Genomic DNA, 144179 nt, shown 5'->3' with positions numbered 1-144179 from the left:
GCCACCTTCTTATTACTTCATCCCTTTAATCCTTTTATTTCTTTTATATTGTCTCCTTTTATTTCTCCTTTATCTTTTTAGCTGCTCTCCCTAATATTATTCCTTCTCACTTTGGTATAAATACAGTTAGTCTGTCAAATACAAATAATTACCATTTATTATAATGCATAATTATAAATTGTATGAATACAGGCAGTGCATTACTGAGAATATGTATGGCCTTTCATATGTCTTTATGTATATCAATATTTCATATTGATATTTTTATGTAAATAGTCAGAAAATAATTTGAAGAGTTTTTCGGTTTTGGAGGATACAAAATCCATTAAGGTCTGGATCACTGAGATTTGTTAAAAATGCTTTTTTACACACTTAGCCTCATTATCAACTTTTTGTTTTCTGCCTTTTTTTTTTTTAACTGGGTCCACCAGTCTGTTGTCCAGGAAAATAAATACTTTGCAAATGTCTGAAGTTTCTGCCTAGTTTTAACTCATCCTTTGTCTTATTGAGGTAAGCTTCCACAACAAATTTGCTGGATTTTAGAGGAAGATCATGTCCTTTGATTAGCTAACAGATTTTGATTTAGGACCAAAGCTTCAAGAAATACATTTTTTAGATTTTATTTACTGAAGTTTACATTAAAATGAATAGATTATCAGTTGCTTTAAGAACTCCAGAGGAAAGATGTCTCATAGTTGTATATCCTTCACTGGTATAGGCATAATCTCATTTCCAGTTCCGAGAAATGAAATATAAGCCCAGTATAAGCCAAGTTATTCTAAATCAAGTAGCTGTGTCTGAATTCAAGACTAGGGAATTCCTGAGAAGAATAAACTTATGAAGCATATGGTTTTAATTACCACTAAACATCTTCAGTCTCCTTAGACTTTTGCATATCAGCTCACTATAAACTCCAAGACTGAGCACTAGATGGTTAATTATTTCTGCAAAGAGCAGTTTTACTCAGCCTTTCAGAATGTAAGGCTAGGATTTCAAAGGATCCTCACCAAGATAAGTACTCGTCTCCCAATGGATATCAAAAGGTCTTAAACCCTTAAGGATTCCTGAAGGGAAAGGAGAAACAGTTGGTCTTTTTGATACAGTAGAAACAAGAAGACTCTTGTTCCAGGCAGATTCACAAACACAAGTAGTTATTAGTCACCAGTGGCAGGTTTTATGCTAAAACTGCAAGAGTAATGAATCTGATTCTTTTGAAATTTTACTGGGGAGCTAAGAAGTCACTTGCAGACAATAAGAAGCTCCCCTGGCTACCCTTAAAAACATCAGTTAGAAATCTTTTAACTGAATAAATAAAAAATAAAATGAAATGCACAATACTCCACAAAATTAAAATGAATCTTCCCTGACCTTTCAGAAACAAGGACAGCAGAGAATAAAAAATACAGAACAGAACTGAATAACTATTTTTCTCCCTGCTTATCAGAACTGTTCAGAACTAAAATAAATTCAGAAAACACACATTATTTTAAATCAAAGATTCAATAGAGTTTAAACTTTTTGTTTCTTCTATTGAAATTCTGCCTTTCCTGAGTCATACAACATCATTTCTGGTTTCCTGTGAGCAGCACTCTGCTGCTATGCAGTACTGAAAAATCTCCTGGAAAGACTCTATGCACTTCTGGGAGGTTGCAATACACTTCCATCATACCATAAAGCAAGATCACCTTTCCAGATTTACTCTTCTCTTTCCCCTTTTGATCCAAAGAGGTGTCCAAATGCTTTTAAAGCTAAAACCAGAAAAAGCTAAAAGAGAAAGGATCCTGAATGTACTAAAAATCTCACAGTATTTTAAGAGTTCCTTTTGGTTTTGGCAGCAAGAGTTGGCAATACTAGTTTGGCTCACAGCGATTGGAAGAAAATTACAGGCAATGCTTAGTTTATTGCTTCTGGAAAACTGCCAGTTCTTTTTAGCTTTTCTTGCATTCTTGACCATCCAGTTATTTCTGTTAGGTCAAAAATTGTACCATTTCTATTTATAGGCAATTCACTTTCGATGGAAAGGAGATAGTAGTTGATGAGATTACAGAATGAAGAAGTAAGCAGTTTTGAATGACGCATTTGAAAGGAAATGCTTCTCTTGCTATGGAAATGTTCTGTATCATCAATACTGATATGAAAGGAATATAGATGTAAGTTCTATCTGAATGAACTATGACACTTTAGAGGTACCAAAGCAAATTTTAAGATAGCATATTCGTGTAATAAAACCAATTTAGCTGTATTATAGGTCTTTGCAGTCATTGCCATCTCACTGGAATATACTAGGAATATACACAACATTCCATGTAGACACTCCCACAAAAAGTTCACAAAGCCAGTGGTTAGCTATTACCCTTGAAGAAGATGAATCTTGCACTGACTGTCAGAAGGATGACGATTCCTAAAACAGTAACAGCAGTTACATTTTTTTTCTATTAAAGAAATCCTAAACACAAATTACGATGTTGAAAATACAGTCAATAAAGTGGCATAAAGAACAGTACAAGGATACTTCTTGGAATACAGGTTTAATATCCTAAAGAAGATGGCTTAAATGATTCCATGCCTGTAAGTACTACAAGCCATTGTACTTCCCACCATTTAGCTAGTTCTGCCTCAACAGCTGTGACTTTGCACATGTTGCCTTTGGTTAGAATCTGCTTGGACTGCCTTCAGGTATTGGCCAGATTTTGGCTAATAATATGACAGATTGTGACATACCAAATCCCTGTTTTTCTTAGAATTCATTACACTGCTAACTTTAGTCTTCTGCTGATAAATATTTCCAAGGGTAATTGTTCTGAACAATGTTCCAGATTAACAGCTGAGTCTTTTCCATAATGTAGCTGAGAACAGGCAGTATATATTTATATATATATATATATTTATAACATTCTAGGCTGAACTCTTTCTATAACTTGGGTTTGCAATCCTGTGTCCAGATTTGAAATTGAAAGTCAACCTTACTTCCTTGAGAAAATAAGACTTTGAGTTCTGAGTAGTGCAGGTATACTTGTGCCTCAAAGGAGAGATGAAAACTTACAGAAAAGGACCCAGGCAAGAACAAGTTAATATTTAGACACAGTGAGGAACTCAAGTAGTAGCCTTTGTCACATGAAAAGAGGGACAGAAATGCAAAGATTTCTTGTCCCACTTGTATTAATATATAGAGTTATTAGCTATAAGTGTCCCCAGAAGATCAAAACATTTTAAAGCCCAAATCAGTCTGTCTGCATCTCACTTAAAGAGACCCTTTGCTAGACAGATTCAGTGTTTGGAAGGACTTTTGATATTCTGATATGAGACTCCACTTAATAGCAAGGGAGAACCTTCTCCATGGAGTTCTCTTACAAGTTCTATCTCTGCCAGCACCAGAAACAAACTGGACTAACTCTTGCAGTTCCCAAAATAACTTCTGTTAATAAAAGTATGTGACAATTACTATATGGGTCATGTTGCCAGTGATAACATTTAATCTGCATGGTTGCACTTAACAAATAACAAAAATGTAAAACCAGAAACACACCCCAAGCCTCAGTACAAAACTCCAGCAGCACATCAAGCCTCAGTACAAAACTCCAGCAGCACATCAGGCCTCAGTACAAAACTCCAGCAATAATACCAAACTCAAACAACCTCCCTGCCTCACCACAACAGATCAATTCACCAAGACTAGAACAAAATATAAACACACTAGTTAACACAAAGCAAAAAGCAAAAAGAATATAGGTGCTTCCCACTAACACACATTTCAATGGAACTAAGATAAGGGACTGCAAACCACTAACAGTGAGTCAGCAATAAAGTACAGTGTAACAAAACAAAACAATGAATAGAATGTAAGATATATATACCAGGTAAGTTATAAGGTGTAGGGCAAGGTAAAATTAGTCAAAGTATAATTACCAAAGTAGCAAAGTATAATTAGTAGATAAGGTTTCTTTGGGGTAAAGGTGAAAGATGTTAATCTATTATAAAGCATGAGGTATAAGCCATATGAGGATACCTGGTGAGTTACGAGGTGTAAGGACAGGTAAAATCAGTGGCAAAGTACAGTCAGTAAATAAGGTGTCTACGAAATAAAAATATAGCAAGGTAAGATTGTTAAATAAGGTAAAGTAAAAGCAAAAGATGGTATCCATAGGGTAAAAGGTATTATATGGGTATAAAGTATAGGGATATAAGGTAAAGTATAAGGTAATAGGCATTATAGGAGTATCAGTCTTAAGGCATAGGAAAACAGAAAACATGATTGCTCACCCCTACGTTGTCTGAAGGAGGTGGGAGGAGACAGGGCAGCTTGCTGGCTACCCCCACAGAGATGATGGCATTTCTCCCGTTTTTGCTCACGTCTGATCTCTTTTTATACATTTTTTCTTTTTTTTTTCATAAGCAGTTTGAGTGACTATACTCAGTAACAGTTTCTGGGGTGAGAGACAGATGACAAAGGCCTAAGAGTTGGCTCCCTGTGTCTCCCTAGGATGTGGCAAAAAAGGCCATGCTATCTCCATAACAAGCCTCAAAAGAGGAAGAGGATGCACACCTAAAAAGTCTTAGTAAAAGGGCACAAACTGTTTGAACTACAGAGACGAAGAAAGTACTTGCCTGTGCTCTTACTAGGATTTTGTATGTACCTGTCTATGTTCTTGCTAGGGCTCTGTATGTACTCTTTTCAGAGGGTTACATAAGACTGCCAGATAAACTTTTAGATATCCTAAAGTCCCATTTATTTCTGTGGAAGCCTTGCTACTTGATGGAGTACAAATTCAGGGCTTTTACATTATGGGCCACTGTTCTTCAGTGTAGCAAAGAAGTGGTCCCTAGTAGCTGGGATTTCCATCCCTGCCCTTGACCTGGATCCTTTGCCTTGTAAACCTCTGGTTTTCATTAGTTTGTTATATCTTGAATTGATTGGGTTTTTTTCCTTCCTCCAAATCCTTTATTTATTTCAGCATCCTCTTCCTTTTCCCCTGCCCTTATGTGTGAATCACTTTTGAGGAGGAATGTCCATGCAGATGATTGACATGCAGATCTGAACCTCTGATCTCATCAGTTGTTTGGCTTCCCTCATCTCTTCCCAATATCCCTACTTATTTTATCCTTTGACCTAATTATTATGAGAGTATGCTTAGGTCTTTAGTAAAAGTAACTGATTAACAAAATCACAGTATCAAAAAAAAATCTGTGCTTTGATAGGAAGCAGAAAGAATTCATTTGAGGAAAGACATTGTTGTGACTAACATGTTATACTTCTTAACAACAAAGAGGGAAGTGATACAGCTCTCCAAATCAAAAGAAGCCAATGTTTCACAAAAGGCTTCACATGAATCTAAACGCAGGACTTGAAAAAAGCCAGATCCTCCTTTAAGGCTATTATATTTAAACATATATGAGATAAATGCTTTGTCATTCTGTCCATGAAAGTAGCTTGAGTGAACTTCAGAAGAATGTGTAATCTCATAAAGCCTCAGTGGGGTATTTCTTCCTACCTCTTGTAAATGTACTGGTGGTTCATGCCTTGGGTTATGTGCTGGTTTAAAGGTGAACCAGCAGGGGAAATGAACTCACCACGAGAGAGATTGTAAGTCAGACCTAAAATTTAATAATAATATTACAATAACAACACTGACACACAAGGGAAATTGCTTTCAGCTCACAAAACCCCAGCAGTATAACCCAGTGTCCTGGGGCACAAACCCAAGGGGGTTTGTTTGCCCTTGTGCTGAGACCCCTGTGGTTCCCCCAAGTCCAGAGCAAAAGGAAAAGAAAAACCTGTTGGTGCAGGTGAGGGCTGTGGTCTGGGCGAGAGCGGTGATCTCCTCCTGTCAAGGTCCTGCTGCTGCTCTGGATCCGACGAGAGGTTCCCGAGGTCTTCTTACCCACCACTTATGTACCCTCAGGGAGCTCTCAGTCCCTCCCCCTGGACGGGGACTCACACAATGGGTGATTAACTCTGGGAGCCAGGGGTGTTGAGCTGTTGATGGCCCATTAGCAGCTCCGCCCCCCTCAGGCTGGGTGTGAAGGTGATAATGGCTCCCTGGGCAGCTGCTGCTAATGGCCCATTGACCTTGGGGAATGAATAGAGGGGGTAGAATACACAGCTTTGATCACCCCCACACAGGGTTAGCTGGTCCCTCCTGCTGAACTAGGACAGGTTATGAGAATGTATCCGTTACTCATTTAACAGTCTATATAATTGTTATTCCTGCATGTAGTACCTTTAACATTCTGACTACTATCTTACTTTAAGTATGTCTTGTGGCAGAGAGTTCAAAGTTCTGTTTGTTCAATCTGTAAAAAATGTTTTTTCTCAGTTTCAGGGTTTTTATTGTGCCCTTTCAGGATAAGCAGCTGTTATCTGAGCGAGGGCTTGGTGCAGGAACACTCAGCTCTGTATTATACACCGAAATTGTTATTCATTCTCAGGACATATATCCCGTTGATTGGACAGTACGTTTGCTGCATTGCTTTAATTGTTGTGCAATAGCACACAATATAGTCTAGTTCTCATTTCTTACTGATTTTACACAAGTGAAGTATCTCAAGCTTAATTTTCAATGAAGTTAAGTACAGTTATGGAGAAGCAAAGGCATGTAGTTACTTCTGCTTTGACAGTATGGAAACACATTTTATTTTATAGGCCAGACACAAAGGGAGATATCTGCCATTACATTGCCTGGGGAAAAACCCCAACTGTAATATATTTTACAATGCTGTTTTTACCTTTTATTATTCATCCTCAGTAGCTGTGGCTTCTGTAAGTTTTGTTTCCCTGGCAATTTTAATCCAGTCATACTGAGGAGCTCTGAAAACTTTCTGGACTATAGTGAAATCTGTCATTATTCTTGTTATTATTATCTCCATGTAACAAAGGAGGAAACTGATAAAGCAAATGTAACAAAACTACTTGAGTTAACACACTGAATTTGTTCTCTCTGGTTTCCTCCCAAAAGAACATAAATGCTTCTCTTTCTCCTTGATTTGCTTTTCAGTTCCTGATCTCTTGCAGAGAATCATAATCTCTCAATCCCCACATTTGCCACAGTGACATGTCCCAGTGGCTCACATTGAGCTTTCAACATTAATCTTGAGCAGTTGAGTTTGATTCCAGATCTTCCTTTGTGTGTTAGCCTGCTTGGCTTTCTTAATTTCTTAGAAAAAAGCATAATAAAAAGCCAGCATTTGTAACTTAGTTCCTGTCTGTGTTTGTCTAGTGATGAGAAACTACTCTGATAATAAGTTGGTACTTTCCATTGCAGGAAAGTAAATTATAGTAATTTTAATTTACTGCATGACAAGCTATCATATAAAAACATATTCATGCAGAGTTACTTCCGTTAGGTCTTATTTACTCCAAAATACCATGAGCTGGCAGCTTCGAGCAGTTGACTACTTGATCAACTATGCACATGTACACACAAAGGTAAAGTAAAGTAAAGATGTTGACACTAAAAACAAAACCAAAATAAATTACTCAGCAACAGGGAGATTATATCAGCCCAGAAGCTTTCGTTGGGCTTGATGAAGTTTCCCTGCCCAATAAAAGTCAGTTTATTAATAAGAAGTTCAGAGCAACAAAAGGCAGCTTTGCCAGGTCCATGTCAGCATGATCCACCAGCCACTGTAGGATGTGGGAAGAGACCTTCGTTCTCTCCTTTATGCTGAGCATTGGGAAATTATTCATAGACAGGCAGAGGAGCTGGGCTTAAAACTGGGAGTCCTGCAATACACCTCGCAGCTGCATCATAGGGTCTGCAAAGGAAGGAGCCTCCCAGTGTGGTACAGCAGAAGCTGAAATTCAGTTTTCTTTTTCTGGGATCTGACTATTTGTTCACTGTACAGATTTCCTTTGCATAAAACACCCTCTTGAAACTGAGCCAAAGCAGCAGGCAAATGAGGGAGATATCAGTGTTTATCACAGATGTGTGAAACATGATACTTGCATTCCACAGGGCTTGTTCAGGCTCTTTTTAGAATTTCACTTGATGCAGGCTTAAACAACCCAAGTTTTGCTTTGAATATCAGCCTCAAATGAGTTCCAAAGGGTTCAGGCTTCAAAAACACTAAAATATGAATTCCATATAAGGACATCTAGTTCACAGGATAAGCCTGGGGAATTTAATACCACAGGAATTCACCAAAAATCAGTGACTGGATTACGTATGTATATGATATATTAAAAAGACTAGACAATTATTCTGTATTTACGTGAGGTAAAAGAGTGATAAAAATAAAACCTCATGTTTCATAGCACAAAGCTGTCTGGTTGCCAACTGCAAGGAAGTAGAATTTAGTAAGTTTAGCAGGATTAATAAGGGTTTGAACTGACTCTAGTTGAAATAAAAATTATTTCCCTGACTTACATAAAGCTTACCTGGCTGCCCACCCTGCTTTGGATGCAGTCCAGGACATGGCTGGTTTCTTCCCTCTGGTGTGTCAAGAACATGACATATCTTGGTGTCATCAGCAGACTTACTGGGGGTGCACTCAATGTCACTGTTCATATTGCTAACAAAGATGTTAAACAGTGTTGGTAGAAGGAGGGAAGACACAAATCACCAGCTGAAAAGATTCAAACCTACTGCAAACAGTGTAATGATTTCAATTTAAGACACATTCTTCATAATACTCATTAATAAAAATAAGTGGCCTGTTAAAGTAGTGAATTTTCTGCCATTCAAAAGCAACTTCATATTACATTCAAAATTTTAGAGAGATTTCAAATGTTATATAAATTAAGGCATAAAAATGAGATTTATATGTAAGTCCTGTAGCTCATTGGGCTTCTGTATTTGATGAGAGGTGTAATGGTAATGAGCACATTTCCTATCCCAGCAGGAGAGTGCAATGCAGAGAAGAGAATGGAAATTCAGTGAAAGAAGGGTGCATTAAGCAACTCAGACACCAATAGATAATCCAGTACTTGCCAACAGCAAGGCAAAACCCAGATACTCCTACTTAAAAGCATAGTCTTTTACAACAAATTTCAAGGACTTAAGCATCTGTGCACTGCTAGACTTAATGGCATATTCATTTCATTCCATTCGGTATTCTCTTGGTTTCCTAGATGTTTATTCTTCATTCCTTCTTATTCTTTTAGTTCCATCTCTGGACTAGCTCCTACAGAAATCTTCAAGGTTGTTGCTAACATGGCTTGGGGTCAGCTGATAGAGCAAACAGTTTTTTCCAGTCCTCTCCTTCCCTGATGTTGACCTGCTGAGCATAGTAGGAGTTTTATCTCATAGTTCTCCTTCAATTTTCTTTCAATAATCCCTGGAGGCAGGTTAATTAAAACCAAGTCTACTGTACATAGGATTAAATAATGTTAACAATGTCCTAGAATATCCATTACAGAAACACTGGAAATTTGCCAGGTTATGGATGGGACCTGATTTTGTGTGTCACTGCACAACAATGCAGTACAGTATCAGAAAGTTTGATTTTACATTCTGTGATGCCATGATGCTCTTAATATAGTTTAAAATGCATCAGTTAGGTGAGGTAGGTAGCCAAAGAACAACAAGAAATTATTCATTATACCTTATATTTGAACACAAATATATTTCAGTGGTAAATGACTAACAAATAAAGTAAAACCCTAAGATGAAAACCTATCTATTGTCATCTACCTGATTTTTAATAGATGATGGTAAGTATTTAAAACCATATAGCAAGTAGGTATGATTCTAAAAATATTTACAACTCCTGATTTTTAATGTAATTATGTTAATGCATAAGCTATAGTAAAATGCTTCATAGAGTTCAGAGTGACAGTTCCCTCAGTATGAACTATTCAAGAAACTCTTCCTCTCTCTTTGGATCTGTCTGAAGGAAAACCTCAAGGGTCTATGCTTCTTCCATAGTCAGTGGATTGACAGCGTCTGTCTGCCCAGAGGAATAAATCACTGTAGTGAAACAGTTTGACCTTGCAGCTAAATTTTGCCCTAAATACACTGTTTTCTAACTAAAGGAGAAAATGTTGGCAAGCAATAGGTCCTGCACAGGCAGAGTAGTGTTTTTTTCTGTGCTGGTGTCTTTCCCACACCGTGATGTACCACTGCACAGATGCAAACTCAGAAAGTCAACTCAGAAACTTTGTTCAGAACTTTTGTCCAGGCACACCCTGAAACACAGACACACACACATGCACCCCTCCACACCTTGATGCTGCCAGACTTCCAGAATCTTCCAGAATGAAGAGTGTGCATGCTTAGAGCTCCTGGAGGGGAATTGGTCTGTTTACTGGAAGAACAGGTTTATAAAACCTCAATTTTTTATGTGTATTTGAGTCCCCACCCCCAAGGGATCAGGACTGCATATCTCAACTACCAAGCACATTCACCCACACATTGCTGGAGCCATGAGTGGTGATATCTTTCTTCTCTATCTCTCTTTCTCTATTTTTCACTTTCAAATTTTCCTCTCTTAAGGTGTTCATATAGTCCAGAACGACTATACACTCCTTTTCTAATCCATTATGTTTTTTTCTGTTACAGTTTCAAAGCAGTTCTAACAAAATTCATTGTTATACGAGTTAATTACTGTCATTTTGCTTTACTCCACCCCGAATGATCTGTTAACTATGAACCTGGTTGCCCTTCCTCAGAGGTGGGTCCAAACAATCATCCTGTCTAAGGCAGATTGTAGAAGTAGAGCAATGTGGGTCTTCATTTAGATGCCTTACTTAAATGCCTACTGTTAGATAGCTGTAACTTCAGGCAATAGGGATTTGGATACAGAAAACTGGAATGTGCTTCCTTGAGGCATTACATATTTTACAGTATTTGTTAACAATTCTTTTCGTGATTCCTATTTGAAACCCAGAAACATCAGAAGTATTTTGTTAGTGTTTCTACTGTATTGAATGATTTGTTGGATATTTAAACTCTTAACATATTCTGAAGTGGTAGATCAAAGTAATTATTGTTGTTTTGCAAATTATCAGGAGTGATTTAAAATAAAGGCCAAAATATTTCAACTTTAACCATAAAATTAGGGTCTGGAGTAAAAGTTGTTCCACACATCTGTGTTTGAATTAATGATATTGCCCTTATATATTTTCAAATAAATTTTTGCAAGACTTTTGATTTAGCACTGCATCATCTCCTGATTAAAAAGCTTTACTCTACAATGTAAACAGAGCTCACATAGAATGAATTAAAAGTTGGCTAGTGTTGCTCAAAAAGTAGTTGTCTTTGAGGAATGACCAGTGAAATATTTGAGTTTAGATTTCTAGAGAGTGGAAGCATGCAGCTGTTCTACATTTACATAAACAGGGTATGGATGGCATAATGATTTTGGAGTGGGTTTGTTACTTGGGCTTATTTAAAGAACAAATGCTCTAAAATTGCAATATATAAAGTCAAAAATCTAGCAGTGGGAATGGGTGCATCTGTACAGGGTGAAGAAATGTACTGGGAACAGCACTACCTCTAAGAAGACCAGGTGTGACCTGTGTGTGGTGTTAAAGCAGTCCTGCCCTCCTGCCCTACAGGTTCAGAGGGTGTGCTGGAGGGAGTTACAGGTCTGTGTCTGCCTAATTTTCCTGGTATGAAAGCAGAGCAGATAGGGAGTAGAGAGTGGGAAGAAAAGCACTCCAAGAAAAAATACAATCATCACGCATAGTCAACATGAGTTCACAAAGGGAAGGTCATGTTCTACTAATTTGATATCTTTCTATGATAAGGTCACCTGTGAGGTGGGTGAAGGGAAGGCATTTTTTCTGGGTTTTAGTAATACTTTTGACAGTGTCCTTCACAGCATCCTCCTATGTAAGTTGTCCAGATGTGGGATGAGCAGGTTAACAGTGCACTGGGTGAAGAACTGCCTGGACAGCAGGGCCCAAATGGGGCTACGTCTGACTTGTGACCATTTACCAGCAGAGTTCCTTAGTGTTTAATTCCAGTTCTGTTCAATGTATTAACAATCTGGATGCAGGAGGTGAATGCACTGTCCGCTGATGATCCAAACTGGAAGGTGCTGTGGACTCTCCTGAGGCACAAGAGGCCTTGCAGAGGGATGTAGATATACTGGAGGCCTGAGTAATCACTAAGGGGATGAAATTTAACCAGTACAAATGCTAAATTTTGTATCTGGGATGGAGTACAGGTACAGATATACTTGTATATCTGTATATATATGGAGTACAGGTATACAGTGGGACAGGAGTAGCTGGACATCTGCAGAGAGGGATGTGGGTCAGCAGAGAGATTGCCTGGGCAGCCCAGAGGGAAAACCCCATTTGGGATCCATCACAGCACAACCAGCTGTCACAGAGAGAGGATGATCCCACTGTGCTCAGCCTGGTGCAGCCCCACCGTGGGCTCTGCTGGGCCCTGCAGGTGGAGCAGAATGGGAAGGTCTTGAAGAGGGAAACAAATCTGGTGGGAATGCTGGGAGATATTTCCTGTGAGGAGCACTTGAGGATTTTGGGCTTGTCCAGTTTGGAGAATGAAGGTTTTTTTGAGCTTCCCTCCCATGCAAAGATCAAATGTATTGCAACCCCAGATGTGCTTGTCCTTGCTTTTGGAGCAGGTTAAAGGAGAATGTGCTCTGAGCATTAATAGGGAAATACTCAGTCTCCTCACTGGGCTCCCCCCTGTTCAACCGTTTTACCACACAGCTGAACAGACAGAAAGGCCAGAAAGTCTGTCACACAGCCCCCCCTCAAATACAGCATTTGAAATGGTATGAGAAAATAAATGTGGGAAGGAGTGAAAATGACAGCAGGACACATGCAGACATTTTTAGGACTTTGACTGAACACTAGTTGCAAACACTTGGTTTTGTTTATTAGAACTGAGTGTTCACAAAACTGTTAGACTCATAATTAGATTATAAGGATTTTGTCTATGATTCATTGTTACTTGGGCTATAAAAGAACCTATACTTTTAGGAGGTTTGAAGAAATAAGGAATTTATCTTGTGAACTAGTCAAGAGTAGACCCAGCTAACTTCTCTGCTTTTTAATTTTCTCAGTCTTAATCCAAAATTTATTTCACCATGTCATGAAAAACTACTTTCAGAGAGGCTAACTGCTGGATAATTTCCATTTTCATAAATCAAATCTACTTTATTATTTCCAAATTATTTTGTTTTTTTATTTTACTTTTAATTTTCAGTTTCAAATAATGCTGTGTCTGGCAAGGAATGGAGTTTGGCAAGGAAAATGAATATGGTATTAACACAAAGATATAAGAATAGTGATGCTGGGTGGCACAACAGTATCCTGTCTTTAGCAGTGGCCAGCAGTGGATGCTGATGCTGAGAACAGGACAAGCTTATGTGATGCTTCCCCTTCTCCAGCAGTTGTAGTTATGGATATCTAATGATCCCACAAGGTTCTATAAAGTCTGTCATAGGGATTCATTTCAAACACTTCTATCTGTTCTCAGACACTGCAGCTGCTTTCACAGAATGGCCTGGGTTGAAGAGATGTTAAAGATCATATTGTTCCAACTCCCCTGCCATGGGCAGTGACATCTTCCACCACACCAGGTTGCTCCAAGTCCAACCCAGCCCAACCCTGAACACTCCCACTCTTCTCTGGGCAATGTGTTCCAGTGTCTTACCATCCTCACAGTGAAGAATTTTTTCCTAATATCTAATCTAAACCTCTCTCATTTCAAAACCATTGCCCCTTGTCCTGTCACTACATGGCTTGAGGAAAGTCCCTCTCCATCTCTCTTGTAGGTCCTTTCTAGGCCCTGGAAAGTGCTAAAAGGTTCCAATGGAGCTTTCTCTTCTCCAAACTAAACAATCTTAACTTTCTGTCTCCACAGAATAGGTGCTCCAACCCTCTGGTGATCTTCATGGCCCATCTCTGCATTCACTCCAACAGGTCAATGTCCTTCTTGTGCTGGGGACCCCAGAGCTGGATGCAGTGCTCCAGGTGGGGTCTCACAAGGGCAGAGCAGAGGGGCAGAATGACCTCCCTTAATCTGCTGGCCAGACCATTCTATTGATGCAGCCCAAGATACAATTGTTCAGACTGTTCACTGAAAGCATGAGTGTCTAGATCCTGTAGTAAAAGACACAGTAAGACTTTATGGTACAGTATGCACATACATAGAGCAGATTCAAAACTTTTAAGTACCTAGAAAATTTGTAGATCACGATGTATGAATAAACAGCAGAAAATTTATTAGCATTCAGTTTCTAAGAATTTATATATTTAGCAGAATTTAGTATGTAGTAGATAAAAAACCCCAGAAACAGTTATGTCAACTATTTAGACATTTCTTAAGTCTTAAGTTAACCTACAACTAAATATTCTGGGAATGAGACCAAGTCTTAATATTATTCATTTAACCCCAAAAGCTACCTAAGAAATAGGGGAGAAAAGTAAAAGAAATAAAAGATTGGTCTTACTGAGAAGAGATGAAAATTTTTTTTTATATTAAGGCCTCTAGTGTAGACGAGTTGGAAAGGAGCTAACAATCCAGCATTTGCAAATAAGCTATTTAAGTTGAGAAAAGACACTGAAGTGTAGAAGGTTTGCACTCTGCTGATCAGGCTGATCTAGGACTTCTTGCATCTTTTTCTGTGAAACATATGATATTGGGTGTGAGGATAAATTAAATTTGACTCGATGTGATTCTGATGAACTTTAACCAAATTCCTTTTTGTCTTTAACTGTTACAATTACAGCCAGTCTGACACCAGACCTGCAATATGTAATAGCCTGAAATCGCTCCCACATGAAGAATTTGGGGCTGTTGTCATTTAAGGGAACAGCATGAGGCACGGGCGAGGCTTTAGGAACTTGCAGCACAGGGCATCTGGAAGGAGGGGACCGCAACACCTATTTCTGCTGATGCTGCACTTGGTTCGCGCCAGCACGGGAGCACTCACAACGCTCGGCTGCCTTCCTTGATATTTTATCTTCTTTTGGAAAAAAAAAGAGCCCCCCCCAAATCAATACCAGGCACAGTACCCTGCGGGAGCCTCCCCGTGCCCCGTTACGCGACGGAACACCCTCACCCTCGGCAGCTCCCGAGGAGCACCGCTGGAGCCGCTCCCTATCCCGCCCCCTCTCCCTTTCCATGCCCATGTGCCCGGCTTTACATGTCCCCTCCCACGGCCCGCCCCTAGCCCGAGCTGTCACCGCGCTCCGGCTGCAGCGCCCACAGTCCTCGCTGGCCGCCGCCGCCGGTCCACCTATTCCTCCATCTTTCCATCCCTCCATCCCTCCCGCGGGAAAGCGCCGCCCGGAATGCGCGTCCGGGGCCTCCCTGACTAGTCCGAAGGGTGGCTGGCTGGGGAACAGCTGATGAGGGCAAATACAGATATCTAGACCCATCTACGGCTTTTATATATATCTATAAAAGGGTGTTTATGCTGACCCCACAATGAGAAACGAGCCGATTGCTGCTTGCAAAGGCAAGCAGCACTCCTGTGCTAGCTGCGACTTCTCCGTCAGACCTGGGCACGGTATGCAGGCTAAGCCTGGCCCCTTCAAAAGAAGAGACTTGCCCAGAGGTCCCTGGTCTCTGCACCAAGTTGCCCACCTGGAAGAACAGACTGTCTCCAGGCTCTGCTGTGGGTCCTGTAGCAGCACCTTAGATCCCAAGGAGAAATGCTGTACAGGTAGGTTTTGTCAGTAATATCTTTTGCATGTCTCTTGTTTTCCCCCGGAGGTTTCTGGGGAATTGGATAGACAAAGAATGTGCCTTGCTGGTAACGGTGTTGTGCATGCTGAAAAACTAGAGCTTGGCTGCTGTGCTTTCTTTATTGCGAGTTCATAGTGGTAATCTGTAAGAAATCTCCAATTTGAATTTTACTTGAGGAGAGGACTCTACCAGATAGTGTGTGTGGTCTCTCCATGTTTCTGACAGTGCTTGCTCCCTGGCAATTTGAGCTGTCTGTAGCTTTCCAAAGTGCTGGGCCTGGCAGTGTGTGGGAACAGCGCTTGCATTCCTGGCCGTACCTGGGAGTAGCACTTGTTTACCTGGCCATTCATGCCCTGACGTGCCCTGCACTGTGAGAGAAAAACTGTCCTGCTGTAGTTCCTCAGATGGACGCCTGACCACAGAGATGGACAGCAAAATCCTTTATCATTGAGATAGTGAAATGGGCCATGAATTGAGAATGAAAATTTAATAGTATCAGTTTTTAAGAGGATGCATAACGAAAGAAGTGCTAATATTAAGGGTGTTTTGCAGATGATGCCACCAACCATTTTTTACCACACAGGTTGGTGAGTGAATTGGCAAGAGGAAGAAGTGTGCACTTTCAAGGTCTGACAAAGCTCATGTTGTGACTGATACAGTTTAGAGCTCTTGGGCTAATTTATCAGTTGATCAGTTTTTCACTTTGTGCTTAATATTGAGCTCCCAGTCCAATTCACTTACTGAACTTTAAGGATGTGGGAGTGTTGTTCATTCATGGCCTTATTACCTGCATAGTTCAATTTTTCCACAACCCCCCTGAACGTTACTTCTGTGCTACTTCGTAGGGATTTGCAAAATTTGATATTGTTACAATGCCGTGAGATTAGTTACACTTCATATATCTATGAATCTTATTGCCCTTGTATTGGGTATTTTACGGACTTTTACGATAGATTAAAAATGCTGAGGAGTGGAATGTCAGAAGTTTCCGTGTTTCTGAAGCAATTTTTGGTTAAATGCTTTGGCACAGTCCTCCTGGTCTAGTGACACAGTTACTTCTGGCATTGCATCACTGCTAGCATTTCTCTGTATTCCAAAAATACTTTCTTCACTCTAATGTTTTGAAATTAAGCCAACTGGGTTTCATTTATCTCAGAATTTATGTTAAATTATTGCTGAGATAGGATAATTTTTATTGCTTTTTTAAATGTCTGTTTATGTTTTGTCCATATAAAGATGAGGACTGTGCTCTACAGAGATGAGTGGGTGTGACATATCCTGTATTTATAAACCCTTTTGCAGGCTGTCAGCAGAGTTTCCATGAGGAGAAGTGTGTTAATTTTAAATCTCATATGGTATTCAATAAACCGCAGTGGGAGCTAGGAGCATTAGATGGAGTTGTCTGGAGAGAAGAATCCTTTCCCCACAGATCTGTATCTGTGTTTCAAATCTGTGGCATTGAGAAGAGTGACTTAAGAGAGGGTGAATATGTCCTAAAAAGTTAAACTGATTATGCATGACCATGCCTGCATGAAGAATCCTTGCCCTCATAACTGGTGTTGCTGATGACAGGGAAATTTACGAGCGTTTTGAACTACTTCTATAACAAAGAGAGTGAAAGATTTGAGTCCTGACAATGAGGTAAAGTTGTCCTAGGAAAAATTCCTTCAGAAGTTTTATTTTGCAGGTCAGCTGAATGAACTTTCTTCTTGCTGAGTACAAAAAACCAGAAACTCACTTTTTTGACGATGTACTCCCTGTTGATCCAAACAGGGATGTGTGAACTTATTAATCAGATCCTCAGACTGTATTTACAGGATGCTGTCTGAACCCAAGATAAGCAACATGCACATAATATTTAATATTGAATGTTTGAACAGCACCCAGTGCTGTGTTCAGCAGTCTCTTTGTGGGCCACTGAAATTCAGTCACTTTTCTAGAGAGACTAAGTTCTCTCAACTATGTTCTTTTTCAAATAATAAAAGACTTTGTCCAAAACTGCATCTCAGTATGTTTGAAGTACTTAATTTTAACAATACTGAAACTACTTTTTCACATAATACATTTCATTGTGGTTTTGGACCAATTATTTAGAACAATTTCTATTGAACACTATTGGAAAATCAGGATTCCTGAGAAACTGTTGCAGATTTATTGATTCACTGACACTCAGAACAGTTTTATAAAAGAAAAAAATCCATGAGCATACAAGTCTAGAATTATGACTAAGATACTGAACCTGCAGTTGCTGAACATGCATCTCCAGTGCCTTTTTTTATGGAAGGCACTTCTGATTAGCATTGGAGATTTGACCAGGTTAAAACTTCATTGATTTATGACCCTGTTTTATTTGCACATTTTGTTTTTGGTATTTACAAATTAAATGAAACCCTCTATGTGCATATAATAGATACAGAACCGAATGAACTGATCAATTTTGTCTTATAATGTCTTAGCGAAAAAACAATAATTTGTAAATTTGCTTGGAAAATCTTGCAGTCTTGGCATCAAAACCGATCTTAACTTTTAAGAGAGTTGTCTTAGAGAGTACTGAATATATTTCATAAGCAAAAATCTAAAGTGTGAAGGTTAATAAATGAGAATCAGAAAGTAGGTTTTTAGGTCCATATTTAGAATCTCAAGTTCGTGACCTGGTTTTTCAAAGGTGCTGAGCAGCAAGGTGTGTGTGTGAATTCCAGCAGAGTGCTCAACTGCCCAGTGCTTCCAGAAACACACCAGTTCCTCAAGATCAGCAATGCAAAATTTTATAAACCTTTTTCTGTACTTCTTTAACTTGGCCAATTTTATTAAGTTGTGTCCATAAAGTTTTGGCAGAGGAAAGCCTGGCGTATGTAGTTAGGTCGCCGAGGGACCCGAGAGGTTAGCTGGCAGTATTGTGGCACTTCCACTTGGCTGCAAACTGACTCTTTTTTATGTTGCAAAGTTCAGTATTTTTAAAACAGAAACCATTGTTTTATTGCAGGTTTGATAAATCCTTAGCAAGATTTTTGCTATTTTTCACCTATTCTTAAATGAAAATGGTCCATCTCTGGAAATACTGACAGATGCCTTTTTGTTGAAAAAGCAGGAATGAATATTTAAACAAGAGTCTGTTCTTAGAGAGCAAAGTATTTTTGTTAATTTATCCTACTGTTTATTTTCACTATATGTATTTCTCTTCTGCCTGTAGTTTTATTGCCTAAAATATATATATTTTCTATATTTTTGCAGCATATTGAACAAAAATTGGTAATGTAAGTACATAATTTAACTCTGATGCTTCTTGAGGCTACGTTTAATGGACAAATTATGGTCCAGCATAGTTACAACAATTTCTTTTTTAACTTGAACTATACAAATTTCTGGATCCATGCTGCCCACTTAAATGCTTTTTCTTCATGTATGTTGCTGCAAAATACCACAAATTTTGCTTTGTGTTTTTCAAGTAATAGTTGTAAACAGCATATATTCATGACAGAGTCAAAGCTTTTTCTTGATTTTTTTTCTCAGTATGTTATTAATATAAAGCTACCTCTGGGGCTGTAACAACAGTAAATCTACTTTTCTTCTCAACATCTTCCCAAATAACATTATCCTGTTGAGGTAATTTATACATGAAACCAACAAAGTGGCAATGTGGCAATGCTATGTGCAAGAATTTATTATTATTGATTAAATTTACTTGGTTGAGTTCTGTGATTTGGGTACCAGCAATCTAAGCTGTAACATTAAAACACAGAACTGTTTTCACTTCTGTTTTTAGGAGTAACTTTCAAAGCTATTGAAAGTCATGCTATAGCATATCAGAGCACAGAAACTTGCTAATACTATGTCACAGTTCTGTTGTTTGATAGGATAAAACTATAATCTGATTATAAATTTTCATGTTGTAGTTTTTGTGTGTTGTGTAACACCTACTAGAATGTTGCAAAGAAAGCTGGATGCAGGTAAAGGTTTTGTAAGTCAGTGACATTATTTAGAGATTATACAATTTTCCAGTATCTTATTCTATTTGAGAAAAAATATTTTTGATCAAAGAACATGAGTGGGTGATTTTATTTTTTTTTATTTATTTTTGTGGTGTGTTGACCCTAGCTGGATGCCAAGTGCGCACCAAACCTACTCTGTCCCTCAGGGGGACACGGAGGAGAATGTAACAGAAGGTTTGTGGGTCAAGGTAAGGACAGGGAGAGATCACTCAGCATTTACTGCCACAGACAAAACAGACTCGACTTTGGGAAATTAGTTGAGTTTATTACCAACCAAATCAGAGTAGGGTAATGAGAAATACAACCAAATCTTAAATAAAAACATTCCCACCCACTCTTCCTTTTTCACAGCCTTAACTTCACTCCCGATTTCTCTGCCTCCTCTCACTGAGTGCAGCAGGGGGATGCGGAATGGGCGTTTTGGTCTGTTCATCACACATCATTTCTGCCTCTCTTTCTTCGTGGGTGGGTCCTGCCTAAAGAAGACAGTCTTCCTCAAACTTCTCCAGGGGTAGTCCCTCCAACAGGCTGTGGTTCTTCACAAACTGCTCCAGTGTGTGGGTCCCTTCCATGGGGTGCAGTTCTTAAGAACAGGCTGCTTCAGTTTGAATCCTCCAGGGACTCACAAGTCCTGCCAATAAACCTGCTACAGTGGCTCCTCTCTCCATGGTACCATGGATTCTGCCAGGAGCCAGCTCCATCATGGGTTTCCCATTGGGTCACAAGCTCCTTTGGGTATCCACCTGCTCTGGTGTGGGGTCCTCCAGGAGCTGTGGGTGGGTATTTGCTCCCCCATGGACCTGCATGGGCTGTGGGGGAATCTCTGTTCAGGCACCTGGAGCACTTCTTACCCCTCCTCTTCATTGACCTTGTGTCTGCAGAGCTGTTCCTCTCACACATTCTCACTCCTCTCTCCCAGCTGCAATTGGTCTTATACAGTAATTTTTGCCCCTTCTTAAATCCCTCATTCCAGAGGCACTGTCACTGTTGCTGGTGGGCTTGGCCTTGTCTGGCAGCAGGTCTCTCTTTAGATATAAAAATGTGAAAATATTTGGTACAAGTATGAATTAAAACATTTGCAGACTTCTGGCAAGTCTGGTAATGGTGAAGATGCAACTGATTTTTTTTTAAATTTTCTTTTAATATGAAAATGTAAAAAGTAACTTTCAAAGACAGAAATAAAAAATGTTTATTGAAATCACTATTTCTATCTTTTAAGGATTTGAGGAGTTTTTTACATCTCTTTGTGAGGAATAGAGTCATTGCACTGTCAACACTTCTGATATATGATTTCAGGCATAGGCCTGTCTGAAAATTAGAAACAAATATGAGCTTATGTTCTGTCCATTGTGTACTTAGCCCTCAAAGGTTAAAGATTATTTATCTGTATTTAGGGAAAGATGGAACAATAATAATAACAACTTTAAAATTTTCAAAACTATCAGTATCCCACCTATTTTTTAATCCATATTTTTTGTGAAGTTTCAACAGCTTTAGAAGAAGCAATAGCAATAGAAGTGAAGAGAGGAATGTCACAGCAAAACTGGAGGAACACTTGCCTCTCATGAACAATGTCAGATTTTGGGAAACACGTAAAGATGGTAAAAGCAATTTTACATTATTTTTTGTATATCATTCTGGCTAGTGCTTCTTAGGCAGCAACCAACAACTACTTTTCCCAAAATTCTCTTTAAAACAGAACTTTTTAAATGCAGTCTCCATCCTGTGATCTGGGTGCCTTCCATGTTGGGTAGCTCTGGACAGAGCACATTTGACAGTGCTTCTGTCCAGGACAGGAGGCTGGAGCCAGGAGGCCATACAGGTGAGATTTCAAAGGACACTTCTAATGCATCTTCCCGGCAAGGGCCTATTTTGAACTTTGAATACAGCAAACATCAGGCCAAGACCTTTCTAATTCAACAGCTTCAGGGGATCTGTAGCAAGGGAAAGAGAGCCCAGTCTGTGGTGATTATTTGCAGGCAGACAGGCAGGTTCTGTGTCTGGACTCTTGGATTAGGCTGGTGGATTATTCCAGTGCTTGCAGCCAGAGGCTGCTCATTTGGCATGTTTTTCTGGTAACTTTCCCATCAGCCTCTTTTATTCACAAGTGTCAAGCTGCTGAGGACTGGAGTGGCTCAGTCCTGACCAGGCACTAGCCGGTCTGTGTTTGTCTGGTTCTTGTTGGTGATGATGAGGGGGATGGCTCCAGCCCACCCCACTCCTGTTCCTCTGCATCTGCTTGTGCCCAGCCCCGGCTGCTCCTGCCTGTTCCCTGGGGCAGAGTCCGCCATTGTCTGGCTGGGTGCCCCCAACGCTGCCAAGAGCAGAGAGTGCAGAAGGACTACTTCTTCTCTCAGCACAGCCATCCACCCTGGCAGAGTGAGATTTAGTGCAGAAAATGAAAGGGAGAAGTGCAAACTACTCACCAGTGTTAAAATTATCATGTGGACATGACTATGGGAACTCCTTGATGGACTTGTGTTACATCCACAAGAAATTCTTCCTGTCCTTTTCTATGGGCATCAGCTGCAGGTATTTTGTGCCTGAATATATGACAAGTTGAAAATGTAATTAAAAATTATGCTCAGGATAAATATATGGTTTACAAAAATATTTTTTTTAAACCATTATGAATAGCCTCATTGCAGAGGAAAGATTTTACTCATGAACTTTGTGGAGTACTCTTCAAAACCGCAGAAAGGTTTTCTTGATTTGCATAGAAGCAATACAGAACTGTAACACTATAAATAACTGTGGCAACCGCAGCAATCTCTGGCTAAATCTACAGGCAGCCCTTTGGCTCAAGACCAGTTGATGTGACATGTCCTTTATATTTATTGCAATATTAAAATATGCATATTTATCTTATGAGATGCCATTTATACCATAGCTTCATGTGTTTCTGTTGTTAATCAACCAGTTATGATTTTTTCTTCACAGACTTCTGGATCTTAAACTATTATTGGAATTTTGTTGTTGTTTAAAATGTAGTGAGCTTTCCTAATTCCTTCAAACTCCCTATAGCCTTTAAGCTCCAGCAAAAGTTCACTCTGTGACAGAAAGTTCCTTTTTCACAGTAATTCATTCTTTGCTAATTCTGTTCTTTGGAGCAGAAAATGTACCTTTAAAAATATGGCAAGCTTCTGACCTTTGAGAAGTACTGTGGATAATATGAAAGTTTCTTTAGTCATGTTTTAATCTATGTGTTTTTCCTTCAGTCAAGAAAACCAGTGTTTTTGTTTGCTTTTTAGTTTTTAAGCGGACAGAAAAAAGCCTTTCATGTTAAAAAAATCTTATTTCAGTGAAATACTATTGTTTATGTGTGCCACTCCCCTCCAGTGAATAGAAGTGGAATTGCTTCATCTCACGCCATGCCATGGACCCCAGCTACAAGCAGATTATGGAATTTTTCTTCAACTTTCAGTGACAGACAGTTATCCTTTTTTAGTGGAACAATGTGAACTTTTTCCTGCCTTTTCTATTAAGGACCAGCTAGATCTTCATTGCAAAGCATGCCAAGTTTGCTAAGTTCTGTCCTTTACACACACATAATGCCCAAGTAAATATAAAATGAACAACAGCAAAACTGTATTGGTTATTACTCTTGTGTCTGTATATGATTGTGTTTGAATAAAAATTTTGTGCTTCTTGGCCCGAAATAAGCATTTCGGGCCAAGAAGCATTTATTTCGGGAATAAGCATTTATTTTAACAAACTTTACTTTCTTGCTGAATATATTTTTACGTAGTAATCTTAACCCTTCCATGACTGGTTGATGTTTGCTTTATTGAAGTCTTAAGCAGTTAATATCAGTGCTAGAGTGGTTTGGTAACATATAGGTGTGCAAGCCAAGATAAAAATATCCATTTATATATTTTCACTTGGACATTTTTGATGCAGAGGTAACAGAAGAAGCCAGTGTTATAAAATGTTGTGTACATGATAAATACTCTGTAAAAAGGTATCAAGTGTGAGATTTCTCAGACCAGAGGACAGTCAAACAGCTCAGTAGTCACCCTAGTCTGTCCTAATCAGCTATGGAGAGAAATACATGTATTTAGGTTTCCATTTGTCATCTGAAGTACACAGCTGAAACACGCTCATACTCAAAAGCTGATTGTTCCTGCTGACTGCACATTACAGACATCTCAAGCTAGCATGAGATGAATCCTGCCTGTGGTAGTCTGAAAAATTCTGTATCTGAGTGCTGTATGTGACTCATTAATGATTCCAGTTCTTGGAATTATAAATGTGCCAATAATCACTGGTGCTGTTGAAAAGCCCTTCTTCTTTTACCCTGACAACCAAAGTTAGTCCATTAGAGTTGCACAGGCATGAAGGCCACAAGCTTAGCAAAGTATCCTTAAGAAGTTTTATACGATGTAGAAGAAGTGAACCCTGACTCAACACAAAATCTGATGTGAGGCAAGTGTGTGCCAGAAAATGTTTCTGAGAAAAAAGGAGCATTGACCCAAAGGTTTTTTTTGTCATGACTAAGAAATGCAGAGGTAAGCTGAGAGCAGCATTTGCTCTACAGAGCCTCTTCTGTTTATATATCATACTCACACTTTAAACTAACACTCGGCATTCACCTCGCTGAAGCCTAGAGTGGGATGTGTGAAGGTAGCTGAGAGGCCAAGTGTAACACTTCCTTGTTTTCTTTCTTCAGGGATGTTTTGCATTTCAGATCCTTGCACTTTTCTGAAACCCAAAGATGCAGTTCACCCTTATTTACTTAAGGAATGGCAGATTTTTAAAGTCTAGAAGCACATTTTTTTTCTTTAACTGAAAGAAGCATTTAAAAATATAAGGCCAAATTCCATGGCATCTAGTTAGGCAAAACTCACACTCAGATTTGAGGACTACAGCCTTTTAAAATTATATTTATGTACTGTGCTGTACATCACTGCAGCTCTATATTGTCTTCCTTTGTTACAAAAGGACAAACTCCTGTTTGTTATTGTACAGCATTTTCAAACTTCTGGTTGAGAAGCACTATTACAGAATTGTTATTAAAAATTGTTCCTTTTCCAGAGAAAACAGTGCTTGCCCAGCCGACATTTGTTTTTGAAAAAAAGGACCATCTTTTGAAGGTAAAAACCTTTTTTTTTTAACTTTTTCATTATTGATAAAAATTGCTGAGAAACAGGGTTTGCACAAACAGTTATCCTAGCATTAGTAAAAGATTTTAGCCCAGGTTAAGCCTTGGTCTCAGAACAAGGAAGAGTAGAAAGTAGGAACAAGACTGCTTTTAATGCATGTATTCTGGATTGATATACTTTGTGCCTCGGTCTAGAAGAAGACCCTTCTATCTACCTTGACCTTTCCATGCTTTTTTCTTTTTTTTTTTCTAGCGGCCTGCAGAAGACCCAGTCTGCAAAGCTGAAAATGGTAATAACCACTTCATTGAAACAGTATAATATACACTGGGTTATTCATAGGTCTGACTGTTGCCTGTAAAAACAGCATTTAGACCCTTACTTTGTACAGGCAGGGGAAAATTGCTGTTGGTAGACTAAGATTGTGTGGGTTCTAAAGCAACCTACTATGTCCTAATACATATATCCCTGTCTTTCCTCAGGAATTCTTCCATACTAACTCTCATGTTTACAAAAACTCCAAAAGCCCTGAAAATTGACCAAGCATATTCATCAGCTGTATGAGCTCCTCACTGCCCTTTTCTATTTGTTTAGGCAATGTTACCATGTAACTTCTCATTCTCAGTGTCTTCTGGGATATGAACTGATTTTAAGTGCTTGTTTTGCATTCCCTGAACTTAATCGAAATAAAGAAGACTCCCTAGGGCTTTGTAACAGGTATTGACTGAGATTCCAAAGCCCTCTTGCTCTTAGGTACTGCCTTAAAGCTGTTCTGTAAGTTAGTCCTAGAATTTATTGTGTTCTCTATAATTCTGTATCCTAAGATGGTGCTGAAATCTCCTGCCAACCTGTCCTTACATAACATTATATTTTCTTTTCTCTAGATTTCATTAGTTGTTCCAGAAAACGTGCAAGATCATCATCTTTCACCTTCCAAAAGTCTAGCTCTCAGCCTAACACTGGTATGACATTAAGCTCCAGTCATGTTCTAATCCTATAGGTTCTGTATTCTCATCTGATAAAGAAAAGAATGAATTTTTCTGTATGATAAATGTTTCTGCACTATAGCCACACTGCATGTCATGGAAACTTAAACATTCGTATACTCACTGGCAATTTCCAGTAGATACTTTTCTAAGTGAAAAGATATTCTTTTTCCATGCTTGCATAATATTAAATAGAGTAGTGAAAAATCTATATATTTCATGTCATTTCCTTGAATTTCTCACACAGTCAAGGGAGGAGGAAAGCTGGAAAGGAATGATATTCCCTGGCTTCTGGAAGAGATCAGCATTCCCTGGGCAATCCTTGAAAATGTAAAGCAGTTTCCAGAAGGGCCTATTCTTTTATCCAGAAAACAGCTGACTGGGAAGGCCCTTTAAAGACTGTATATTGCTTCCATGGGAAATGCACACAAATTAGTGAGGGCAGAAGAACTGATCTCTGTTTTACGATGTTTATTTAACATATGAATGGCAGCAGAAAGGTACTTCTGAATTTAGGCATTAATGTGTGTATGCTATATTTTGTTTTAACTAGTCCTATGACACACCTTGATGTAGCTAAGAGGATTTCAGATAAACTAAGCCCGGTTTACTCTCAAAATCTTACTGAGGTCACACCGAAAAATATCATACATATGGTAGAAATTGTAGGGTAATAAACTGGGGTGCAGGAGGAAGCTTGAATGTTTGACCCCTTGATTGCCCTCCCTGTTCATGTGACACCTCACTCTATGTTCTGCTTTGAACCCCTCCAGCTGGAGGCCCCCAGGACAGGACTGTTACAGAGGGGATCATCTGTGTGCCTGAGCCAGGCTGTGCCCCTTGGCCTCAGAAACCTCCTGGAACTGCAGTATGGGCACAACCTCACAGTTTACTTCAGAGAGATTGTAGACAGCAGATTATAATTTGTTCTACTGCCACCAAAAGCAGGACATCAACCTGGCTAACCCTAAAACTGATCTTTCTCATTCTCCAGTCAAATGATAATTTCAGTCTCTTATTCTTTTAGATACAATTCTTACTCAGAAAAGAGGGAGATCATCTTCTTTTACCATCCTTCCGACCTTCCCTCCATCCCCGACAGGTAATTAAAAATATTTATGTTGAAAAGCAAGTATTAGATACAATAAAGAGGTGTACAGAAGTTCTTTTCATGCAGGACAAAACTGAAATGCATTGGACTAGCCTGGGGTTTAGATAGAAGAAAGGAATGTTTTAGGAGAAGGACTGGCAGTTCAATAGAAGAAGTTTTTTTCCATTTGGTGTTAGGGAATACTGGTGGGTAGGGCTGGAATCTTTTCATAATTTGCAAATAGGCATTTACAGAGCGTGATATAATTTATATTTGAAAAAACCAAAATGCAGTCACAGTAAATGCATTAATAGTTTGCTTGCAATTTAATGGTGATGCAATATAGCAATATAATTTTCTATCCTGTCTTTCACCTAACCAGGACCAAGGGAGTATTCTTCTACTTAGCACTAATGCGAAAAATGGAATGGTCTTGAATCCTAGTTATGTCTCTTACCACAGTCAGATCCTTGACAGACATTGGCATAAAGGATTTCCAAACAATTATAAGAGGACACAGCATTGTAAAAGCACCAAACCACACTCTCTCTGCAATGAAAAAGTAGTGATTGTATGTAGTGTGTCAGTGGTATCATTTTGCAGGACATGTGTGATGTCCTTAAGGCGAAGGAAGCACTCAAGATTCGTAGATGCTCATAGTCGAAGGGAAGGACAAAAGTCAGAGGTTCCACAAAAAGTTACACATTTCTATTAGTAAATTACACAGTTGGTATAAGTTACTCCCTGATCTCCTAATACAAGCAGTGGGTTTGGAGAAGGCGTAGAGTGAAAGGACAGAGAGAGAGAGAGTGAATTAGACAGTGAGAGAGTAATAAAGGAAGAAAGAGAGCAAAAGAGATCACTAGTCCTGGCTGTCCAGGTGATGGGGTGTCCAGGGCCCTGGTGTGCCCGTTCATCTGGGGTTCATGGGGGTACCTTCTTAAAAATAAGTTTTCCCCACCCTGGAGATAAGTTTCTCGCCTTCTATGCAAATCAGAGGCTTCAGAGGTCTGAGTGGTCTTAATCCCCCCTGCAGTCCACACTCACTTCTCAGCCTCATTCCTGTGCTTGTGCTGTGCTTTGTTGTGCTTATCTCCAGGAACCAGAACAAGGACTTTTGTCCCCAGAAATGCTGCCCTACCTCTGTATGGCCCCTTCTCCAGTCACATCCTGCACTTTTGCATGGTGTGTTATTACCAGCAATCCTTCATTGGCTCCACAGCTGTCCAGATAGCAGTGACAAAGACATTAGCCCCCTTACCTTCTAGGCTTCTAAAGCACAGTTGCCATCACTGGTGTGTGATATCTTTATCAAAATGCTGAAAGCATCAATAGTACATTGCCATCATTACAGTAAGTTAATAAGACCTTTTTAGTAGAACAGGGCAGCGTAATTTATTCATTCCCATTTACTTGGGCCTCATTTATTTGTCTTAAAAACTTGACTAGCTAGCATTGCCATTTCAATGACTTCTACAAAACAGCAGCACCTGGTCTTCAAATCTGAAGAAAAATTTTGAGTTTAAAACATTCATTAATATCCAAAACACTTCTGTCTCTGGCATTGCCAGAATACCTGTGGTGCTTTCTGTGCCTAAGTGTACCAACCTGTAAAAACTAAGACAGTAAACAGTTATCTCAGAGATCTTTTTTAGATGGATAGATTGGAATATTGTTCAGGTACTACCAAAATAGGAAGGAGTTACAGAAACATGAAATAATGATCAAAATTTGTTATTACTCATTATTAACATTTTAATTTCCTTTTCTGTAGTAAAGAAGAATAACATTTTCATGACTGCAGCTCTTCAAAGAAACCCTGACTTCATGAAAAGTACAAAAGAAGGTTAACTGTCATTTTCACATTTTTTCATTGTAGTTCCACAAAGACATTCTTAATAGATCCAGAAGACATAAAAATGACAGCTCTTTTCCATGATGAGTGATAGTTTAAGTGTCTTTATGCAGTTCCTAAGTTATTCTTTTGACAGATGTAAATGTCCTGTGAACTCTGATCTGAGCGTCTGCTCCTACTATTTCCTGAGTGGACTGAATATGACTGAGTAGACTGAATATAATCTTGAATAGTAAAATTCTACATTTCTGAGGACCTCTGCTCCTGGAGAAGACAATGAAGAACCCTATTGGCATCTCCAGAGGCAGGATTAAATCTGAATTGCCAGAAGGCAGATCTAAAACAAGGCAGTAAATATAAATATAAAGATATATTTAAATACATAAATAGAAAGATGTTTTATAAAATACAAATATATATGTATATGTATATAACACATTACTTTTTTCTCCTTATAGGATAACAGGGGTTTTTTCATTGCAGAGTTCTGAAGCATTTCAGAAAGCTTTACAATTTTTTAGACTATGTAAACAACTTTTAGAATAAGTAAAGAACAATAAATGTTATTTTAGAATGTTTTGAAACTTTCAGTTAAAGATGCAAGACATACAGGTATGAATTAGATGTGAAGAAAAAGTTTCCATTTAAATTTTTTGTCTTTATATTTTGCAAGGGTCCCTGTCACCAAGTCAGTTGCGGAATGTCATTAGACCTGCCATTTTACAACCTCCACAAGCCCTGACCTGTCCTGAAAATCCTGTAGTATCTCTGGTGAAGAAAGAAGCATGTGTTCAGGTAAAAAGAAAAGTAATTTCTCTTGATAATGTATGTTTGGAGCTAAAATTAAAAACAAACAAAAAAAAAAAAGCACCCACTCCTCCCAAACACGACAGTGCTGTTTTAAAGCAATTATTATTCCAGTGCATGATTTTGAAGAAAGTTCCCATATGAGTTTCAGTGGAATGGATGCATTAATGACTAAATATATTGTTAAACTCACACCTACTGTGTTTGAAAAAAACATCTCTCCTAGCTCTCACACTTTTCTGGTATCAGGGTTCTGTGGGCAAATTGGCTTTGGCTCTTCTGTTTTTTTTTTTTTTTCAGAAAGTGAGATTTTAGCATTTTGTTTCAGGGCACTTGCTGGAGGAATCTCTGCTAACTATCACATCTCTATCTATAATTACCTATATCTGTATCTGTCTGTCTATCTACACATCAGTGACTCTGGATTCTAGCAGATTTGTTTAAGCAGAAAATATACCAGGTCTAATTAATCCATGTAGTTCTATTACTCCTAGCTATCTGAGGACAGCTCTTATTCCTCGGCTGAGAATTCAGTAAGTTCCAAAACAGCAGCATGGTCACCTACTACCATGAATCTTCCTAGCTCTCAAACAACACAGTAAGTTTTTATTTATTATAATAATACATCATTTTATCACTTGGCTGATGGCATGTCCTTTCATTCTACATTCTAACATAGGACTAAGCCAGTTCTATCTACACCCATGCAGGACTGAGTGGTGTTTTTGTGTGGTGCCAAGACTTGCCTGTCCTGACATGAGCTTCATATGCCATAAAAAAGGGACTCCTGGCTGGAATTAATCTGTGTGGAACAGTTTGCTTCTCATTAGTAACCACCGAGCCAGGCACTGTTTGGTTTGCTGTCTCTCTTTTGATTGCGTATCTGCTGCGTCTCATAAAAACATGGAGAGAACCTGAGGAAATTTAATTCTTTTGAAGAACTATCAAAATATATCAGTGTATTAGACAGAACAGGCATAAAGAAAAACATAGACAATTGATTTGGAGGTGAATGCCTCAATTGCCATTCTACTTCTCTTCACACACCAGAATTTGTGGCTGTGGTGATTGTAATAGACTGGCATTTTTGTGCAGCACAGACTTCAGAATTTCTGAAACAGGAAGATGACTTCCATGGACTAGGATGTTGCCCTTGACACTATATGTGATGGAAAGAGCTCATACTGTTGCAAAAATGGGCTATTTCCTCTTGTTGAAGGCTACCTCATGAGAATATTAGGTCTGTGGTTAGCTAGCTTAGTGTCAGCAGGTGAACTCGTGGGTATTAATACTGCTTGCTGGTGGTTGATGAGGGTTATTTACATGGAAACTATGAGCGTAAGGAATACAGCTGATATCAGTTATGATGAGAGAATGACATTTTAAACTTACTAGGGCCACAGATTTATGATGTTGCCTGATTTCCCCTCCCACAAAAAGAAGGGAAAGAATATGTTAATTGCAAAGGAGTCTGGGCCAGTCTTCTACAGGGCTGGATGGGCCTCATGTAAAGGCTGGGGTGCAGAATGCCAGGGTTCCAAGGAGAAAAGGTATTTTTAGATGCACAAACAACTTAGATTCTTGATCCTTTGTCAATAAAAATTGCATCATGAGAGGGCAGATGCTCACTCTGATTTTGAAAGACCCATCGTGTCCTTTTTTTATTACCATTAATGCTGTGATGATGCCCTGTGAGGATGACATGGCGCAACATAACAAGTGGATTTTTAGCAGATTCGTAATGATGGTAGTGCACATATTGGAACAGCTAAATCAGTTTGTATTGATACTTTTAATCTATTTACCTTATGTCACTTGCACAGTACCTAGGCGAAGACAGGTGCGTGACTTTCTCTTGTAAAGTAAACAGAGAAATATAGTGCAGTGTTTCAGTGCTGACAATTTATAGTTAAAGGTGCCTATGGTATTTCTTTTTAGAAGAGGAATTACTAATCTGGGGTGTTTGTGCCTCATTAATTCTGTATATCGCAACTGGGGTAAATGTTGGTTCATTTGATAGTTGAAAACTAACTTAATCTCAACCAGGTTCTTCCTGCTCTTCTGAGATTGGTGTAAATGCCATTCTTCTGATCCATATTAAGTGTGTGAGGCTATAAAACACAAGTACAATGTCTGGCATAGCTGTTTTCTCATAAATAACAAACAACTTTATTAAACTCTGCATATATGCTAAACAGTAGTGAACATTGCAGCCAGGCCTGCTCATTGCTAAGAAAGTGACTTTTTCGTTTTGTTTCTAATTTTCAATCAAGGGATAACTATTGACATTTACTACAAAACTAAATGCAGAGAGATGCAATGGCAGGGATTGCTGCTGCCTGCAGACATCTGTCTCACTTCCCTCTTTCACTTCTAAGTGATACAGTTTTTGGAAAGACAGAAACGGCTTGTTAGTCCACTGCAGTTGCTGCAGCTCTCCATGTCCCAGGAAAACCACCAACAGTTTCATTTCCTGGGCTGGCTGGAGTAAGGAACTGAAAAAGACAAAATTGCAGTTTCTTGATTCTTATTGAAAACCCAGAAAGCGTGTGGCATAAGTGATAGAACTTTAGTGTTGTGTATATATATGTGTATGGCCAGATGTTGTGAACAAATATTTGGGCAGGGCTTTCCCCACATGGGTGTGCCCTTCCAGCCTGTGCAGTGGATGTTTTAGGTTAGGCACAGCGTGCGCAGAACTGGCCCCACCATTTCAATCCTAAGGTCCATCTGCCACAGCCGAGCGAGCTTGGACAGTGACAGTGAAGTCCTTGGGACTGTCACAGCATCCGGTACTGACCGGGGCTGACCCTGCTGAGCATCCGAGATGTGACGGGATGGGATGGCAGGGAGGCATTGAACTGCCAGGGGACGGTCTCACTGAGGCTCGAACTCAGGTCCTTGGGATTCAGAGTCCAGAGTGCTCTGCTTGACGCCATGGGACTACAAAGGTGGGAAAACACAGGCTTCTGGTCATGTATTCAGCTTTGCACAAGGATTTGCTTGGAAAACTGAAGGGATTCAAGGCCAGAACTGGAAGCGGAAGCTACTCAGACCTTTCTGGACACTCTGAGAAGGGCAGTACCTGGAGCTAATTCCTTTCCATAGTTCTCTACCAGTATCTTACCCACATTTTTCCTCCCATTGTTCCTTGTTAGTGATCATTCCTTGAATTCAATGACTGTGTTTTGCATCTCCATGGTAATGTCACCCTTGGTACACTTTGTTCTTGATATGCAGCAACGTAAGGGTGTTCAGGTTTTTGTAAGATTTTAAGGCTGGCCCTTCCAGTTAACTGTCTTATAAAAGAAAGATGCTGCACTGATTGATTTTTTTTCTTATATTTCTGAAAATAATCAAAATCCATTTCCCTCATTATTTCTTTGAACAAGGCACTAGTTCGTGGTTTTTAGCTCCTGTGGTGTACTGTCCTCAAGAAGTTGCTTCTGGAGCAGGGTAGAAGTAGCAGATGAAACTTAGGGATGGAAACTGATCACAATTCAGTGAATTTTATTGACAGATGTGTTTCAGGATAAGCAACTCATTAGTTTGAACACACTTCAGATTCCCTCTTAATGGCCCAAAACATGTATAGAACACTTCAAGCCCCAAAAGAGATGTATTTTCTGCTTTCTCTTTCTTATTTGCTCCTAGTTTTAAAAACACACCAAGCAAGAGAATATCAAGGAGTATTTTTTCATTAAGTGTAAAATGGAGACAGGTAGTGCTTGATAAGCCCTTCATCCCTGAAGAGTTTTCAAGCGCACTCTATTTGTGAACACAGAAATTGTGTTTTAGAGGCAATCATCCAAGTTCTGTCAACAAACCCAGCTTATTAACAGGAATATCCTCTGCATGTCACATGTGCTGTTAAGCCCTACCAAAAATGATAAGTAATGTGAAAGAGAAGTAAGTGGTGCTGAAGTATGCAGTTTGTGACACAATATCAGATGGTCTTCCTGCCAAGTCATTCTTCTGGAACAGAATGTGACAAGAACTTGGATGACTTTACCCATGCCAGCAAGAGATGCAGGATTAACCTTACAGAAAACATGAACAACCTATTACCCTTTTGTTGGGAAAAAAAAAAAAGCAAAACCAAAACTAAACACAAACCGGCAGCAGAAACAACTTCTCCATAAAGGAACTTTTCTCATGACTTTGACAAAAAATGGACCCTGTTAATGTTAAAGTGGCTTTGTAATTAGCAGGTCAAATCATAGCCCTGCTTATATTAGAATTTTCTTGAATTTAGTCCCAAAACTATAGTTGCTCAGGATCAAAGGATTGCAAGTATTTAGTTCTCTTCTCATTTTAAGTATATTAATGAAATGGGTAATTGAAAAATGGAAAGATTTTTTTCTCATGGTTTAGTTATACCTCATGTTAAGCCACGTGCTATCATATCTTTACATTTTTGCAATGTTTTTGTGTGTATGAGAATACACTGCCTCCAAAATGTTAGTTGATGGCCAAGGAGTGCCTGTCAGATCCTGGGGTGTACAGTATTCTGCAGGGCATCACAGCTGTGCCAGCATCAAAAGGGTAGCTGTTAATTGTCAGTAGTCTTTTGAAGGAGCAAAAGGAAAGAGGAAAACAAAAGTAACTCAGTAAAGTTTCTGGGCTAAGACACTTCCCTGAGGAGGAAAAGACATATTTTGTTTCATATCTTTTCCTTTTAAGGAACATTCTCAATAATCTTCAAGAAATACAATGTCATACTCTGTACCTTTTGTGAAATGTTACATAGAGATTATTCTCAGATTCTCTTAAAGAATCTCATTACTTATATGGTCTTTTTTGTTTGTTTTTAATGTCATGTGTGGCAAATCTTTAAGAAGCCTTAAATAGTTCTAAATGATTTGTTCCCACAGAAGTCAGTTGCTTGAAGAAAGAAGTGAAAAACCCAGCAGCAATTCTGATTTTGTGTTTGGGGAAAACATGGTCGAGAGAGTTTTGGTAAGACCTGTAAATGCTGGCAGTCTTTTTATCAAGGTTAATGGACTTAAGAGTATAATTTTTTTCAGATACTGATTCTTCTTAGATGTTCCTGTTCTTTTAAAGATGAGTGTAAATATGGTTTCAGTTACTCTTGAGGAGAAAATATCTGAGAATGTGCTATTGGAGGAGGAGGCATTTCTGTCTTGCCCATTCTCCCTAAGTACTTTAATTACTAACTCATACAAATATGCACTTCTGTTTTGCTCAATTTTTGACCTGAAAAAGACTTTTTTAGATACTCATGTAGAGTGGACCAGCCACAATAATTAGTTTCCATCAGAACTGTGAAGAGATAGGGTACGGAGCCTGCAAGGAAGATGGAGAGGGACTATTTGCAAGCGCATGTAGTGACAGGACAAGGGGGGATGGTTTAGATTAGATATTAGGAAAAAATTATTTTAGGAAAAATTTGTTTTTAGGGATATTAGGGTGGTGATGCGCTAGCACAGGTTACCCAGAGAAGCTGGGGCTGCCCCATCCCTAGAAGTGTTCAAGGCCAGGCTGGATGAGGCTTTGAACAGCCTGGTCTAGTGGAAGGTGTCCCTGTCCATGGCAGGGGCTTGGAATGAAATGGTGTTTTAGGTCCTTTCCAACCTAGGACATTCTATGATTCTGTGGCGAATAAGTATGAGGGGAAAATTGGACACCCACCCTGGACAGTATCCTTGTTAAAGCATGTTGTTCATGCTTGTGAGACAGTATAGTGGATTAAGTCCTGAGGGCAACAGGACTAAAAGGGAGTTCCCAAGCTGAGGACTGCACCATTGATAAATGGAATTGGAATTCAGTTTGCAACAGAAGTAGAATGCAAACAGGATCATATCTACCAGTGAAAAAGGTTAGCAACCACAGGTCAGAGTTATGACTTTTTAAAATTATTTAGTTATAAGGTAGGAATTGAGCCACTAAACATTGTCAGGAGCCATAATTATTCATTCAGACATGGCTAAGAACCTTCATCTGTAAAAAATGAAAGGTGATGGAAATTTTTAATTTCTCTGAGGTTAAGTTTGTGTTTTCTGGGAGTTTTACACTACTCTTTTGGGACATAAGTGCTTGAACTGGAAATTAGCTGGTATTTAACATCTAAATTCTTCAGTGGATTTAAATCCTAGTCCAGGATCCATACAAAGAGGCCATTCTTGGTGGAAGAATGATGTACTGATTTTATGATAATGAAATTACTTCCACTAGAGACTGAAATTGTATCATCTGGGCAATTTTTTTCTCCGATGATATTAAAATTGCTAATCTTCAGTTAGCATGCATTAAATGATTCAGTGTTCTATTTGGTAGGAAGTAGCATACCTGTTTTATTTTTATAGGAATTCTTATTTCTGCTATGTTTTTCTAGAGTCCTGGGAAGGATCCCAAGCTGTGTAATGAAGCTGATTTATACAAAGGAGCGAAAACATCCATGTACATAGGATCTTCTCATGTCAGTTCACAAAAAAGTAAGCATACTCAGCAAATGAGTAGAGTTAGCTTTATTATTATGTTTCACTGTATTTTAGATGATGTCAAATGAGTGGTGGTCATTAATTTTCATCTGTTCTCCAATTATTGAGTCATTAGTACACTTGCAGTATGTGCCAAAATCTGTGTTCAGAAATCAGCAACAGTTTATACTTTGTGAGCTGGACTAAATTCAGAATGCATGATCTATGTTACTTAGAAAATGATAGAGTTTTACAGATTATTATTAGTTAGTACAGATTATTATTTATTGTTTAAAAAATTGCATGGAACTTTATGAATGTCTTTTGGACCACATTTTTGAGTTACAGTTTTCAGCTGTCTGCTGCTTGTATTTTTGCAACTGCTCATACAAATTACTTTGTTCTTTTGGATCCTAGTTGTAGGACTGAAAGACTTGTACAGGCAGATTTCAGGGGTTGTTTGTGACCCTGGTATGAGTTTTCTACTAGGCTGGGAGGGAATCCCAGGGAGGCCCCTCTCTTGAACCCTCTAGCAAATTTTTGCATCCCTCTTTACTAATGGATGTATTGGATCGTCTGATTTCATGTGTTCTTACAAGTTGATAAAAAAAAAAGCCTGTGGAAAATGTGTATAGATTATGCAGACATACAAAATTTTTTAACAATCTTGTTCCTGTCAAACCTTGTCCTTCTGTGTTCCTGTGAAATGTTCATTGTTTATGTATTTCTATTCTGAATATAGGAACATGTGGCTTTTCTTATGTATTAAACTAGAAAGCAATATAACAGACCAGTTTAATTTGGAAAATCATCCTCTCATTATTTAGGCTTTGTTTCTCCTTGTTTCCCTAGGGACAAAGCTCTGCAACTGCAGACAGCCCTGTTCAATTCAGAATGAGCATGTTTCATGAGACATTTTGTGTTCCAACCTTTTTCTTTTTCTCTTCACTGGAGAAAAACTTACTAGTAACACTAAATAATGTCAGATACCATAAGTATTACTGAAGTCACAGGGCATCCTGTGTGCTAGTTTTGTTATCTTAAAAATATTCCCTGTACAGAAAGGATTTCCTATTTTTTTTTCCTACAGAAAGAGCTTTGTTGAGAAATGCAACACTAATTGAATCAGCAGCTGCTTTTATTTCCAAGCCAGTGGAGAAAATCCTGTTAGATAAAGTTGAAGTTATAACTGGAGAAGAAGCAGAACACAATGTATTACAGGTGTGTATTTCATATAGCTGTGATGGTGAGCAGTGTTGTTATTCAAAAGAACATCTAGATCTATTACAGATTTCAGCAGTCTGAAAATAACTGGAGTTAATATTTTAAATTTTCACTTTTTTTTAAGGTTATCCATTTTCCTGTAAGCTGGTATTTTCTTTTTCATCATATATTTTTTCTTTTTATAGTCACTTTCAGTAAGTGAATGCTTCAGAATTTCATTCTATGGGGGTATTTTACAAGCATCTACTCAGTATACCAGCAGTAACTAAAGCTTCAAAATTGGAAATGATTTGAGTAAAGATGGGTTTTATCACAAAACGTTTTTTGGGGAAAAGCCATGTGTTTTTAAAGTAACTTGCTTTATAGTTCGTCTAAAATATCAGTTATCTTTCTAACCTGACAGGACATATCTTGCTATTCTTCAAAATACTGTTCTCTCAGAAGACAGCAATGTTGTACATGATCTAAAAAATCTTAGTGTTATTTTATGTTTGAATAATTCTTCTATCTTTCCAGAATATGGAAGTTTTACTCTCTTTGGAGCAGTAGTCTTCTAGTAGTGGTACTGGTATCCTGGGCTGCAAAGTGTTTGTAATGATTGAGGGAGTAAGATTGTAGAACACTTGCACCAAATTCAGCTGTGTTGGTGGATACCACAGATGAAGAATTAATGAAGATGAAGTAATTGAAAAAGTAGACAGGAATTCATGCTGAATGTTTTCCATGGTGAGCAAAAGGTTTAGCACAGATCTAGGAGCCATTTCATTTTAAGTATTAATGGTGATATATTTATATATCCATCTTTGTATATATCCATATGGATGTATTAAAAGCCATATCAAAAGTTTAAAACCATAAAGTTTTAGAACCAATAAAACCAGTATTGCTTGGCAATTTTCATCAAGTATTTCTCTTTCAGATCAACTGCAAGCTCTTTGTATTTAATAAACTTTCTTTAACCTGGACTGAAAGAGGCAGGGGATCCCTGAGGCTCAATGACACTTCAAGCAATAGATGTGGAATGTTGCAGTCAAGGCTAAGTAAGAATTAAATAATGAGGTACCCCACACATAAAATACCAAGTAGTCTGTACTATTCCTGACCAGAATAAGTTAATTTCAGAACATTTAAAACTCAGTCGCTAGTTTAATTTAAGTCCAGTTGCTGAGAATCTTGTCATTTGATAAAATTTGCTGTATTACTGACTGAGGCACTGGGCATTTTTCACTTGGTTTATACAACAATGCTTACTTACATACATTGTTAGGTTCTGTCTGCTTCTACTACAGTGTGTCTTCAGCTCAGTCACCAGTCTGACAGCAGCACTGTTTCAAGAGAGTTGTGGAATATTGTTTTTACAATACTGTCATTTTTTTGTACTGTATTGCACAGTTTCAGCCAATTATTTATTTCTCTTTTATGGTAGATGTATTGAAATAAACTGATATATCCAGGTATTTTAAAAAACCCCAACAAAACAAATCTCACTATCTCAGGTTTTTAGACCAAATTATTAACTAATGAAAATATTAGTTGTATACAAATGCTAGAGAAAATTGCTGCAGTAAAATTAAGATGGTTCCAATGTTTTATCATATAAACCTTCTTATTTCAGTTATGCGAAATCAAGGCAGCTTGAGACTGATTCTCAACACCCGGCTCTGGGAACAAATGGTTATAAAAAGAGCGAACAGAAAGAGCCTGTGCTTCACTGCAACAGACCAAGAGGACCACTCTGTTCAAGTGTTTCTAACTCAGGTAAGCAGGAAATAAAAACTCCACCCAAATCACCATTTCATCTAGGATCCTGAAGGCTTGCTGAAGGTGAGTTTTAACAAGTGGCCTTCATGCTCTGCTTAGTTTAACTATTACATACCTTTTATTACAGAATGTGTTAGAAGTTCTATCCCTTGGTATTTCAAAAAACTTGATGTGATGATGCGATATGGCCTGAGGACAGACGTGTTCAGTCTGTGGTTCACAAGCACTGATGCAGAGGCTATCATTCCAGTAATATGCAGCAATTACTCTGTTTTACAAAAGAATACTCCAAGAATTTCTGCACAGGTAGTTACAAGTTCCTAAGTTACTCTGGTAAAAGGCAGCAGTTTTCTGCCATGGTTCTCAACATAGTGGTTGCAATGATCCCTCCAGTGCTGGACCTCCATTTGTCAGCTCAGAAGAACATAGTATTTGCAATGTCACCATGTGTAAGATAATAGTCTTGGGAACCCTGTTTTTTCTCCAGTCAGGGCTAAGCTGGGGAGGAAAATGGTGGACTTATTTGCAAATAAATAGCATATGTTCTAGATTAGAAAGTGATAGCATCCACATGAGTTAAACAATGTTTACAGTTTCCCCAGTAGACCTTTCTAGGAAGAATTCAGCTTCTGATGCAAGAAAAATAAATCATCATTTCCAGGAAGCGTAACCTGCCATTGACAAGCAAAACACACACTGTATATGCAGCCACTCAAAGTCTGTCACTTCCAAACTGGGGTTGTCTTAACTGTGGCAGGGCTGGAGTGCTCATCTGCAGGTGAGAATTATAAACATCCTGATTTCCAGAGGTGCTGCACAGTTTTTCTAGTATATAGCAGTAAACATGCCACAAATTCTGTCCTGGCAGTTTTTGCAGTAAAAATGGACATGTATGAGGAAACCAAGAGGTATGACAGTTGTTTGGGTGTGGCAAGGGTTGCAAGAAGCTGCTTCTCTAATCACTGAAATGGCTGTTATCCATCACTATAGTATCCAGCTGGTGACTGTATGTATTAATATTTCAATGCTCTCCTATTTCTAGAATCATACTCAGGAATTGTCTGAAATACCACATACTCCATGCAAACTGAACCATTTTTCAGGGAAAATAATTTTGAAATATATGGGTTTTGAAACTACAGAGAAAACAATCAACAGCTACATATTATAGCAGTCAGACCACTTAAAGAAATTTGACATTATTTCTATTTAAATTTACATTTGGATATTAAGTGTGAATCTGAAATGGATGGTTTGATTAAAAAGGACAAAATACAACTTCATTATTTTTTAAAATTTCTCAATCAGCTCTTCTGTGAAAAATAGAGATTTTACTCAGTTAGTTTGGACTGTATGCATTTTATGTTCTGCAGGCAGGCTCAAAAGACACTGAAGACCTGTATGCAGCAATACATCATCGACTCGTGGCATTGCGAAGCTTCGCTGAGCAAGAGCCAGATGCTAATCAAGTAGACACTGAGCCAGAAATAGTTTTTCAGCCATTAAATTGTGATAGCGATGACGAAGATGATGAAAAAATAATGCAAGCGAGCAGCAGTGGATCTGGTAAGCAGAAGTTTTCATGGAAACGCTGTAATCTTTTCAAGGTATTTCCTTAAAACAATAAAAATTGGACCTTTTGTTTTTCATGCTGACTGTAACTTTCATCTGTTATAGACAACCCTTTCTCAGGTAGAACAGGATAATTCATTTTGGTATTTTGACTTACTACTATGAAAATGTAAGGTTTTGCCAGCTTGAGTATCTACATATATTTAGAGCAGTGGAATACTCTTTTGACAAAAGGCTGTGACTTAAGAAATTTTAGTATTATCAAACTCTATCTAAATGTTTCTTCAGTATATTTCAGTAGAAATTACTAGAGATGTTGAGATACCAGTTTTTCCTTGAGTAAATGAAAGATGAGTCCATTCACCTCAATGCTTAAGTTGTTACTAACAGACTGAAGCACAATGGGTTTACTAAGATATTTGTTATGTAGTGGTTAACTTCATTTAAAACACTTATTCTTGATCAGTTATAACCACTGCCTCACTAGGAAATCTGCAGTATTTACACACCAATTTTGCTGTCTTGCTTCAACATGACAAAAATGTAGGTTTCTCAAAGGGAAAAATTCCACTAAAACAAGGTAAGATATAAGATATTAATGACTTATTCCATCTGTTAATACAGGTCACGACAGGGCTGGGGTCACATTTTGAGAGGGCAAGGCAGAAGCAGCTGTTCGACTTCAAAGTTCTTCTATTTTAGCAACAGACAAGTCACATTTCTGGGGAAAATCACTTGCTTGTGTCAAACTGCTACAGTGGATACAGAAGCTGGCAATTATGTTTTGTTTTCTAACAGATGGACTAAATTAGGCATGTTTAAGTTGGTGGTCATAGCATTAGTTTCCCTCTGCAACTAGGTCCTTATATTTTAAACCTTCCTTTCAATAACTATTGAACAAGAATCAAGAATCAAGTTGTGTATATAGTAATGGCTGTAAGTACTGTTTCTGTAAGGAAATGAACTCAGAGTCACACCATGTGCCTGAGAGCATTGACCAAACACTTCTCGGACTCTGTCAGGCTCATGCTGTGACCACTTCCCTGGGGAGCCTGTTCAGTGCCCAACCACCCTCTGGGTGGAAAGTCTTTTCCTGATATCCAACCTAAACCTTCCTCCAACTCAGCTTCACTCTGTTCCCATGGGTCCTGCCACTTGTCACCACAGAGAGAAGAGATCAGTGTATGCCCCTTCTCCTCAGAAGGAAGTTGTAACTGCAGTGAGGTCTCCCCTCAGTCCCCTCTTCTCTGGGCTGAACAGACGAAATGCCCACAACTGCTCCTCATATGGCTTCCCCTCGAGGCCTTTCTCCATCTTAGTTGACCTCCTCCTGATACAATCCAATAGCTTTAGATTTTTTTATACTGTGGAGCCCCAAACTGCACACAATATTCAGGGTGAGGCCAGCCCAGTGCAGAGCAGAGCAGGACAATCCCCTCCCTCCCCCGGCTGGTGATGCTGTGCCTGGTGCCCCCCAGGACAGGATTGGCCCTCCTGGCTGCCAGAGCACTGCCAACTCATGTTCAACTTGCCATCTGCCAGGACCCCCAAGACTCTTTCTGCAATCTGTTTAATCAAATAGGCTGCAGTTTAATGCTTGTTCCCATTATTGATTGTTGTTTAACTACATTCCGGTAGATTCAGTGCTCCAAACAAAGCATGATGCTCTTAGACACCATTTTTCTCAAAAATACCTTTTCTCTATGTAGGAAATGGGAAACCTGTTGACTCAGAGAACTCACTAGATTGCTCTCAAATAACCAGATATTCCCTCTGTAATTCCTAAGTAGTCTGTACTGAATTTTTGTGAAGAGTTTCTGATAACTTGGAAACTCTGGAGACAGCTTGACTCCTTTATTGATGATAAGAACTCTTTGTTCTTCTGGGGAAAAAAAATAAAAAAAAGAGGGAAAAGGGAATGTCAAAGTGATGTAGGAGCACAGATTTGCAGATTGAATATTTATTTTGGTTTGCAGAGACTTCTGATACAAATATTCAGATGACATTCATCAGACAGGCTCTGAAGTGTGTCAAGTGCTCTTTATTTTTGACCTTTTAGTTTAAGCATTTGTCCTTTATTTATGTCCAGTTACTGACAGCAGTTCTAACAATCTCTTTCAAGTGCTTTTTTAATGGCTTCTAGCATATCCTGCTTATCTTAATCACTTCTATTATTCTCAGATCCTCAGTTACTGGTACCCAAGCCATATTTTACCTTCAGACATTCACATCTTACATATGCCTGTCCCTGAAACTGCTATTTCCAAAAAAACCCATGAAAAATAAGCCTCATGCGTTTTGAACAGGATGAGGTCAGTTTTAAATGTCAGCATAGAAATGTCCATTTGGATGCAAGAGAACAGATTCTGTATATTTAAGAGCATTTGTTTAAATCTTTAGGTTTCATGCTTTCATTTTCATTGAAGTGTGTATATGCATGTCATTTTTACTGATGTAACTCTGTTTCAGAGATTACTTCTCCTTAAGAGTACATAAGAAAAATAAGTCCTCAGTGATTGTTTCTTTACGAGAAATACAAGAATTTAGAAAGTATTGCCTGCATTTTATTTTATTTCATTCCATTCTATCTGTTTTGTCTCAAAATCCCAAATGCTAGTTTTCTGAATACAGCAATTTCCTTTTTGTTAAACTGAACTCACAGAGTTCCCTAGGTGATGCTATGTATTTCATGACACTATAAAATACATGAAAAAATAGGTAATTATCTTTATAATAATTAGTGCTCGAGACTGAAGAAGAAAGCAAGTAGTATGGTGTACATAGTAAGTGAAGCATCGTAGACATTGAAGTGATTTGGTATGTTTGCAAGACTTTGTTGTAAGATTTTTTTACACAAAATTATTCAATATAACATCTACAGGATGTTAATGCTAGGGAAATGTGTAAGACAGTAGAGATATTTTCATAATTTTACAAATTCAGTATAGATATGTATTCCCATGTTTTTTAAATTCTTAGTTGAATTGCATTACATTCAGTAGAGATATTGATTTCATAAACTCCATAAAGAATAAGTTGCAGTGCCTGCTATTTTTAGCTGATCATATTTTACCAGTTGTAGCTTAAATATTTTTAGCCACAAATTGCTCTGTAAATCTAAGCAGAAAAAACCAAAACAATTAATCTTTACATTGATTTTGAGAGTGGATGGAACCAATAAGTCTCTGGAAAGTATCTTTTCCGTCTGCCTGCAAAGTAAGCTGTGGAAATGAATTTAGACTAGACAGCAAACTTTTAGACTGACCGAAGTCAAGTAAATCTCTTGTTCCATTTCTTTCATTGCTAACTCATCTCTACTAGTTAGTGTAACTATGTTTGCCTCCGGTTGTCTTTGTAGTGTCTCGGTGAGGGGAGTTCATCAGAATTCTTTATTCCACATTTGAAATTTTTTTCACTATTTAATTTAACAAATAAAGCAAGAAAAATGCTGATATGACCCTGATTGGACCAAGAGTGGTCCTTTCCCTTCTGAGGGAAAGGCCAGAAGGAAAATCTCCCCTTTAATTTTTGCTCTCTTTGGACATTCCTTGCTGTGTGGTAGATCCACTTCAACAAGTAAAACAGAGAATTACCCTTAGCCAGGCATGTGGAATAATCTAGTAAGGGAGCATGGTCTCCTGGTAGGCAAGCAGTGGAACCTGAGCCCTGTGGGTAAAGATGACGTACCAGCTCTGTGTCCTGATTCAAAGAAATTCACTCAACATTGAAGCTGATCAATTAAGTCACATTTCTTTTTATTCAGTGCTGGAGGTTTACTGGAGATAATCCTCCATAAGTACTTCTGGTGGAATTACAAAACCAAAACCCTTATATTTTCAAAGGTTATTACACATTCATGCTACATCCCGCCTTTCCACGCCTTGTTGCTATATAGGTCCTCTGTTTGTATTCCATAAAAATGCTTTGTGTGATGTATCCTTTCATTATGGATGAATTACTTCCCAGTCTTGAATGTCAAATGCTGGTTAATTGTCAGTTTGAAGAGATACATCCTATCTACTTGCAAAAATTTCATTCTTTTCTTAGTCCATCTTCACTTGCAAAAGGTATATCCCTTATCTAAAGGTTAGAAAATGCTCAGCAAGTTAAGCAAAAATGCAAGGCTCTTACTACATTAGAAGTAAACATGACTTTTGCATAAAATAATTCTACATTAGTTCTTTAATAACTATTTTCTATTTAAGTGTTAGTTTATCAAAATCTTAAAAATTAAACCCTTAAAGGAAAAACTTACACACACTAATAAATCCAGGCTTAATTGGGAATGTACACGATCTAGCAGCTTTTACAATATACAGTATCTATCAACTCTCTTTCAGTCCTGGGTATGTTCTGTAACGAGAACCATAATGTCAGACTTCTCACCACCCCCGCCAACTTTGCTACTGTATCTGAACCATCAGCTTGGGACTTTCTGTATGTTAGCAGACCCATGTCAGTGAGCTGTAGGAAGTCTTCTGACTCCTGTTTTTTAGGCACCATGACTTCAGGCAGTTACAAATTCAGCCTGTAGGACTACCGAGTTGCACTGCTAATGTGTGTAAATTCATTATACAATTATTGGATAGACAGTTCTGCAGTGCAGACACTGTGCAACCCTTGCAGCATGCTCATCTCTTTCCACTGGCAGCACAAACACAGAACCTATGTCAGGCTCAGAAAATCATCCTGCCAGAGCATGGATTTCTTAGGGCCACAAAACCTAAGCGTGCCATTGGTAGCAGTGATTAGAAGTCACTACTGAGACCCATGAGTGACTGAGGTGTCTCTGAAACTTACTCACTGCTTCTGATACATTTTTCTGTTTTCTTCATAAACAGGAGGAAATTCTGTCCTTCTACCAAGGAACACATTTTGCTTACATTTAGAAACGGTTCCATCATGTTCAGTAAAATTAGCAGAAGGCTCTTAAAGTCCAACTCCATTAATTTTTAGAAAGAAAAATTACTCCTTGAAAGACACAAGGCATTTCTTTCACAGAGTATGAAATGTCAGTCACAGTAGTAGCATAGCATGGGTAGGAGTGGTTCCTATGATTTCCATCCTTTGTCCTTTTCTGATTTTGTAGGAATTTAACTGCATCCCAGAGTGGGAACAAAGAAACAGGGAAAGTACTTGTGAGGTACAAGAATGACAGTGTCACTAGGCAGAGAAAAGTCTTATGTATTACTCCTTATACTGCACTTCACCAATCTTATATCGTATCCTAACTAAATTCTCATTGAGGGATCCTAACTTTATCCTGACTGAGAAATCTTCTCTTTTGATTGAGATGTCCTCTCTGGAATTTTCTCTTGGAAGTTATTAGAGTGAATTCAGAGATTCTGGACTCTGTGACTAGGGTCAGTCCCATGAAGTCTCCCCATACAAAACCATAGACCTTAAGAGAAAATCATAGAATGGAAAGACATAGAGCGTGTCCTGAGTGCATCTGCAAAGAATTCCATGGATTTTGGAGACTACTAGTGTTAAGAGCCAGTAGTCTCTTATACCATAGAAATGCAAATGCATTTGTAGACATGCAAATGTTTCATTTTGGAGATATTTTCTAGGCCATTACACATGCACTTCCCATCTCAGCTTCATTAGGACTCTGTCCTCTGCTGGGGTTTATCAAGACTTAAAATGTTACAAGAGCTTTCTTTTTATTTTTAAGTCAAATTCTTTTAAAATTCTTAAAAGAACAAGTGTTCAGCAACACCACAGTAAACTCCTGAAAAACTGCTATCTTTGACACTTCTTGTCAATTTAATTTAAATTCTTATCAATTGTTAAGGTTTCCAAATCATAAATCTAATACACACATACCTCATAGTGATTAAAACTGAGGAAAAGTTAGGAATTAACTTCTTTGTTGGAGTTTCTGTTATTCTTTCCAGAAGGAATCAATAACATCCAAAGCAGAGAAGAAAAGAAAACTTTGTGATTGGCCTTAAATGCTGCCATATCAAGAAAGAGAAGAGAGAAAATCAGATTTAATATTCTGACAAATACAGGCTTTCATTCCATCTGTAAACAGTTTAAAACTCTTAGTAAATAATTAGGGGTGGCCAGATGGCAGCAGCAATTTTTAAACAGGTACTGTGTCTGGCATTAGTCAGCTCTGTCTACTTTCTGCAGATGAGTCAAAATCAGAGATTACGCACCAAACCCACTTTATCATAACAAATGAGTTGTTTTACGATATATTGTATTTCTCACAGTTTTTTGAGCATCTGTAATGAATTCTTAAGACAGTGTTCCCTGTACAGAGCGAGATGATTTACATCCCAGGCATATTGCCCTACCTAGACATCAAATTCCTTAGTGCTCATGTGCTTCTCTTTATTGACATGGAGGGTCACAGGCTTCATTCACTATTCACATGATCAAATATTTGTGAGTAATCCTGTGTTATCTAGTTAGCTATTTACCTAAACCAGGAACTGATCACATCCAAACTTTAACCTACTGCTTAGGTATTATGAAATGCTAGATTGTTTCAAAACATGAATATGCTCAAATAAGTAAGATATTTTTTAAATTCTTTTTCAGATCATTCTGGATGGAACCGCAGGCAGTCTGTTGTCTGCTCATGACATCTCCCAGAGGTTACAACAGCTCAGTTGGGAACTCATATTCCCATAATGTCTAAGCTGACTCATCAGCCCTTGGAGGGAGGAAATCAGTTGTGTTCTACTTTATGACTTTTAAGTAAAGGTTAATTTTAGGGACAGCTTATGTTAACATACTAAAAAAGAATTTGAGGTGCACTATTGGGGATTACAGACAGCCTGCTTTGCACTGAGATGTGTATAACACCAAGGCTTCCAATAGTCAAGAACTGTTACAAATGCTTCTGATTTAAGAAATAAATATATTTAGATGCATTATTAGAGTAAGGAATTTTATATGGAATAAATGTTTATTCATCATATTGATGGATAATAAATACCATATAAGTATGAAATGATTATAATAATATATGTGAACAGATATTTGTTACTTTTCATTGGTTATTTAAAAGATACATTTGAAAAGCTTTAAATTGGGCTTCACTGAAAACATTTATTTAAAATTGTGTGGTAACATTCAGTATCCTGTTTGTAAGTACATACAAGCAAAACTGGGAATGGCAGTTTAGCATGACCAAGGCCTATAGAAATCAGCCTTCATACAAGGGGATTTTCTTCATGGGTGTTTTGGAAATATCTGGAATTGTAAACTGGCTGTAGAATTTTGTCCAAGGGCAAAGAACCATGACCTGCCTTTACAGCCATAAGCAACTGAAGAATTCACCATGAAGAACTGTAAGCCAGTTCTAGGGGGCATATGAACTTTAAAATGTAAAAGTGTATGTGCTTGCACTTGTGAACACCTTTCTAGTTGCACAAAACCAGCACTTGCGCTATTGTCAATTTGATATACACAAATGAATGCATGCACAGGATACCTGCACAGAAAATTCCCTTAAATGTATGAGATAGCTGAGATTACTTTTGCCTTAGCTGTAGCTATCCTTAAACAGCATCATTCATCGATATAGATAAATGTTGTGTGTCCCAATGTGTGCAATAAACTCAACAGTACCCAAGACACAATTGCTGTATAGAAGTGAATTAAGATTTTGAGGATCCTTCATAAGCCCATGCACGGTAAGAGACATCACTTATGCTCTGTTTTTTCATTCTGTTAAAAGATAAAGAAAATATGCCTAGAATGTCTCTACTGCAGCTCTCTGCTGCCTTGTATATTGTTTGTTATCCTCAGAGCTGAAACAAAGTTCTGAAATATCTCAAGTCCTTTTAATTAAAGTAATTGTAATGATTTCTCAATGTGAAAAACTGCATCACACCTGAAGAGTCAAATTACAATTTAGTTTTCCTATCTGAACATATGATATAAGTTGGAACAGTAAGTTCTTCCTGAATTCCCAGTGCCCTGTCAAGATTGGCATCCAGATGAAGCAGAACTAGTGTCTGAATTACACTAAATCCTAAATGGCCTGTCAAAATTAGCACTTGTCTGACATTGATTTAGCATCTGGATGACAGTAAACTTAAGTGGAACTTGATTTCTGCCTTGAGGAAAAGGGAAGTGCTTCACAGCAGAGCCCTTGTGTCTAATAGGGAAGGTCAATCTGCCAATAAACAAAAATGTTTTTTCCATAACTAGCTGTACATTGTGCCCTTTTTTATCAGTTGCACTCCTGGCCACAACCATATTTACATCACTGACCTTCATATTTCATTGCTGCAACTCATCCTGAGGAACAAAGCTCCGTGTTATAAAAACTCGTGCAGTTGTAAAACACAGCAGCCCCATGTATTTAGCAACAGGTCACGGTGATAACTTTGCCCTGGAGCTCAACTGGCTATGCACTGAATGCAGAGTTTGATTTCAAAGTCTGTCCTGATAATCAAAGCCACTGTGAAACAGGATTTAAGCACTTGAATGTCATGATATCCCTCTAAATTCTACTACAGCTGTAAAGTCCTTGGCAAATAAAGGAGTGGTCCAGGGTAGGCATAACAGAACTTTTGCAAACATGGGACTTAAACTTTGCAATGTGCTCCCACAGCATAAGGAACAAGGCTTATAAATAAACTCTTTTTTGATCTGCCTCTTCCCAAGATCGTTACACATATACACACAAACATGCACAGTCATGTGCACACACACTCAAACATGAAGCGACATCTCCTAAAAGCTAAGGAGGAAGAGAGATTTAAGTATTTTTAAAAGACTGGATTCTGTGGTAGTGGAGGACAAATTACTTCTCTTGATATCCTAATTATTTATTCTCTTTGGTCTCACTGCACTAAACTTTATTGTTTCTCAAGACTGAAGGTATGCTATTATGTACTATATTAACTTGGTTTTAAAAATGTAGTTTGTCATTTTGTGATAGCTGAAGCAATTTATATGCCTGGAAAATAAACAATTTTCTTACTGTTTTAATTTTTGTGTTAGTAGTCTTATTTACAGCCCCGTTGGAACTTCCTCCAGACAGTTCCTTCCTGCTTCTGAACAAGCTGCAGCATTTTTTGGGAGAGAAGAAATAAACCACGGATGGATGGTACCTGGGATTACTGTGGCCTGAAGAGGGCCAAAGTCCATATGGAATTAGGCACCATTAATTTTTTTCCCCCAGATAAATGTTATTTATTTATTTCTAACAAACCCCTGAAATTAATTTATGTACATAAAGGATGCAGAACTGGAAGATGTCGTGTATTTATGCAATAGTAATTTTCAAAGGGAGGGAAAATAACAATTCCTATAATAATTATATATATATATATATGCAAATATTTGCAACCAAGATTGTGAATTTCTAGCAAAATCTATTTAGATGGAATAGCCTGAATGTCTTACTTTATGTTCTAGAGGTTTTTCTATCTCTTCATAAATCTTGTCCCTCCGGTTTATATGTCATGCTCTTTAGTGACCTCTGAATTAGTTTTAGCAAACTCTATGAAGTCAAGAGTTGGTAATGCCTCTGTTGAATGAATGAGTACAGGGAAAACCTCTAGCACATTTGATACTGCTTTCAGTGCTAGTGACAGCTGGTATGACATGGACAGGGAGGGAAAGAGCATCCTCTTTTTCCTAGTTGGGTTTTAAAGGGCTTACCACTGGGGCATGCTGGCAGGAAAACTGAGAAAAACCATACATGGCCCATTTAACAGCAGTTGTCTGTCTGAAAAGTGGAGAGTCCCGAGTTGTCTTTCACAAACGCTAAAGCTGCTCTTGCAGAACAATTTCTCTATAGCTGTTTGAGCATATTCAACTTATTTCTGAAATGTTGAAGTCAACAGTATTAGTCCACTTCAGTGATGATGTACTTTGCTATGCATAAGCAAAGAGTAGGAAGGAAAGCAGAAAAGTAAATCTATGATAATTAAAACATGTTCTAATGAAAGTGTGGACAAGAAAGCTTGCTCCTCTCATTGGTTTTGTGTAAAAAAATGTCAACAATTTGCATTCATAAGAATAATTGCACTTGCTTTGCTTTTTTCTGAAGCTTCTTCCTTGATTTTGTAATTTGAAATTTATGAAACAAATTCAACTGTGTAATCACTGATGAGGGTACATACACACATTGCGAGCAAAATGCAAATGCACGTAGATAGAATCTGGGATCAGAAGTTCTATCAAACCACAACTGCTAATGTGTTCATCTACATGCCTTGTAAGACTGTCATGTCACATGAGTGACATGTGTCTAAGCATTAGTCTGGAGTTTTCCTCTGGATTGTCAGAATTAACAGCTGTGGTCAGCTGGGCTCAAAATCCGAGGACTTGGTTTATGAAATGATACAGTGATGGTGTGTTTACCTCTTCCTCTGTGAATGCAGCTGATAGCATTACCATTTTAAACACAAAGATACCACTATCATTTTCAGGTACCAGGAGCACTTAGGGTCACATAAAGAAAGTCTAGAGAATGCAAATCACTGGATCAGTTAATTCTATACTGGTTATTAATCAAACTGTCATAAGCAGACATTATTCACAGCCTTCAATAAGGAGTAGAAATGAACAGTTGTCCTAGATTGCAACTGCACTAGAAGCAGTATGTACATCCTTTTGGGTGGAAATATGGTAGATTTGGAGATTGCCTTATATAAAACTGCTGGTACAGCTGAGCAATTGCCAGTTTGCTGCTAGTGTGATGCCGTGAGTGAACCCAAAAACAGGACTCGGAGCCAAGTTAATGTGGGATAAGATAAAAAGGTACATTCTTTAATGTCCAGGCTTAGGGCTTTTAGGAATACATGATGACATCTTCTTCCCGAACACTGATTTCCATGGCTTTTATAATATTGCCCCTCCGATCATTACTTTACACGTTTCTCAGTCCTGCCCCTGGTCCTGCCCCAGGACTTGAGCCTGGGGGGTGGATGAGACCCTCTGTCTTCTTCAGTTCCTCTTCCTCGGGCTTTGGAGTTCTTCCAGTGTTCTGAGTTCTGGGTCCCTCTGACCTGTGTTTACGTTTCGTTCTGCACGCCTTCTGATATCCTCCAATCTTGTACCTTGAAGAGAGTCTAAATAACTAAAAGAATTTGAGCTACTAATCTGTGCTAGGCGTTAGGATATATAAGCAATGAACTTAAGCTGTAACAAATATGAACATTACATTTGCTACAGTTACTGTGTTCCTAAAATCTGTAAAAATGAAAAATCAAAAACCCCTTCAGCATAAAGTGAATAACTTAAGGAATCATTCACTGTTTATGTAGAATTTTTTCCAGTTACTTTGTAACACAGATTATTTTAAGTGTATTACATAGGATTTTTTAAAAGTCCACTATATGACTTGAAAAATGTAGAGCTAAGGATGCCTGGTTTTCTACAGATTTGTGTCTTCAAATTTACTTCTCTGCTGTCTAAAATGGGCATTACTCTGAAGCATTTTTTCTAACTGCAGACATCTGTTTCCATGACAAATTTTTAAGTACTCTGTGTCCAAAACAAAACTGGCTGTGGATGGCCAGGGATTTACAAAGTTATTACTGTTGGAATTCAATCCTACTCCATACTTGTATACTATAAGGATAGCAGACTAAAATTACTGTATTTATTAGTTTAATTTTATATTAACAAATCTGTGCCTTAATCCACTGTGCATATTGCTCTGAAGTCATTGAAAACGGGACATGAAGATACGCCATGTCACAAACAGAATATATCTCAAAATAAGTAAAGTGTCATTTGATAGACACTTGTGTCTTCTTCCTTTCTATCAGGTGTACATCCAAATCAAGAGTTGTAGTAAGGAAGGGGTCAGTGTCTATTGAACATTTTGAGAGTAGGTCCATTTACACACTAACATGCAAGCTGTAAGTAACATTCCACAAACTTTATATGTTATGAAAGTTTAAACCCTTTTCCATGTAGACAATGAGGCATCAGACAAGCTGTGTACTCTTGACAGTCAGAGACTTCATTCTGGGGACCAAGAATGAATCACTTAATGCTCCACGCCTCAACATTGTTTCCAGAACTTTAGGATATCATTTATGGATTTTAATTTACATTTTTACATAGATACTTTATATTTTATGTTTATAAGCTTGCTGTGGGCATTTCAAAAGACCGTAACATGATAATTGCATGATCTCAGAATCAAATACTGTTTCATATTCAAGCTTGCCTTAGTAGTTGAAGCTAGTTTGTTTTTCAAAGATCAAAACAATTCAATATAAATAGATAATACATGAAGTTCAGAATCCCAGAGGAGCAGCTGAATAGCCAAGTAAGTTATAAAATGGATACCATTCAGAACAGGGTCATAAATTTTAAAAACCTCCTATATCCTTTTAGTGTCCAGGATCTTGTATTACCTACTGCTTTGTACCATCGAAAAGTTAATGGTTATACAGAATGAGGCATTTTCTGGTTAGCAAAGGAATTAGTTATGTTTAATTACGCGCCTGGCAATCTGATTTGTGATAGTTTTCAAGGCTAAGCTAATCAGTAGACAGAAAATCCTCCTGCCCATCAGTAAAGGCTGGAGAGAGCCTTTGTGTTATTATACAAGAGCAAGGCTGGAGAGAGCCTTTGTGTTATTATACAAGAGCAAGGAAGGGCTGAATGGCTTTGGCTATTCTCATTTCCTGGAGTCTCTCACAGCAAAGCACTATAGGGGACTGCTGCACTGACAGGCAAGGGCTGCTGCTGCAATCCCTACCCACAGCCAGAGCCTGTGACTTCCCCAGGGGAAGGAGGATCATGATAAGGTGAGTAATGAGGAATGTGTGCCTACGTAAGGCCTCTGGTATAGGAGTGCTGTCTGGCTGCGGCAGTCAATGCCTGAGCAGGCAGTTATTAATAACGATGCAAACCCCCCACAGGATTTCTGGACAGTGTGCTTACAATATTAAAAGGTAACTCAGGATCAATAACTTGTTTTTAACCTGGCCGTGCCAGCGAGCGCTGCTGCCAGGCCCTTCCCCGCGGGAGCTGTGGCTCCTGTTCTGCCTCTTCCTGTCCTTCCCCACACATGGTGCTCAATGTCACAAACACCAGAGCAGCCATGGATAAGTCACAGTTTCCCAGCTATGTATTTCCTGTCAGATCCTCACCAGATGCAGTATCCAGACCTTTTAAAACACAGCACCTGTTGTGTTTTTCCAACTTGCAGCGTGTTTCCTCAGGCGAGTTTCTCAGAAGCAGGCCAGCCTCCCAGCAAGCAATACCACCCTGGGATTTAACCTCAGAATTCCTGTATATCCCTACTCTACATTAAGTTTTGCTAATATATGCTATTACCGGTTCACAATTGCCTCTGCCATGCTGTAATACTGTCATAAACACTGAGAACCGGAGCAGCAACATGAGGGCCTGAGGTTCTGTGCGCACACTCTGATACCAAGTAATATTTTGCTCTTTAAGATGTCTTTAAACAACATTACTGAAGGGCAGTGTCACTGTCCCCCGGGGGCACTGAAGGCACTGTGGGCAGTGTCTCCGTCCCCCGGGGGCCCTGTGGGCAATGTCACTGTCCCCTGGGGGCACTGAGGGCACTGTGGGCACTGTCGCTGTCCCCCGGGGGCACTGAGGGCACTGTGGGCAGTGTCACTGTCCCCCGGGGGCACTGTGGGCAGTGTCGCTGTCCCCCAGGGCACTCTGTGCCCCGCCGTTGTCCCCTCACGGTGCCGCCTACGTGCCCATCTCCCCGTCCCGCTCCGGGGCCTCAGGAGGACGGGGCGTGGCCCGGAGGGGCGGGGGGGAATAGGCGCCGCCGCCGATGCGCATGCGCAGCGCTCGCTGCCCGGGGGGCGCGGGGCGGGGCGCTCTGTGGCCGCGCGCTGTGCCCCGGTTGGCCGTGGAGTGCGCACGCGCCGGCGCGTTGTTCTCTGGCCCCGCCCCCGCGCGGGGCGGGTGCGTGGCGTCGCCGCTCGCGATTGGCGGGGGCGGCGGCGCGCGCGGGGGGCGGGGCGCTGGGCGCGGCCGGGCCATGTGTGCAGGCGCCGCCGCAGAGCGGCCGCAGCCGCCGCGGGCAGCGCCGAGCCAGCCCCGCCAGCCCCGGGAGCGGCGCAGCCTGCCCGGGCGATGTTCGCCGCGCGGGGCTTCCCCTGCGGCCGCCTTCGCCTCGCCGGCCGGGCCGCCGCTCGCCGCTCTGCGCTGCTCTGCCTGCGGGAGGCGGCGGCGGCGGCGGCTTCCCCCGCCCCGCCGGGGCTGCCGCTGCTCTGCGGCGCCCGCCGGCGCCTGCTCGCCCTCGGCGGGCTGAGCCCCTCGGCGACGGCGGCGGGGCGTGGGACGGCGGCTGCTGCGCCGGGCGAGCCGCGGCGGCGGGAGCGCGGAGGGCTGGGGGCGGCGGGCGGCGGGTTCCGGCCGTCGCGGGTGGCCGTGGTGGTGAAGACGACGCGGTACGAGTTCGAGCAGCAGCGGTACCGCTACGCCGGGCTCTCCGAGGAGGACCTCAAGCAGCTGGTGAGCGGCGCGGGGAGCGGCCTTCCCGGCCCCCGTGGGCGCTGCCGCCGGGACCGCGGCGGGATCGGGGTCGGGAGGATCACCGGGGGGGATGCCCGTCTCCGGGGTGGGGGTCACCGGGCAGGTGTGTTCTATTCTCCCCGGGCCTGTGAGCGGAGTCGCGTCCTCTGTGCACGCGCTGTGTCGCCGCTGACCGCAGCTGTGACCCCCCCTGCTGCCGCCCCGGGCCCCCATCCCGATGGACCGAGCGGGACGAGCCGCCGCTGGACCGCCTTTCATTCATCGCCGAGGTTGCCGAGGGATTTGTGTAGTAAGCGTGTTTGGGTTTTACTCTCGGAGGGATTTCAGCAGCCCTCAGCAAGCCTGCAGGCTTTTTCATGCAGTGTGTAATGTAAAGATTAGAGAAGTGTATGCTGAGGAAAGCAGTGTTGCAAAAAAATCCCCTCTGAGACTTAGAGACGACTCGTTTGTATTTCCTCCGGTTCCTTGTTTCACATCTTCACTTCATACGTATGGATTTTTCTAAGAAGTTCTCCTAAACAGTCAAATCTTTCGTTCACAGCTGTTCTCCGTGTTAGAGCTTTTAGAAAAGCCTTCTTGTTTAGTCTCTAAGGAACACTTAGTATAAAGGTCCATTAATGAAGGGGTACTGAGGAAAACAAGTCTCTCTGATACTTCATGTGCACCCAGCGCCTTGTGTCTTCTTCTGCACGAAGCTCATTCAGTTGTCCATTTTCCCTGTGGCTGTCGCCTTCCACTGTTCATCTGCCACCAGTACCTGCTGGAGTTGCTTCGGCTGCCAGCAGGCCAGGTCATGAACTCGTGTTACAGTCTTGATTCCGAATAAGACACATTAATTTGTGTCTGTCTTGTCTTTACATTCTTAGAACTGTAAATATTTTAGCCCTCTATTAATTTGCAGTGTTTGGATTAAACTTGTACATACGCTTATCTTATGTTGCAGAGACAAATGGTATGGCTGCATAGCCTTGCTTTGTGAAGAACTGAGATAAAAAGTACAGTATTTAAAGCAAGATAGTTCTGACATCTTTTTGCAGTGCTTCAGTTGTTCATCCACCTCCTATGGAATTTTCTGTCTGAACAGTTTTACATGTTTTATATAGCTCTCTAGCATATTTCACATATCAACAAGTTTTAATGTGGAAACATTCTGTGTTGATTCTCGTGTAGGTTCCTGTTGCTGAGGTGTCCCTGTGCTTCCTTTCACATGGTGATTGTGGAAAAACAATGTGTCTCACAACTCATCTGTAAGACTTTTTCTTTTCATTTAATCTTCTGTTGAGGAAGCATTTCTTACTGTTGCATATAGAGATTGTCCTTGGTGTGCGGCTTAAACCAAGAAAAAAAAAAGCTGTTTGGTTATTTTTCCCTACCTACTGTTTACAGGCAGGAGTGGGACAGGACAGTGAATTGTTGGTGAGCAGTGTCATTAGTGTTGCACATCCCTTGACTGATAATAGTGGTAGGTACAGCTTCTCTTCTCACAAGAATGTATGTTTTGCAGGGTTGGTAACCTGTATCATTCTAAAGACTCATTTTTATAAAGTAACTATGAAACCTTAGGGTATGTCTTTTTGAAGAAACTGACAGGTATAAGAAAATTCTGGGTATTTGGGAAAATTCTAGAATTTTTTTTCTAAGACTGGCACTTTTTTTTAGATCTGCCTTTCCCATGGAAAACCTTCTTGCAAGCAATTGCAGCAATAAAACTCATAATGTTGCCAGGTAGACAAAGCCTAACTTGCCTAACTGTGTATGTAGCAATATTGAGTTAAGCTTTTGCTGTATGGGCAGGAATACAAAGATTTGTGCAAGAACACACTGAAAAGCTCTTCTAGAATTCTGTTTTTGAAGTAGAAAATGAGAGTGAAAGAATTATCCTTACTATCAGTTTCTTAAATTTTTTAGCAGACATGTAAAAACTTCTGGATTTGCATTTTGCTGTTACTGTGGTCTCAGATCTTTTTTCCTCAAACTGAGTTAATGGTGGGCTTAGTGAGTATGTTAGGGGAAGGTTCAGGAGACTCTTGCTCTCTCTGTTGTGGGCAGAGACCACTTCATAGCAGAGTGATTGTTGCAAAATATCCTTCCCTGTATTGCCATGTCCTTTGTGGGCAGCGTGGGAATATGATGCATTTTACTTTCTGAGGTTAGCTGCACTCTACGCTCTGTGTTTCTCCTGAGGAGACTTCAGAAGCTGCTCCCAAGGTGATTGATCTCAGAAACAAGCCCTGACACCCTGCCTTTGGATTGGCAGCTCAGTGGTGCCAAAGGGCCACGCAGAGGGCTCACGTGAAAGCCCCATGTTGGGGTAGAGACATAGAGTGAAGGCAAAGGAGCAAAGGAGAGGTTTGGCTTACCTGGTGATCAGAGCTGTTCCAACCCAGAGGTGGTGGTGGGGATTGTGTTACATTGCAGGGGCTCAAGCCGGGGTGACCTCCTGGACCTGGCTTGTGGTGTGGCAGCTTCATGGTGTAATGGAGTCAAAGGAGAAGTGCAGTGCTGTCATCATTTGTCACAGACCTTAAGATGTCCAGATGCTGGCTATCTGATACACAGAAATTCAAGGTATTGTTGGACGGTTAGATTTGACCAACTGGACTTGTTTGCCTGCCAGTTGTGGGCAGAAGAGATGATTGCAAGTTTCTAGAAGATAACTGATGTCTCTACTTGAAAGCTTTAGATTTTAGTATAGCACAAATAGTGATAATTGTGGGCTTGACCAGGTCTGCCTGATCACTGAGACAGGAGAGCAGTCCTGAATTTAGCTGTTGTAATCACTGTGTTTGTGTTTTAAGACTGAAACTGCAGTAAGTCACTTAATGCAGAAATAGCACTGCCTTTGGACATGCATCCTAATGAGATGGAATTTGTTTGTTATTTGAGGAGGCTGAAGATGAATCATTGACATACACATACTAAAATATACAGATTGTAGTACGTATCATATATATGATAGATTTAGATATAGATATGTATAGTATAAAACACAGTGTACTTCACGAAGCAGAATATCTGTATGGAAGCTGACTGATTGACAGTTCTAATAAGCACTTGTGGCCTTTCTCTTTGACCCCAAGTGGGTTGTATTATACAAACACCATAAATTGTTGCAAAGTCAAAGTTCAAGGTCACACACAACTCCTGAATTCTTTCTCTGTAAGATAGGAAAGGTGAAGAAGCAAGCCAGACATCAGAAGAGCAAAACAGATCCAAGAGAGATGGAGAGCAAGGGCAAGTGCTCTTGGGAGCATTTAGTAGATCTGTGAAATATTAATTCTTCTATTACATCTCTACGTGCATGGTGTGCATGCCTGCTCCAGGCAATTTTTTTTACCTGTCTTGTGGCAGATATTATTATGTGCTTACAAGTGAGTGTTTTAAATCTGTTAATAACTACATAAACACACCTGACTATCATAATTAGTAGCCTAATTCTGAAGGATTCTGAGATGCATTATTAAGTGCTCTGGATGCTGTTGTGCAGGGCAGGTTTTTGTGGTCTTTAGATGAGAAGGGAAATTAGAGACCTGTAAAAATGAGTTTTCTAATACTATGAAAGTAAAATGCCCCCAAATGACCCAGCACTTAAAAATAAAAAGCTACATCAGTAAATTTTGTGCATCATGCCATGCAAATAATATTTTTCTTTGCCTTTATGAAATTTAAAGGGACTACTGGATTTCTAAAACTCACATTAACCATCTTTACATTAAATGAAAATACTAATCTTTTTCCCAAGTCCTTATAAACAATTTTCCTACCAGAAGTGACAGCAATTTGCATTTTTTCTGACCTGTTTATTGGGATTAGCATCTAAATATGACTGGTTACAAAAGTAAATGATCCAGTCAACTAATACTGAAGGCTACTGTGTGTCCTGACTGTTTATTTCGTTCTCAGTAAATCCATGCAGAGCAAGCACTGCTGTTGTCCTTATGTAAACTAAGAGAATTTAATACCCCAGTAATAGAGAAAACTAATTTCCTGAGTTCTCTTCTTTGTTTTGTTTGATAATGCAGATGTGATATAGCTGCTGACTTCTCATGGCTGAAAGGTATTTAGGAAAGATGAACAATTGAGCTGTCCAAACACAGTTCATACACAGTTTTAATTACCTTTGAAAATGCCTTGTCGTATAAAAAGTTATGTTTGCTTTGGTCTTGATTGGAAGGAAATGGTTCAGTGTGGACCACAGCTGATACCCGTGTGGCTGATTTATGTGTCTTCATTTGGAGCAGGGAGAGAGAGCACAGTTAGGGGTTTGGAACAAGTTTAAGCTCTTTTGGGTCATGGCAGCGTATTAGTAGGGGTAGTCATCTCAGTGATGTGAAGGTCACAGGACTTTATTGAAAACTTGTATCTGGTTAGAGAAGGGGTAAGCTGTTAGCAGGGTATTGCCTCCCCTGAAAGAGGTGCATGGGTGGTGCATGGGGCACCAACAACGTGCCAAGCTGGGCTGGTCAGGGAGGAAGAAAGGCGTGTTGCCCAGCAGGTGGGAGACCTTCAGCTGGAGCTCGTGTGTTGTGAACCAGAACAACCCCACAGAACAGGGGAAGGGAGTGTGTGTGTGTACGGGAACACTGCTCTCCCACCCCCTGACTTCTGAGCTTAGACACATTTTCATGTCTCTTGTGAAAATTCTCTCTTGTGGGAAATACACTGTTTTACCTTTAACTTGATAAGTGATTGGGGTTTGGTTTTAATTACAGAAAAATGCTTTACTGTCTTTTGCATTAAGTGGTGAAATACACCCTTTTAGTATCACTTTTGAATTACCTTTCCTGGGTACTAGTGTTACAGGTTTGTAAATCTCACACCACTGCCTGGAGATAGGCTTTGGAAACTAAAGCCAGGTATTTCATTCTTAGATTACAGATTTAGAGGACTGCACTTCAATACAGATGCCTGTGGTGCACTACAATTATTTGGAAAATGTTACTTAAATGTTTGCAAAACACTAGAATTATTACAGATGCAGTGAAGGAAGCAAAAGGAAAAAGTAATATGCAAACTTCAAAGTTCAACTGAATTTTAATTTTAAAATTAGATGAGCTAATTAAAATAAAAAATTGCTCCTCCAAAAAGCAGTAGATATTTAAACATTTACTCCTGTGGATCCAGATATACAGGGGTATATTTGAAGGTACTATCTTTAAATAGAAACTTATTGAATGAGGTCATACCATGAAGCTCTTCATTGTTCTGGTGAATTCAAACTACCCATCTCTGCCTATTTCGTAATGTGAATTATTTCAGTAGGTTTTCTTTCAGGGAGTATTTTAAAAACTGTTAGGACTGTACTATGTTCTACCTTACCTTGAAAAGAGGGGGTAAATATCAACTCAATTTAGTGAATTTGAATCATACAAAATTCAAAACATGGGTTATAGTGCACCAGAACTGTATAAAGCTGAAGACAGGCTTTTTTCAGAAAGTAAATTTTTGAGCTAGTCCACTAGCTGAGATGGAAACTGAGATGGGTGTAGATGTTTTTCCAGTTACACAACTATAGTATGTATTTGTTTATCTTCACCTTTGAAATTTTATATGCATGTGTCAGTGTTAAGTAGCTTCAGTTTGCATCTGCTTTATTAAAAAGTTCGTCTGTGTTGTTGTTTTATCATAAGAGGTGTCTGGAAAATGATGAAAACAAATAAATAGGATATAGTAAGTAATTTTTTTTTCATAGCATTTGTCAGTACACTCAAGTATACTTAGTCATCATATATAGATATAAAAGTAGGGGGGCATTTCAGTGTACCTAAATTAAACCTCATGGATTGTATCACCAAGCATCTGATACTGTATACAGCTGAAAAAGGCTGCTTTTTGGTAGTAACTTTAATATTGGTTTTAAGAGCTTCACTAGTTGTGATTTATGACATTATGTTGGTGTTGTGCTGAATTAATGAGAACTGAATGATTGAACAGCCTGGATTGCACAGAGTTTCTGGAAACCTGTTAGTGCAGGAAGCAGTTACTGCTCTGTGTATAGTTAACACAACAATTTGCTCTGTGTTAGCCTTTGAATTGGAAACCACTGTGTGTATTCCTCAGATATGGTTAAAATGACAATAATGCTTGAATGTGGTGGATAAAGAATTAGAAAACAGTTTATGGCACTTTTACTTTTGTTCATGTGTGGATCAAACTCTTGCCCTAAAGCAGCATTTCTGTAAAGCTTCAGGAGCATAACGTTGCCAGTCAAGTTAGCTACGGCAGAAGTAAAGGCTTACAAAATGCTACAATATTTAAAACACTTCATAATCATTAGTCTATAGCAGATGCAAAGGTACCATTTGAAAGGCTATTGTGACTATGTGAATGAACGTGAGTGATCTAAGATACTGAAGAAAAAAATGAGGAAAGTACAAGAAAAAAGAATTTTAGATAAAGCAGCCCACTGAACTGTTACAGTATGAGGGATATTGTAGTGAAACAGTAGAAACCTAACAAGTGTACAGGAACTTTACTGGGAACTATTCTGAGCAATTGACACTAGTCAGTACATCAGTCAGTAGTGCTGGTCAGGTAACAGCAGCCTTCTTATTCTTGTGCAGTAAGCACTGCATCAGTTAACCCAGCACATTTTTGTAAAAGCAAACAGCCTGTATAACATAATAACCCAGACTGGGAATGGAAGAGAGCTGGGTTTGATGCCTATGGCTTGCAACTCAGCAGTAGTTTGTAATGGAAAACTTGATTCATGTTTAAAGCTTTACAGACAACTTAAACCTGAGCCTGGGTACTGCTGATTCTCAGTAGGAGTTTGTTTTAGGAAGCTGCATGCTTTCTCTGCTGCTTTGGCTAAGGCAGATACTCACTATTAAAGCCATACTCTAAACAATGCATTGACTTTGTGGATTGGATTTGTTAGCTATTATATTATTGGAAGCCAAGTGCATTTTATGTTCAACCAGGACCCGTGCTGATTATTGACACTAGTTCTCGGGTTCAATTCAGAGCACTTGTTCTAATCTGAATGAGCTGGACTGCAGATCCTTGAAAGAGCTGGGTGTCCCAAAATGGGTTAATCTGCTGGTACCACAAACATGATGCTGCTGACACCCGCCCTGTGGTTAGCAAAAGATTGAGTGTATTGGGTTTCCACGGCCAGGGTTTGGTAGTGGGGGGGATAAAAGGAGTGGCTTCTCTGAGAGCTGCCAGAAGCTTCCCCAATGTCTGACAGAGCCAATGCCAGGTGGGTCCAAGACAGACTGGCTGCTGGCCAAGACTGAGCCAATCAGAGGTGGTAGTAACACCCCTGTGATAACATATTTAAGAAGGGAAAAAAAATTCTGTGCAAATGTAGTTGCTCTCAGGGAGGAGTGAGAATGTGTGAGAGTAACAGCTCTTGCAGGCACCAAGGTCAGTGAAGGAGGAGGGGGAGGAGGTGCTCCAGAGGTTAGAGCTGAAATTCCACTGCAGCCTGTGGTGAAGATCATGGTGATGCAGCTGTGCCCCTGCAGTCTATTGTGGTCCATGGGGATGCACAGATCCACCTGCAGCCCCTAGAGGAGACCCACACAGGAGCAGGTGGATACTTAAAGAAGGCTACAACCCTGTGGCAAGCTTATGCTGGAGGAGGCTCCTGGCAGGATCTGTGGGGAGCCCACAATGGAGCAGGACTTTCGGTGCTGTGGTGGACCTGTACTGGAACAGTCTGTTCCTGAGGGACTGCATCCCATGGAAGGGACCGACATTGGAGCACTTTGTCAAGACGTGTAGCTCATGAAAAGAACTCCCATTGGAGAAGTTTGTGGAGAATTGTCTCCCATGGGAGAGGCCCTATGCTGGAACAGGGGGTGGACTCCTCTTCCTGAGCAGCAGCAGGAACATCCTGTGAGAAACTGACCATAACCCCCACTCTCTCCTCCCCAGTAGCACAGGGAGATGGGAGGTAGACTTCAGGAAGGAGGGAGGGGTAGGGGGAAAGTGTTTTTAAGATTTGTTTTACTTCTCATTATTCTGCCCTGTTTTTGATTTTTAATAAATTCAATTAATTTCCTCAAGTTGAGTCTGTTTAGCCCATGATGGTAATCAATGAGTGACTTCTTCCTGTCTTTATCTCAACTATGAGCCTTTTGTTATATTTTCTTTCCCCTGTTCACTTGTGGTGGAGAGTGACAGAGCAGCATTGGTGGGCATCTGGCATCCAGGCAACGTCAATTCACCTCTTAAAGGCAGAGGCTTACCAAACAGTATTATTTGGTGAGCAAGGATTTTTTCAATAAATACCTTAATTTGACTAGCTTTTTTTTCTGTGTGGTGATCCCACTGTCTTAATTTTTTCCATAACAAAACCATGTGAGATCAGGTGATGCATTTAGTATTTCTAGTACAAAAGCAGTTAGGATACCATACTTCCTCTTTTAAGAAGTTTGAGATGTTTTTGTGAAAGTAGAGTCATAGAACTGTAGAATGATTTGGATTGGAAGTGGTGTTTAGAGATCTCTGTCTGCCTGTCTTCATGGGAGAGGTGTTCCAGCCCTCTGATAAACTTTGTAGCCCTTCTCTGGACTTGTTCTGGCAGGTCCATGTCCTTCCTGTGCTGGAGACCCCAGAGCTGGATGTAATGCCCAACGTGGGTTGTCCTGGGGGTGGAGGAGAGATACAGTGATACACAGTGATACAGAGAAAACTGTGTTTAACACAAAAGCAAATGTGTAACACAGGACCCTGTGGTACAAACAGAATGGTATTTGTCAGCCCCTGTGCTGAGCACCATGTGAGCCCCCAGAGTGCAAAGGGAAAGGAAAATAAACCTGTTGGTGAGGACAGTGGTTGCAGACTGGTTGAAAGTGGCAGTCACAGTCCTGTTGAGCCTCTGGTCCTCCTCTGGATCTGATGAATGGCACCAGAAGACCCCAAATCCCAAAGATTATATATCCTCTGGTTCAGGTGGGAATGCCCAGTACCTCCGCCAGGGCAGGGAGTTTCCCCATGAGTGCTTTAACTCCGTGAATCATGGGATATTCTTGGAATCTTTGATGGTCTAGGTCATTGCAGCTGCCTGTTGTGCCAGTCCCTAATGGCCCATTAGCAGAGATGGCCCCTTGGGCAGGATATGAAAGTACTAATGCCTTCCCGGAGGGGAGTTACCACAGCTGAGTCATTAGTGTGAAAACAGAAGCATTCTGCTCTCTCCCAGGATTCTTTTAACATCCAGCTGGTAGCCTGAGGTGTGAGGTGTGCCCTGGGCAGCTGCTGGTCCAATATTAACAGTCCCTCAGAAATTACATAGAGGGTGTAAAATACACAGGTTTGGTTACACCACATGGTGATAAACTGGTCCTGGCCGCTGTGACTAGGACACATCTCCACCCTCCAGTGTGTTGACCACATCACACAGCTTGGTTTTGCCAGCAAACTTGCTGTCATTAGTGTGAATACAGCAATTAAAGCTCACAACTGATACTTGTCTTCTGTTATGATTAGAAGAAATTAAGTATCAGTGTGCTGTCCTGTACTCACTGTGAAAGTTGTGTCACATTGAAACCTGGATATCTGTTGTCTACAACTGCCAAATTCAGCTGCCCCGTCGGTGCCAGCACATGCTGGAAAAAACACTAAAGGTTCAGAGTTGTGATTCCATCTTGCTATGGCTGCTGTTCTAGAAGACTGTGGGGCACTTGAAATGTGTCTCCAAGGTGCAGATTTCTACTGGGCAAGTTGTGCCATGGCTAACTACTCAGTGTATGTTTATCTCTTTCATCTTTGGCATTTTATTATCCAAGAAGCTGAATCATGCTTTAATCTCATGTATTTGTATGCGGATTATTTTTACATTATGAAATAGGAAGGCTTCATATGTGAAGAAATCCAAAAGTTCAGTGTGTGTGTGTGACCTCTGAGGAAAACTGCATTTGTTTTTAGCATGGCAGATGAAGACTGACTTTAACTAGTTATTTATGGCATGCAGCTATAGATTGCCAGTCTTTGACTTTGGTACTTTAAGAAGTTTTAGCCAAGAGTGAAATTTTGTCAGGAAAGCCAAGAAAAGTCTATGGTTTGAAGCATGTGCTATATTCAAAGGTGTCTGTACTTCAAAACTTAATGTATTTAGGAAAATATTTTTTTATATAGGCCCTTCAAAATAAATGCTTGTTTCTTTTAAAACTGAGAATAAAACTGAGAGCACTAATGTTATCTGTCTTGTGATATGAGGTTAAATCTCGAGATACAATTTCTGAAAATACTGAACTTTTAGAAGCGCTGTACTTTGCTTAGAAACATTTAGATTATTACACCTATAGTGTTTATAGCATTTTCCTCTCTAGGTTAAAATTCAGATTTCTATGTTAAGCTGTTGCTTTCTAATCATTTGGATTGTTTGGTGGTTCTTTTTGTGGAACAGAAAGGTATGCAGATTGAAAAGCAGTGATCTGTTCTTTCCCTGCTTGAGTGCATGTATGGGCAAGTTTATTGTGGAAATTTGAGAGCGCAATTGTTTCTAGATCTGTGTTGGGGCGGGGGGGTTCTCCTTTTTTTTTTTTTTATCTTTTCCCCCCTTCTTTCTAGTCAGACATTTAGTTTAACTCTTGATTGAACAACAGTCATAAAACAAATGAATGGTATACTAAGACATTATCTCCACTGCGAACGGTTTAAGGCTACATGAAGGATAGTGCTGTAAATTCAGGATAAATCTAGTAATGAGAATATACATGTCTGTGTGTGTATATATATTAGACTCATATGTAACCAAAATGCATCTGAAAAGTTCCATTTAATCTTATGGGTGCAAGTCCAAGGGAAAGCCACAAATGTGATTGGGGGTCTGGAGCACCTCTTGTGTGAGCGTCAGAGGGTTGGGTCTGTTCAGCATGGAGAAGGGAAGGCTCTGGGGAGACCTTGTAGCACTTTTCAGTAGCTAGACAGGCCCCACAGGAAAACTGAAGAGGAACTTTATATCAGGGAGTATAGTGATGCCGTCAGAGCCCCCAAAAACAGGACTCCAAGCCAAGTTAATGTGGAATAAGATAAAAAGGTACATTCTTTAATGTCCAGGCTTAGAGCTTTTAGGAATACATGATGACATTTTTGTGCTCCCCCGGACACTGGTTTCCATGGCTTTTATAATATTGCCCACCCAATCATTACTTTACACATCTCTGAGTCCAGCCCCAGTCCCACCCCTGTGTCATCCCCCAGGATTTGGGGCTGGGGTTGTGGGACCCTCTGTTCTTCATTTTCTTCTTCCTCAGGCTTTGGAGTTCTTCCAGTGTTCTTAGACTCAAGGTTGTTGGCTTATATTTGGTCTTATTCTGCAGGCCTTTCTGATTGTCTTCAGCTCTTGTACCTTGAAAAGAGCCTAAACAGCTAAAAGAATTTGAGCTACTAATCTGTGGTAGGGGTTAGGATAAATAAACAATGAATTTAGGCTGCCAGAATACTAACACATTAAATCTACTTTGCTACAGCTACAAGTATCTCTAAAATCTATAAAAATGAAAAATCAGAAACCCCTTTGGCATCAATAGAATGAAAGGAATGACTTTAAACTGAAACAGGACAGATTAGATAATACAAGAATTTTTTTAGTGTGAGGGTGGTGAGACACTGAAACAGGATGCCTAGAGAAGTTGTGAATGCCTCATCCTTGGAAGTGTTCAGGTCCAGTTTGGATGGGTCTTTGAGCAACCTGGTCTAGTAGGAGATGTCCTGCCCCAGGCAGGGTGGTTGTAACTAGATGATCTTTAATGTCTCTTCCAATGCAAATCATTCTGTAATTCTGTGATCTCAGTGTACTGGAATGAGAAAGCACTGAACTGACTATTTCACTTCAGAAAATAGTCACGTTACTGTACTGAGAGAACATACACTTTTATCATAATGCTTAGTTTAGCAGTGTCAGACTCATCTGTGGCTTTTCCCTATTCTCTACATCAAAGTTCATAACCCACGTACATAGACAATAGTGGGTATTCAGATGTTGCTTGGTTTCCTGTTGCTTCTGTATTTGTGTCTAGAAGCCATGTCCTTGTGTTGCAGCATTGTTCCTGGAGGACCAGCATTACTCGAGGACAGGAGACCCACAGTTTAAACTGAGTAAGGTGAGACTTGCCAGAGGTAAGAGCTAAGACTCCAGAAGGAAGGCAGTCACGCAAACATCCCTTGCCTAAATAATTCTTCATGGGCCTCTGTGAAAAATTACCCTTTCCTTAAAGAAGGATCAGGTCTGAATATATAAGCAGAGCTATTTTTAGACATTTAATCTAGACCCTTTCTCCTTCAGTCATCTGAGGAAAAATAGCTCCGTCATAAAACATGTTTTGCTTCCCTGAGTGTGTTTTCCAGTGCAAGTGCTTCAGGAAGCCTGCTTTGCATTGCATTTCTACTGTGAGGTTTAGGATGGCTACTGAAGTTATGCCTGAATGTATTTTTGTCCAGTTTATCTCTGTTTTCATGTGCTTATGCACTTTTTGCTATAATAGCTCTCATGTGTACTACTATGCATGTATATAATGACCAATGAATTTTACTTTTCAGTCTTGCAGGGTATTGAGGTCAGATTAACAGGCCAAATTATAAATCAGAGCTTCCTCCAAATGAAGAAGAATTTGCAAGTTGTCCTCACGTAGAAGCTAACACCTTTGTGTCCTTTTGAGGAGTCAGTTGGTGAGACCTAAGCCTGGCCTGAGTTTGAGAGTCTGTCTGATGAGAGTACCTGGGAACCAAGCTGTCCTGCAGTTTCAGGTTTTTTGTACATCCCCATTTTCTCCCAGGCTCTTCAGGGAATTCGTCATGTACACAGTGATGGCTTAGGACTATATATTGGTATATATATGTACATATCTTTTATATATTTGTAAATTTTTATATAGCTGTATAGCCTCTCATATTTGATGTAACAAGCAGCAGTTTCTACCTTTGTGCCATATTCCTGAATCTCTGTCTCAAAGGTGAAGATAGCAGCTGGAACATCTTGCTTGGGACACATGTACCAAAACTAGAGTAGCAGTACACATAGCCAAAATAATACCATTTTAGTCAAAGCAATTAGAAGGCCCAGAGATCTTGGAGAAGCTCCAAAGAAAGGAACATGATATGAAGATGGTGATGGTGAAGAAGTAAGGACTCTTGAGACCTCTGACTCAGTTCCAAGGAGATGTGCCAAGGGCCAGATCTAGGGGAGGTTCTGGGGAAGGACGATTCTTGGGTTGGATGTAAGCTTTAGTTATGGTATTTAAGTGATGTTTTAAATTAGTAAGCACCCCTATACATCTCTCTACACTGCGGGGGCAGCGTGGCTGGAGCAGGGTTCCCCTACTGCCCCCCTCTCCTCCAGGCAACCCATGAAGAGCCTCAGGTCCTGCCTGAAGAAACAAGGCTGTCCTTGAAGGCAGGGTACATCTCTCTATACTTTGTGAACCAAAACTCTTACTAAAGAACTGCTGTCTACTTTTCCCAAACTAATGTCTCAAAAAATGTTCCCTCGATTTTAGGCAACAGCAGAACCTGGACTGCGTGATCTTTGCCTTCAGCTCTTTTAAAGTCAAAAGCAGATGATGGTCTTAATTTATCTTACTCTTTATCCTTGTTGGAAAGCTCTTTTGAGGTGCAGTATTTTTCATAGTTTCAGTGTGGTATTCACTGGATATGAAGCAGGAGCAGAGGCAGTGAGCACAGGAGAAACTTTTTCACTATGAGGGTGATTGAGCACTGGCACAGTTTGCCTAGAGATGTGATAGAGGTTCCACCTGTAAAAATATCTTCTAAAGCCATCTGGATGTGGTCCTGGGAAGGCGGCTCCCGGTGGCCCTGCTTGAGCCAGGAGTTGGACTAAATGGCCTCTAGGGGTCTGTTCCAGCTCAACCACTCTGATTGTGTGGCCTCTGACCACAAGGACCGTAGGAACTTCTCTAGTTCTTTGGAGTGGTTAAGTGAAAAGCAGCTGATGATTAGCATTCCTGTTTGATATATGTTACTGTGGTTAGGCTCAGACAGGCTGTCCCTGAGTGGGTTCTTAGATGAATGAACTTGTGAGTTATTTATCTCTGAACTAGAAGGATGAGGCTGGAGATGGACAGACTGTTGTAATCTCTGTATCCTTTTGCAGATTAGAACAATTTGTTAACTCCATGGTTGTAGCTTAGTCATTTAAACTCAAACCCCTGACTTCGCATTTATCTTTGTTGCTTACTTGTTCTAGAGCAAAATTCAAAGAGGAGACATCTACACGTTTGGTACCTGTTCTACAGTGCTGCTGAAACTGTTCATCCAGTTGTCAGGATACTGGTAGCTTATTTGCTGAGCAGCCTGGTCTGCTTTCTGAAGCTGTTGATGAAATAATTTAACACAGCCATGGCAAATAAAAGTTACAGAACAGATTCTGTTTCATAGCACTGGCACTACCCATACCTCCTTGTTAGTAATGCAATGAAATGTTAGTTGTAGGCTCACCTCTGATGTTGGTGGCTCAAAAACCTTCAAATGATCACACGGAGATGTATTGCACTGTCATTGTTCTGAGATGAAAGCTGTCTTCCACTTAGTTGATAGGTAGCATGCTGACAAATAAGCCAAATAAATGAGGTACATAAAATTGCAAGATGCAGTTTGTGGTTTCTCTTTGTGGGAAACTAACAATAGCCTGAAAAATGTGTGCTGCCACAGCAGTCTTCTTGTCATGTGCTTGTATTTCATGTGCAGCAGATAGTTCTAGAGGAAGCATGAATGGAGATCCTGATTTTAGTAACACAGTTGATTTTTCTGGAGATTATTTGCCCGTGGATTTCTTCTTCTTTCTGGTGGTAAAGCAAGTTCAGTTTGTGCTTCAAACGTGCAATGGAAAATTCTTCTAACAAATTAGTCCTGTGGTGCTCAGCAGCAGATATCTGGCAAATACCTTCTTTTCCCCTTTCCACTTTCTCCTTTCCCCTCCAAATGGATCACAAGAGTCTGACAGCAGACCCAGCAATGGGCAGTGCTGTAACTAGCCATAATCTTGTGTACCTTTTCCCTCCCCAGAGCCCACAGTGGCACCATTCAAGTTGTCGGTTCAACACCATGGCCTGTGGAGAAGCAAGAGGTGTACATAGTCCACAAGCATTATAGCTCAGGAGTAGAAACAATGGGTTTAAGTGGGTGAGGCAAGTAATGAGACCTAACACCTTGTACCCCAGCAAACCAGTACCACAAAACTTTGTAAAGATGACCTGAAATGTTTGCCTGGATATTTTCTGATCATCCGTATGATGATCATGTCTGTGTGTGATCATGTTGATGGCATCCAGGCAGCCTAGGAGTCTCTGTTGGAGGTGGTTTCCTGATTCCAGCTGGAAGACCACCTGAAGATTTTGTTCCTGCAAGTTAATCGCCAATTGTAAACACGTAGAGTGGGACAGCAGTGAAGTTCCAGAGCAACCAGTTCCGTTTCTGTAATTTCTTCAGTGCTGGGTCTGCCTTTGTGCTTAGCTCATGGTTGGATTTCTTGACATCAACTGGTGTCAGATGAATAAAGATTGCATTTTTGGGTATTGGCTTGCAGTTAACTTTGGTTGCATATTCTGACAGTCCTGTCCCCTTCACAGTGGAGTTCTGTGGTGTGTGAGTGTATGAAAATGGGATTGGTTGAGGCTGTCTGGCACCACTTCCTCTTGGAATGTTATAAAACTTTGAGTTAAAGGCACATGAATAAATTGCTGGAAGTGACTGTTTAGAGCTTCTGGCACAGATGAATTTCTCTGTACAAACTCTGGGAAAAGCTCTGTTTCTGTGCCGATAAATTGGTTTTAACTGGTTTGGGAAAAGGAAGCAGTGACAGTATGATTGGAGATGAATTCAGACTAGAAGGAGCCATAGGAGCCTGCTGCTTAGAGTGGGATCACTTTCATTATGAATGTATTTATAAACTCCTTTTGCCTAACAACCTTTTCATCCTCTTTCTTTCACTTGCCTGATCTCCATGCAAAGACCTATTTGGCAGTACCAGCTCCAAATAAGCATTCTAAATAAGGTGGAGAACAAATGCAAACAGGACGTGACTGAATTACCCACTCAGAAACCTGGTGCAAAACTAAGCTTTAGTCAGCAGTCTCACCTGCCTTTTGTAAGAGTCTGTATAAACTGCAGAGTGTTTCCATAGTCGAAAGACTTTGTTGAGATTAAGTATTCCAGTTCTCCAGCTTCCGAGAACAAAGAGGCTAGAACACACCTGCACTCTTGTCTTGTTATTGATATCAAGTTGTTTGAAAACCCTGGAATATAATCCAGGGAACAGTATCAAAGGCAGTAGGTAGATTGTCCTTAAACTTTTTTTGATGCAGAGAAAATGTCACCTTTGTGAGCACTTGGCAGTATTCCATTTTAGCTCAAATACAATTTGAAGGGTAATGTTCAAGGTGTTTCAGACTCCCTTTTTCTTAATTATCATTCCTGTTGCTTTTTCTGTTGTCTGCTTTCCCTACAGCACAATGTTCCTAATTCTTAAGGTAATTAGCTAACTGTCTGGGTGCTTTAGCACATCAGAGAAGTGTACATAGTATAACTATGTAGATTTGTGTAGAGTTTAAATCTCTTAGCAGATTCAGAAAGAGCAAAGTGTCTGAAGTTGCATGAAACTCAGTGCAGTATGCTTGTTTGCATATTCTGTAGAGCCTGTGATTCTTGGCTGCTGTGGCCACGTGATTAATTTAATGACCCAGTCAATATAAGCTGACTGCTATGCATATAGAGATGTAATTAATGGAATGCTTATAAAATCACATGTCTGCTGAGATAAAATACGTGCCTTTTCATGGCTTATGTTTGCGTTACTTAGGAGCACTCACTGCAGTGATTAACTTCTGCAAAACCAATTTGTGTCTTACAGCTTGCCTTGAAGGGATCTAACTATGCTGGTCTGCTGGAGCGGCACCGCATCCACACGAAAAACGTGCAGCACATTGTAGACAGTTTACGGTAAGAACATATGGATGCTAAGACTTCCAGACACAGTGAAAATATCCATAGATTATCTAAATCAACAAGAGGAAGCTTTGTGTCATAACCTGTAAAAAACAGAAATTCTGAAAAGAGTGCAGGTGAGCAGTCATTCCTGAAACATTCATAATGGGAACTGGCTCAGTTCAGTTAACTAACACACTCTGTTATCATCTTGAAAACAAATGAGATTGTATTTGTGTGTCAAGTGTTTATAACCCAAATATGGCTGTAATTACTCCTTAGTTACATGTCAGCTTTTCAGATGTGACAAGGAACAATACAGAACAGAATTCAGGCTGTTTCTAAACTTTATAGGAATGAGAGGATTGAAGTTCGCCTTGTTAAACGTCGAGAATATAATGAAGAGACAGTTCGGTGGGCAGATGCTGTTATATCTGCAGGAGGTATGACTTTATGGAAGGGAAGTATTTGTTTCAATATGCTTTCATAGATATGTCTTTCAAAAATACTTTGCAGCGTGTGAAGCACATTTTGAAAGCAAATTGCTAACCTAATTGTCAGAAAATACACAAAATGCAGTGGTTGTGACCATCATGTCTACATCTAATACCTAAAATTGTAGCACTAGGAAGTGAATCCTAGTGCATGGCCACTTTGAAAAAGCTTTTCCTGTGTAAAACAGTATAAACTGTGAAATTTGCTGTGGTTTTCAAATAAAGGGGATAAAATGCATGCTGCCATATATGTATAATCACCATTATATGGTGATTATACATAGCTCTAACCCTACTCTTTGTTTCTTGGAATGTGACATGTAGACACATACTACCTCTTGGTAGTATGCTCAAATTGTCTTCCTTGATTTTATACTTTATTTCAGTGACTGGCATATCGAGTTCAGTGGTATTAGGCAAAAGTGCAACTGCTGAGCAGTTTGTGCCACTGATGAGTGTTTTTAGATCAGCAGAGCAACTAACGTGATTGATTATTTTTAATATTGGATTGCAGCAATTAATTCAGTGTCATTTCTTGGTTCTTTGCTGCACTGTGTTGCTGGGCTCTGACATAATGTTCAGTCATTTGTGGCAATTAGTCTTGATCATGGCTTTCTCTCTTTCCACTAGTCTGCTTTGCCATTAGCTACTGATCACTGGGTAGGAAGGGATACCTGTACGTCCCTGAAACATCCTTTTAGATTTCAAAGAACTCCTCTAGGCTGGAGACTAAAGTGCCAGTTGATGGCAAAATTTGTCATAGTTGAGTGAAGCAGCTGGAAAGTGCTATCTGTATATCTAACTGCAAGGACTGATTGACGTTATAGTTGTCTTTCTGTTTAATCTGAAGAAACTAGTACATTTAAGGGTTTTTACTTCCAAGATTTCTGCTTACCTAAGACCTCTTTTCCAAGTGTGCCTTTTTGGGGCAAATAAGACCTTTAAATTGTGCCTTCCAGGAGGACAACTAGGGTGAAAATAAAGTCATTGTTTTTATGTGATTCTCAGTAAAAATTGGGTTTGTTTCCTGTCTCTGTGGCTTTGATTAGCAATACTTTCTGCATTTACTTTTGTTGAAGAATTCTCTTACCTGCTGATAAACAGAGAGAAATTTCCATAAATCTTTTAAAGCTTGCTTCTGCCAAATTCAGCTGCCTGAGCCACGTAGTAGCTTTGAGATCAGTTGTCCTTTTTAGTTACATTTGCTATTGTGAATTCAGTTGTCACTACAGTGCTTTGAAAGGTGTCAGTAGTTTTGCAGTCCTGTTTTATTTTTGTCCAGCTTATGTAATGGGTTGTTGATACAAAAGCATATATTGGGAATGCTGGAATACACATGGGACTGTAGTGTTTGGGTACTAGAATGGGAAGTGAAAGTAACTTCTGATTTGCTTTTTCTGTAGGTGATGGTACAATGTTGTTGGCAGCCAGTAAGGTTTTTGATAAATTTAAACCAGTCATTGGAGTAAATACTGATCCTGAAAGGTAAAAACATCTTTGGGAAAAAGTGCTTTCTTTAATATCAGACACACTGTGCATCTGTTATCATGGTGTACGAGGCATGCCTGTAGCATCTGGCAGTGTAAATACCCGGTTTAGTGGGTTGTTGTAGATACCAAGTGAACCTGTTGTTTTTTTGGAGAAGTTTCCACGATGAGTTATCCTGTCTCATCCAAGAGGACTTCAGGCACTATTGGATAAGCATGACTGTCTTAAACTGCCAGAACTGTTTTCACATACCAGTGTAACAGCACTTGCAGCTGGTTAGCTTGTATTACTAACCCTAAATTCTAGGCTAAGGATAGCAGTACAGAACCTAGCATGAAGAGGGGCTCCATGAAAGCATCTAAGTGTGGTGCCTGAACACAAAGAAACTTTGTCTCTTTTTGAAGAAGGCTCAGCTGAAGAAGTTTGGTTTGGTTTCCTAATGTAAACTATGTCATACCTTGGAGGACGCAGTCTCCTTGGCCAGTTATTGGTACTTAGTTGTCCTGTTATAAACTTCACACAAGTTGCATCCACCTGCCCAAATCAATCTTACAGCTAGGTGGATGCAATGTGTTAGTACTGCATGGTTGGTCTAAGCTTCAAATGAATGGCAAGTAAAACTCAGAATTCAACAAGGCTCTGTCTCTTGAGAAGTCCAGATTTAGATTTCTGCTTTTGATGTTAACATTTAATTTATTCTTAGAAGATAAAGTGGTGGTCAAAAGTTTTACTCCCTTTCATACCTTACTTTTCTTCCAAAACTTTTCAAATGCTGTGAATAGCTATTCTGCATTATCAAGTCTGAATAGCAGGATTCAAATAACAAGAGTCTTCAAGTTATCAAATATCACTCATGAAAGGGGAACAGTGTTTAGTCTTCTAGTTTTGACATGAGATTCTTTTGATCTTAGGCATGTTGCTTACCTGTTTCTTATCACTAACTTCTGTGTAAATGGGGGAAGTTTACTTTCTCACTTTCCAGGTTTATTAAGCTTGAATTCCTTGCCCAGAGTGGTGACATGAACTATATTAGTATGTATATATTCTTGCAGGGTTACTAGGTGAACAGACACTTTTTAGGGGAAATGTGGGAGAAATAGCCTTGTTTTTCAAAGGTACCAAATCTGAAGAGATCTACTATAATTTTCATTGTTATTTTTTGCTACTAGATCTGAGGGTCACTTGTGCTTGCCTGTGAGATACACACATTCATTTCCTGAAGCACTGCAGAAGCTTTATCGTGGTGAGTTCAGGTAGGATTCACTGATGTTTGGTTTTCAAAAATGTACTTGGATTGGGAAGTACTTAATGATGTGCAATTCCTGAGGAATAGGTGAAGCTTAGTAAAATCTTAATGCCTGAAATTGTGAATTTGGTGCAGATGTTAATATTTATCATGTTGAAAATGAGTTTGTGGTGAAGAGTGAGATTGAAATGCAAAGGATAAAATTGACTGCCAGTTCCAGCAAAAGGTCTTCTGTTACGATCTGCCATAATTGATTTTCTTTTCTGACTCAGCAAACTCATAAATAAGGAACTGCATTCTTGTAAAGGGTATTTTGATTTACATATTTTAAGACTGAAAAGCTCAAACTATAACAATATGTAGTACAGTGATGGCCATAAGAATAGAAGCTAATGGAACATACACACTTAGGAAATGGTCAGTGTGTTGCTTCTGGGGCTTTGGTGATTGAGGTAGAGTGGCTAAACTTTTGGTAGCAGATTAGTGTAAGGCAAAGCTTTTCTTCATGCTTAAGAGAGCTTGATGTTTTCAGTACTAGATATTCTTCAAATAGAAGAGTCTCACTTGAATGAAGAAGAAACAAGCTGAATTTCAAAGGACAGACTGGAGAAGAGTTTTTAAATAATTATTTTAAAAGAGAGACTGTGCTGTATTCTAGTTACTTTCCAGAATACTTTGAGGAAGACAAACCATCAAACAGAAATCAGTCACCTGAAAATACATAGCAATTGGGGTTTGTTTATACTTCTAGGATATTAAATTTTTAGGTTGAATAGTAACTAGATTTTTGTCACAGGAAAGTTCTGAAATGAGGTGAATACAGTCACCAGGACTGATAAATAACCGAAGAGGGTTCAGTAGGTGTTGCTAAACTAAAAGGTACTTTCAAATTGCATTTTCTGAGACTGAGAATACAGAAGCTTTTTACGCTCCATTATACGAAGTTGCTTAAGTAAAATCACAAATACAGATAACCCCTGTTAATAATCTAGGCAATGTTGATGTTTTTTGTAAACAAAGTTATATTTTTGTTGCTGACACTCCTATTTTGGCTCATTATGGAGCTGAAGCTGCCCCAGAGTGAAAGAGAAAGGATCTCCCTGGTTTTTTTCTGAAATAATAGGAACTGCTATTCCTAAGCTAGAACTGGAGCAGGGATTTTGTTTGACAGTTCTCAAGTTTATTTGGTGTTAATGAAACTCTAAAATAGGTGGATGATTGACAGAGGGTTTCTGGAAGGACTTCCGATGGCTTGGAGTTGTATATGGATGGTGAGGCAATTGTTGTTTCTCCTTATCCTTGAGGCGTCAGTGAGTGTAACAATCCATGTAAGCACTGACCTTGTAGTCCCATCATATAACCAACATTATTGATTTATTAAGGGCAAATCATATCAGTTTACCCATATTTCTTTTCTTGGTGGTCAGTGGTGTAACAGGTTCTTGGAATAGTAGTATAATAGGAATACAGTCCCATTTTCTAATTTTATAAAGGCTGTGACATGTTCTAGCATGAGCATTGTAAGGAACCTACTGGCATAGTGATGCTCACTGCAAGCTGTCTGCCTGACTACCTAAAACCATACTTGGAATTTAAGGGCAGATAGGATTTGTTGAATGTGGCTCTACAAATATGGCAGTGAGGAAATACTAGTAATGTAGTAATTTAAAGCATTAGGCTTCCTTGTTGTGATTGCAGACAAAGCTGGTTACTGAGACCTGGATATCAACAGTGTGAAGGGAGAAAAGATGTGCTCATAACACTCTCTTGTGACTTGCTTTCTTAATCAAATCTATTACTATTTTGTTTTATGAAATCTCTAAACTGCAGGATGAAAAAGGAATTAATATCTCTGGGCAAAAATAAAAAGATCTGAATGTTGTAACATGACTTATATATCCTCTTGCTTCAACTGAATTCTTCTGAAGCATCTTAAATTCCTAGGCTAGGGGAGATTGTTAAAGTGGAAGGATACTCGTGGCCTTTGCATAAAGGGAAGGAAAGATCTGCTTTGCTGGACATCTACAAACAAAGTATGTTAAAAATACAGCTTATATTGCTCTATAAATTCTTGAGAGCTTCTTAGTCTCAAAATCCTCACATCAGTCATTCATTCACAAGTTAGAATCACATGGCTGAAAAGAAGAGTTGTTACATCTTTGTAGGCTACTTTTAACCAGTGTCCTCTTACTTTACACATGCAAAAAACATTAGGTAGCAAATTGGTAAGAACAAAGTGTTTACAAATTAGTATGATTAACTCTCTAGATTTAGAAGTCACAGTGAAAGCTATAAAACTTGAAATGTGGCTGAACATATTTAATTGTTAAGGTGTTATGCTGTGCGAATGAAGGCTGTGATCCTATCTAATTCTGTAATGACTATTTCAGCTATTGATACCAACTTCTTTCCCCTCTCTTAGGTGGCAGTGGCGGCAAAGAATTCGGTTGTATCTCGAAGGAACTGGTATTAACACAACCCCTGTAGATTTACATGAGCAGCAGCTGAGCCAAGAACAACACAGCAGGGCTCACATAAATGAAAGATTCCAGGATCAAAGTAAGTTACAAATCTGACAAGAATATAATCACTTTGCCATGATAACTTGAAATAAAATATACAGATTTGTTAAGAGTTGAAGTATTTGAAATCTGGGTGCTGCACTTGAGAGACAGCTCTCGTTAGCTGAAGACCCAGATTAGTGTCTTTTAGAAGGGAGTACTTTTTTCTATATGTTTATTCTGGACTGTACAATTAGAACCATTTTTCAATATTAACAGTTAATTTAGAGATGCTTTCAAAGGGTATTAGCTAATGTTGAAATATCTGATCATGTTTAAAATGCTGTCTCTTAGAGTTACTGTAACCACTTGAGCATATGTGTGTGTGTGTACACATGCACTTTAACTTGTTATTTCACAATAAGCTAGTCTCGGACTACAGCAGGCAAATGAGAAATTAGAAGTGAGATTCTCTTCCTTGGTAATTCTTCAGTCATCAAACACCTTCAACTTTTTTTTTTTATGATGGTTTGAAAATGAATGATTCTGTGATTAACCTGTGTCCAGTACTGCATTTGCTCACTGAGAAGTCCTTGTAAACATGAAAAGTTTGTTAATCCCCCTTAATTACCTTGTGGTGGGAACTCTAATTCTTTGAACTTTATCAGAAATAGATGTTAAGTTGGTGTCATGTCTTGGCTGGCAGAGTAACTGACAGAAGAGAAGACTTCATTCTGGCTACCCGTGAGTTTTCAGGGGAAACAATGTCTGAACCTAAAAGTCACTGCCTTACTGACCTTAGTCTAAGTTTGTTTTGTCTAAAGGACAGTGACTGTCTACAGACTAAATCAGTGAAGAATTGAGTCCTTCAAGAAAATGGAGTGTCATATCTAGAATACAAACCCAGGCAGCACAGTCTGTCCTCCAATAAGCTGTGCATTGTTTCTGAAAATTTGGGTTGTAAACTCATCATTCAAAACTGCTGTATTCAATGTCTGCAGGATCTGACATTTCTGGTCCACATCTTTTACCAGTGAGAGCACTCAATGAAGTTTTCATTGGGGAATCTCTTTCATCCAGGTATGTTTAATTGTTTGTTGTTACAGCAAGGAACAGCTGACTTTATTTTTTTTATGACACCCAATCCCCAGTTCACACATCTCTAGGTCCAGCCCTACCCTGCCCCCAGCACAGTTATCAGGATTTGAGTCTGGGGTACAGTGGGACCCTCTTTTCATCGTTTTCACCTTCCTCAGCACATGTAGGGCCCTTAGAGCTTTTGCAGTGTTTTTAGACCCAAGGTTGTTGGCTTATGTTTATGTCTCATTCTGCAGACCTTCTGATATTTTTCAGCCTTCTACCTTGAAAAGAGTCAAAATAACTAAAAGAATTTTAAGGCATTCATATAGGATAGGGCTCACAATACGTAAACATTGAACTTAAGCTGCCAGAAATATTAACATGCTAAATCTGCATTTTACTAGTTACAAGTACTTCTAAAATCTATAAAAATGAAAAAATCAAAAACCCCTTGATGCATCAAACATGACCAGGAAATCATTTTCTTGCCGTTCTGTCATTAGAGACAAAGGTATTGACCTGCCTTTGGCAGAAGCTTTGTTATTGGAGAAAACCAGGTATTTCCTTGTTTAAGAAAGAAGTTTGTATCAAATCATAATACTGCCTTATCCAGGATACATTTCAAAGTCCTTTCTGTCCTGAAGATCTATGCATTTTAGGCAGCCAAACAATAAGAAGGATATGGGGAATATGACTGGGGCTGCGTTTAAAGAGATAAAACATAATCCTTGGTCAGGATTTGATCAAACTTTTACTTGTACTTCATATCACTTTCCTCTTCATTGTTTTTCTTAAAAAAACCCCAAGCAACAACAGAAAACCCAGTTGAGAGTGTAACAGCTTCTTGTGTTTGTACAGTGCCTGGGACACTGGTTGCTGCTGGAAACAGTATAAATGTTCCATGAGTGCTTTATATTTCTTTGGCCTGCTACCTCAGACTGCTACCTCAGACTGGCAGAAGGAATTAGTCTCAAGGAGATATAAATCTTGCTTTCTACCAAGTCAAATCTAATCTTATCAAGATTCTAAAAACTTTATTTAACATGCAGTGGTAGAGGAACACAAAGCTATTTTCCAGCAGTTTGAGTGTCACAAGTACATTGTGGTCTTTGGTTCCTGTGAGTTTGAGAACCACTGAGGAACACTGTGCCTGTGGGAACTGATCTCTAGAAATAAATACTGTGTTAATAGGGCCTTACACTTGAAGACTTAAATAATTATGAATCTTCTGTAAGGTTCAAATACACAGATCTGCTGATTATTAAGGCAGAATGACTAGGAGCTTCTTCTAAGGTCTTATTCTGCATGCTAGTGAAGAAAACAAGGTATTAGAAGGAAAAATACCCAGAAGACCTTTCTTAGCCAGCTTGCAAAAATTATCTTAAACTGAATCAAACTGTGCACCTGTGTTATTAACCTACTTCTAGTTCTTTTGTCTCCCCGTCTTCTCAAGAGTGATTACACAAAATGCCCTTAGTTACTAAGAGTATAAACTGTTTGACACCAAACAGTGAATTTTATTCCTGGTGGATCCAGACTGAAACATTCTTCACCTAAAATAGCTCAGTAAGGTCCATTTACTAAAGAAAGGTGAAACTCAGTCATGCATTACACAGTGAACATGGTGTTTTTCTAAGAGGGTATCTACTAATCTGAAGGCTGTGTCACAGTGTTTGCATTAGGCGCTATGAACATCTGCAACTTTAGTTCATAAATAAACTCTGGATGTTCTGAAGCTTATAGAGAGAAGCTCTGGCCTCTGTAGGCCTAATGTTAGCAATCCCCTTATACATGAACAGTAACATGCAGAGGATGATTGTACCCCAAAGCTTAGTACATCTGAGTTTTAGGAAGAATTTGCCCTGGAGAGAAATACAAGCTTGCTTACTGTTTAAAGCTGTTCATGAAGGACTGGATTTTTAATTACTGAAGTGATCAAGAATTCAGTTTCTAGCCATGCTATTACTTACTCATGTTAGGCTGCCTTACATCCTAGTGTTCCCTGATATAATTTAATGAGACTCAAAGATAGCATAAACTCAGTTTTCCAGTAGCGCAACAATTATGCAGGGAAGGTAATTATTTACAGTTTTATTTGTAAGTCAAACAAACCCTGCTTGTATCCAAAACTATTCCCAGATGAACCACAGAGGTGTTTTTGTGCATAAATTAATATGAGACACCATCTGCAGAAAAATTGTCTAAAAGTTCATGTTGCAAATCATTTTAGTCCATTATAAAAACTGCCATTACGTAGTGAATCAGAACTAGCTGTCAAATTTGAAACACTGTGCAAAGCCTGTGAAATTGTCATCCAGATTTGAAACTAGCCCCTCTAAATTGTTACATGCCTGATAAGGCTGTGTGTTCTGTCTTATTCAGGGAGAACTTTAAGTCCTGCAAACCCAGTTTTAAATTCTCGCTTCATAGGGCCTCCTATTATGAAATGTCAGTTGATGATGGTCCTTGGGAAAAACAGAAGAGTTCAGGCCTTAATGTGTGTACTGGAACAGGATCAAAAGCATGGTAAGTGCATGTTGCTGCTTTGATATAAAATATCATTTCAGATAAGCTAGATGGACCTATTTTGCTTACGCATTTAGTCCATACTGTGGCTCTCTTGGGCTGTGGGTGAGTCAGTGAATGTCAATATTCTAACTGTCAACATGGTTCAAAGCTGTCTCAGGTGTATGAGAAGAGCAGAGCTCTCATTACTTGTAGGTAGGGATAGAAGCATTGAAAGGGTGAGGAGCTGCAGCACTGAGATGGAAGTTGACATTAGGTATAATTTTGGTGAAAGAGGTTGAATGCTTGGGAGTGGTGAGGGAAAGAGATTCTCCTGGGACTTGCAGAGCATACTGGGATGATCTGGGAACTACTCTTGTTGGCTCAAATGAAATGCTTAGATGATGTAGCTTAGTAAACTTATAAAAAGCTAAGCTCTAAGAAGAATGGGAAAAAGTACTTGGAAGCAGTGTTGAGTGGTCTTTGGCACATCTGCTGTCCATTCTCCTTTCAGGCCTCTTGTCTCTTCTGTATTTAATTGACAGAGCACAATCTCTTTGCCAGAGTAGTCGCCTTAAACAAAGATGGCCATATCTACACAGAACTGTGCTAGCTTAAGCAAAAGGGTAAATTATTTTAATTTAAGCTTAAGCTGCAGTACTGCATGTGTCTAATCCATTTAGTTTTGAGATGTGAGAGGACATGTACAGTGGAAACCTTGAAATCTATTTGTGCTCACAGTTCGAGGTTGTACAGTAGGACCTGGATTTATGTGGCAGGCTAAGATGAACTAAACCAGAAGCTTTTAATGAAATTTGGAAATGAATATTCATGCTGTAACCATGGTTACTGAGTTTTACTCTTCATTGTAATTCACAATTTAGTATTCAGTCAGCATGACTTAGTCCTGGAACCTGCCAAGGATGAAACTGGCAGACTGCTAGGGAAACTTTCCTAGTGTTCAGTATCTTGGGAGAGCACAGTCTTAATTCAATGCTGCTCTTACACGTTTCATTTGTTTATACACTCTGTACTGAGCAATCCCAGAACCAGGGACCAAACTCCGAGACTGCCCCTTTCCATTGCTGTAATCAGTATGTGTTGCTGGACTTCTCTAAACTGAGGCCAAACCTCAGTAGATTGATACTCTGTAGCCTGTGGTTTGAGATGTTCACAGTACAGCTGCACAGTGGCTGTGATTAGCACCTACTCCCTCTTAACCCTGGGCACAGGAGAGGGACTTTTTTTGAGGTTAGACTGAGACTTTATGCTCACTTTTTCATTCAATTGTGTCAAATGCAGAAACATCTGATCTGACTTCCTTTTCCATATACATTCTTGTGAGATTCAAGCCCACACCTTAGGGTACAAAGAAAGAGGCATAATATTTGTAAAGAAATGTTGGATTCATAAATGAAAACTGTTATACCAGAAGGAATTAATTTGCAGAGTTGGGTAGATGGGATAAGAACACATTGAATCTGTGGAACTGTCAGGCTTCAGGTATTTTAATGCAGACTTAAATCAGCAGTTACTGGGGTTTTAAGGCAGAAGGATTATTGATACAGAGACTACATCCCATGTATCATGCTCTTCTTTCCTGAAGACTTAACTCAGTGGGTTATTAAGGTTTGCAAAGCCACGGGTAGATGCCAAACCAAGAGTTAATTTAAGACTTTTTTTGGAAGAAACTGATACCAGCTCATACTTAATAGCATTTTTTTGGATTTTTTGCCTTTTTTTTTTCCTAAGCTGTACTGCTTAGCAAACAAGACTTCTACTTCTCTGTCTAGGTCCTATAATATTAACAAGGTTGCACATCAAGCTATTGAAGAGATCCTTAAGATCGGTGAGTGAATAGTGTGGCATTACTAGCCAAGCTGATACAAAAATACACTTGCCTAATTGAGGCTCTTTCTCTTTGCTCAACAGCAAAAAAGCATGGAAGTTTGAATATGCCACTGAACACAGACTTAGTACAAAAAGGTCAGTGAAAAAGAAAAGATTTCTTTAAAGTGTCTTAAGTTTAAACAGTTCATCCTCTTTGTACTCGTAATACACAGCATTGCTCTCAGTATTTTAGTGCTCTTTCAATAATAATAATCTTTCATATGAACATTATTTAGGCACATTTGACAAAAATGGCTTGCTTGATATGACAGCTCTTAGACTTCTGTCTGTGTGAGATGTTCAGGAGAATTTCAATTCTTTTAAGATTTGAAACACTGAATGTTTAATCACGTGAAGAGGGCTGTTGAGTGTTCATCATGAAGTAGAATTGAAAGGAATAGTCTGTAAAAGTAATTTTTTTGCAGGTGTAGGCTATTAAACATCTGTCAAAATTCAGTGTTCCCTCTTGGTAGGGAAGCCACTCTTTCCTGGAGGAACGTGTTTCTGAGAGTAACTAATTTTCTTGGAAAAACTAATGTCTGATTTCTTTCTTTACAGTAACAAATGATTACAATGAGTCTCTACTCTACAGTCCAGAGGAACCAAAGATGTTTTTCAGTGTTCGAGAACCTATTGTAAACAGGGTTTTCTCAAGTAGCCGTCAGCGTGGGTTCTCTTCAAAGTAAGTGTTGGCTGCAGCAGTGAATAGTTATTCTGTGCCTTTGTCAAAGTATGAGTAATCCAGGACTATCCCTTGAAGTGTTTCAACATCCAGTTTTTGTTTTGAGAGGCTTGAGTATTGTTCTCGTAACAGCAGGAGGAAAATGTTTCCTAGTTGTGTTATGACTATTTAATGTTTGATCCTTGCACAGTCTTACTGAATAAAAGGACTTCACTGTGCTGTTTTGAGTGTGTGCCATTTCCCTCAGTATGAGACACAGGCACTGACAAACTGGAGTGAATTCAGGAAAGGGCCACTGAGGGGATGGGGGGGCCAGAACACAACTGTGTATAAAGGAGAGACTCAAAGGGTGCTTTTGTGTAGCCCAGAGGAGAAAAGACTAAGCTGGGGGAGTCCAGTTGCTGTCTTCAGCTGACAAAGGATGGTTATAGAGGCAACTGAGTTAAACTCTTTCAAAGCAGAATATGAGACAACAGCCATGATTTTATAGGATGTAAGATTCTGGTAAAAAAAGAAGAAAAAATCTTTACCATGAGGTGGTAGATCAGGCTGTCCAGAGGTTGTGCTGTCACTGTCCCTGGAGATACTCAAAACCTGACTGGGCAAGGTCCTAAGCAACCTAACCCTTGAACTAAAGCCTGCTTTGAGTAGAAGGCTGCACCAGATGCCCTTCTGAATCATTTGGTAATTAATCACTTTAACTTGGGGCACTTTTGCCAAGGGAGGTTTCATAGAGTATTAGGAAAATTTTCCTCACAGAAAGGGTTGTCAAGCACTGGAGCAGGCTGCCCAGAGAAGTAGTGGAATCATCATCCCTGGAAGTATTTGAAAGACGTGTACACATGGCACTTTGGGCCATAGTTTTAGTGGTGGGCTTGGTAGTGTTAGTTTAATGATTGGACTTCATGATCTTCCATGTCTTTCCAAATCTAAATGACTCTATGATTTTTGTGGAGCTTGCCACAATTAAAGACATATAACTGTTAGTTACATGTTCAGAATAACTGACCATATGAACAATATCATAAACACTTGGAAATAGTGCAGTATCTCAGTATTAATTAAATGTTAATTCAACCTTTTATATCAAAACAAATGTCTAAAACTCTGACCTGAAGGGGACTCAAATTCTTCTCCTTTTAAGCCACATTAGTATTACAACAACATTGCATGACCTGTAGTCATAAAGGACATCTCTGGAACTAAATATTACAATATCAGATGCCCACTGGGGAGGCGTCCTGTTTAAATGTTTACTGCTGCTTGGTCATTTGGATCTGGGAATTCTCAAGAGGGGCCTTAAATTATATAAGCTTAGATTTAAATTTATTAGCTTAGAGATAGTGTAGTCAGTCTCTAATATTGACAGTAAAATATGCTATAATAACTCTTAATGAAGTTGTCCACTAAGCTTCCTGTTTTACATTAATCATTCAGATAGAAGGGAAAATAATTTCATAAAATACATTATATTAATATCCAAATTATTTGAATTTCAAGTATTGCTAGTTGAAACCAAATGTTTCACTTAATGTGAAGACAACACGTTAGAATCACAAATTAATTGAAAACTTTTCTGTGAAGATTAAGTAAATCATAGTCAAATGGGGTCATCAGTAGCTTTCTTTAAAAGCTACACCTAAACTGCAGCTTTCAACACCAAGTGTTAAGTTACAGATTGTTCTCAGACTCTGGAAGCAATAGTCTTCATTTGAACAAGTCCTTTGGTTCTCCCTGGACTTTTTGCTAAGTCTGTGCAAGCCAGTAGTAACTGGGGCTGGTTCTAGTGCTTAGTACCATGCAAAGCAGTAATAACTGGGGCTTAGTTCTAATGCTTAGTACCATGCTAAATGGTTCTCTAAGTATGTAATGAAGCATTTACTGACCCATGCAAAACAATGTCCAAAACCCAGTCTTATTGTTAAGTGCTTCTGTGAAATACTTAAAATGTTTAATCTGTTCTGTGAAAACTGACTTCTTGGGTTTATGCAGAGTCTGTGTCCGTTCCCGTTGCTGGGATGCCTGTATGGTTGTGGATGGAGGAACATCTTTCGAGTTCAATGACGGGGCAATAGCTTCAATCCTGATTGACACCGAGGATGCACTGTGCACTGTTCTGCTGGAAGAATGAAGGACCCTCATGTCTTCTGCTGAAACATTTACAGATCCATAGAGGGAAACAATGGGGATATCACAATGCTGCATTATATTGAAAGTTGGCCTTTTCAGATGCAAGAGCATTTGGAGGAAGCTTGAAATGCTTTTCATTCCTTTGGGTTGGGGAAACATTAGCCTGATATTTAAGCTCTTTTTGCATCTGGCGTAAAAGAAATGTATCTGAAGTGTTACCTCTAACTTCTGTGAAAATTGACATTTTAACCTGTAAGGCAAATGTGAAAGAACAGCTTTTTAAACACAGGTAGTTGGGTTCAAGTATTAAGTCAGTAGCGATAAATATTCAGATGTACAGTTTTTTAGTAACAGTCTGGGACTGATGAAACTAAGTACCTTCCTACATACACTTTTGTAGAAAAGTTGACTGTCAATCTAGCAGTTTGATGCAAGGATATATAGATTTTGGTAAAACATGATGTTGATGTAATAGAAATGGAAATACAAACCTTTTGTATGCTTTTCAAAAATTGTACAACTTTGTAGTTTCATACAACTTGTGGCAATTTTTTTTGTTCTTCCAGTATTTTTTCTACTTTGTAGACTTACATCAAAAGTAAAAGTCTGGTTTAGTACATCTAGAATAAGGTAGCTTTTCCTTTTTCTGTTTGGCTAGGGAGTGACTTAAAACTCAAGGGTTTTCTTGAACCCTTCAACAGGAATATACAAATTATAAAGATCATGTTGAAGATAGATTCTTTCAAGCAAGTTGATAATAAAAAAAGAGTTCTGATTATGGAAGTGACTTTTGGAGAAACTGTGACTGCCTGTTAAAATCTGTGCTGATAATTGCATAGATCAGGGGGAAGAATTTGACAAAATGAATATACCTATAGCAGGAACTCTTCTGCTATATGACTTGAAAAAAGTATGTTTTGTCCTGTCTACTACAGATTGGCTTCCAAAAGTGAGTTTTCTTTAAACTACTTTTGAATGAAGAGACTTCTGGAACAGATAGATGTTCTCAGGTCTAATGGAAATGTTCTCCAGTGTGGCCAATTTATTTTCTGCCACTTCCAAAATATAAGCTGCTCTATAAGATAGAGGAAGTGGATAAAATATTTTTCCTTCTACAACTTAGAGTGAATACAAACCTAAAACTTAGAGAAAAATTATTTGACCAGACCATTCAGTTCTAGGAAAATGTGATACTGATGGAGACTTCTGAATAAACTATCACTATTTGTGTACTTTTTAGCTTTTAAGTGTGCTGCAGAATAAGTTATTTACAGTATCTGGTTATCATGACTGCTGATCCAGAGGGGAAAATAAAAGTACCCAAATAAGCATTCAAAACTTGGTAAGTTCAGGAGGTATCAGGATAAAGCCTTTTAATGTCTAAAATAATCTGCAAAACTTGTCTAAAGGTAAAGATGCAAAAATCTAATTTTTCTAGTTACGTGCACACAGACTAGGGTGTTTTATTGTCAATCCATCACTAACCAGTTAAGGATTGCTTATGTGCCTCTGTCTAGTACACTAGTCAATATGCTGTTACAACCCCAAGCCCACCAATGCCATTAACATTAATTTATTACTTCCTAGGACTTTGCCACTATTGGATCAGATTTAGGTATTGAATACCTGCACAGACAAATCTCTGTCAGAAATCCCATCTGCAGTTTAGTTGTGTGCTATAATGTTTTAATAGACTGATTAGTCTGATGAGTAAGCATACCTCTTAAACATGCTTGTCCTTCCTTATGAATGTCAAGACTAAAAGACAATGTTTTCAAGCCCCACAGACCCAAAGTATGATCTGGTTTAGGACTTAGTAATGTTTTCACAAGTTTGTAACTTTGCAAAATGGAAGCTTGACCTACTCATGAGTGGCCTCTGGTGGTTTTGTCTGTAATGTAATTGTACTCCTGTTGAAGCATTTACTGGTGAATGCTTAATTTAATTAGGATGATTGAGAAATCTGTAATGAATAGTGAGCAGCTACCTTTTTTATTGAAGAATGTAGGACCCTTTTTAAGAATCTTGTATTACAAGGGATTACAGTACAGACAATTTACTTGGTAGACAGTATTCCATGATGGGACTGAGTTTTGGTTTAACACTAATGTTAATCTGCCTGGACTTGCAGCGATCTTTGCACCTGCTGAGTGAAATCCATGGTCTTTTCATTTAGTGCCAGTCTTCACTGTGTTCTTTTAAACTAGACCTGTCATTCTTTGCCTTTATTCTTTCCAAGTGGTGTTTATACATTATGTAATAAAAATGAAAAGGTTAATTGATAAATGAAGTTGTCCTGCCTTATTTCTGCTTTCAACAGTGTTTCACATGCTCAGCTTTACTTCTTAATCACATTCTTTTAAGGGTTTGTAAGCCTTCACACTTTAGGTATAATGCAGAGACTGCCATGTAGCAGTTTTCGGTATGAATTGGATAGAGCTACAGAATAACTTTGTTCAATTAGCGAAAGATCACTGGTCCACCTTAACCCCACAGACTGCCCACTGTGTGTCTGCTACAATTGCCATAACCACTAGATGGGTGATAGGGTGTTTGATCCACTCCAGCACTGAACTGGCACTCAAGAGCAGTTCAGGACTACTCCATCTTGCTGAAACCCATACTCCTGTCCCACTTCTGTACAGGGCCTTAAAACATAGTCTAGTAAATACTGAATGTACTGATGGTAACACCCTGTAAACACCAGTTTACACATTGCTTGGACAAATTTGTGTCTTTGTAACCCATGACACAAAGTTGGTGGTAAATGAGGAAAACATTCTCCCATCAATCAGTCATTTTGTACAATATAGCAATTTCTTCCATCTTTATTAAATGCAAGAGAAATTGCATGGAGTATGTGGTGCACAGAGAGAAGTATTCATGATAGTGCTGAGTTGCAAAGATTTACTTTTTTCCTTGAAGTAATTTAAGGTACAAACCTAAGGCAGCAAACTGAGCAGTAGAATATTCAGTATCCTCCAAAATCCCATCATTTCAGCTTTCACAAGGTATGTTGCTCATTAACTCCTTTGTAAAGGGACTTGAGCCATTAGGGACTCGAGCCCATTAGGGACTCAGGTATAACGCTATTCAATTTAATAAAAAATAAAACAACTTACATTAGCATGAAGTGTTTTATTTACTATACTCTAGAAAGTCAAGTTAAATATCAAATTCTAGTACTCATACAACCTTTCCACAGTAAATGAGCTGTTCTGCAGCACCAGCTCTTCATTCCTCAATGTTTTCCTTCAGGCTGGATTGGGAAAGACTGTACCTATGCAACAGCCCTGCAGTTAATGCTGTAGGTTACTCTATGAATAAATTCACCTTCTTGTTTACTGCATTAATAGGAACAACAGCAGCATATTTATGCCCTGCACAGAGTTCAAGTTTTGCCCTAGAACTTACCAGCTAGAACACTTTTGGAACATTCCAGGCCGATGCACAAGGACCCTGATAATAGATGAAGATGAAAGTGTCATTTAAAGTCATTACCTGTCCCTGTCCTATTTGGTTTGGGGCTTTTTGTTTGGGTCTTTTTTTTGACAGTTACTCGGCTGTTTCTATGACTTCAAAAATAAAAAAAAATTAACACAGACAATAGTGGTTAGTGATACAGAAAGTGAAGTGCTACTACAAACAAACTATTACAAGAGACATTGATGCCTCTTAATAGCACCAAAACATCTTTTTCCAGCATTGTTATGCTGCAGTCCCATGTTTTGGTTTTTTGGTCATATCTGGAACCATTTCAGCCCTCTTCCTGCAGGATTTCTACCACTGGATCAGGTGAAGTTCAAAAACCTTATTCCTTAGAAGTGAGAAGAGGCTCACAGAACCTACATTTGGGTTCTGTAACCATTACTCAGAAAACCTAGCACCAGAACGTGAAACCAGCATGGATAACCAACACCTATTTTTAGAGACACTAATTGTGAATGGGCTTACCAGACTGTGTTTGCTGACAGTGCAGAATACTGAAGACAAAAATGTCATTTGTGGCCTGCTAAATAAAAACTGCACTGTAGCCCCTTTATGCAGCTTCTTAACTTCTATAGTATTGAGCTCTCTTAGCTGCTTTTGTGTAGATATCCCCCATTTACGGTTTTCAAGTTTGATTAATTCAGACTCAGTCCTTTGTCGTGCTCACAGTGGGTAGAGTCTTATCTTGCTGTCAATTTTTTTTCAATTAAATAGTTGAATAGGTTAAATATCTAATAATTAATTTTGAGTTCTGCAAATTCCAATGTATCTAGCACCTCTGCAAGCTGCTCCAGGAGCTGTAGAACTGGAAGAGCTAACCAAAAGCACCTTCAGAACACTTTAGTGCAATAACAGCTGCACAAGAATTTGCAACAGTTGCTAGAGGCTGGCTTTGTTTTGTAATACTTTTTTCAATGATCCCCTGTATAAAAGGAAAAAAAAAACCTGAAAGAAAAATTCTGAAGTCGCTCACAGATCATCTGATCTCTAAAGGCTTTAAGTACAAAAAATCCACAAAATACTATGAAACATGATTAAGGTGTAAGACCAAATGAGAATGCTTTTTACAATAACAGTACTATGGCTAGAGTTGCTCCAGCACTTTGCTTGGGGAGCTTCAATGCACAGTGTGTCCATTGCATCCAGTGCATTGTACATGATCATAAGCAACTAGGATTTCTCAGTGACAATCTGCATTTGATCCCCCAAATCTCATGGTTCTTTTTGTTGCCAACAGTTGGCCTTGCGATGGTTGTAAAGTGTGAACGATTGATCTTCAGGTCAGGCAGTGCTTCCACGAGGAGCTGCAGGGAGCTGTCAGTCACTATCCCAAATACCTGAAGAGTCTTCAAAGTTCGGATTTCACCAAGTTCTCTAGAAAAATACAAAACCAATTACGAAACTAAAAACAATCTTTTTCTTATTTTCAGTCTGTACCCAAGCTAGACAAATCCATTTCTACCAACATACTAGAAAAGGGTAACTACTTAAACACATTTAATTGAAACTAGTTCTTTGTACTGATACTTCATGAAACTGGCTTGATAATTTATTTTTTGCTGATGTCTCTCTCAATAAGTGAAAACAAACTGGTTCTTCCCTTTTGATTTCCTTGGACTTAACAATTTAGAACAAGTGGCAGAAATTGCCCCGGTTGAAGACTCAGGATGTGGATCAGCGGACACAAGCCTCTAGGTACTATCAGTCTCCAAGTTGTGGCAATATTTTGCTGAGTATCCAGCCCTGGCTTCTTAACTGCTTTACATTTTCCTAGTAATCCTATGAACTGTATACCTCTAAGCAAGTATTGGATAAAGTCGAAAGGCTGAGGCACACACTGCTAAAGAAAAGGTTCTCAGATGGCCATTTTCAATAGTCCTGTTCCACTCACAACCCTTTTTCCTCTGGTTGACCATATCCTTTGTAATGACATCCTTCCTGAATCTTAGGATTGAAAGCTTCCATACTAATAAAAGGCAGAAAACCCTACAAACAAGTAACTCTGAGTGTTTCAGTCACAATCAGTAACTGATAAAGGTGCATACAAAAGCAAATATACAGAGATTAGCTAGTCAGAAGGTTCTGGGTGGTAGTTTTAGCTAGGCCTCAAACTAGCAGGCTCAGAGAATCTACGTAGATTAGGAGAGACAGGTATCACCTGACTAAGTTACCGAAGAAATATTTCATACCAGATGACGCAAACCTGAGATACGAATACAGGAGCAGGAGGTGTTCACTCAGTTCCATCATGTCTGCAGCAGAGGCAAGACACGCAGCTGCTGTCTTGCTGTCTGGGCCCTGCTGCTGCTGCCGCTACTTGCATTTTGAGTTTCAGGGAAGTAGAAACATTTTGTTGTTATACTTTCTGTTTCTAGCTGGGTGTCTTTTGGGGTGCTTATGAATCTAGAGTGATGGAATCTGTTTTCGGTAGGAAGTAGAAAATTGTTGTTATATCTAACTTGTGTAAGTGTGTATTATATTGTAGTTTGCTTTTAATTTTCTCTTTTCTGTATAAATAGATATATATAGTTAGTTGAAGTTTAAATCTACTTTGAGGGGTTTTTTTCCCTTTCTCCGTTTTCTCAGCAGGAGGGGGAGGGAGGCTGACTCTGTGTTGGGCAGTTAGCATTTTGCCAGCTCAACCCAAGACATCCTGTTAACTCTGCCAACTTTTTCAAACCTCACTGCATAGTTGAAGTCTAGTACTGAGATCAACACTGGTCCCTGGCAGGACCGGAAACTTCAGTTCCAGTAATGAGACCATTGGTAGAATGGCACTAACAGACACATTGCATGCATGGAGCAGCCAGATCCATCAGCACAGACTGGTATCACTGAAGGGGTCTCTCAGACACCTTTGGTTCCACTCTGGATTCTCAAAAGGTACATGCTCTTTAACAGTCACGTTATTTTATCTCAGTCTCACTCCCAATTCCTCATACTAGTAAGCTTTTTAAAAGAGTATTTGGAATTCTAAACCTAAAATAAAGCTGGTTTAAGTTACCTTACCCTCTGTATGAACAGCAAACCAAATCAATTTGGAGATTACTTACACTAAGGCAGCAGGTGATATCTGGTAACATCGGCTAAGACACAGATGCTGTAGGAACATGAGTTGTCGAAAATACTGGAAGCACTCAGGCTTTAACATCATGCTGTCACTGTACATGAGAGCACATTAAATAAAGGCTTAAGTATAAAGCAGCAGCAAATTTGGTATTTCCAAAATTCAGGCCAAGAAATTTAATAAACATCAACTTCTACCACTGAAGTATGTTTTTGCCAATATGGAAGCAACCCATCTCTAGTGTGTATATCTTGTGAGGGGAGAAATTTCAATTTTCTCTGAAGGGTAACAGAAGAAGTTTCTCTTCACACAGATACTCTGCAGCAGAACTCCTGCCAAGAATAGGCAAGTTCTTGATACAGACATGTAATAATACTCTTGCTGACTAGGTCAAAACACCTTTTTTTGTTGCTGTAGCCAATAAACTAATTTATATCAGAGAATAATTAGGTCAAAACACCTTTTTTTGTTGCTGTAGCCAAGAAACTAATTTATATCAGAGAATAATTAAATCCTCTCTAGGATGCTTGGCTTATAAACTGTAGGCATCTAAATACTTCCTTCCATTCTACCTATCGCTACTCTCACTTGTTAATTAACAAATCCTGTAGGTATATAACATTTATGCTGAGGTAACAAAAAAAAATCTTCACGTTAGTTACCTGCTTCAGATTAGGTCATGCCAGATAGCAAATCTTCTGTAGTTTTAGCATAGGTAGTGTTTTCTGGTTGTGCAGTGCTTTGCAATCATGCATTACTGCTAATCCCCTGAGCCATAAGGATTTAAGGACTAACTGCACAAATCTTACCTGAGATCTAAATGGACAAGAAAAGGACATCTTTCCACCAGTGTTTTCACATCTGGAAAGAGGCCACACAGAGTCAGTCCACCTTTCATTAACAAGATGAACACACTTTATATAGCCTTACTCAATTCCATAGATATTTGCTTATGTCTTCTCCAGTGGAACCCCACAATAAAGCACAACTTTTTATTTAAAAGATACATGCTTAAGACTTACAGCATACAGTGTGCGCATCAAGATACCTTACAGGAACATCTTCAAATCCTCAGCAAAACAGATACACTTAGTTTAGTGAAGTGTCCCTAAAACTCAGATGCACCATCAACTTAGCAAGGGAGTAATTCAAACGTTATTTCTGTGAAATCTACCAAGAGATACTAATGGTGAGATGCTTGAAATATGTGTATGTAGCGAAAAAGCAAGAGAAATCTTCCACACATCAAATACCCTTTCAGAGCACCAAGTTAGGCGTCCTTATTTTTATTCAGAAAGTTCTTTCCTCATGATGAAAAGTTATGGTTTGCTTTAAACTGTAAATTCTTGAGATCTCAACCCAAAACACCTGCAAACAGGACTGACTCACCTGTGGCTGAGATATCACTAAACAGCCACTGTTATTAGCAAGGTGCTACACAACATGTATAAAAGTTTTGGTATTTCAGAATTCACATGCAAAAACTAAAGAAAACAATACCTAAATTATGATGATTAATGTGCTGTTCAAGTCCTATGCCTTGTAACTGCACTGAAACAGAGTAAAGTCACTCAGAGAAAGTGTTTGGCAAACAGAAAAGGTGAGTACATTGTCTCCATGGCCCAGTCAACAGAACATTCAAATTCCTGATGTGGAGGAGATTATGTAGCATATTTATAGGTTTGGGGCTGAGATAAGAAAACTTGTGTATTTTCCAACAAGTGGAACGCAGTCAGGGTCTGTGTGATGTTTAAAGGGAAAGTGGTTTGTCAGCCAATGCCTTGTTGTCATATTCACTCACTGAGAAAGTTAATTTCTCTTTACCACCAAAGCAATTTCACCCTCCATCTATGCCCTTGTTCACTTTGTTGTATTCTCTCCCCAAATGCAGATTTATCTGCGTTTTCTATTACCTTCCAACTTCACACAACTTTTCCTCCTAGTACTACTAGCAAGTAAACAGTTAAGTGTTGATTCCTGAGATTATTTGGCTTTCAATTAACTGGTATTTGTATGTCAGTCTGAAACTCAAGCAGGTACTATTTCTCTTTTGGAAGATGCCTTCAGCAGCCACAGCAGCAGAAGCTTTAAGAAAGCTCCAGGAACAGTATCTGGAAGGCTAATTCAAAGTGGAACACAAAGTCCTGCTACCAGGACTTACTTCAGAAGTAAGGGCTATATGTTTCAACTGAAAATAAACTAAGCTGTCACCCGACTGTCTTTAGATTCAGAAGAAAAATCATCTCACACTTCTTGACTGAGACAGAAACATGAGAAAGGTTCTCTAACAGCAAGAACTTCACAATATACAGGGCATAAAATCAGTGTTAGTATATGATTTTTCTATACACAGAGTGGAAGCCAACCACAAGAAAATACAAAGCCTGCTGCTCTATACCATAGTGGGATAAAGGTTTGTCATGCTGCTATTTACCTGCTATTTGTAGATTCTCTCTGTAGCCACTTAAATTTAACTGGGTGATTTTTGAAGTAACATGATTGACTGCTGCTTTGACATGAGCGGCTGTGAAGTCACACCAGGACAAGTTCAGCTCCTCCAGCCTACATACAAATGAACAAAGAGTGTTAACAAGAAATAAACGCAGTTCAAGTTCTGGTATTGTCTATTACAACTCATACTTTTAAAGGAAATACTTGTAACATGCCTACTATCAACTTCTTGTATTCATGACTAGAAATTCTGCCATGACAATGATTAAGCACTAACAAGTGAAGCAGATTACCCAGCAGAATCTGTCTTTGGAGATTTTCAAGGTCCAACCAGAGAAAGTCCTCATCAAGCTGATCAGTGCTGATTTTAGATCCTGATCTGGGCAAAGGGTTAGAGTGACTTCCCAAAGCCACCTCCCACTGGAATGATTCAATATGTTAGGAAGTGAAGGCTCTCCCAAGGACTGCCACAGGGAAAGACTGTCTTTTCATCAGAAGAGTCTGTGACCTGAATCTGTTACTACTGAACAGATGGTCACATTGAGAGGAAAAAACACTATCCACCATTAGCATTCATCAGATGACCAATTAATCCTAATTAGCATGAAATACTTCATAGTTTTACATAAACATTGGTCATGCTGTGAGCTTAACTCTCTTTACATGCTTGATTACCTACAGCCCATCACCATGGGGCTGGATAAAGCATTGTTCTGTGTGCAGGTGGTGTGGTGGTAACCAGAGGACAAAGACACAGCGAGTGCACAATTACAGCATTTAGCTGGCAAGATGTGCATAAATGAAAAAGCAGTTAAATTGCCACTAGCATTCCTAGGATCAGGTTTGCCATCTGCTATTCACTGTGCACTGCACAGACTGCCATCCTCTAAAGAGCTCATGATCCAAGTAATCAGACCAAGTAACAAGAAAGATTAAGGCTTTGGCTGTCCACTGACTTGCAATTTGATTAAAAAAACTGCTTTTGCAGAAGGAAAGATTAAGTACATTGTCTAGCATGTCACAGAAGTCAGCAGAAAGTCGGAAATATAAATCCCAGACTCACTGGGGCTCAGTTCAGTGAGTTCCTGCCAGCAGATAGCTTAATCTCTGGAGCTGTCAATCTGAACACAGTGCTTCATGAACTAGGAGGTTACTGAAGGGATCTTCTGCCATGGAAAGGCATAGTGTTCTCTGGCATTCATGCTGTACTCTGATAGCAAAGGGAGCTCTGGGACTCCACTTTCCAGTTTCAGACACACTTTCACTTGTGAGAATCACATACTGTTTTCATTAAGAAAATCAAATTTACATGATATCAAAGGAACATAAATGGGGTTTACTCACCAACAAGGATGATTAGGAAAACCCCCAAAAAACTGCCAAAGTACATCTTTGCTAATAAGGAAGAAAATAGCTAGATGGAAAGGAACGGCCTAATTATTTTGCTAATATTCAACTATTAGGCATTTAGGAACAGAAAAATGCATATAAAACAAATAAAAAGGATCCTTCTTCTCAGGAATAGCAAAATCTGGTTTTGTCTTACACAGAGCAGCAGCTCAACATCATCTCCAAGGCTTCTGCAGAAAATCCTGAGCACCCACAGAGGTTTAGTCGCATCAAATTGGGATTCCTAGCAATGGCCCTGTAGAGAGAAAAACCCAAAAGTCTGATAAAATTAAAATGTTGGAACATTGCTTACATTGATAGGATGTGTGATTATTTTTAAGAGCCAAGACCTCAGGCACAGAATTACTCATTAAACATGCAGTACTGTATCTTTCATCAGCTGACCAACCTGAGTCACTAAGGGTCTCAACTCTGTGCTTCCTGCACCATAGCTCAGGATTTGAAGGGATACCTGTTATTTACTTGACATTCCTGACAAGTCTGCATATTTATAAACTACTAAGTTTACAAGGAAAAGATTTCTTTTCACCTTCTGTATCTCAATAAACACACACCACAGCTTATTAGAGATGACTGTGCCTCTACAAAAGACAAAGCAACAACCCCATCTCCTATGTCATCCCTCTCCAACATGGAGATTATTCTGGAACAAAACACATGTCCAAATAGCATCTTCTGAATGCATCTGTTTGCAAGAGCAGACATGCAGTTTTCAAAACATGAAAAAACTCTTACATCCAAGTATCTACATTTGCACACAAGGCAATAAAATTCCATCATTAGTGACTGATTAGTACCCAATTTTCAGATAATTTTTCAGCTGGTATCAAAAGCCAAACAGTATTTGTTCACTTCTGTTCTGGTTTGCCCTCACTGGAGTGAGGAAAGCATCAGGAAGCAGAACAGCCAGAATCTCTACCATCTGACCTATGGTTCTGGCACCTCCACAACCACCCAGTGTGATTGAAAGGAGGGTGACTGCACACGCATTAGTGTCTTCTCAGTTTAATCAAAAAAATCCCAGTTTCTCTGCTTGTCAGAATCTGTAATCTTCCAGGACCTCAGACTGAAGTTCAACAAAGAAGTCAGCAGTATTGCAGAAGAACAGTGAGCTGGGAGAGCCACTGAGAGCCCTTAAAATACAAAAGTGCCTGCATACCAAACACAAAAATTCTCTCCAGAGCACAGAAAAAGGAAAAGTGGCTTTGCTGTACAATATGGATGTGGGAACAGCTAATGGACACAAACCCTAGAGAGATGAGCAGTTTCTCCAATTTCTTGTTACTCTGGAGAATGGGGAAAAAACCCACAAAAATGGGCACCAAGACACACTTTTCTATCGGGGTGTTTCCTCCTCACCTCATCTCTTGGAGGATAGAGTCAGCTCATCTAGCCTGCCAGCTTGCCTGGGTATGTGCCTAAAACTGGCCATTTCAATAGACTCCCACAAAGAACAACTCTCCACTACATTCTTTTACTAGCCTGCACAAAATGATGGCACCAAACAGAAGGTATTTACTGAATATTCCCAAACAAGTCACTCACTTGATGATGTTGTCAGAAAGCCCTACTCCCTCCAAGCTGAGGTTCTGCAGCCTTTCACACAGACAAAGAACACTGTGAAGATCTGCAGCAGACACTGTGCAGTTTGACAAATCCAGGTGCTGAAGTTTGAGAAGTCTAAAAAAAAAACCAAAAAAGACAGCAAGACAGGTTACTCCACAAATATATCCCACACACTAAAACCATGGAAACCTTGCAGAAATATGATACTAAGCTCACTGGGCCTACTGCTAAGCTACTAGCCACAAATTCAGAACTCATATTCCAGGCATTCAGGATTCCTCCTAACACCTTAAAGTCTACCCTGCTGGAGTTAAATATTTTTTTTGGGTAGCCCACATAAATTCTGGAGATGGTGACAATTTGCGGTTTTACAAGATATAAAATGCAAATGCATCGTAGCACTTGTTATTTTCAAAAAATCACACTAACTTGGTTTTAAAAGGCTGACAGGTGAGTGCAGATCCTCCTGTTCCAACACACACCTAACCACTGATCAGCTCTCACACTCTCCAGACAGCACAAATGCCACTACTGATTGCTACTGCCTTAAAGCAGAAAATACACAGGAAAACTGTGAATATTTGAAACATGGTTTTAGAATCCAGAACATGCAGAGAAAGCCTTACTCATTCGTTTTAAACAATGGACTCCCAATACAGGATCTGGGGCAGCGGAACACAGTAACACCTGCAGGCAGCAAATGTCCAATCACTCCTGGCAGCAGATTCACACCAGTCAGATCAAGTGTCTGCCAGAGAGATTCATCAAACCTAAAGCATAGAATTTTAGTTGTTAGTGAGTTCAAAAGAGTCACAACTATGAGTACAACCACAAAAAATTTTCAGTGTCAAAAGAAGACTGAGAGAAAGCTATTTAATAGACTAACATAATGTTAAAATATGTGAAGCATCTTTTGATTATACGTACACATAACCCACATACAGCATCAATTGAATTACACATCAATAAATGAGAAACAGATCATTTAAGAGTCTACAGAAACAAAGGTTTCCGTAGTAGTAAATGAGAAGTAATACTTACGAAAGGTGATGCCATCTCCTGCAAATCACAGAAACTTTCAGCAAGTCCTTTAGGGATAAATATGCAAAGATGGACAAAAGCAATTCATCTGGAAGTGCATCCAGAGAAACACCTTGAGGGAAAGAGCAAAAGATATTCTAGCTAAAACCGGTTCATTTTTGCCTGCTGGTCAGATGCCTTGTTTGGTTTGGCTGTTAAAAGCACCTCTACAGTCTCTCTAGGCTATACATACAGCCCACTATTCTTCCCTCTTTCAGCTTTTCAGTGTAGTACGATATCATTACCATCTCTGCCAAGGCAGGCCTGGCAAATGCAAAGGTTCCCATAACATCAACTTTGTATGCATACTAAAGCTATGGAAAAACAATTTTCCAGATAAAAATGACAATAATCATTATTGACATACTCATTTGTGAAACAAGAACATTTTAGTTACTGCTTTTGTATTCTAAAGGCTTTAGTGATCCTCTTTCTTTCCCCACCCCTTCTGAAATGCTCACTCTTCCTACCCATGCAAGGGTCTCAGAAGGGAGCCCACGGCAAGCTATACTTTTGTGTGATACACAGTAAAAATCAGGTACTAAAAACTGTTCTGTAGAACATGCATGCCACGACCACCCCAAGAATTATCTGAAAGGATGTGGTGCAATCTCAGCTTCTCTCATGTAGACACAGGGCTCCAGAAGGCATTGCAACTCACTTCAGAGGTTTCAGGTGGCGGAGCTCAGCAGTAGCTGCCTATGACCCAGTACTCAATCTTTTTTGAAAACAGGGTTGTTTAAGGCCATTCCCACCTTCCATGTAACAGCTTAGTGTCTGGAGACAGCTGCATATTTATTTTGCATCCCATACTCACTCAGACTGAAAACACATTTTAACACCAGGGAAAGGAACCCAGCATTTTATAACCCATTCAAGTGTCCAAGGTCTTCAGGTTACAGCTCTGCTCTTTCCCCATCCCTCCCCCTTTCTAGCACAACAGCCTTCCACCCATTGATGTACTTTCCCTGTAGCTCTGTGGCACAGTCCCTCACATTGCTCACAGCTGAGCTACACCAGGGGCTGAGACACTCCCTCTGACCTACCTCAGCCTACACTGTGAGATGTGAGTGTGGATACCTTTGGGCTTGCAGACTAAACATCTCACTTCTTAGACAAGTAAAACAAAACAAAAATTAAAAAGAAATTAAGTCCCCTGGGTTTGAAAATTGCACTGGGAACCAGTATCAATAGGCTATATTCATCTGGCAGCCACAGGGAAATATCTGGAAAGGATCAGTCGGGCAGGACAACAGATGCAGCTCAGGGCCTGTGGTGGTGGTGCTGGTGCATCCCACCCTCACTCAGGCTGCACTGTTACCTGAGATATACTCATTAGGCCTCAGCCTTCAGAAACACTCTTGGATTAAGCTCTTGCTGAACTTACCAGAAACAGTCTGCTCCCAGGAGCTTGTACTGACTAACAAGCTCCTATTTTTAAACAACCAACCTTGGAAATTTACTTTTCTTGCTTGAATAACAACCCAAGTGGAATAACATTTCCATTACCAAACTTTCTTCAAAAGTTTCAGTACTGAATTGTGGCCAGGATGGAAAATTACTATGACTCTCTTGTGACCCTATAAACCGCAGTCCAAGTGTGACCCCTGTGAGGGGAGCCCCTCAGTGCCAGGAAACTTTTAAATTTGCTACACTTGGAGGACCAATGAACAATGATGATGGACCCTGGGCTGATACCTCCACTACTTGAGGCTCAACCCTTTCCCTGTTGAAAAGATGTAAAGTAAGTCCTTCACTGAGGTCAAGGGGAATTTTTCACAGGTGAATACCTTGCAAATACTCCTTCAGGTCTCTGTGTCTGTGTGAATGAGCTAAGTCAAATGTACTATGAATGTTGCTCTCTTAGATTCTTAAATACTTTAGATCTGTAACAAGGTTAGGCCTGTGAGTCCCTGCAGCGCCTATAGCAAATTCTGTATGAATCCTTTGTTAAATTAACTGAAGCTATCAATTAAGTGTTGTTAAGCGCTGTTAAACTTTTAGGCCTAAACTGTTGGTCAAGTGTGAGGCTCAAGTTCAGTAAGGGGGTCATCAACTCAATCTTGTGCCTCAAGAGGGGGTTCTTCCTTATTCCTTTTCGTCCTTAACGTACCCTATCTTTATAACCTTTCCCCACCTCCCAGAGCTACTTTTTGGGTTGACTTTGGTTTTAAATTGATTGATTTTGGATTTTAGCTTATTTTTTCTCTGTGTGCTTTAACCATCTAGTAAGCAGTAGAGTGAACCTTCCCAACAGTCATTATTGTGCTTTTGCTTTTATATTCCTGCTGGGCCAAGGTGCCACCCATGTCCCACAGCAAGAGCAAACAGAAAGTGGCACAGGCAGCACAAATCCCCAGCACACAGACAGGAGTTGGCAGGGTCAGGCAGAAGAAATTGACGCTTTCACTGGCCACAATTCTGGAGCCAGACACACCATCCCTGTTTAAAGGCTTACATAAAAAGAGGGTTTATCATCCCAAGACTGAATGCCACTAGATCTGAAAGTGACATTCTGCCAGGTAAGAGCAGTAAAAGTAAACAATAAAGCAGTGATGACTTGTTATGCCCGCTCTTCACCTCCAGTGAAGGGTGAGCAGAACCGGGATCGGGGTGATGGTACCTGACTCTGCCTCTCGGAGTGGCCACGGCCGGCGTGCAAAAACAAAGTCCTTTTCGCTCTCCTTCACCTTCTGCCGTTTTGAAGGAGGACAGCCCGACGACACCAGGTCCTGCGGTGTGTTTTCATTGCCCACCTTGTCTTTCTTAGGGACGGTCACCCCCATGCCCGAGAGAAACTCCGAGGTCTTGCTGGTGGAAACATTAGCGCTAGAGGATGGGATCTCCTGGAGGTGTTTCCTGCAGGTACAGCAAAATCCACAGACTCTGAGAGCACCGCCGGACCGACACCAAGCATACGACGGGGAACCATTTCAAAGTCACTCATAACCTACGTCCACACGCGGGGCGATTAAACGTGGGATCTGTGGGCGCCGAGAGCAGCGGCTACAGAGGGTGCACTGCAGAGCCGGGGCGGGATTCCCCGGGGACTGAGCGGGATGGGGCGCAAGAGCGGATCGATGGAGGCGGCGGGCACAGCCCGAGCACTGGGACAGCATCGCAGGACCCCCGGGCTGGGCACGGCCCCGCGGAGCCTCCCGGGCCCCGGGCACGGCCCCGCGGAGCCCCCCGGGCTCCGGGCACGGCCCCGCGGAGCCCCCCGGGTCCCCGCACCGGGCGGGCGGGCCATAGTACAGGATGCACGGCGGGAGCGGTGCGGGGTTCGGTCCCGGCTGGCGCCCGCTGCGCGCGGGAAAGAACGGCGGGGGGACTCCGGGAATGCCGCGCAGCCCCCAGGGCAGAGCCCCACGCACACCTCACATCCCGGGGGCGCGCACACACACACAGACATGTGTGGCCCCGCACCCCATCCACACCCAGGAGCTCATTCCCGTTGCCCCGGGACCCACTCCCGCTCCCCCGAGAACTCGCGCCTGCTCCAGACGCCCAGGGTTCCCACGCGGAGCTCACCACCCCCGAGCAGTGTAGGAGGGGAGTCCCCTGATGGCTCAGCTGCAGCCCGCCCGTGGGATCGCTATCCCCTGTCCCCGTATCCTCATGTTCGGTACCTGTACATGGCGCTCGGAGGCCCGTGCGCGCCCCGCGCCTTTTAGCTCCACGCCATCCCACGGCCGGCCGGAAGCGGCTGAGGGGGCGGCCGCGGGGGCTGCCGGGAGCTGTAGTTCAGCGGCCCCGCCGTGCCCGCCCCGGGGCGGGGCTGAGCGGTGGATGGCGGCGGCCCGGACGCGGCAGAAACCGGGAGGGGCCCGCGGTGCCTGAGCGCGGTGCTGGCCGCGATGGAGGGCGGTGGAGCCCCACGGGGGACGTGGTGCTGAGCGCGGGCTCGGCCGCGGTGAGGCGGCGGCGGCGGCGGCGCGAAGGGTGGGACTCGGGGACGAGCGGAGCGGAGCTGAGTCGCCGAGTCACGGCCGGGCCGGTTCCCGGGAGCGGGGACGAACCGCTGGTGGGACGCGGGGAGAGCCCAGGCGTGTCCCTGGGGCGAGGCGGGGAGAGCAGGGGAGGGAAGCGTGGAGCCAGCAGCGGAAGGTGGGCGCTTCGCTCCGGCGGTGCTGCCCTCCCCGGGGCTGGGCCGGGCCGGGCCGGGGTGCAGCGCTGTCCGTGTCACAGGCCGGGCCGAGGACCGGGCCTGTTTAACCCCGCACCTTCCCACGCCCTGTTTGTGCCAGCCTGTCCTTCGGCAGTGCGGCTCCTTCTGAGTTTTCTCCCAAACTTGACATTTGTGGGGATGGAAAACTAATCCTGAACACCCACTCTTAGTCAGCCCTACCTGCTTGCAAATGCTGCCCTTTGTTCACTGCATAACGATGGAGAGATGTGCGTGTCAAATTGAGGATGGGGGTGCAACCTGAGTTAAGAAACAATCAAATCCAATAGAATAGAAAAAAACTCTTCCTTTTATTCAGCATTGGGAACATGGGGGATAATTCCACCAAAAAACGTGTTCAACGAGACTTTTGAGTTTCCAGGTTTATATACTTAGTTAGAAATGATAACCCCTCCCTAAAGTTAAGCAGGCTATTTAGGGTGACTTCTATCAGATCTAATGGGCTGCTCTTACCTCTGCAACCCTGTATTTCCTTTTAACTAAACAATGTTACAGCTTCAAGCCTGAACCTGGACAGGTGTTCTGATTTATTTCTTACAGCTTAGACTTTAATGTAAACAGGTTTTTTGTTTATTTTTTAAAGTTCAGCTTAGAGGGTTAAATTCTTCTTTGTCTAAAGCTATGCATGGTTAAGATCACTGACAAACTAAGGTACAAGCTAAAATCAAAAATTAATGTAAAATACAAAGTTAATACAGTTCTGATTAAAAATTAGTAAAGACCTTATGATTTTCTGGAAAAGGGATAAAATCCTTTTTCTTGAGGAGTCCCTGAATCGAACCCATGGCAAATAGTACACATCTCTTAAGTGAGAGACAGAGAATGGTGTGACTCAAATTAACATTCATATAATCTTAAATGAATTTTTTGACTGTTTCCAGTGTTAGCTGAAGTCATGGAACAGTTGTTCAAAGGTTATTTAAGCAGATAATCATGTGAAAAAGAGGTGGAGTTTTAGTTAAAGAAAAAAAGCTGAATTTATTTCACCTTTTCTGTAGCCACCTTTTTTTGTTGATCACGTCACTTTTCTTTGTGAACATGTGGGACATGGAAAGATGGTTTTGCCAAAAGAGATAAAATCCAATTATTTTTTACAGACTGGAAGTTACCAGGCTGTTTGCCTGAAGGCAGTGTGGGGCAGTAATCATCTGACTTCCTTACTGACACCTGCTTTGTGCGTGCATTAGCGTGGTAGCCCAGGTAGTGATTTCTATTCTTTTTTTAGATTCTGGTTGCATCTGCACAGCATTTGTGTCTGATTCTATTTTAGTTCCTCTGATAAGCAAGTTATTTTCTTCAATGTGTTATTTGCAGGGTACTTCCCTAAATCCTTTAGATGTTTCAGCCTGTGTGGTACTTAATATATTAAAGGTTGGATTTTATTATCTTGAAGGTCTTTTCCAACCTTAATGATCCTTTAGTAGAGTACAAGGCAGCACCAAGTAAAGCAAATGAGCTTCCCATGGTTTTATACTAGTGGTCTCTGCTGTTGTCGTCGTTAGAATATGAAAAACTTGTTTCCCTAAATATTGCTGCACTATCAATTGAATGTTTAGTCAGTTTAAATTTTTTCTTCATTGCAAGATAGTTGAACTGACAGGTACTAATAAAATAGCCACTACATGGACTGACTAGTTTTTCTCAGAAGAACAAAGCCATGCAAATTGCATTCTTGATTAATCTTAGGAGTTGTTTCTCTCAGATAATGAAAGCAGATAATGGTCTGTTTTCTTAGGCAATTTATGGCTATTTTTTTTTTAGGATCGTTTTCTCACTGTGCTGAGATAAAGCAGCTCTTTGACTGTTGTCTGCTTATTAATACTATTTCCCCAAGCTGCAAGGGCCAGTGTGGTAATCATGAAGTAAACAAAAAAACCACAAACCACAAACCCAACTCCCCCAAACCTGAAATCAAATAAAAAATAAATCCCCACAATGCACCAAGCAGACTTGGATACGAACATATCTGAAGGGATTATTTTTACTGTTACTTGACCTCTTCTTCTTCTCTCTTTAAGAATGAGCTCTTTAAGAGTTCTGAAATGTGAAGTTAGCCCGTCTTGTTGTTTAAAGATGAAAGTGTCAAGGGCTCAGTGTGGGGCAGTTCTGTCATTCCAAAAGGTTTAATCATGTCTGTAAAGTGAAGTCTGTATGATTCTTAACAGCATCATCTTGCAGAGAAGAGCAGACTTGCAAACACAGGTGTTGACTTTGCCGAGTGAAATGTGCTGGTAGAAACTCGATAAGAACTACAGGTTATTCCCTGACAGAAAGGCAAAAGGCCATCATTGAGCTGGCCATTGATATATTGCTAGAGATGCCAGCTTTCACTTTATGCCTGCAGCTGAGTTGTGAACTCAGCCTGAGGAGGGAGGTGCTGTTGCATAGATACTCGTTCCGGTGTGCTGAGACTCAGTTTTGTTTATTGCTGTCTCTGGTATCTCTTTCATAGCTTGGGAACTTTCATGGGAACAGTTCTTTTCAGATCTAATTATGGTATTTAAAGTATAGAGTAAGGCTGCTGCTTCTTTCAGGTGTTTCAAGTAAATATCCGAGATGTCTAGAAATGTCACCTTTCCAGAGCTATTTGTTGAGCTTTACCTGACAATACTTCAAGGGAAAAAGTCTGTAGTATTCTCGAAATGACTGAGATGCCAAAGCTTAGGAAAGACAGAAGCATGATGGCTGTCCTTATTACTGATACTTGAAGGACAGGGAGAGCTACAGACTGGCAGACTGCTCTGCTGCTTTTTGAATTCCTGAAAAAAAATCTGTCACAAAAGCTATTTGTAAGCATCTAGAATATAATAGCTGAGTAAAAGACAGCATCATTTTGTCAAGGATAAATTACTGAAGTGATCTAATTTATTTAAGTAGTGACTGATAGGCCTATTGTGTATGAGAGGATCAGTTGATGTCTTATATTTGGCTTAATAGGGCATTTGATTCTGTTACTTAGGATGGTTTTGCTTGGGAATGAAAGCTGGGAAGAGCTACTGTTGTCGTGAAGAAGGCCAGTCCCTTGTCAACTACTCTTCATGGTTTTCACAGTTTCTGTGATGAAAATAGTGTGATGATTAGAGTTTAGGAAGGCACAAAACAAGAATAGAGTTCATGTCTTTTTGATCGTGATAGTGGAAAGCAAAATGCCTTAAAGATTCAGAAACTTGTGGGAGAGGAATTGGTACAAATGAGCAGAGTTTTGTGCCTGTGCTTAGCAGGAGCAATCAACTACAGAAATACAGAATAGAGGACAGTGTTGTGTCTCTTGGGGGAAAAGAATTTGGAGGGCAGAGTAAGCCAAATTTGTGAAGAGAATATCACTCCAGTGTTAGTTCTATTTATGCTTCTCAGTAAGGCATGTGGAGCACTGTTCACCCTCAGTTCAGGCCTTCCCAGGAATTAGCTGGGAAACTGGGGGGTGGCTCCTGATCATTGTAGAAGGAAGTGAGTGAGCTAGAGAGAGTCAAGGGCAGGAGTGAGAAATGTGCAGAAACTGTGATATTATATGGCTGACTAGAAAGGATTGAAGCACCAATTACATTTACTTGATAGAAGGAACAGTCTGCTGGTAAAATGTTTTCCTGCAAAGTTTGGGAAAAAAATAAAACAAACCCAAAAAGTGGGATAACAGTCAGATCTGGGATTTCTGGTTAAAGGGAAATTGGAATGCACTCTAGTGAGACCAGGGTCCTTTCTTGACAGATACGCTTCTCTCTTTTTAGCCCTTCTTTAAGAATATAATATTGGAGTGTCTTTTATAAATTTGGTACTATATAAAAGCTCTGAGAAAGTGTGGAGTTTTTTCATTCTCTGCTGTTTAATTTAGTAACTTGAGTATTTCTGTATCAGGGAGAGCAGTTAGTTCATTTGTAATGTAGATGGTCATGAGTGTAGCTAGTCTTGAGGTTGGCAGGGTGATTTAATACTGTTGATAGTAGGGATTCTCCAAGAGCATTGAGTCTGAACTGAGCCTGTCCCAAGCCTTGCAAAGCGTTATTAGCTGAGTAAAGTTAAAAACTTAACCCTAAGCCAACAGAAGAGCATGACCTTGTCTTTTATTGGTTAAGTTGCATTTCCAGTGCCAGAGTTTCAGCTTTTGATCTTATTTGTATTAATGTGTAGTTGCCTGGTTCTTCAGAAATGGAGTATACCCATAAATACTTCTCCATTCATAGCGAGGGATTTTGTTACTTTAATAGGAGTATCCTCTACACCATTTAAGGTTTTACAGTATGAGAGAACTCTTCTGAAGTAGTTGACTTACCTTAGGAAAACATTTTTTAGGGACTCAGGAATTTCACCTAGCTGATTACTAAGTTGCTGTGTGCTAATAGTGAGAACACTGTCTAAATAAACTGAAGAAACAGAATGATGGGTAAGGAGCTTACCTTTCCGTGAGCTCATAGCCAGCTTCAGAGGCAAATGCTGCTTTCCACAGGAAGACATGGCTTTATAGCCTGCAGTGATGTATTTTAAGGCCTAAACGTACTAGCACAGGTCCTGAATATGCTTGCCCTGTTAGACTGGATTTAGTTCACAGGAAGAGCTCCTCTCAAGCATTACATTTGTCACTTGATGGATTTTTTTCCTTTTTATCTCTTTAAACTGTTCGCGTGTACATTAATTCAAAATAATTCTGTTGTCAGTCACAGTCTCATGAAAAAATAGGCCTTTAATTTTGTGGGGTTTAGATCAAAATCACAAGGACACAAACATAAAGATCTAGTTTACTGGTAACTGTAAATCTGCTTTTGTCTTTGAAAGGGAGTTAAGTTATGGTAGGACCCAATACCCTCTTTTACATATCCTGTCCATTTTTATAATATTTCTGGAAGTTCCATCGTGGTAGTAGCCAAAGTGCAGCATCTTGCACAAAAACTTCTCACCTTCTGTTTTGATAGCAGCTCTTTAGGTGTGACTGTAGTAAAACTGTGTGACACTTTAATTAAGTGTATGCTGTGTAATTTTTTTTGTTTACATAGCAAAGGTGTGGGCATAATGGGCACCCAAAGCCAGTGTCAGATAGCGCTGCTTTAACTACGGCCACGCCACCCTGAGCCCGATCCCGTCAGTTCTCGGGAGCTCAGCAGGGTCAGCCCCGGTTAGTGCTGGTATGAGAGGCCTCCTGGGAATGCTGGGGGCTGCAGGTTCTAGTCCTGAGGACTTCACTGTCACTGTCCAAGCTCGCTCGGCCGTCGCAGATGAACCTCAGGACTTAAACGGTGGGGCCAGTTCTGTGCATGCAGTGCCTCACCTAAAATCCACTGCGCAGGCTGGAAGGGCACGTGGGGAGAGCCCTGCCCAAATCTGTGTTCGTGAAGTCTGGCCATACCATACAATATACCCACGTAGGTGTGCCCTTCCAGCCTGTGCAGTGGATTCTTTAGGTGAGGCACAGCGTGCGCAGAACTGGCCCCACCGTTTAAGTCCTGAGGGTCCGTCTGCCACAGCCAAGCGAGCTTGGACAGTGACAGTGAAGTCCTTGGGACTGTCACAGCACCCGGCACTGATCGGGGCTGACCCTGCTGAGCATCTGAGATCTGACAGGATGGGATGGCAGGGAGGCATTGAACTGCCAGGGGACGGTCCCACTGAGACTCAAACTAAGGACCTTGGGATTCAGAGTCCAGAGTGCTCTCCTTTACACCACGAGACCGCCCCACGCCCACGTGAATAGAATAGACAAGGACTGACAATAAGTGATTGAGAAATGGGTTAGATATTCTGGATTTGTGATTTACAAACAATGTACCCAAAATATACTACAGATTAGCTAGTAGGGGGATGCTTTGGCAGAACTGTAAATAATTTGATTAACATGTTTGATGAAAGGCAGACCATAGAAAGTATGTGCATCTTTGACACAAATCAGGAAGGTAACTGGAGTTATTTTCAGAATATGGGATGCTCTGTTTGCAACAACTGATATGTAGGAAACAGACTGCTCTTAAAATTCAAATGTAAAAGGGGAAAACGGGGAGAAACAAGTTGTTGGGGAAAAAAAACCCCACAGAATAGTTGTCCTGTGTGTCCTCAAGGAACTAATGGCATCACAAACTTTGGAGTTTTTTGTAGTGCAAATAAGGCAGTTTTCACTGCTTAGTGCTGTCATGCCTAATAGATCTGCTTAAGCAGTCTACTGAGAAATTAAAAATTATTCACTTTACCAAATTATTAAGGTATTTAGAAGTAAATCAAGGGAAAATTTATTAGTAGCATTTCTTTTGAATCTCCAGAAGAGTGAAAGTGCTGGAAGTCTAACAGTGGGGAAGCTATCAAACACTATTTAGCTTAAATCAGCTGAAATAGTAATCTTGATGGAGAAGCAAGTTAGACTTGCCATAGAAATAAACTTTTTTTTAATAATGTGTGAAGTGCTTGTGGTAAAATGATAATTAGTAAAAAGGTCTGAAGCAACTTAACTAATGCTGTGAAAAATCAGTGCCATTTTCTATAACAGATTAGTCCAGCTCACTGTCCCTTTGATAATAACATATCTGTATGAAGATATATGAACTTCTTAGGCACTTAGAGCAGTCCTGACTATAACAGAGGAGCTAAACCCAGAAAGATGAGCAAAGCAGAAATATATCATGGCATGACTAGTACCAAATATGTTGAGACCTTTGTCTTTCTGACGATGAACAAAAGAGGGGTAGGAAGGTGAAATTCTTGGCATTTCAAATGAAAAAGAGACACATTACAGGTAGACTTGCACATACTTTGCTGCATTTTTATGCTCTGTTAACTCTGACCAGAGAATTTAATTGTGTTGTTGAGGTACTGTTCATTTAAAAAGTTGTTCATTAGCTTTACAGAAACATTAAATTTGAACATTTAACCCTTTGTCCAAATTAGTTGATTACTTCTAAAAGGGGAAAAAAAGAGCAGAACAGATTTTCCTCTTGAATTTTATACTGGACTTAAAGTCAGGCTAGTAGTCTGTTCAAGGTACAGAGATTTGGCTGCTGGAGCTGTTCTATATCAAGGTGATGAACAGGAGTTGTCCTAATACATTGCTAGAAATTACAACATTGGAACGACAGGATATTTTGTTTTCTGCAGAGGACTTTAGAGCACCTTGCTGAAAATCTTGTTTTACATCCGATCAGAGTTTCTATCATGTGAAATACAAAAACTCTGTTAATATGTTTGAAAATGTCCACTGAACAACTCTTTTCTGTGTAAATGTCTTCCGGAGATTTTAATGTTCAATGTCTTTTTGTCTTACAGTTCTGCTCTGCTTTCTCAAGTGAGCTGTGCTGTGTGGCTAAAGCGAACATTCAACAATGAGTGGTGCAGCGCTGGGCATTGAGATCGTGTTTGTCTTTTTTCTGGCCTTATTCCTACTTCATCGGTATGGAGACTTCAAGAAACAGCATAGGCTGGTGATCATAGCAACATTACTGGCGTGGTATCTCTGCTTCCTCATTGTATTTATACTGCCTCTGGATGTTAGTACGGTAAGAGATGTGACAGACTTTCTGCTTAGTTGCATAAAATGTGTATTTTTTTTTCAAAATTACTAATTTTAATAGATATTCTCTTAAACAGCAAAGAAATTTTCCATGTAGTATATTACTAAATTAAACATTTGTTACTTTATGCATGACAGTGTTTGTATTTATAACTAATTTTACTTTTTATTCTCATCGGATAAGAATTTATTTCAAACATTTTAAAATTTCATTTCTTACAACATTTTTTTGTCTGTGTAGGCAGCATAAAGACACTTGGAGTTTTTTTACTTACTTGTTCTGCAGGTTGCATGTTGTTTTGAGGGTTTATTAGTATAATTGCTTCCAAATATAAATGTGGAGTACAGGAAAATGTCTTTAAAAATGGGACTTATTTTTAAATAAATGCAGTACTTTTCTGGTCACTAACACAAAATGAATTGCCTTTTAGACTATTTATAATCGATGCAAACTTGCTGTTAACTCCAGTCCTGCAGAAAGTAATGGCTCTTACATTACTCTTGCTCCAAGGTATGAGCTATGTACTTTTTTCTTTAGACTGTTTTTAAATAAATATTTTCTGTTTTTCTTTTTTAATTTGTGGGAAGGTACTGTGTTTTTAAGACTGATAAAGAAGTGTTATCTGGGTGTGGCAACGTACAAAGGTTGTAAGAATACTAGAAGGTAAGGGAAGAGGTGAAGAAGAGTCCATCTCTATATATTGGGAGTAAATATATAGTAATTCTGACTGATTACCCAACTATTGCTTTTTATCACACTAGATTTCTTTTTTTTTTGTTAAAGCAATGTAACTGAGCTTTTTGAACAATCTTGGTTATGAGGAGATGCTTTGGTGAATGCTTATCTTACCTCTGCAGTCTGAAAGACTTGAAACCTGAAAAATCTATTTTTATACCTTATGAATGAAATGAATAGATTTCTATTATATGTAAGCAGCCTATCTAACTGGTTATTATAATTACATATATATAGTAATTGGAGTTATCTGATATTTACTGTATTCTACTAAGGTACTGACAACCTACTTGTTGTCTTCTGTTAGGAAGAAAGTAGTCCCTAAAACATGGTGAATGTAGATGGCAGTTTCCTTGGCTGCTCATTCTTCAGCCCCCACTGGCTGTTTCCTGATGCTGTAGATGTGTGCAGTGTAGTCACCTGTGAGATGATTAGAGCCTTTACATGTCAGTTGATATGTCCATGCAAAGTATTTCCAGGTTTGTTGTGGAGGCTGTCTGGATATTGTATATCCATGGAAGAGCAGTGAAATGTTAGTCCTACTGACACAATACTGCACCCTTTGTTTAAGACTACCCAGTGTATGGTAATTAAACATAAATAAACAATTTGAAAACTATTCAGTAACATTTCAATTTATCTGTAAGTTCAGACAAATTTTTTCCATAGACTCATAGAATGGTTTGGGAGGGACCTTAAAGAGCATCTTGTTCCAAGCCTCCCACTATGGACACCTTCCACTACATGAGGTTACTCAGAGTCCCATCCAACCTACCCTTGAACATTCCAGGGATGGGGCATCCACAGCTTCTCTGGGCAACCCATTTCAGTGTCTCACCATTCTGACAGTAAAGAATTTCTTCCTAATATCTAATTTAAATCTACCCTCTCTCAGTTTAAAATCATTGCTTCGTGTCCTGTCACTCTCTGCCCACATAAAAAGTCCCTCTACCTCCTTTTAATAAGCCCTGTTTAGGTACTGTCAGGTGCTATAAAGTCTCCCTGGAGCCTTCTCTTCTCCAGGCTGAGCAACCCCCAACTCTCTCAGCCAGTCTTTGTAGGACAGGTGGTGGAACCATTAGTCATACTACCTGTCATTCTATCATAATTTGATAGTTTTGAAAATATTTAGGTTGTGCCCGTAAAAACTTACAATTCAAGCTTAACTAGTTTGGCCCTGGAAAACACCAATTATTTATCATTAGGTAATTCTATCTAAATTGACTTTATTGCCCTTTGATTCATTATTGCTTCATTTCCCAGACAGGTGTGTGAAAAGTGTGTCAGTGTAGAGGGACACCTTGACTTTCGTTCTTTTTTAGCTACTGAAAAGGGTCCTGTGGCTTTTCTGGTATTCTGAAGCAAATACTACCTGTCAGAAAACTATTGGATTCACAAATCAAAATTTGTGTAAGACTGAACCCAGCTGGAAGAAGCAACAACTGGTACACTTTTTGGACCACTAAATGCTGTAGGTGATGAGGTCCCTAGATATTTTTTAAAAACCTGCTGAGCTGTTGAATGGTCTTCTCTCTGCAGAAATTTTTTTTTCTTTACTTGAAGTAATTCCTACCAAAAATGAAGCATCGTAACTTTAAGTTGCTTAATTGAAAGTTTCTCTATAGTCTTTGACCTTCTTTTTTTTTCTCTAAGGAAGCTTTCTTGTCCAGGTAGCTTATTTGAAGTTAGGAGAATTAGAAGTATTTTTAGCTAGTGATTCAGTTTATCTTTCTGATTCAGCTGATCACTGACTACATACTTGGATAGTATTGTATTACCTCTCTGCTGTTTTCAAGGATGTTTCTAGATAGAGAATTCATAGAAAATGTTTCTATACTCTTGGTTCTACAGTTAACAAGAAACTTCTTTACATTGTTACAGCAAACAAAAATGTTTCAAACCTTGGAGTTATATTCCTAATGGAATTATGCCAATTTTCTGGCGTGTTGTATATTGGACATCTCAGTTTTTAACATGGTAAGTAGGGCAAAAGAATATGGATAAGACTATGATAGAGGTATAATTTCGAAGTGCAGCATCTTAACAATCATAGCTTATTCTTTAAGAATGCGTGTCACTATTGCAAAGAGCTCTTAAATTATTATTTGATAGAGATGAAATTTCTGTAGTAATTACTACACTGAGTCTAGCATACTCCTCTTTTTCCTTGCTCCTGTAGAAGCAAATTTTACATGGCAGCCATTTGTTCTTGGTTCACTTTTGAACTTGAAACTGAGAAATTTATTCATAGAAGAGTTTATGGATAGGTTGCTGAAAAAATGGGGCTTAGGCAATCAGATACCAAAACAATTCCATGAATAATCTGGGTAATTTTTAAGTAATATTGTAAATTAGTTGGTTTATTGAATATACTGTATAAAGCTATAGATACAGCTGCAGAAGAGAGATTGTACTTTCAGATTAGATAATGTGTACTTTCTGAAATCTGGTCACCAAATAATTATTTTTGTAGTTCCATCATGAGTATCAGGACTGGTAGTCAGTATTTAGTTATCATGAATTTTTTGTAGTAAATCGTATTGTTTTTGTCTGCAGCTTGTTTAAGGTTTGCCATCAGACAGGTACATTTAGAACCAAGACATAACTAGCTAATTTGTTGGAAGCTTGGGAGCCTTAAGCTTCAACACCCTTGTCTCAGAATCCTGACTGATAAAGTACTTTTTTTGGAGGATTGGTTTGTTGTTTGTTGTTTTTTGTTTGGTTTGGTTTTTTGTTTGGCTGATTTGGTTTGGTTTTGTTTGCTTTTCTTCTAGGATTCTTCTACCTTTCATGCAGTCATATGCAAGGTCAGGAGGGTTCTCAATTACTGGAAAGATTAAAACTGCGTTGATTGAGAACGCAATATATTATGGCACTTACTTGCTGATTTTTGGAGCGTTTTTGATATATGTGGCTGTAAACCCAAACTTCAATTTACAATGGTAAGAATAATGTTGTAAGCACTTGCATGAGTTCTTACAGAATTGTCACTGATAGTCTCTTCTATAGATGAATGCTCTAAATATGAATCCTGGGTTCTGAGGCTGTTTCTTACAGTGACTTCCACTGTGGTGTTTTGACCTCACTTCCAGTAAGTTTTCTAAATTCATGTTGTTTCCTAAAGGCACAAACATTTTTGTCTTCCTTCCAGAGGGGGGTCAGAAACACGGAGATATGTTAAAGTAGCAGACTGACTCCAGGCAAACATTTTAGGTGATATCATGTCTGTTCCTATAAACTTGAAAGCCATATTGGTGCATAGATATTTCAAGACTGCTTTCTTGCAGGTGGGGCAGGAGAATTTTGTGGTTTGTATAGTTTTTTAGTGGTTTTTTTCCCTGTTTGATTTGCTTTTGCTATTGTGTTTTTTCTTAGGAACCAACTTCAGACTATTGGGATAGCTGCTGCAAACACATGGGGTCTCTTTCTTCTTGTATTGCTTTTGGGTTATGGTTTGGTGGAAATACCCCGTTCTCACTGGAATGGGGCCAAGAGGGGTTATTTACTCATGAAGACATATTTCAAAGCTGCCAAACTGATGACTGAAAAAGCAGATGCAGAGGAGAATTTAGAGGATATTATGGAAGTAAGTAACTAGCTTTCACTATGAAATAAGTGGAGGGTACTGTTAATAGCTTAGTGTAAAATATCCATAAATTAAGAAAATCCTCATAGCCTGCTACTTGATAGGACTGGATCGGATATAGAAGTCAAAATAGAAATAGTCCTTGATGTGATAGACTTCTCAACTGGTAACTATTATTTGTTGAGTCTGTTCTTTGACCATTTTGGAGTAATATTGGTAACTAACAACATTTCAGAGTGAACTTGAATATTCAGTGTACAGATGTTTTGCTAGCACTCAAACTGTGCACCTCTTCTTTTGTGCTCTGCTCACATTGTATTTCTGGAACCTTAAGAGTTTCCAAACTGTGGGACCATGCTGTGTGCTTTTTGAGATGAATATATAGATCATTGTTTTTTCCAGGGAATTTCTTTTGAGACAACATTTATTGCTAAATGTCACTGAACAATAGACTCTAATGCAGTTCAAGAATAGAATGGAAGTGCAGTCCTTTGAACAGCTATTCCCTGTTCTGCTGCTGTGATACCATGGCTTGGAAAAAATATGCCTGAACTCTTGTAGGATGGGGTGGAAACTTGCACTCTGTGTCAGTATAAATCAATAGCAGAATCTTCATTTATCGATAAGAGCATTTTGAAGGAATCACTAGAAGCATCTTAGTGGGATATCCCTACAAAACTTATGAGAAAATGAGTAAAGATTTACTTTGTTTACCAGGATAGCAGTTGGAATACAACAGAACAGAGTATTTCCATTGGAAGGGACCAACAGCAATCATCTGATCCAGCTGTCAGACCAATTCAGGGCTGACCAGAAGTTAAAACATTAAGGTTATTAAGAGCATTGTTCAAATGCTTGGAGAGGGAGCTGCTGGTCTCTTCTCCTTGTATCCAGTGACAGGACATGTGGGATTGGTTCAAAGTTGCACCAGGAGACGTCCAGGCTGGACATGAGGAAGTGTGTCCTCACCAGAGGGGTGGTGGTTGGTCCCACACTGGTGCAGCTTCCTAGAGAGGTACATTAGGAAGTGTGTCCCCCCCACAGGGGTGGTGGTTGGTCCCACACTGGAGCAGATTCCTGGAGAGGTGGTTGATGCCCCAAGTCTGTCCGTGTTTAAGAGGCACTTCCTCTTTACCTTCTTTTTACCTACAACTAAAGCAAGAAAGTATTTTCCATTTTGGCATTCATGCATAGAAACTAGTCCTTCACACATTTGTATAGTAATGTTTGCACACTGGCATTTTGGGTTTTTTAAAAATATGTGCCTATTCTTTATAAATACTTACTTATCTTTTATTACATGTCTTACAACTTGGTAAAAGCTACAGCTTTATATTTTTTTTTAAGTTTTGATGACTACCTTTTCCACTGGGAGGGCCACAACTCTTATTTGACTGTGTAAAAATTTATAATTTATTAAAAAATTGTTTAATTTAATTTTTTAATGTAACATGATTACACTACTCTGTATTTCTTTCCTTAACAGGAAGTCCGTAAAGTAAGTGAAAGTATCAAATATAACCACCCCCTAAGAAAATGTGTTGATACAATACTGAAAAAGGTAAAAAATTGATCATCTTCAGCCATAATTGTTTATAGTTGTATTTTGATGTACATAGTATTTTAGAAAGAGAAAAATGTCTGTTTAGAGTGAGCTTTTCAGTTCCATAAAAAACCAGACAGTTCCATGAAAAACAGCTCCAGACATTTACTAATAAATAGCAAAGAGCACTTGCCACTCCTTCATCTTCAAGTTCATTTTACCTTTTCCTTCTAGTGTCCTACTGAATACCAGGAAAGAATGGGTAGGAACATGGATGATTATGAAGATTTTGATGAAAGACAGAACAGTTATCCAAGTGAAAAAAGTCTGGTGAAACTTCACAAGCAGGTATATTAGTAAATGAGAGAATGCCTCACTTACTCTGATGTGATGTGAGTAAATGCTAGTCTGACAAAGATTTTTCAACACACTTTGCCTGAATTGTTGAGTATAGTGAGTTTTGGGAATGCTACTTAACAGAAATTTTTCTTGGTGAAACTAAACACAGAAGCTTAATATCCCAAGTGATCAAAAGTTCTGGATGATTAACCAAGTGTTTTTGCGTTACATCTGTATAGTGTTCTAGCTGTCTGTGAGTAAGCCTTGTAATGACGAATTCACAGTGCATTCTGAAAAAGAAATTATAGTGAACACTTGGTACATACCAAGATGCAAAAATACATGTTGGAAAAAGTAGCCTGTTACTGTTACAGATGGATTGTGATAAAAAAACTGCAAAACTCAGGAATCAAGTATTTAGTTCTACTGTGATTTATGTATTTATAGACTTAACTGCCTTCTTTTGTGAATATACAGAGTTAATCTTTGCAACTCTGCAGTGCACACATTTTTAAGGGATTTTGCAAGGCTTTTTACTCATTTCTTGAAACAAGTACGTTGGAACCCTAATTTCTTGCAATTTCTTTTAGGTAATCTATTCAGTACAGAGACACCGTCGTACTCAGGTCCAGTGGCAAATTCTTCTAGAGCAAGCATTTTACCTGGAAGATGTGGCAAAAAATGAAACGAGTGCTACTCGACAGTTTGTTCATACCTTTCATTCCCAAGAACCAGAGAATAAAATTGTTCAGTATTTCTACACACCAACTGTTGGTAAGTGCTGTCATGCTGATTGTGTGCAGAAGGCATAGCTAATACTGCTTTGTAAGAAGAACCAATTGTTTCAAGTAAAACCTTCAGCTGCAGAAGAGGGAAGTATGTGTACAATCTTAATGCATTTGTGTAATGGAATAGCCATCAAGATATTAATTTATGCTCTTGCTCGTAAGCTTAAATTTTACTTACAAATCCAAGAGCAGTTACATATTTTAATAAAGCATGAGCAAACTTTAAAACCTTAGAAGAAGAAAATAAAACAGCAACCATACAAAATTCAATGATGCCTACTTCTACATTTGTGGGGTCTTACTGAGGTGGCACCACTCTTCCAGTAAAGCAGAGGAAAGGGCTCCTCATCTGTCATGTACCAGACATTACGACATGTGGTTTCTTGTGCATCTTTTCCAAAAGTTTCTCCTAATCATATTTTAACTTATGACTTGTGCACTAGCAGGGAGTTATTTCTAGGGTAGGGCAATAAAATGTTACAGCCTGTTTTGTTTCTGAGATAGTAAGAGGTGAAGAAATAAGAAGTAAATTACTGATCGTATCTGGGCCAAAACTGAAGAGTTGTTCTACACAACCCACATACCCAATCTGTTTGCAAAATTCACCTCCCAAATCCCTCCCTGTTTTCCTCAGCTAGGGGTATGATTCTTTAGGCCTGAGGCAGATCTCTAGGCATTGAAAACCCCCTGAAATTAAGTGTGTGACCTGAGATTCCAGCCTTCATTTTAAGGGAGGGCATACAAGAAGTTCCTAACATCTCTTGTGAGGGAGTTCCATTTCTCATTTTGTAGTTTTCATTAACCCATTCCAGATATGTGTGTGTTTGTTTTTTTTTTCTTTCAGAGTGGTACTGGGAATGTCTTCTACGACCATGGTTTTACAGAGTGCTTGCAGTTGTGCTGGCTACATTCTCTGTAATTGTTGTGTGGTCAGAGTGCACGTTTTTCAGCACAAAACCAGTTCTATCACTATTTGCAGTTTTCATACAGCTGGCAGAGAAGACGTATAATTATATATACATAGAGGTAAGTTGGAGATAATCACTTGACAAAAACATTTTCAGATAGATGGTTATGGTAACAAAGTTGATCAAATAGATTGAAAAATAAATCTCTAAATAATCTGTTAACTTTCAGAAGATCTATAAATATATACTACCAAATTTTTTCTGTGGAGGAGATATATCTCTTGCTACTTCTCAAAACTCTCCAATACCAGGTGAAGGTATGACCCAGTTGAGCTGAGTATCATGTGTAGAATGATTTGTGAATCATTAACTTGGAGCTTAGTTGCTAATTAGACTTCATGTCTAAACAGCTGTGTGTGTGACCTCTCTTTCCTAAACAGGAACTTGCTGATGATGAGGAATCCAGTCACAGGTGTGGCTCCCATATGTGTGCACAAATTTATCAGTAAAGGAACTGAGCTGAAAAATTCCAGCATACTTAAAATAGGTTGATTTGAAAACACTTAGTTTTATCGCTTTTTTGTGGGAAGAATGTCAACATAGTCATAGTAATTACTGAGGCAATTACAGTACTTTTATTTACATAAGAAGTAGAATGAATATTTCTAGGATCAACTGTGTTAGCTTATATGTGGAATGTTACAATTCTCAATTTAAGTTAGTCTGTCAAACTGCTAGAACTCTTCTCAGTAGTGCTGGCCTATCTCAAAATAAAAAATTAAGACTGGGGATAGCTTGTCACATGCACAGATTATGTATATATGTATGGCCAAACTTCACGAACACACATTTGGGCAGGACTCTCCCCACGTGGGTGTGCCCTTCCAGCCTGCACGGTGGATGTTTTAGGTGAGGCACAGCATGTGCAGAACTGGCCCCACCGTTTAAGTCCTGCGGTCCGTCTGCCACAGCTGAGCGAGCTTGGACAGTGACAGCAAAGTCCTCGGGACTGTCACAGCACCCGGCACTGACCGGGGCTGACCCTGCTCAGCATCCGAGATCTGACAGGATGGGATGGCAGGGAGGCATTTACTGCCAGGGGATGGTCCCACTGAGACTCGAACTCAGGTCCTTGGGATTCAGAGTCCAGAGTGCTCTCCATTACACCCCAGGACCGCCCTGCAGATTATGTGCTGAATGTATTAAAACCTTTAGTAGGATTCTGTATTCAGACAATATTTTTTTTCCCCTAGATGGCCTGTTTTCTTACCATCTTTTTCCTAAGTATCTGTGTTTACTCTACTGTCTTCAGGATCCGTGTATTTAACTATTATTACTTAGCTTCACATCATCAGACAGATGCATACAGTCTCCTTTTCAGTGGCATGTGAGTATATGGTATATATTTTGCAGATTTCTTACCAAATACACAATTGAAAATACTCATGAAACTTTGTGTTCTTTAATGAGTATAAATCATAATGCACTGTACTCATTATTCTGTGATAGATCCAGTTATGATTTTGCAGTTAATGTAAGAAATTCTTTTAAATGCTCTTGTCTCTTGCATTTGTGCAGGTTATTTTGCCGTCTTACTCCACCATTGTGCTTGAACTTTTTGGGCTTGACCCATATGGATGCAACAATCTCTCACAAAAACACTCAGCCAACTGCTTATACATCTGTAAGTACAGAAAATGTGGTTTTGAGCCTTCAGTGTAGTTTGGAGAATAGGCAAAGTATTTTGAAATACTTCTTATAGTAAGGTTCAGATATTCAAATCTTCACTAGTATTAAATGGGGTAAAAATACTTGGTTGTAGACCAGGATTTTGGTAATGATTCCTAGGAGTCATCAATGGAGTTATCATGGAATAGAGAGTTCTATGATAATGATTCCTAGGAGTCATCACTGTCTATAACTACCTGAAAGAGGGTTGTAGCCAGGTGGGGATTGGTCTCTTCTCTCAGGTGACCAACAGTAAGACAAGAGGGCAGGGGCTCAAGTTCTGCCAGGGGAGGTTTAGGTTGGATATCAGGAAGAAGTTCTTTACAGAAAGAGTGGTCAGGCACTGGAATGGCGAGCCCAGGGAGGTGGTGGAATCTCCAGCCCTGGAGGTTTTTAAGGCGAGACTGGACGTGGCACTGAGTGCCATGATCTGGTAATCAAAGTGGGATTGGATTAAGGGTTGGACTTGATGATCTCAGAGGTCTCTTCCAACCCAACTGATTCTGATTCTGTAATAGCTCAGTTTTTTTGTTTTTATCCCTTTATTATAAGAAAGTAAAGTATATACTTTAGAGTTCAGACTGTCCTTCACTTACAATAACTTTAGATTCTACTAGCGTTGGCATATAGGATATCTCTATAGTTTGGGAGCAAACCCAACTTGCTGCTAAAAATCAGTGAGTCTGGTTTTATTAAACAACTAATTTTTGTGCCATGTTACATCTCACATCTTTGTTGCTAGTAACTAGGTTCTTAGTGCTGACACTCCTTTCACAGCAAATGAAAGAATCAATTTGCACATGTTCTGAATTAGGTTAGATTACAAAATCTAGCACCCTAGAAACCTCTAAGTGGATACACTGTTGGAACAGGCCTTTGTATCCACTTATTCTGGATCAACTGTCTGAATCAGATCTGTGATGATAATACTTATGTTTTAGTAACTGTAAAGGATTGTGTGTTTGTGTGAGATGGCACAATCTATAGGTATATGTAGAATATAGCTAATTAGAGCTTGTTCTTGTGGATTTCTTTTTACCTAGATAATGGGATCCATGAGAGTGCTGTCCTTCATTGCAGATGGATTCTATATATACTACCCAATGCTTGTTGTCATTCTCTGTATTGCCACATATTTTAGGTAAGTGATTTGTAAGACACATCCTTCATGTTTCTTTAATATGATTACTTTCACCAATCAGGAAGATACAGAATACTCCTTTTCCAGTACCTGAGTTGTCATATTAATAAAAATGCAAAACCTAAATCATTAGATTGCTATTTATATAGGTGAAGTGTGTACATTTTAAGAATATGGATTGTGTTAAACTGTAACTGAGTTTTGAGGAGTTTTCCCCCCATTAAACTTCATTCCTAGATTTTGAAGGGTGATCTGTTCAAACTTTGGAGCCTGGAGACATCCAGATTCTGCTTTGAGATTCAAATTGCCAAGCAATATTTTCAGCAAGGCTTTCTAATGAACTAAGAAGCATTAGCTGAAATTTTAGGTATTGAACTTCCTAACAGACTCATGAAAAATTCCTGATGGGTTAGCAGACTTCAGTTTGAAAGCATACTGATTTAAATAATTTGATCTTATTTCCCTAAGCCACAGTTGGAGGCTGGAAGGGTCATTGCAGAAAACATACATGCTGCCTTTATTCTTGCATTCAAAATGTCTGCTTTGACTGACTTTATTCAGATATATTTACATTAATTTCTTCAATTTTGCATTATGATTCAGTCAGAAGCAATGTTTTTAGTCGTAGTTAAATGACTTGATTTTCCATTAATACTGTATGGGCATCTGTAGATGGTAAGATAACTAGGATCTAGGCTTGAATGCCGCAATGAAAATGAAGAATAGAAGTTAAAGGAGAGGAATTTGCTTTAGTGACCTATCCTAATTCAGATCCATGCAAAACTGAAGGTTTAGTTAAAATCTACCTAGAACAGCTTGATTTAAGCTTTGTTTAATCCAGTAAAGTTCAGGTACTATAAGAAAAAGCCTTCAGCATAAATTACAGTGAAGCCAATTTTGAGGATGATACTGATGCTCCAGTTCAGAGAAAGTGAAACATAACAAAAACAGCAGTTGTGTTCTCTGGTGGGAAGTTGAAACAGTGGAAGTGGTCTCTGGCTGTGTAGTTCTGGGACTAGATTAAGAAAGATGGAGCAAGCTGATTATTTGACTGCTACCTAGTAGCTCTCCAAAATGGCAACCAGCATCCTACAGCTTAGGAGTGTGGCACCTGTTTCTCCTGAGTGAAACCTGGGGTGAAGGTGACTTTCCTACATTATTACTCTTTCAAAAACACAGAAATGATAATAAGCATAATTTTTGTAGTAATCGTCTTCCTGGCAAAAAAAAGTCAATGACACATCACAGGCAGAAATTCTGTTATATCTGAGAACATCTAAAGCAATTGACTTAGTTAAATCATTTGCACTACTTGTCTCTCTATTTGAATAGGATTATTCCATCACTTTCAGTTGGATTTTGGAATGTTTTGAATTTCCTGGTGTGCTGGTTTAAAGACAAACCAGCAGGGGAAACGAACTCACCACAAGAGAGATTATAAGTCAGACCTAAAATTTAATAATAATATTACAATAAAAACACTGACACAAAAGGGAAATTGCTTTCAACTCACAAAACCCAGCAGTATAACCCAGTGTCCTGGGGCACAAACCCAAGGGGGTTTGTTTGCCCTTGTGCTGAGACCCCTGTGGCTCCCCCAAGTCCAGAGCAAAAGGAAATGAAAAACCTGTTGGTGCAGGCAAGGGCTGTGGTCTGGGCGAGAGCGGTGATCTCCTCCTGTCGAGGTCCTGCTGTTCCTCTGGATCCCACAAGAAGTTCCCAAGGTCTTCTTACCCACCACTTATGTACCCTCAGGGAACACCCAGTCCCTCCCCCTGGGTGGGGACTCACACAATGGGTGATTAACTCTGGGAGCCAGGGGATATTGTTGAACTGTTGATGGCCCCTTAGCAGCTCTGCCCCCTCAGGCTGGGTGTGAAGCTGATAATGACTCCCTGGGCAGCTGCTGCTAATGGCCCATTATCCTTGGGGAATGAATAGAGGGGGTAGAATACACAGGTTTGATCACCCCCACACAGTATTAGCTGGTCCCTCCTGCTGAACTAGGACTCCTGGTTTCTCAGCTAGTATAATAATCTGTCTTCTGTGCTGCTTTTTTACTTGGGTAGCCCATAATTTTCTGAATAATGTGTTTTATGTCTTGCATTGTAATATATCTACACCATTCATTGTACATTAACAAAGGAAATTGCTTCTCCTTTTACCAGTTTAGGAACTCGTTGTTTGAATCTTCTGGGATTCCAGCAGTTCATGGGGGATAGTGAAATGACCTCTGATTTGATTGATGAAGGAAAAGAGCTAATCAGAAGAGGTAAATTAGGTCCTCTGTCATGGTCTTCCTACAAAATCATAGAACCACTGAATCATCAAAGTTGGAAAAGACCTCTAAAATCATTTGGTTCAACCCTTAACCCAGCACTGCCAAGCCTACCACTAAACCCCAAGTGCCACATCGATGCATCTTTTAAATACCTCCTGATGATGCCACCACTTCCCTAAGCAGTCTTTTCCAAGGCTTGAAAACGCTTTCAGGGAAGAATTTTTTCCTAATATCCAAACTGAACAATCCCTGGCATAACTTGTGGCCATTTCTTCTTGTTGTTTGTTACTTGGAAGGAGAGACTGACCCCCAACTCACTACAATCTCTTTTCAGGTGGTTTTAGAGACTGATAAGGTCTCCCCTGAGCCTCGGTTTCTCCACATTAGAAACCCACAGCTCCCTCAGCTGCTCCTCATCAGACTTCTGCTCCAGACTCTTCCCCAGCTCTGTTACTCTTCTCTGGACACACTCCAACACCTCAGTGTCTTTGCAGGATATGAAATTTGAGGTGTGGCCTCACCAGTGCCAAGCACAGGAGAACAATCCTGCTGTTGCAGTTGCTGACACAGTTGCTGACACTGGGCAGCTTTCCAGCCACTGTGCCCTCAGAGGCCTGTAACACTGCATGGGGTTGTTATGACCCAAGTTGAAAGGAAAGTGGTTTGGTGAGCACTTCCACCACCTCCCTCAGTGGCCTTGGGTGGATCCCATCAGGCCCCATAGACCTGTGTGTGTCTAAGCAGTGTAGCTGCTTAGTAGTGGAAGTTGTCACTGACCACATTCCCTTGGATTTTGGGGACTTTGTTCTCCCCATCCCTCTCTTCCAGCTCAGGGTGCCCAGACAACTGATCTTACTTTTAAAGCTTGAGGCAAAGAAGCCATTAAGTACCTTAGCCCTTTCCTCATCATATGTTTTTGCATTAAATTTATCTGAAATGTTGCAGAAAACTAACCATATAGCTTGTCATTCTTTTGAAAACTGTACTGAGTCAGTCCACAGTACAAAATACAAAATACTTACAGCACTGTGGTTGCTATATAAACACTGATGAACGTCTTTGACATCTTAAAATGAAGTACCAGTTTTACTCAACTAGTATCTGAATTTTAGGTATTTGTAAATATTTTACAGTGTGTTACTGATCTCATTATACCTAAGCAGGTACTTGTGTCATAAAGGATGATTAACATCTAAATTGTGTTTATCATCAAACTAATTTTAATCTTTCTTTGTTAAGTGTGTTGATTGAGCTGCATGAATTCAGACATACCCTTGAGTGTTTTCTGCTGTCTCAACTGTGTTTTATCAGAGAAAGCATGTTGTTATGTAGAGCTGTATTTATCTGCTGGTTTGGAAAGCTTTTTTTTAAGTTAATTTTTATTGAAAGTATTTCTTGAAAATTGTTAAAGGCCATTTGTGGTTCTTGAGTAAATCTTTAGAAATTAAAATTTCAGGACACAATGATGTATTATGGAATATTTTATTCTCATAGCTTATGAAAAACAAAACCTGAATTTACTTAGAGTACTAGTACTTTTTTTTTGGAGAAAGATGAACGTATCTCATTCCTTTAAACAAGAGATTATTATTTTGATCCTGTACTTCCAACTTAATAGCAGATACGGACACAAAGTATTTGAGTTGTACTTTGGGACTCACAGAACTTCAGCAAGATCTTGGTTCAATAATGCTCAAGATTTTTCCCAATGTCATGCTTTTCCCAGCTGTTTCTAAGAGGGTTTTTTTTCGCTTTACCAGCTGGTATCCAAATATTATGCTGTGACCCCAGATACCATCATGACAAATTCATTTTGATGTCAAACTCCATTATAGACAAGCAGCTTTTTGTTTTGTTTAGTTGTGCAAGTTGTCTGTTTCAATAAGAGTCTGCTAGTTAATTTTTGATTTTCACTGTTTGTTTAAAAAAAATTGCTAATGATTTTTCTTGTATAGAGCTCAGATAAATAATACATTGTTTTTGTTTATAGAGAAAAGAAAAAGACAGAGGCAGGAAGAAGGTGAAAACAGAAGAAGGGTATGAGATTATTTTAGCTAATTGTAATATTACACTGCAATATCTGATAGGATTTGCTATGGCTATTTAATTTATCATCTTCCACAAAAAAATTAGTCCCAAATAATGGATGGAATCAGTTTAAGCTTGCTGAATAATCTTGGATGAGTGTTAATAATAGAAGGTAAGAGGACGATTTTAGTCACACTACCTGGACACTGTTGTTGCTCAGTGTGCTGTGGTCTTTGCTAATAGGTGTAACAAGCATTAAATATGTTCATGATTTCTGGGATGCAGAATAATCTGGAATGGCATATTATCAGTCTTTTACATTGATACTGCTCTGCTCGAAATAACTGTAGTTGCAGTATCATCATATTCAGTGAAATGGGCACTGTGTGCTTCTCCCAAATTTACCTTCTTTTGTGTGCTTGTTGCAAAGTAACTGTTACAGGATTTATTTTGGGTTTTTTTTCCAAAGGAAATAGTTAGTTTTGAGACAGAAATAATGCTGTTACTACTGAACAAAATCCAGAATGTTTTATTCAAATCGTATTTTGTATGCAGACTGAATTGAAAGGTTTGTGAAGCTTTAGTTTTTCATTTATTCATAACATTTGGAATCTAGCATAGAAAGTCAGATAAATAGGAAGGTTGCATGCAACATAATACTGGAACTCAAACCTCTTGACTTTTCAAGCTCAGGTGCACTTTAATCCTAGATGACAGCCAGTACTGCATAGACCTTTCTTCTGACCCTCTGCCCCATCTCATGATTTTAGAACTTAAAGGTTTTGTGAAACAAAATAGTAACAAGTGCATGATAGATTTGGTATACACGGAAATGGTCTGACATGAAGCAACGATTTTATACAGCAAACTCAAATTCCAGATGCTACCTGTTATTTTGAGTTTTGCATTAAATACTGTAGCATGTTCATTTTTTAAACTTTTTGAGCTTCTGAAAATGTCATGTTTTACTGGACCCTGTTGAAATGTTTGTTCTTCTGCAGTTTAAAATTGCAACGTGTGGCAGAAATTAGCACAGTATATCGTTCCTACTATGTAATCTGGGATCTAGATATGACTCTGAAATATATTGAAGTTATTGGAGTAATTAGAAACATTTCTATAGAGACATTAAGTTGTCTCCTAATAAAAGCATGAGACATTTTCTGCTTTATTATTTCATTGTACTTCATACTAAAATGTTTACCTGCATGTGTCAGAGTGGAAACAACAGAACAAGCTTAGTAAATATGGCCTGGTTTTTTGTGGTATTTGCATCTCGTTATTTTTCCATTTTACCACTAGGTGGAAGTAGTAGTCAATGAAAGCAACAGTTCCCACCATAATTTAGAGTTGAGTGAACCTTGAGAGCAGATTTGAGATGCAGTTTGTTTTCTGCAAGTCTTTTTCTTACGAACAGTTACAGTAATTGATTTAGTGAAGAGACACATCTTGAGTTTAAAATGAAACAAAAATTCTTCCTGTATCAAGATATTGAACAGGAACACTTTTAAAGTATTACTTTCATAGTCTGATGTGATTAATTTAGCTCTAAATTACAGATGTGGAGTATTCCTTGATCCCACATATGCTTTTGTTGTGTTGCATTATCCCCACAGCTTACGTTTTGTTTTGTTGTCTTTTTTCCAGGAGTGGAAAGAGCGATATGGAAATAGAGACGATTCCACTAGAAACAGAGCTGTCCACACAGAGCAAAAAGAATCCAGCTTCACAGAGACCAATGCCAATAGACGTAAGCTTTGTTGGTTTGGGGGGAAGTTCGTTTTGTTTTCTTCTCTTTTAATGTCTTTTCTGGACAACACTGGCTGTGTGAGTAGTTTTAAATATATTCTTTTTTGTCATAGCTGATGTGCTGATCTGCTCACTTCTGTGGCACAGTGCCTTCTTGCCAATTAAGGCACTGAAAAGAGTGCTGTGTTTCTTTCCATCTCTTCAACTAGTTGAGATTGGAAATTCTGACTACTCTAAGACCAATTATTTGGACTTAGGGGATATATAATGGATGCAGTTAGAGTAGCAGTTGTCAGTAAAGAAAGTATTTATGATATATCTTGAAGTTGAGTGTTGTAAATCTTAACATTTGCATCTTCTATTTGCAAATGACCTCTCAGACTGAAGTAATGGAGCAATCAGGTGACCAACAAATGTAAAACTAGTAACATACTACACAAGCGGATACATTTTCATTTAATAATGTCTGTTAGCAAAATACTTCTTTTTCGGATGCTTTCAACTTCCAAAAAGTTCATTTGTCGGAGTGTTAATGGTGTTTTTTGCTCATTTTTGAGAGTTTTTGTACTCCTGTAAGCTAACAACAAGTTAAATGAAACTGAAGAAAAAGGAATTAAAAAGGGAAGAGGAGGGAAGCCTTGAATCTGCTTTTGAAACAACACTGATATATTTCTGCCTCCTCTTTACAAAGTTGGAAACTTGGATTTTTAGAGTAGACTACACCAAAACTGTATTTTAATGTTAACAATATGAATGTGTAGCATTCCAACACCAAAATTATCCATAGGTACTGATGTAGTGAAGGTCACAGAGTGAACTGCTAAACAACTATATTTCATTAATTCATGAGATTGTCTCTTTAAAAGCAGACTAAAGCTAATAAAAACCCCTCCAGCTAGCTTAGTTAAGCCTGAACCTGTGTAGATTAATGGATGATTGATTTAAAAGTAAAGTTTGCATGTCGTCTCTCATTTTCTTTGATTATTTGTATGGTAGATCTCATCCTATTTGAGATGCAAAAGAAAAACTGTACTTGTGCATATTCTATGGAGATACAAAATTGAAATACTATAAATCTGAGCAAGTTTGGTTTAATATTGAATCTAATTTATCACACCTTTGCTTTCAATTAGTTAGTTACTATTATAGCCTTTAAAATTTGATGTGTCAATACACTCCAAGCTGTTCATGAAACAAATAACTGTCTTTCCTTCCTTTTACTTGTTCAGCACTATCAAAGTACACCCGATCAAATGGTAGGACTGAAAGAGATAGAATAGAACTCCTCCAGGATGCAGAACCTTTGGATTTTAATGCAGACTCTGTTAATGATGACCCTCTTGAATCGGACTCAGGAAGGTGAGGAATCTTCTGTGCTATTGGCAATTAAAAATACTAATGCCTCGTGTCTTCTGACCTATGACAACTGTGTAAAATGTTTTCATAATAGTAGTTTTGTAAACTAAATTTATCATTTCACCTCTTTTCCTTTTTTTCTTCTGCCCATGATATGGGAATTGTTTTTAAACAAATTAAAACATGAAGGTTTTTCAGGTTTTTTAGAAATGTCAAAATAAGGTTTGAATTGTCACTTTGTGTAGTGGCATAATCTGAAAAATACTGCATATAAAACTGGTGATGGATCTGTATGTTAAGGAAACTGCCCAGTCTGACTGTTCAGAAGGCACTCTGGCAATCACTCACTCACCACCTCTGACTTTCACTGCTGGGACTGAAGCCCCTTCACAGCATGTAGGTCCAGTGACCCTATGGGTGCCTTGTTTTATTCTCTACACACCACTCTCACACAGTCAGACAAGTTTCCCTTTCCAGCTCAACCACAAGTTTCCTATAGCAGAGTCCCAGACATCTGGTTCCTTTAAGTAATTTAATCGTGGTGCAGCAACAGAATAACAGCTTGATTTTCTGCCTCTGGGAAGGGACCCCAACCAAAGGAATCTCTGAGCTTTTATACTCTCTAAGTCTGTACCCCCAATACTCTGGGGTCTTCCAGCATGGTCCTTGGTCCCTGTGGAGTCTCTGAGTGTCTGGTCACCTGGTTGGTGCCACAGGTGCCCCCGCACAGGGTCAGTTCATGTCCCTTTGCCTGGGGTTCGTGCCATTTCCTGCTGTCCAGGGCACAACCTGCAGCTGCACACAGAGCTACCTGCACTAGGTGTATTCCTCAATAGACATATGTACAACATAAGGTTTTCTGTAATTTCCTACAAGACTTCAGAAATCTCACTTGATTTCCCTGTATAAAAGCCATGATAAAAGGCTCCAGAAAGGAAACTGGGTATTACAGGACCTGTTGCAAGAATTCAGCTGGGGATCAGACCTTGCAACTTCTGAAGTAAATGAAAATCTGAACTTCCTGAACAGAAAATAGAGGACTGCACTGTGTAGCTCTCTGTAATAGAGAATTTTGAGATTCTGTGGATGTGACTGCAGCAGCAAATTTCCTCAGTCATGGAGTGTCTTATATAACTGCTTAGCTCTGCTCATATTTAGGAAACAAATAATATGTTTCATGCAAGCTGTTTTTAATCTAGCTCATTATGCTGTAGAACCATTTGATATAAATAATTTAAAATTCCCACGTGAAAATTTACCATTTATTATTTTTCAGCTAAAACTAGCATACATGATCAAAAAAAGGCACAAATGGTTTGAGCGGACTTCTGTCTATAAGCATGCAAACCACTTTTTGGATGCCACTGTTTGTTTCAGGGTTTTTGTGTTTCAAGTTTTTGGGTTTGTTTGTCTAGTTATTCTTTTTTTTAAGAAGACAGTCCCGTTCAACCAAAACATCCAACTTCCTTCCTTTGTATCAGGAAACAAAGGTTTTTAAGACTCCCACTATTCATATCAGTGTTTTTCTTGGTCACATGAGGTTTAAGTTAATGACTGTCTGTCAAAATCTCATGGAAACAGTCATTCAGAAGAACTTCAGATGCCATAATTCGCTGAGAGCTAAGGAGTAAGATTACAGTGAGAGTTATTTGATTTAGTGGGTCTTTGTTTTTCTAATTCTTGTGGTATTTTTTCATATTTAAAATTGACTCTGCAGGTACCAGCCTGGTGGAAGATACCTGTCAATGTCTCGAAGCAAAATATTTGATGATGTCTAAACGCCTCAAAGCTAAAGAAAATTCAGTGGAAATCTAGCTCCTACTCATTGCTTGGAAAATACTGTGTTTGTGATATATCACTGAACCCACCTGTTTTTGTTCAGAAAAAGAATATGAAGGAACAACTATTTTGGAAATGCACATCTATGATAACTTCTCCACTTATGATAAGAATATGCTTCTTCTACTGTAGATACTGTTGTGCATCAGTGTGAGCTTTTGTGTCATGATGAAAAGGAGAAAATTATTAATTTAATGAATGTTAAACTCCTAACTATACCTTGAACCATACATACAACTTGAACTGTAGCAGTCTAAGTTCTAGAGAGAGATTTTTCTGGAAGGATTTTTTTTTCTATTTCAACTGATGCCATGAGAGCATCCTATTGCATCCAAAGTGCTGTTATATCAATTACCATAATAAATACTTTCTCTAATTTTTCTATTTGAACTTTGCTTCAAAATCTACTGAGTAAAATTAAGACTCCTCTTGCCTTCAGTGATGTTTGACTCATACCTGAATAAGAAGAAAGATTGAGTGGCAGGCTGTTCTTCGTAAAACCACACAATACACTATTTAAAGAGGGGCTAAATGAAGATAGAGACTCCAGTTTTACAAGGAGTCACATGGAGATGACTAGGGGTCATGGGTACAAGTTATTCCTGGGGAGATTCCAACTGGACACAATTGGAAGTTTCTGCACAATGAAAACAATCATCCATTGGAATAATCTCCCCAGAGAAGTGGTGGAGTCCCTAAGATGGGACACGTTTAAATTGGCTGGACAAGGTGCTGGGTCATCTTGTCTAGACTGCACTTCTGCTGAGGAAGGTTGGCCCACAGAATCATAGTCACAAAATGGTTTGGGTTGGAAGGAACCTTAAAGTTCAGCTAGTCCAAACATCCCCTGCCCAGGGCAGGGCTAGACCAGGTTGCTCAGAGCCCCATCCAAGCTGGCCTTGAACACTTCCAGGGATGGTGCATCCACAGCTTCTCTGGGCAACCTGTGCCAGTGTCTCACCACCCTCACAGCATTTCTTCCTAATATCTAATCTAAACCTGCTCTTTTTCAGTCTGATGTCCTTCCCCCTTGTCCTGTCACTATAGTTCCTGATGAAGAGTCCCTCTCCAGCGTCATTGTAGGCCCCTTCAGATAGTGGAAGGTTGCTATGAAGTCTCCATGCAGCCTCCTGCTCCAGGCTGAATAGTCTCACCTCTCTCAGCCAAGCTGCTCTAGACCCCTTATCAGCTTTGTGGCCCTTCTCTGGATTCACTCCTGCAGGTTCATATCCCCCCTGTGCTGAGGCCCCAGAGCTGGATGCAGCACTCCAGGTGGGTCTCAACAGAGCAGAGCAGAGGAGCAGAATCCCCTCCCTTGACCTGCTGCCCACCCTGCTTTGGATGCAGCCCAGGACACATTTGGTTTCTGGGCTGTGAGTGCACATGGCCAGGTCATGTCGTGCATCTCACCCACCAGCACCCCCAAGTCCTTCTCAGCAGGGCTGCTCTCAATCACTTTTCTGCCCAACCTGTAGGTGTGTCTGGGACTGTGCTGACCCAGGTGCAGGACCTGTCACTTGGCCCTGTTGAACTTCATGAGGTTTGTACAGGCCCACCTTGTAGGCCACTTCTGGATGCCATCCCTTCCCTCCAGCTTGTCAATCCCACCACACAGCTTGGTGTCCACAGACAATCCTTGAGGTCCCTTCCAGCCTGGTATTCTATCATTCTATGAAATTCAGCGGCATAAATTTTGGAGCAATGTATGTTGGTCAAGAAAGGCTGTATTTTTTCTTTTCCAACATATATGCAGATAAATGATTTTAGCATGTGTAAATAGTTGAAATTGAATATGGACCAGAGTTTTACTGTCTTAGGAGCATGTGTGCAATAGCAAGAACATGTTATTGAAGATACAATGTCTGCTTAAGATCTTTGGAGTTGTAATGGTTCAAAATTTTGGCACACTAGTGTTTTTGTAGCTGTAAAAGAAATATACTACAAAAATTGAGTTAAATACTGAAACATGGTAATTTGCACGCATCTCAGGCACGGCTTCAAACTGTAGAGTATTTCTTTAAAAGAAGGGAAATACATAGCATGACTAGATAATGGCAAACACTTCTAATGTCCTAAATACCCTGGTTGCATTATGTATCAGTTTTTAAGGTGCCTGTATTTTGCAGTAAGTTGTCGCAAAAAGAGTAATACTTACTCATTTGTATGCCATTCAAAAATGCCAATTACTAACACTGTAGAAAAGCTTGACATCAATTTCACTGGTGTAGATATATTTTTAAACTGTAGTTACTTGAATGAATTCTCAAACATAATCATAAGGTAAAAGATGTGGTCAAATTCATGATAACTTTGGTAATTTGAATCGTTTAAAATAATGCTTTTTTTGCAGTTTGTCTGAAGTCTTTACCACTTGGGACTTTTCTTATGTGTTTATTGCAGAGTTACCTTGAAAACTGAAAGAGAACATGTTTGTATCATACATTCTTTATTACGCTTAAAAAACAGACATCTCTTAAAGCAGCTAGGAATGAGTTGTTCTGAAAAATAAGTTTTCATTAATGACATATTCTACAAATTTTTAAAAGTAGTCTGTGTTTTCTCAAGTTAATTGTTAATGGGGATCTAACTCTACCTCCTGTGATTTAGTACGTGTTCTGATAGTAGTGGTATTTGTAATATATTGATTTGCCTGTTTTAAAACACTGAATTGTTACTATGAAGAAGAAAACAAATGTCTATTTGTATAGAAATAATTATATTAATAAATTGGCAGACATACAAGAATTGTCAGTTTTGTTCTTAGGTGCATACACTGAATGTCAGCCAAGTCCACATGTGTTCAAGCTCATGCAATTTCAGATTGCCTGTATGAAGGCACTTTTATAGTTTGGGTATTTCGTGTTTGTAAAACTTGCTCCAAATCTTATAGCTGTATCAGGGACTGGAAGCTGAGAAAATGAATCTCTCTTTATTCAGAGTTTTTTTTAGCAATCTCTGTTAGTACCTGTTTAATTTATTTTAGATCTACTTATAAGTGCTATCCTGAATTCAGCCTTATGTGAAAAGGGGTTGTATATATTTTGGATATCCATTGACATGAATGTTCTTAGAATTGATATGTCTATTTTAAAAATTTGTATCTCATTTAATTGCCCAGAAGTTTATTTAAAGTTTCTTTGGATGAAATAAGATTAAAATTCTTTGTTTAACTCTTGAAATGTCACTGCAAAGGGATCTAATTCAGTGCTAATGGCAAAACTATCAATGGAATGTTTGTTTTTCTGAAAGCCTGTGAAGTATCCTTACCTAGTCCCTGGTGCGTTCAGAGTCTTGGATTGAGCCTTCTTGGGGCCTGTTTTTGGCCCTCTCAGTGAAATGGCTGCAAACAGAATTTTGAGGGAAACATGGTCAGGATTTTATACACAAAAGATGACTAGGCCCTGGTGTAAGCCCTCTCTGCAATTTTCATGGGAATACAATAATTTGTGGAGTTGACTGTATAAATTAATGGCAGTGGGATTTCATATTCTGACATTCAAATCTAGTTGAAGAAGTCCTGTCTGATTGCAGGGAGTTGGTATAGATGGTTTCTGCAGGTCCCTTCCAACCCAAACCATTCTGTGACTCTGGTGTTTCCCCACCAGATTGTGGCAACTCTTGATAGGTTCCTTGCTGCTGTAGCTCGAGTGCCAACATCACTACAGCCAAAGCAAGTCAAAACTAGATATGTGGAGCAGTGACTGTACTGTAGGCTAATGGTGTCCCTGCATCCCATGTGATTTTAAGTACACTCCCTTGCAGACTGTGCTTTTGGGAACTGGGTGTTAATCTATTTTTCTGTCAGTATATATAGTCATATTTATTTGCAGCTAAAGAATGTCAGGAATTTCTTTGTTATTTCACTCTCCAAATTACTAAGCAGTTAGTGTATACATTTCACTATCATTTATGCAGTTTCCTCTTCATCTGTGAATGCCACAAACCCCTCCAAAACGCCAAAAATCCCACCCAAGTTAAGTACACATATTGGAATGTCTTCATGTCAAGTATTTAAACCAGTGAAAAAATGCATGCAAATCACAATGAGCTTCAAAAAGGAGGCGTGAAAACCGTAGCTACTTTCATACTCCGTCAGTGTTGGAGTTCCTAAAACATATGGATAGCAAGAAGCTGTAGTCAAACTTACTACTCCTACACTAAAGTTGTGTTTTGGTATTTGTGTTTTGATATGTATATTAGGAAATAAGTCCTATACTCTGCTAAAGAGAGGTGCATCTCAGCAGTGAAGTGAGTCTTTCTGGGAGGGAAGGTAAAGGATATGTAACTTCTAATCTGCTAATAGTGACATTTTGGGCAAAAACAATGTAGCTTCTTATTTGGTACAGTAGCGTGGAACAAGAAGAAAAACTTTATACTACTGTAACTTAACACTACTGGAAAAATCATGGTATATAATCTGCCTTTATTTTGCAATCAAGCACTTGTAAAATAGTCACTAACAGAATCAATAGGAATGGTGGAAAGCTGCTGTCTTTTCAATATTTATTCTTGCTGTTCTAAAACATAGCATGACAATGATTTTTACATGTGAAGTATTAAAAAGTGGTTATTATTTTCTATAATTATGATAATTTGTATTTTATTAAATTTATCTTGGAATACTGTAAATGTTATGTGAAAAATATGACATTTTGTTTCAGTTTTCATTATTGCTGTAATTACTTGAAATCTGAGGGGCATTCACAATACCAAATAGAGATCAGTTTATGAAGGAAAACTTTTTATGAGGCTTCTTCAAGAAATCTGACTTGTTCATTACAGACAAATATATGCATTTTAATTATTAACAAGAACATTAGTAAGGGGATATATTGTGTCCTAGCTTTTCTTTGAAATTCAGAAAATTGTTACTTTTTTCAGAGCAGCTTAGTTGTGAATCTTGTAAACTTTCTGAAACTTTTACATTCCTTTTCCCTAATGGGCTCTGCAGGAATATTTACTGCTTCATGGCAGTTACCTAATACTAGCTGTGCCTCTAAGTAAGTAGTCTAGTCTGAAGCTGAGACACTCCTACACCATTTGATTATGTTAACAGAAACTCAGCATTCCTAGCAAGAAAAAAAGCACGTTGAACTAGATCCCTTTTTTATACATTAACTGCTGTCATTGATTTTATTGCATTATATTTGATACCTTCTGTTGGGGTCGTATGGTAAGCCCACTTGGGTTTATTCTTTGTTTCTCTTAGAATGCATTGGAATGTATTCCTCAGCATGCTTTTGTGTGCATGTGTGTGTTTTAATTGTAATTGACAGGCAATAATAATATGCAGCTTCAGTTATTTCATCAAGATAATGTTGCTGTATTTGATATATTCCTGTGAACTATAACAGTTTTATAGTGATAGCTTAGCTGTCACCATAGAAATTATTTTCTATAGAAATACATTGTGTTTCTGTAGAGGTATCTGGAAGATAAGGGAATTCATTTGTTAGCCTAGGTTTAGTAATAGATCTCATTCTCCAGTGTATATCAAGATAGGCTGTAGGAGTGCTGCTTATGGATAGACTATCTTCTTTTGCCTTATGATACAAGTATGTATGCATAAATACCTTGTTTTGAAATTCAGAGTTATAAATTTTTCTCTGTAGTGTTCTAAATTATTGTTGTACTGGATATATTTTTGAAATGTGTGATAATATATAGTCAAAGAATTAAGTTGGCATGAAATAAATAATTTCTGCAATACATTTTTCCTGGTGTATTTTAGATATTCATACCTCTCCAACTAGTTTTTGAAATTAATCTTTTGGAGAAATTGGACCTCCTTTTTTCCAGGTGGAAATCATGTTTACTTGAGAAGACAATCCAGCCTTGTTTTGGTCATCATTTTGAATTTTCTTTTAAGAAAGGAAACTGAGAAGAATCTTGCATACGTGGACTTGGGCCCATCCTTGGTCCCTTTACTGACACTCCCCCCAGCTGCAGGAGGCCAGGCAGCTCCTGCAGCAGTGAGGACATGGGGGTGCAGCCAGGCTGGTGTGGGTGTGAGCGTCCTGCAGCACCTGGGGAAGCCTTTGAGGACCCTGTGTGCTCCTGGGCCTGACTGGGCTCTGGGTATTGCTGCAGGGTGAAAGGTAGGCTCCCTGCACCTCCCCCTCTTTTGTGTAAGCACTCAAACTAGGACAAAATTCCTTCTAGTTGACACAAGCCTCTACTGAGAATAGAAGCAAGAGACTGTTTCCACTACAGCTGTGAGGAGATGCAGAAGGAGTTAACTCCATCTCTTCTTTCATTGCTTGCATATTTATCAATTTTCTCTCCCCCAAAAAGGGAAAGGAAGAAGAGAAAGATTTTTATTTGTTTATTTAAATGTTTTATTTTCTCTACACAGCTACAGTGTAGGTTGAGGGAGGAGATTCTGCCCAGCTACTCTGCCCATGTGAGACCCCATCTGGAGCTCAGCAGCCAGATCTGGGGCGACCGGCACAGGAAGGACATGGACCTGTTGGAGCAAGTCTAGAGGAGGCCACAAAGATAATCAGAAGGCTGGAGCACCCCTCCTGTCAAGACAGGCTGAGAGTGTTGGGGTTGTTCAGCCTGGATAAGAGAAGGCTCTGGGGAGAACTCACTGCAGCCTTTCAATACTTAAAGGGAGTCTATAAAAAAGATGGGGACCTACAAACCTTAGGGCCAGAAGCAACAGGACAAAGGGCAGTGGTTTTAAACTGAAAGAGAGTGTATTGAGAATAGATATAAGGAAGTTTTTTACAGTAAGATTGGTAAGCCACATTTTAGGGAGCAGCACAGGTTGCCTATAAAGGTGGGGGGTGCCCCATCCATGAAACAGGCTGGATAGGGCTCTGAGAACCCTGAACTAGCTGAAGATGTCCCTATTTATTGCAGGGAGGTTGGAACTAGATGATCTTTACAGGTCTCTTCCAACCCAAACCATTCTGTGATGCTATGAGTGTTCTGTGTATGCTTTGTTTTCCTTTTTTCCAGAGGTGTTGTGAATAGCTAAGTGAGTCATTCTCCACATAGTTAACTCACCACACTCATCCTCCAAACTTAGTGTGCTAAGTTACTGTTCTAAATCTACCAGTACACAGTTTAGATTATGGGAATTGTCTTCATCAAAATCTATTACTGATTGTCACAGGTTTATTTGCTTGGAGAGCAATATAAATCCTGGTGTTTAATGGTTAGCAGTTGCTAACAGAACTATGTGAGTGTTCAGTGAATTTCACATCTTCTGAAATAGAATTTGACCAACTGAATTGCCAGGCTTGTGAATTAACTGTACCCTTCCCTCTGCAGCTGTGACAGCACGGCACCATGGTGCACCTGCCACAGCATGTTGCTTGTTTGTTCTAGTCTCTGCTCGGCATGCTGTGATAAAGATCTTAATCCTTTCTCTTTGTAAACGTCCTGGGTTTTGTATCTTGTTATGCATTGGTTAATTACACACCATTGCCTTGAGGATTTTTTGAGAGCTTTATCAAAAAGCCAACTTTGCTCATAGCCCAGCATGGACAGAAGATACACTTTTTTTCTTCCCTTCTTGGGCAACATGGCGTGAGCTGCAAAGAGAGATTCAGCTCTTGAACAGAGGTCAGGTATTGGAGTGGTTTATGAATGTGGGTTATGCACAAAGACAAGAGAAGCTCTTGGGTACCATCCACAGAAACAGCTTATGTGGTTAGAAGTGTGTGTTTTGAGTCGCTCAGTCAACATCAAAGCAAGAGAATAAGTAAGGCAGTACCTAGACATGCTCTGTGGAAACCCACTAAGCCTTTAAAATCCAAGTGAACACTTATAGTTAAAATTTCCAAAGCTTAGAAAAGGTCATTTATTCTAAGTAAACTTCACAGAGACCAGATACTGGTGGGAATTTTTCTTTTGTGTTCTCTATTCCTTTTTCCCCCAGAGGCTGGCTCCTTCCATAACCACTTGTACTCCTGTAAAAACATCATACTTTTTATTTTGGAAGATTTTGGTGTGTTTAAAACGATGCGAATCATGAAGAAAATGCAGAAGTGGTGAACTACTACAGTATGCTTCAGTGAGCAAGCAACAGCTTTCAGGCCCAGGTTTCACAAATAACTGCCACGTCAAGAGGCCAGCACCCATGGCAGCCAGTGTGACACAGCACCACCCCCTTGTATGTGTGGAAAGGAATGAGGCAAAGTCAACCCGGGGCAGAGAGAGATGGGACAAAGGAAGTGGGTTGAGAGGCAAAGCAAAGCGTGGGAGAGTGAGCAGTGGTGGCGAGGAAGGTGTGAGCTCTGCTGATTCCTGGGGTAAGTTTACACCTTTTGCTGCTCCCAGCCTCACCTCAAGTTTTCTGTGGGAAATCTGATAGCAACATGCTGATGGTTGGCCCCTGAGGTCTAAAAATAAGTAGCTTTGACAGAGAAGCAATAAAAAGCTATGTTGGGCTCAGTGCTGTGCAAACACCATGTAGCTTTTGCCGCTCATTTCTGGTATCAAACCTGAGCACAATTCATGACTTGAAGAGCATCCTGGTAGAGGGAAAAGGAGGAAGTGAGTTGGAAGGGAGAGTGAACAATTGTGCAATTCAGAACACCAAAATAAAATACTTATATTGTGTTTTTGCCTCTCAGACAGTTCAGTGGTGGGTTGTGAAGACATAGACAGTTGAGTCAGGTTTTCTGGACTAAAGCTTAAAAGGGCTTCATGACTTCCCAGAAACTTGTTATCTCTGAGCAGTAAATGCTGAGAGACTGGCTGCAGGCTTGAATGCTGATGTGTTGCAAAGTGATGGCCAAGCCAGTGCAGAACAAGGGAACTGGAATCTGCAGGCTCAGGGGAATGGGTGGGTAGGCAGTATCTGTCCCAGGTACCCACAGAGTTGGGAGCCTTCTGCTAAAGGGAGTAACAGCATGAACTTTGGTGAGTGTACCCCCTATTGTTGGTTCTGAGTGATTTGTAAGGAATTCAGAGCTAGAAATAAATAAAACCCCAAAAACCGCTTCCAAAAAATGGGATGGTCTTTCTTCCTGTTTAAGCAGACATCTGATGAAATGATGCAGTAGTCAGATATTCAGACACAATGTATTGGGAACAATAAGTACTAATGAGCCTTAGGAATTACCAGTAACAATAATTACTAATAAGCCATAGGAATTAACAAACTTGATTCTACTCTCATTGAAATGAAGACCTTTGTCAGTAACAGTAGCAGACCATGTCTTCTTATGCCGTTGTTCCTCTGGGAACTGTGGCAGGGCTTGACTGAGTGCATTTGGATAAAGAACAACTGGGAAACCAATCATTTGGTTAGCTACAGATTCTATCTATTGGAGCCCATAGCTTGTTGATCCTTCAGAGGAATCCCAGCCGCACTGTTCAGTGTGGCTGTTTATCTACCCTAGGGCAAGATGACACTTTCACTTACTTTGGAGTAGACAGACTGGGACAAACCAGTATTCCTTCAGAAGCTTATGTTCATCAACAAGGCTAAGAATGGCTCTTCCCAATGTCACAGTGAAGAAACTTGAGCTTTTGGAGTTTTCTCTGAAAACTTCTAGCACTTGCAGAGAACATTAAAACATGACAGTCTGTACAATTATTCCTTGGTTCCAACAGTACTTGTTGGATTCAGTAGTAGTTTCCTTGGATGTTTACACTCTTGAAATGTTTTTAATTTCTCTGTTGCTTTAAAACTAAGAACTCCAATAGTCTGTGCTATCTACCACTTTAGCTTCTGCAACAAAATCAGGAGGAGCAGGCTAGCAATTGTTACCCTATATAGACTGAAAGAATTGTTAATGTCTTAAAAAAAATCTACACAAACACATCAAATTTGTATTGGATTTGATTGTTCCTTCTTTGCCAACATTTTCAAATTTGCCCTGTTCTTGGCTTTCTGCTGTTAGTGGCACAAAAACTTCTCTTCACATGGCTCCAGAATTTCATAGCTAAGTAGGGGTGAAATACAGAGACACAGGACATAGGAGTGTCCATCCCAGCTAGTATCCTAGCAGTTGGGCACTCTGCTGCAGCACACACCTTAATTTTCTACACCAGAGCAGGAAGGATTAAAAACATCAACCATGTTATGCCAAACTTCTCCTTGAAGGAACTGTGGCCTTTGAACATCCTACTGATATACCAGTTGATTCATAAAACTCGAGTAAGTGCTGAACTTATATTTGTAATGGAAGAAAAGCAAGAGTCTTTAACAGGGTGCCATTTTTTTTGAGCATTTCAATTGCTACTTCCTTGTCAAGTCTATAAATTGTGAATTCTTTAAATCTTAATGGTTTAGAAGTTAATGAAGTTGATGAACTCTGCAGCTGATCCTGTTGAAAAGAATAATAAAGTATATATAAAAACATCCTTGATGCTTGTTACCATTGCAACAGTAAGCTTAAAGTTTTTTTAGAACTTGTACTTGCAAGATTAAATTTATTTCACAGCATGTCTGCTTAAACAGGATAATGCACCTTGTTTCAGCAGCCTCTTTGTCAGCTGCATGTGTGACTGTCCCACTCAAACACTGCCACTTCCCATCCCACACCACTGCACGCTTTTCTGGACTTGCTCCTTTTCATGTCACAGGATACCATGGGTTGCTTTCCAACAGACCTGAGTTAAGGTAAATATCATTGTGCTTGAAATAGCCCCAGTGTTCAAGCAAGACAAAGTCCTGCCTTCCAGAAAACCAGGGACAGTCTTGAAAAACTCTGGGCAACGGGTTGTGCTGGTGGGCAAAATCTGCTTAAGTATCTATGTGTACAGCTCACTAGCTGCCCAGCCAGCCACTTAGTGAGAAACTTGCTGGATACTGTTCCTGACAGCTGCAAACTCATTAAATCCCTGAGCTCAGTGTAGCAATCCTTTCATCTTCCTCATCTATTGAAGAACCCATTCCCAGAGTGGTCTCCAAGGTTCTACACTGAGTATGGAACAAGATTTGGGCAAGACCAGAGCAGGATTATTCAAAAGGCTCCCCATCCTCCCTCCTGAAACAGTGAAGGGCTGGGCAGAGCTCTTAGCATGGGCAGGAGTTCAGTGTTTGTTCTGGTTTGGATCCGAGTTGTGACATTTCAGAACAACCATGTGTCAGGAACCCCTAACTCAATGCATTGTCCCTTTCCAGGAAACTTCTCTAGAGAAGTTCTTGGGCTACAGAGCCAATTAATTAAGCATTTTGTAAACTTAGCAAGAGAAGCCTTGTACCATCCAAGGTTTGCTCCAGTGTTCTCCCTGACTTCTGAGTTAGGCATTAAGGCAGGGGACTAAAGCCTTATCCATTTCCACCCACAGATGATTTCTCACACTGATGACCAGGGATGTTCCAGTGCAAAATGCAAAAATGTCACACCACCCAAGAAAGAGATGTGTTGTGTTTTGTGCTTCCTTTTCTGTTCACATGCCTCAGTTCAGTTTAGTTTAGAAATGTTTAATATTTTATTCAAAGCTCAAGATCCACCAGGGAAATACCTAGACTTGAAACTTCAGGACTCAATTCCTTGCATGTGTTTACCTAAAGTCTGTTTTATCTTGCAGCATTATCTTTGACTAGGAATAACATGGTAAAGAATTGTATGTGCATGGGGAAGGGAGAGAGAACTTCCACTGAATGACTTTTGCAGTCTTACTTTATTATTTAAAACATATTATTTAAAAAGGCACTGTCTGGGACTGTGAGGAATGCTGATGGGCTTTGCAGGTAGCACAAGCTGCTTAAGGAACTGTACACAGAAATGACCAAGACTGTACACAGAAATGACCAAGACTGTGCCCCAGTCCTCCACAAACTTGTAGGAGTTGCTGGCAAACCCTTTTTTATATTCAGCAGTGCAATGCTGGCCACCAGAGTACCTTGGCAGAGATTGGAATACTTCCCCTTTTAACTCACATGGTATTTCCAATATTTTCAAGCAATGTAATGACAAATCCTCAAGATAAGATTGAAGCTCCAAATTTCCTGAAGGTCCGGGGCCCCCTGTTGTTTTTCAGAAGCTGAAGCAGTCTCACAATTTCTCCCACCTTCTGTCTTAATCCTAGATGACACAGATCTGATGATGGCAGGACAGGGCTGTGCCAGGTCAGGCAGTGCAATGTCAGAGCAAAAGCTGAAGTTGCACACTGAAGTTGCCACTTGGGGGAGCGAGTTACAGCCGAGGAAGTTGCAGCATAGCACTGTAGCCTCTGTCCTTGGCAAAGGCAGCTGGTGGTGGACTAAACATGCCATTCCTAGAGCTTACATAATATCTACAATAGTAATATAATTAGAATTAACATTTGTCTTTTAATATTCTATTCTAAGAAATGTTTTTCTATTTTTTGTGAGCTGGTTTTTTGGTTTTGAGTGGGTATTTTGTTTTTTTTTTTCTTCTTAGCATCATCAAGACAGCCATCTTTGGTGACATCCGGGTCGTATGACTGTTTGCACAGAAACTTGTGAGGTTTCATCCATCAGAAGATAGTGACTTTCCCTCGTAGATAACAAACATGACAGATTATGCCATTTCTGGGTAGATAATGTTAGTAAAGTCTTAGCATTATCTGGTCTCAAACGCAGGAATGGTGTATAAAAACATGGCAGTAATTGTAGTCTGGTTTCTTGTTCATATGGTAGAACTACAGTTTTCACTGGCAGAAATCCACTTGAGACAATATGACTAATTTGTTATTAAAAAGGGTAAGTCTTCAGACACAAAAAGTAGTCTACAAACACTTGAATGCTGGCTCGTGTCAGTATCCCAGACTTGATTCTGTGTAAATGACTGCATCCTGGTAGCTGCTAGTGAGTTGTACTTTGTCATGTTCCCCATCAACATCAGTGTCTGCAACAGACATGTACAACAAGACATAGACTGCGAACATTAACCTGTGTAAGGGGCTGTGGTTTGCGTGACTAACTTTAGGGAGTAGGATAGACACTGGACACTTCATCTCTTCCATCAGGTCTAACCACATGTGTTAGATGCCACACTTATAAAATCAGCAGGAATTTTGCTGGGGAGTAAAGTTATGATTTGACTAGTGGAAAAGGTCTTGAAACACACAGGGTCTATAACACCCTGTAACTTGCCATGTAGTGTTAGAAATGTTTGGGGAATGCTGCTACCATTTCTGCAGCATGGGGTGTGCCTACTTGCCTGCCTTTTCCTGTCTGATGTCCTCTCCAACATGGACATGCAGATCTGTGCCACTGTTCAGTGGTCCTTGGTCCCTTCCCACACAGACCACACAGATGTCTGCTGTGTTGTATGAGTTGGGATCATGAGTGATGGCCTGGGAGCTATGGTGTCCCACTACTGGTGCCGCTCTCACCTAACCTGCAGTTAGACAAGAGCAGCTGGGATATGGAAGGAAACCTTATGTGCATTTGGGGGAGTTAACATAGATTTTTTTTTTGTTCCCAGCAGTTGCCAAAGTAGAGGTCAGAGAGAAGGAGAGTAAAAGTTGCTGGTGCGTTGAAAGAACATGTCACAGCAGGGACATATTTCCTACAGGCTGGACAGGAGGATCTATGCTATAATCTCTATTGAAAATCATTCTTGATTATCTGCTTGGTCACTTGATCACAGGGTCAAGTGAGGGGCCTACACAAAGACATCACTACTCTGCAGCCCATTTGGAGAGAGATATCACCTGCTGACCTTCCCAGCTCATAAAAACCC

At 39.6% G+C, this 144179-nt stretch overlaps 4 protein-coding genes across 11 annotated transcripts; 3 read left to right on the top strand and 1 right to left on the bottom strand.

Moving 5' to 3' along the window:
- Nucleotides 1–15155: 15155 nt before the first annotated feature.
- RANBP3L (RAN binding protein 3 like) lies at nucleotides 15156–49362 on the top strand. 2 transcript variants are annotated; one of them, XM_071581386.1, is made up of 15 exons: nucleotides 15156–15588; nucleotides 24635–24693; nucleotides 24955–24991; nucleotides 25584–25661; nucleotides 26713–26787; nucleotides 28550–28621; nucleotides 29304–29425; nucleotides 29932–30035; nucleotides 34312–34396; nucleotides 35793–35892; nucleotides 36968–37098; nucleotides 38021–38141; nucleotides 38717–38859; nucleotides 40236–40428; nucleotides 46990–49362. In XM_071581386.1, exons 1-15 carry the CDS (start codon nucleotides 15351–15353, stop codon nucleotides 47031–47033), a joined length of 1602 nt encoding a protein of 533 aa, XP_071437487.1. In that variant the 5' UTR covers nucleotides 15156–15350; the 3' UTR covers nucleotides 47034–49362. The 2 variants fall into 2 exon arrangements, with proteins under 2 accessions (XP_071437487.1, XP_071437488.1); XM_071581387.1 differs by lacking the exon at nucleotides 28550–28621.
- A 5050-nt stretch (nucleotides 49363–54412) lies between these two features.
- NADK2 (NAD kinase 2, mitochondrial) lies at nucleotides 54413–88114 on the top strand. 3 transcript variants are annotated; one of them, XM_071580225.1, is made up of 13 exons: nucleotides 54803–54876; nucleotides 66895–66956; nucleotides 71717–71805; nucleotides 72145–72233; nucleotides 73688–73769; nucleotides 74942–75025; nucleotides 77441–77577; nucleotides 78521–78599; nucleotides 80982–81125; nucleotides 82898–82953; nucleotides 83037–83090; nucleotides 83553–83676; nucleotides 85669–88114. In XM_071580225.1, exons 5-13 carry the CDS (start codon nucleotides 73699–73701, stop codon nucleotides 85805–85807), a joined length of 888 nt encoding a protein of 295 aa, XP_071436326.1. In that variant the 5' UTR covers nucleotides 54803–54876; nucleotides 66895–66956; nucleotides 71717–71805; nucleotides 72145–72233; nucleotides 73688–73698; the 3' UTR covers nucleotides 85808–88114. The 3 variants fall into 3 exon arrangements, with proteins under 3 accessions (XP_071436325.1, XP_071436324.1, XP_071436326.1); XM_071580224.1 differs by lacking the exon at nucleotides 66895–66956 and having other exon boundaries at nucleotides 54413–54876; nucleotides 81030–81125; XM_071580223.1 differs by lacking the exon at nucleotides 66895–66956 and having other exon boundaries at nucleotides 54413–54876.
- Nucleotides 88115–88929: 815 nt separating this feature from the next.
- SKP2 (S-phase kinase associated protein 2) lies at nucleotides 88930–102657 on the bottom strand. The gene is made up of 10 exons (XM_071580226.1): nucleotides 102499–102657; nucleotides 101493–101728; nucleotides 98831–98942; nucleotides 98416–98559; nucleotides 97769–97903; nucleotides 96360–96458; nucleotides 94797–94924; nucleotides 93172–93223; nucleotides 92349–92456; nucleotides 88930–90669 (listed from the first exon to the last, which is right to left on the bottom strand). Exons 1-10 carry the CDS (start codon nucleotides 102504–102506, stop codon nucleotides 90456–90458), a joined length of 1236 nt encoding a protein of 411 aa, XP_071436327.1. The 5' UTR covers nucleotides 102507–102657; the 3' UTR covers nucleotides 88930–90455.
- Nucleotides 102639–130947, top strand: LMBRD2 (LMBR1 domain containing 2). 5 transcript variants are annotated; one of them, XM_071580218.1, is made up of 19 exons: nucleotides 102639–102782; nucleotides 104153–104255; nucleotides 110292–110521; nucleotides 110967–111046; nucleotides 113153–113248; nucleotides 114046–114213; nucleotides 114647–114857; nucleotides 116344–116418; nucleotides 116635–116748; nucleotides 117330–117513; nucleotides 118372–118553; nucleotides 119689–119822; nucleotides 120014–120119; nucleotides 121207–121304; nucleotides 123473–123576; nucleotides 125576–125622; nucleotides 127261–127363; nucleotides 128592–128721; nucleotides 130436–130947. In XM_071580218.1, exons 3-19 carry the CDS (start codon nucleotides 110348–110350, stop codon nucleotides 130494–130496), a joined length of 2067 nt encoding a protein of 688 aa, XP_071436319.1. In that variant the 5' UTR covers nucleotides 102639–102782; nucleotides 104153–104255; nucleotides 110292–110347; the 3' UTR covers nucleotides 130497–130947. The 5 variants fall into 5 exon arrangements, with proteins under 5 accessions (XP_071436319.1, XP_071436318.1, XP_071436321.1 ...); XM_071580217.1 differs by lacking the exon at nucleotides 104153–104255; XM_071580220.1 differs by lacking the exon at nucleotides 104153–104255 and having other exon boundaries at nucleotides 102639–102811.
- Nucleotides 130948–144179: the final 13232 nt, after the last annotated feature.

This window comes from Pithys albifrons, chromosome Z, assembly GCF_047495875.1.
Source record: "Pithys albifrons albifrons isolate INPA30051 chromosome Z, PitAlb_v1, whole genome shotgun sequence".
Classification (NCBI taxonomy): domain Eukaryota; kingdom Metazoa; phylum Chordata; class Aves; order Passeriformes; family Thamnophilidae; genus Pithys; species Pithys albifrons.
The sequence above is the reverse complement of the archived record's forward strand: the minus strand, read 5'-3'. Positions and strand labels throughout refer to the sequence as shown.

Excerpts from the sequence above, each read along its gene's own strand:
- SKP2 (XM_071580226.1), bottom strand. Across the intron at positions 97,904-98,415 it reads CCATTGTTTAAAACGAATGA|ACTTCTCAAACTTCAGCACC; the intron begins GTAAGGCTTTCT and ends TTTTTTTTTTAG. Across the intron at positions 92,457-93,171 it reads CTTGTCCATTTAGATCTCAG|TGACAGCATGATGTTAAAGC; the intron begins GTAAGATTTGTG and ends TCTCATGTACAG.
- RANBP3L (XM_071581386.1), top strand. The coding sequence starts at position 15,351 with ATGAGAAACGAGCCGATTGCTGCTTGCAAAGGCAAGCAGCACTCCTGT. Across the intron at positions 34,397-35,792 it reads ACATGGTCGAGAGAGTTTTG|AGTCCTGGGAAGGATCCCAA; the intron begins GTAAGACCTGTA and ends ATGTTTTTCTAG. Across the intron at positions 35,893-36,967 it reads TCATGTCAGTTCACAAAAAA|AAAGAGCTTTGTTGAGAAAT; the intron begins GTAAGCATACTC and ends TTTTTCCTACAG.
- NADK2 (XM_071580223.1), top strand. The coding sequence starts at position 54,496 with ATGTTCGCCGCGCGGGGCTTCCCCTGCGGCCGCCTTCGCCTCGCCGGC. Across the intron at positions 54,877-71,716 it reads AGGAGGACCTCAAGCAGCTG|CTTGCCTTGAAGGGATCTAA; the intron begins GTGAGCGGCGCG and ends TGTGTCTTACAG. Across the intron at positions 81,126-82,897 it reads GGAACAGGATCAAAAGCATG|GTCCTATAATATTAACAAGG; the intron begins GTAAGTGCATGT and ends TTCTCTGTCTAG.
- LMBRD2 (XM_071580217.1), top strand. The coding sequence starts at position 110,348 with ATGAGTGGTGCAGCGCTGGGCATTGAGATCGTGTTTGTCTTTTTTCTG. Across the intron at positions 111,047-113,152 it reads TACATTACTCTTGCTCCAAG|CAAACAAAAATGTTTCAAAC; the intron begins GTATGAGCTATG and ends ACATTGTTACAG. Across the intron at positions 117,514-118,371 it reads TTTCTACACACCAACTGTTG|AGTGGTACTGGGAATGTCTT; the intron begins GTAAGTGCTGTC and ends TTTTTCTTTCAG.